Consider the following 144179-nt stretch of genomic DNA (forward strand, 5'->3'; position numbering starts at 1 on the left):
AAACAGATGCAATCAAAAAACAAAACAAACCAAAACGAAATAAAACAAAAAACCAGAAAAACAAACCAAGAAAAAACCCAACCCCCACCCAAACACTATGTGGATCAAAACAAAGTAAATGTTTCAAACCCTTCTTTGTGAAAATCACTTGGTCTTAAGGGTAGTTAGCAAACATAAGTGATTAAAAATTAGGGTCCTATGAATAAATGTTATTTCATAATGCCAGGCTAAAGGCAAAGACAAGAGAGAAACCATACAATGGTACAGTTTGTATTAAAATAGCAAACCAGCAACTTGAGCACATTAGGAAAAAGATGAACAATTTAGATGTCAAGTTGACACATACTGGACTAGCTTCCTTACCTCTTAAAATTCATAAGTCTATACAGGTCTTATAGTATGATTCAGATCTCATAATTTAATGAAACAAACTTAATCAGAGGCATTCATTAAATAGCAATTCTGATAGAGAGATAATTAAGAATGACGAATAGAAGACCTACTTTCTTTTCCTCTATCATTCTGTGAAAAGTTCTACAAAGGTGTAATTTCCTAATTAAATCATGTGATCCAAATCAATGTTTCAGGCACGTAATTGCTTGGTGTTGTGCTTTTCTTGAAGAAATAATGGAAATTTCCATGAGAATTAAGGATGTACCTTCTTTTTATTACTTTTTAAAACTATCTTCTCATTCAAAATGTTAATAATGTGTTTTTCTGTACTGTGTTAAAAAGAAATGGACTAAAAGCAGGAAAGACTCAGATTTTGGAGTATATCGAGATTGGGTATGCTTGAAGTTGTGTATTTGCTGGAATCGTTCAGGAGTATCTGGTCTTTAGTTTAAGTACAGCAAAGTAGTTAACTGCACCCTCATTTCCATCCCTGTTCGTGGAAGAACAAAACCACATATTCTGCATGAAGGCTGTATTTCTGCAATTTTGCAAAACTGCTTTCATTTTGTTTTCCTCCCCTTCCCTCCTTGTTTTTATATGCAAAAACAATGTCTTAAAAATTAATGAAGACTCAGTTTAGATGTTTTTGCTGTTTCTTCCTGATGCAGATAATCTCTGCAACCATATCAAAAATGAAATATTATTTCATATTGCATGCTACTGTGAATGGAAGTAGCTACTCTCTTATCTTTGAGAAGCTCCATCATCAAAAGGTTAGATGATAACTTGATTCGTTAAGAAATACTGAATATATTTAACATCTTTTCATTTACAAGGACAGAATTTATCCTCCAAACTGCAAATAAGGCTGAGTGCAGTGGATAATTCTTAATATTAAGGAGAATTACAAACTGGAAATCATCCATTCTGGTAAAAAAAACCCATAATCCTATTTTTAGAACAGATTTTAAGAACTTTCCTTAAAATTACTAGTTTACTCAAGAAGAGTTTGTAGTTTACTCAAGAAGAGTTTGGAGTTTACTCAAGAACAGACGTAGATTATTTGCTCAAAGAGTATAAACTTCCTGTGGTCAGTCCACCATTCTTCTGTTTGTCTGTTTTGCTTTCATTTTTTTTCATGTTTCTAGGATTATTGTCATTACAGAAATCTGATGGGTCTGATGTGACATGTCTTTATGACACCACTGGGATATTAATGAGAGGAGGGGAAAAATATCAACGGGACTCACATTTGAACTAAAGTCGACAATAACTTTGTAAAGTTATTACTAAAATTTTTTTCCATGCCCAAACACAAACTGTTTTTCTGGGTGCTGGTTCCTACCATCCTGTTTCCTAGTTGGCAAATGGAAAAGTTAAGAACAAGCGGCACAGAGCCTACAGTTTCTGCATTTTCCCAGAAAATTTCTCTTTGTTTTAATACCTTGTACTTGTGGTTGAATTTTCTGATTTGTGATTGACTACTTGTACATTCTATCATTTTAAGAAATTGCTTAAGTAGCCAGAGTTTGAGATCAGATTTTCTTCGAAATGTGACTAGCAATTCAGTTGTATTTATTTAGCTTCTAGCTGATAGCGGTGAGATAACCATTTCCCAGCAGTGGGGCTTCAATTCAGTCTGAGGAGATTGGGTTCTGTGGATTTTCCAGTTTTCAGAAAAGTTTTTCAGAGACAATACTGCTATGGGCTGCAGATATTGAAGGATGACCGATCTTCAACCTTGCAGCAGTTTTGGTGCCATGCTGATTTTCACCTACTGCCCTATAACTCAGAGACTTTTAACACCTACCCATCACAACTTTGCTAGGTCAGAATTATTAATCCTCATCTGGAGAGCATTAAAATCAGCATTTTCTTACCTCTGATTTTGTTTTGTAGTGGGGCTGCTCTTTGGTGACTGCTCTAACATGTCTTGGTGGCGTCGGTGACCACCTGAAGGTTGGGAGTAATGGAATAACAATGACTGGATATCTTCCATGCCTGTTCTCCTGGCAGGCTAAACATGGGTTGTCAAGCTGGATTAAGTATGTTGTATTAGACTAGAAATCCATGAAACTTGTATATTTTCCAACAGCCATTCTGACTGCTTTACAGCTTCGCTGTCTGTTTATTAGATAGATGTAAAGGACACAGACAAAAACTCACTGACTTCATGTCTCAAAGTCCCCATTACTTTTACAAGAGAGGTGACATGAAGACATGAAAACGTATTACCATCATGGAAAATCCCAAGAGCTTTGAGTCATGACAGAATGATAAATTACATGGCCTCTGCATAGGATAAACTGCTTTAGTACCTATTTGTAAAATTTTCTTATCTGAAAGTGTTTAAGCATGGTCCTATGCCCTGAAAAAAATTATATCCCAAGTATCTCTGAAATTTCTGGGGTTGGTATGAAGGTGGCAGGATTAACGATATCAAACCATCTCCTGTTTTGTACGAGCAGCGATAAAATCCTAAGTACTACTGGAGCACAACCTTTATTAGTCATGACCTGACTAGACTTGTTCTTCTATTGTAGCTCAAGATTAAAGCATTTGTTGCAACATTTTTTTCTAATCCTCTCTCTGGCTGACTCATAACAGCTGTTAAATAACTTGATATTTAGCTTAAGATGAACTGAACCTATAAATTTAAAAGTGATATTATAACCAACCCCTTCATGCATAGCAAACTGCTTCTCTCATCATTTGACTGCTTTATGCTGACCTCACTGTCTGCTTCTGATTGAACTGATATAATACCGCAGCTGATAGAAGATGATAACAATGGTGATTATATATTTCTGATGCACTATGGAAGAGGATAGACACCACACAGGAGTGAGAGGCACCCTGTGGTGGGAGATGGAAAAGCTGACATAATGTTTTTGAAATGTCCAAAAGATTGTTTGGAGTTTGTTGCTGAGTGTTTCAATGGCAGCACATGAAAAAAGTACACATGCTTTGTTTTTCCTTCCCACTTTGCCAGTTATCTGGTAGCCTTTCTTTCCTCCCACAGGGCTATACATGAAGTCATAGCCTTGTTATGAATGTGATGGTACATTCACTATTTTTTTAATGCCTCTTAGAGGTTCTGATTTATCAGGAACTTCTTAATAGTAATACTACCTAGTGCTCCTGCAGCAGCTCTTTCTTGAACATAGTGCCTTGGAAATGTTGACTTTTTCTGATGGGACAAGCTGACACCTAGAGAAATCAAATTACTTGCATAATGCAGATTCAGTCTTTTTATTCACAGCTCCCTCCCAATTTACATCACAAGGAGTCCTCATGCCTTTTTATTCCACAATGAAGAGACCACATGCATATAAAGTCTTTTATTAAAATAAATCTATGCAAAAACTCAACCAGATGAAAAAAAGCTTTTCTTTTCTCTTGTTGACAAAAGTAACTTGCTTCCTTTTCACATATTCTCTTGGCTCAATTTGCACTCGTCCTAAGGTCTCCTTTAATCTTTGCAGTTATTTTAAAAGACATCATCTATTGTTGGAATTAAATCTAGGGAGTGAGAGCATTTTCCTTCTATGTGCACAGTTTCATGAAGACTGAAGTACAATGACAATTTTAAAGATCACAGACACATTCCTGAAACTTTTTAAAAAGACACTCGGCTTTAAGCCTGTGTAAAGTGCCTTAGGATCTGAAGGTTAATTGTAGGAACCCAGAGTGATTTGATTAATGTGTTGTATCAGTGCAGACCTGAATTCATAAGATAATAATTCATACCCAGAAGTGAACATGGGCAGTTTTCTTCTTCCCACAGTAAATATGAGACCACCAGTTTTTATGGGCACCAGTGGGTTCAGGACATGTAATTTCCTTCTGTTTTGAGCTATATTTGTATTGCTAGGAAGTCTAAGAGTTATGCTGTCCCCTGTGCAAACACGGAATGAAATAACAGCTTTTTTAAGAGCTGATAAAGCACAATAAGGCAGTGACACAGAGAAATCTGTTATGGTACTAGTGTGAGCCAGCTGACAGTAAATCCCACTAATGTGATTTGTTGATCTCCTCTGAGCGTAAGGGGCAATGAGAGAGAAAGTCACAAGATGTTCACCTGAAAATGAAATGGAGGAAACTCTGACACTGTGAACTACTCTGCAGTATCAATCACCATATCAGTAAGAGAAAAGTAGAGACTGGAATGTGAAGAACCTTGACAGTGACAAGAAGTCACCTATATTTGGTGAGAAATAAAGGAAAGTAGGGAAAGTCTGCCTAAACAAAGGGATGGCTCAAAACCTCCTAAAGACACGTGAGAGAGACCAGACAAGACTTTCTTTTCGAGAATGAAATTGGCCTAGAATAGTCTGTGGTTGCCTTGTCCCTCTCAGGTAGCTTTGTCTTTGTGTAACTGCAGTGGTTTGGTCTAAAATACTCATTACTGTTTATCTTCTGTGAGATAAGAATTAGGAGAAACGCAAAGCAGGCACCAAACTTGAAAGAATATAAAGAAGTTTATTAACAGACCTAAAAGAGGAAAAAAAAAAATTATACCACCTTCAGAACTCTCCTCCTCCCCCCACCTTCCTCCCTTCTCCCACTGACAATGGAAAAAGACAGCCCTTAAGATGTTCAGTCTGTTTACCACTTCCATAATAACCTTGTTCAGTCCATTTAGAAAGAGAAGTCTCTTCTTGCTCGTGCTATGAAAACATTATCACAACGAGACAGCCGCCCACTTCCAAATATTGTTCAGTCCATTTAGGAAGAGGAGTCTCTCTGCTCACGATGTGAGTCCCTTCCCCCGACTTGCAGCTTTTCCCACAACTGCTTTCGAGGGTCCACTCTTGAAGTTTTTTGCGGTACAATTTTAAGGTTGAGCCGTTCAGAAACAAAAACAGAGGCCCTTCTCCTTCCCTGGGAGCAAAGGGTCTTCCTCATCTTCATCTTTAGGACTATCTCTGGTCCATCTCTAGGGACTGAGGTTTCTCCTTTCCCATTTGGAGCAAAAGTCCTCATCTGGTTCATCTCTCCCTGTCCAAACTTCTCATGAAATTACAGCTGCGTCAGCATCTGCCTATCTTGGCGCAGGTGCTTTTGCTTACGAGTTGAACACTCCACCCCCCATATCTTCATGAAATTACAACGGGATACTCTGATAGATCATAGCTTCACAACAGAATTTCAGCTTTAAGCATCTCCTCTCTCTCTTCCCTCAGGTTTTCAGCTCTTCACAGCAGTAAAAGGGTTAATCTCACCTCGGCCTTGCAGCTTTGCAGCTGGAATGTTGAATTTTTCTTATCCCAGTGGAGAGGGGGGAGAGCCGAGCCGCTCCGGCTGCCCACGGCAAGGCAGTGGGGGGGGTTCCGTGGGTGGAACAGGTCCATGGCTCCAGGATGGCCGTGGCCTGGCCCGGCCTGGCCCAAGCAGGGCCTGGCCGGGCCCGCTGGCCCCCACACGGGGCCCGCAGCCACCTGTCCCAGCGCCGGAAACGAGAGAGAGCTTGGAGGGGATTTTGTCTATTCTTACGTGTGGATCACAGAGGCGGTCACAACTTTAAGTGGCTTAGAGAATTGTCCATATTCAAACTGGCCAGCTGATAGGCTCTATCAGGTCCCAGAGGAAGCTGTAAGCACCCCTTAGCAAGGACATCCCTTCCGGGACTATGCTTGCTAACCTATGACAATAACTTTGAGGGTTAAACAGGATTATCTCATATAACCTTTAAAAAAAAATTTACAGACCTCTATCAGCTCAAGTGGTTCTAATCAGACATAGTAATTTTTTTACTCATCTGAGGATGTATGAAGGGACCCAATACAAGAATCCAGTGGTGGCAAGTGTAAGGTGCTCAGTGATATTTTAACCAGGGAAAAATTAACCTGAATGTAACTGGAAGCAAAACCATTTAACAAAATACATGGTCAAAATGGTAGTGGAGATAGAGAATTACATTCTGTCCTGTCCACAGGAAGCCATGCCTGCACAGCAATGGATAGCCCCACAGGGACACTGCAGCTCTCTGACCTCTCCTTCCACAGCCTCATTAATTTTAGCTATGCAGGCACAGCTTCTGCATACGTAGCCTGGTTTCTGGCAGAACACTGAGCTGAAACTGTACTGTTTCAACTCTAACAACGGTGTTCGCTCCTCTCTTTTCCTATTCCTTAATAATCCTTTGCCAAATCTGAGTCAATGAAGCAAAGTTCAGAGATGTGTTTCACACAGGCAGAGGAAGGAGGCTGACAGTGAGGTTGCAAGGAGGAGATCACAGGCACCAGCCCTCACTTGCAGTTGTGAATGTAATGCTCAAGAGACCTCCTAGCCATGCACTGTCCTCTGCCCAAGCTGGGGTTTCCCCTCCTGGAAGAAGATGTGATGTGACAGGAGGGGGCAAAAGGGATATAGCACATTGCACCACATAGAACTGGCCTTTATTAGCTGTGCTCCTCACAAGGCAACTGCTCCACAGCTGCAGTTTTACAGCAACAGGGTGAGGATCTCCAGGGGGCTTGAGGTCTGCTTCAGGGCTCTGAACAGTGCAGTGTCCATCTGTGGGGTCTTCAGTTAGCTGTCAGGAAAAATAAATAGCCATGTAGAATGGTATCCAAAGGCTTCTGGAAGAGGAGGAACAGTTCTCTTACAGACTTAACTCTTCTCATCTTTCACCCCCTCCCTTTGCACAGTTCTGCCAAGTGTTCCCTCTTAAAGAGCTACATGTCTTTGTCTCACATTTAATTCCTGTCACCAGCTTCACTTTCTCTGCAATCATCACGCTGTTGAAATCACACTCTTGGAGGCACCTAGTGAAATGTACAAATGTACAGAAAGTTTTTGCAGTCAGACACATTAGGTTGGCTTACAAACGCATGCTTGGAAAGTGGAAATTTTCAGCCCATTAGTGCCTCCCATTTCTGCTGTATGTAGGAGCTGTGCTCATATCACGGTCACTTGTGGCTTTGGAAGATAGAATGTTGTTAGATTTATTGGCACCAGAAACACAGGAGGGACTGGCTTAGAAGTCTGATCTCCATGATGATCACCACTCCTTTGGTTCAGAAAGTGGTAATCGCCTCTGCCTCCTGCTCTCCCCTCTACCCTCCAGGTGGAGAATTCCGCTTTTTAATCTCAGACAAAAAGCCATGGGAAAACAAATACAACTTTTTTTAATTTAACCATAATTATTGATCAAATTCTCACAGATTGTAAAGGTCAGTACTACATCCAACGTCCCTCCTCAAAGCCATGCCCCCTTCACACTCATTAAACTGCATCTTGTACCTGTTTTTCAATAGACACATATTGATGTACAGCTGGTGATGAGAATGTCAGGTAAACAAAGAGAGGCAGAAGAAATGTGAGCCCATGCAGGAGCTTGTGGTGAAGGTAAAGTGTAGTAGTTCTTCAAAACAGAAGAAACAAAACAAAAAAGAAAATCTAATATTTCTCTTTCTTCTTCAAGAAGGACTTTCTCCCAAGAGAGCTAGTAAACACTGGTAGGCAAAAACGCCTGGAAGGAGTAAGTCACTGGCTGGAGAACTCAGAGGATATCAGTAGAGCTTTTAGTAAAATACAGCACAAGCTGCACACCTGTAGCATGAACAGCTTCCAGCCGTCTCTCTCTGATAAGATAATGTCAAGAAGGTCCAGTACTAGAGAACAAGAAAAGGGAAGCAATACACTTCAATTCCTGGCTCATGCCGTAGGCTATGCCATGGCTGAGACATAGATTACTAGGAAATGGGTGGTTTACAGGAAAACATACCTGTAGATGTGACTTGTATGATAGTGCAAATCAACTGACTGAGACGTGATTTTTGAAGCCATGCACACAAAGATAATTCCCCGGTTATAGATGATTGTTTTGGTCTGTATGCATTGATACAAAAGCATGCACTGATGTGTACTTACATGTGGCCATCAGGTACTCTTATGAGGGCCATGGGGCAAACTTCCCAAACAAGCTAAGGTGTATATTTTGGGCTCTGCTGCTGTTACCCACTCTACCTGTAGTCATCATGCTATTAATTTGCTCCAAAACAGCCCAAATGCTTTCTCTGAAACAGAAACACAGGTATCTCCAGGGTTAGCAGGATAGAGAATTTCAGTTTATTCAACTAACTAAATCTAATCCAGCTGATAATCACAACTTCTGATGCTTTTAAGTTACAATATACAATTGTGTTCAATGGCTGCAAAACTAAAGAACACAAAAATTCAGACATGAATTTAACAAAACACTTGCCAAATGTGAAGCCATATATTGCATTTTATGTGATGCATGTTTTGTGATGAGTAGACTGTCTAATAGTTGGAACACTGAAGAGAGAAACTCAGTATCAACAATTCAGTGTTCTTTGACAAAAATGGAGATACTACTTAACTGTTAATAGGACATCTTATATATCCAGGAGAACTGCAGATGAACACTTGCTAGGTCAAGGGTTTTATATGTTTGTCACGAGATAAACGTTTCACAAGCACTCAAAACTGTCAGGAAATTTTGTTCCCCTCTTTTCATCATCAAAGAGGAGAGAGCATCCCCAAACTTTAACTTGTCTCTTGTTTATGAAAGGCAGAGAATGTGGGGTTTCTCATACTTTCAGAACCTTTCTACTCCATTAGCATGATGAAACCAAAATTCTATGCCCAGGGTCAGAGATTTGGTTGTGGAACAACTCAAACACTGGCCTTACCCCATAAAACATTCTGTGGTTAGCTTTCCTCATCCCTTCCCTCTGATCTGTGTCAGTACTAGAATAGAAATTTCATCCACGTGTCCTTGGGGTTTAGTGTCTCTCAGACAAGAGGAAACTCATCAAAGACCACTTTGTTCCTAGACTAAGAACTGTACATTTGCATAAAAAAGTCTCAGTTTGCTACTCAGTGAGCTGTGCTACAAGGCCAATGTTTTAGAGCCCAAATTGCTATGCCAGAAAATAGCTGGGCTGAAAGTCATTTAGTCAAACTGCTGGGACTGTTGAAGCTTCTACCTGGCAAGGAGAAAATTTTCCATGTTATTGCAATATCTTTGTGCATCAAGAGTCTTTCTTTATAGATTAGAGAAAATAACACACTAGTCCAGAGAATAAGCATTTGAATATTGCGTTCATGCTGGTATTTGCAACTCCTCCATCAAAAGGTTTCTACAGTCACTTAAAATTAGATGCTACATTTAACATGCCATAAAACAGAACAGTAGAACCATTACCGGTAATCACAGCATATCTTCTATTAGCTTCTAATTTTGGGGGGTTTTTGTTTGGGTTTGTTTTGTTTTGTTCTGTTTTGTTTTGTTTGATAGGTTTGATTGGTTTGCATCTCCTTTTTTAGATGCACCTGGGGCATTTTAGAAAGGCACAACTTGCTACAAACTGTTTGCCCATTCTAGCATGTTGAATGTCACTGTGTGTGCTGACACTGTATTAGAGGTATAATTGACAGGTGCCTCTAGGGGTGGGTAGAGGAGGCACAGGCACAAACTTTACAGAGCTCATCCTGGAACTTAATTATGTTGTAGAGGTAGCAAGATAGGCTCTGGTGGTCGGGAGGCATGAGCATGCAGAGGTATTGCCCAGAAAAGAAAAAAGTGTTGTAACTATACCAGGTCTATATAATGATGTTTAGTAGCATGTGCAGTGTGATAGTTTATGCAACTGTAATATATAAATATAATGCAAGCATGACAACAGTTTTTACTGTTATGGTGTAGCACTGTTCAATCCTAAGATAACTCAGAGATAACTTTGATGATGGCAGTGAATACCTACAACAGCCTTAGCAGCAGGCAGTCATGGAGGAGTTAGCAGTACCCCACTATGGTTATGATTGCTGCAGCCAAATGCCTGGATTTTTCTGACACTAAAAGGTCTCCAAGATCCTGCTTTTGTTCCTGAGCATCCCTGTTGATGGCTTAAGGCCTCAGGATGTTGCATATGGTCATGGTAATCTGTAAAAGAGCACAGGCACCATGGCAGCTGATTCTCACGACCTGGTGGCAGCAGTGCTGGCCCTCTTCAGCTGACCCCACCCTTGTCATCCTTGGGTTTTCCATTTACCTGCTTAGACAGCATGACCTATGGCTCTCTGGCCTTCATTCACTCCATTTTCTGGACAGATTCATCATTACTGAGTCACTTGCTGAGCTGATCCAAAAGTGACAAATCATAGCATCTTGCTATTACCATGTCTTCATCCTGCAGTTCTTCCCCAGGGAAAACCATTCCCTGAAACCCCTCAGAGGTCAGAGGTGATCTCTGCTTTCATCATTCCCCTATGCATCCTAACCATGCCATTTTTGCACTTTTTGTCCTAAGTTCTACAAATCATGTTAAATGAGCAAGAGAATAAATCTCTTCATGACAATATCAGCCATTTAATTGCAGTCTTAAAAATATATTGATGACAGTAGAACAGAAAAAAAATTTACTCTGATAAGGACAGTAAAACAAAATAGCACAGCTTTGGATAAATAAAGGATGTAACTTAAGCAAACAGAAGACATGCAAAATGCAAGCAGGATGCCAGCTCAGCTTGCAAGGCTGACAAAGCAGAAGCTATGCAAAGCAACAATGTTGCACTTACTCAAAATGGGGGTTGAGGAACAGCCACCTAAAAAGGACACAGGACATTGAAGACAAACCCCAAAGAAACACATAAGGACTACCAATAAGGAGTGTGACTATGTAAAATAAAGTAATACACATACATTAAGTAAGCAGGGATAGCCAATGAATGTGTCATCCGTGTATGACAAAAACTCAAGTTTTGAGCATTTACCCAATGCTCAGGGCACTCAGTTAGAGGGAGGATTCTCCCAGTGACCAGCACACTGCAATAAAGAATGCTGCTTTCTAATACTCAAAACTGTGTTAGAGAGTTTTTATCTGGCCGATTTCTGTATCAATATTAAGGCTTTATGGTTAGTCTGGGATAATGGTACATTAGTATATCAGTCTTTCACCACAGATAATTCTGAACATGTTGGTTATGTTAATAAAAGTGAAGTTACATTAAGGTTTTATTGTGGGTCAGTGGTACTCTCTCCCCTGCTGTGAACAGAGGCCCCTACAGACATTGAGTTTGCTCTTCCATATTTATATAAAGATTTTTTCTTTCTTCGATTCTTCCTGACATCATTTGCAATTTATAAAGTATCTCCTTATGAGCTATGTGACATAGCATGGACTGTTTAAAGTGGGCGAAGTTTATTTTTTTGACTAAGTATTTACAGTAAATCTGATCCTACCTAAACGGTTGCTGAGCTGGGGTTGAGCAGGGCAAAACGCCTACAAAAGAGTGCATAACTCAACAGGTTGGTTTTGCTAGGAGAGGAGATGGTTATTATCGAAGGTTCTGAGAAGGAGGACTCAGGTTGCAGGACCCCATCACTTCCTCGGGACACAGCTGATTGAGTTCACTGGTGCTTTTCCTCTCACCCAACCTGAACCCAGTGAGGCCAAGAGCACTTCAAGCCTGATTTCACCTACTTTTAGCTGGTGTTTTGTATGCACTTACTGATATCTTCTAACAAAACCCCACACTTACTTGAATGGAAAATATCTTCCAGAGCATCTTATTAGGAGACAATATTTGAGCAACTGTTTCCCTGTATATGATCTTTCAGTATTCACATGTTCTTTTTCTTGTTGTTCCAAGACTGGAAATGAGTATCATCCCAAGCTGTAATTAGTAACGATCCCTCTGTGAAGCTAAGTACAATTTCTAGAAAAGCAGATGCATATTTACTGCCTACTAAAATATATGACATATATTGTATCTAATACATTATATTGTATCATAAAGTATATGTATGATACAATATATTGTATATACTTAATACAATATATTGTATCTTTTTGCAGGTGTGTTTGTGTAAAGACATTCAGAGTTAATTTTTTCTTGCTAGTATTTCTTACGAAAATGTAAAATAAAGAACAGTAAATTTTCCCAAAACCTTTTTTTCCATCCCATTTCTGAAGAAACGGGTCCAGGCAGAACCTGTAATTTAGCTGTTGCATGGTTCCCATCACCTCTGAGTCACATTTCCAGGGGGCAGTACAGTTGTGTGATTGACTCCCTCTATTGCCTAGAAGTTTTTAAAGTAATGTTATGTTTCCTATCCCTTATCAAAAAAACTCTTTTTTTTCCTGGGAAGCTGACGCCAAAAAAAATTGGTCCAAAAGAATCATCAAATTAAACATAAAATTGGTGAAAAAGGTAAAGTACCTTAACGTACATGAGAGTAGAAAGTTAAGCCTATCCTGAAATATATTCTCAATTAGATTTTGAACTGCACATATGCTTCAAACACTTGTTAGTTTAATAAGGTGCATTTGATGGAAGTAGACACTTTTTCAGCATGAGGAATTTCAACTTTTTTTCCTCTTTTCAATTACAAAGCATTGTAGCATTACTATTTATTTACACTTGTGTAGAATTGTCTCCCTACAATAATAATTTCTTCTTTGGAACATTGCATTTGCATAGTGTTAAGTACATTCATTAATGTATGTATGTGCCCGCATTTCACAGAAGACATTAGCAGATCATTAATCATTTGCCTACACACTAATTTGGAGATTGAATTTATGACAGCCTTACCAGAATGAGCTGTCACACAGCATTAGTCACTTTTTTTGCATTACATTGGTGACAGAGGAAGCAGAACTTCTGAGAACTATCCAGAGCTCTATTAGAGGTGGCGGCACGTCTACATGTCTTTTAAATATCTCCAGGGATGGTGACTCAACCACTTTCTCTGTTCTGGCCTGTTCAAGCACCTGACCACCCTTTCAGTAGAGAGATTTTTCCTTATATCCAACCTAAACATCCCCAGGTGAAACTTGAGGCCAGTTCCTCTCATCCTGTCACTTGTTACTTGGGAGAAGAGACTGACCCCCCTCTCCCTACCACCTCCTTTCATGCAGTTGTACAGAGAGAGAGAAACTGTCCCATGAGCCTCTTTTTCTCCAGGCTAAACAACTCCAGCTCTGTCAGCTGTTCCTTATAATACTTGTACTCTAGAACCTTTAATGTGCTGGGTCTTAAATATGAATTTGTTGGGAGTTTTTTAGAAAGATTTTTTATCCAGCACTTTATCATTTACTACACTCAATAACCTCTAACTTGTCAATAAACTGGATAAAATCAGCATTATACCACTACTGATCCTCTTTTACCAATTTGTAAATAGGTCTCCACCAATATTTTCAACCCTTAATCACTGAAGCCTTGCTGACAAGTCTTGGTAGTAACAACCATAGAGCTGTGTCATGTAGGACTTCCAGATCCTCCACATTTTCTTGAGCTTTATGCATTAATATGGAGGTAGCTTGTATTAATTGCACATTTTGCTTCCAGTAGTTTTACCATTCAATTATGGTTATATTCTCCCTTCACAGATCTTAAGCTCCATCAATGCACTGACATATTTTCTGCCTGGAAAAGCCATTCCAGATTTGGACACAAAAGTGATCAGAATATCAACTGGTAATTATGAGGTGAATGTTTTAAGTAAATTTATTGGGTTTGCATGGCCTGGTTTTGGTACTAGGGGGGCTACACAGTTGGCTTCTATGAGAAGCTGCTGGAAGGTTCTTCCATGTGCCAATCCCGGGTGGCTCCAAAAATCGACACGCTGCTGGCCAAGGCTGGGCCAATTAGAAATTATGGTAATGCCTCTGTGATAACAGATTTAAGAAGAATTCAAAACTAAAAGGAGTTGTAGAGTTGTAATTGTGACTAGAGAAGAGTGGACTGAGAACATGTGAGGAGAAAACTCTGCAGACACCAAGGTCAGTGGAGAAGGAGCGGGAGCAGGTGCTCTGGGCACTGGAGCTGAGATTCTTCTGCAGGCTGTGGTGCAGACCATGCTGAGGCAGCTGTGGCCCTGCAGCCCATGGGGATCCATGGGGATGCAGAGATCCACTTGCAGCCAGTGGGGGAGGTGCTCACACCAGAGCAGGTGGATGCCTGCAGGATGCTGTGACCCCGTGGGAGACCTGTGGAGAGACAGGCCCTGCTCCCAGGCTGGAGCAGCCTGTCCTTGACAGATTGCACCCCCTAGAAGAGTGACCCATGCTGCAGCAGTTTGAGGGGGACTGGTGCCCATGGGATGGACTCACATTTCAGCAGGTCGCAGGGAACTGTTGCTCTTGAGATGGAGCCACGTTGGAGAAGTTAATGGAGAACTGTCTCCTGTGGGAGGGACCCCATGGTGCAGTAAGGGAACGACTCCTCTCCCTGAGCAGTGGGAGAAGCCTCCTCAGGTGATGAGCCGACCAAATACAAAATATTTGAGTCAATTTCCTTTTATGGAACAGTTTACCTTAAAAAAAGCTTTCCTTATATAGTTTTCCTTAGGAATTGCTTTTCTCCTCATGCAAAAAGTAACATTACACACATTTATGAATAATAGTAATTTCTTACATTTTACAACCTTTTGTCAGGAAATACTAATTAATCAACCAAATAGCACTACTCATTCTGTTTTACATTATATTATGATGTTGCGATGCAGCTGACAGCTACTTGGAGAGTTAGACAGAATATTTAAATGTGATATCAAATACACTTCTTCAGCCTAGCCAGAAAAGTTGCTCTGCAGTAACAAGAAGCATTTCCCAGGATGAAAGAAGTCAGTCAAATGATTGCCAGGTAAATTTGCTGAAAATTTGTCAGGCAGTGAGTAGTTTATTTGGAATCAGTATGATCAAAAATCTACACAATATTACAGCAGAATCATGACGTCGCATGAAACAATACAAACTAAAATTTATTCCAGTGCATAATTTCTTGGAAAAAGCTTGTTGCACAAATGTATTTGCCACAGTATGGGAAATAGAGTAATGCATAGTGACATCAAATTGTTATCAGAAAATCTGGGGGTTTTTCTGATTTTCTGGGGCATTTACTCTCTTGTTGTTATTGTTGTTACTGTTGTTTTCCAGAAACCTCAAAATAAATGCAGAAGAATTCATGAGACAAATTGGAAAGACAGAATGAAATGAGCAAAACAGAAGCCTAAAAAAAAAGGAAAATGAAAAGGATGGTTTAACACTGACATTATTTAATGGTCATCATAGTGGTGATGCTAGGTTGATGGTTGAACTTGCTGATCTCAGAGGTCTTTTCCAACCTTAATGATTATATGACTCTATAAAGATAGGAATACATGATCTGAGCTTTACAATGAAAGTGAAGAAAAAAAGTACAAAAAGTAATAAAATGTGCTAATAGAAAATAAAAAAGTAATGTGGTAAATCTATACTTCTACTGCCCAAGGATACATTTTTCTCCTCTTAGACTGTGGTTTAAATCAATAAGAAAAAAATTGCCAGACTTTACATTTTATTTCATATTGTCCAGTCATTACATCCTGCAGAGATGAAAAATATTATCACTGTTCAGAAAGGGTACAAGTTGCTCCTTTGGCCAGAGTGTAACTAACTAAAAAAAAAGTAGACATCTGAGCAGAAGAAACACTGAAGACTGGTTTTCCATACATTTCAGAAGGATTTTTTTATTTAACAATAAAACAAGAGTGATTTAGCCTTCCATTTTGGAAGAAGATGTCAGAAAGAATTGTTTATTAACTGGCTCTCCCTATTCTACCCAGCCACATGTTTTCACAAGTCTCAAAGGAACCAGTATCTTTGAGACTTCTCTCCCTCTTGGGTTGGAATGACATTGGACAGTAATGTAAAAAGTCAGTAAGAGGAGATGAGAAAGAAGGGTGCAGATAAACAGAGAGGCATAATAGTCAAATATGTCCAATTCTCCCCAGGAAAATCCTCTAAAATAACTATGTGGAGCAATACTTAATATTTTCCTAACCCCATATGTCTCCTTGTTCTACTTTGCAGAGAAATGTAAAGACCAAAAGCAATTGAATGGTACATTTGTCTGTAAGGATCACAAGCCTCTTTCTTTTCTCTCTCTGTACTAAGTGCAAAGATCTTTTCACATGGAACCAGCACATGCTCTGTTTCCATAGGTCTTGTCATCTTCTGCTGCAGTCCAGGACATCAGAGCACATGCAATGCAGAGCATGAACTCATACCAAGAATACTTTGCTTTCTTTCAATTTCTTACTGACTTAGAGAGATAACTAAACAGAAATTTCCCCTAACAAGAATATCAGCTGAAAAATAAATTGGATAATTAGGTCAAAGCAGCTCAGCATGTTAGCTGTGTATTCTGGTTTGCTGCCTGTTTTTCTTCCCTTCCGCAGCCAGTATCTTTCTCTTATATAACAAGCTATTATTATTAGGCTAACTTCACTCAAAAGTCTATGACTCAGCTATTAATAACACTAAAGATAAAGGAGTACTTACTGCTGGCTTTCAGAAGAATTTTAAGTTATTCTGTTCTCACTGAGTCAGGAGTTCTCTGCCAAGAGCTTTTGAAATCCTCCACTTCTGCCATTTGAACTTGTGCCTTTTTCACAATAGTAAGTGGCACATTCAGACCCTCAGTATGTACACCTACACACCATGTCCTGACTGCTCACGCATCAATTTACATTTACTTTGTTATTCTGCCAACCTTTCTTAATTCTACCAGTCATCCTTCCTTTCTGCAACTCAAATGAGTCATGGAATCCTTCGATCTGTTATAGTGTAAGAACTTTTCCTACATTCTTGTTGAAAATGGTTTCCTGAGAGCCTCACTACAGGCAGTGACTTTAAATACTTTCTAAATAAGGTCTGGAGAATTATTTCTATAGAGGTATCTCCATTTAGCAGCTGAAGTATCCTAGCTCCATTATGCATCCTCCAACAATGTTTTTGAGTTTTAGCTACTACCATAATTGATAAAATGTGGCATATCCTGCTTTAGGACTGGGAGAAATCATCTTTAACCACGTGGTCCCTTAGACTGTAAAGCTCTGTATTTGGTTTGGCAGAGGTGGAGCACATTTTCCCACAGCAGCCCTCACAGTGTTGTGCTTTGCAGTAGAGGCTGGAAAGGTGTTGACAACACAGCAGTGCCTTGGCTGCTGCTGAGAAGTGCTGGCACAGCACCAGCCTCTCTTTTCACCAGTAGGCTGGGATGGGCAAGATCTTGGGAGGGGACAGATCCAGGACAGCTGACCCAAACTAGCCAAAGCAATATTTCATATCGTATTAGGTCTGGTCAGCAATATAAGCTAAGGGAAAGGAGGAGGAAAGCAGGGCGGTGTAAGAGACGGTCCAAAGATCCCTCATCTGCCTCACGATATCGCCGAAGACAGAGACTGAACACAGGAGTCCTGGCCTGGCTGAGGTGGGATGTCTGCCAAGTGTTGCCTGCAGGTGTGCCCACTGGGAACTGGTACGCATTCCTGAGGAAAATTAGTGCAGGTCTCAATCGACTGCGCCGTTCTTGCTGCCCAGGCGGGAAGGACTGTGCTGAAGCGGAAAGGAATGACCTGTCCTGTACACCTGTCCTGTACACCTGTCCTGTACCTGCTTCCCAAAGCAACAGGCCCCATAACAACGGCTGTAGATTTCCCAACCTCTTGGCCAGCTACCCCTCGCTTCTTAAAAGGACTGTAGAGGGACTTTATAACTTGAAATAACTGAGCCTGAGATCTCCCCACAGAAAGAAGACGAATCTATTGGCGGAAGACCACGAGGACTTCGTCTCATCTGTTGGTAGCTATTGCCCCCTCTTTTTCCTTCCTCTCTACTTAGGTTTTCTTTCTCTCTCTCTCTCTTTCTCTCTTCTATTACATTACTGTGTTGTGGGCACTTAATAAAGGTGCACTGTTTTGATTAAAACTGAAATCTCTTGTGTCCTTTTACACTCTGAGATCGATAAACAAACCATCACAACCCCCACTTGCATATGCAGATCGTGACAGGGGGTGCTGGGGGGGGGAGGGGTAGGTGGGTGGAACAGGACATTTGTTATTATGATGTTTGTCTTCCATAGCAATCGCACATACAGAAACTTTACTTCCCAGGAAGTGGCTGGACATCACCTGCTGATGGGAAGTAGGGAATAAATCCATTGTTTTCCTCTGCTTCCACATGCAGCTTTTGTTTTTGCTTTATTAAACTGCCTTATTCTTGACCCATGTGTTTTTTCCATCTTATTTTCTCCCCTCCCCCAGTCCTCCTGAGGAAGGAAGTAAAAGCGGCTTGGCAGGCACCTGGCATCCACCTGGGTTCAACCCACCACAAACTCTTAATTTTGCACAAATTCTAAGCACAGGCCTTCTGTGAGCATACCTAAAGGGGGCTGCAATATGTTTCTGCATTGTTTCCTTCTAGACCTCTGCTTTTCCTCATGACAGGACCATTAACACACAAATCTTCTTTATGGCTGCAGCATTGTACACAGGTAACAGCTTTTCAGTTTGCTAAAGCTTGTTAAACTCAAATGGTCATTCATTACAGTAGCAAAACACATCAGTCACCACAGGATAACCCTGTCCCTTTCTTCATCTAAAGATTTGTATTAATTGCTTAGAAAAAGAAAATTATCTTGTTAAATAAATACACTCCTATTACATGAGAAAACAGGAAAAATGCTTTTAGTAGCACGGTGGTGATTTCACAGGGCTCAGAAATCTGTTAAGCAATTCATCCACATGGGGATTTTTAGGCTCCTATTTCATTCAAGCAGATTAACTCTAGAGATAGTCACAGTCTTCTGCTGCTTCCCTTCTGCTTTCCACAGTTGTTTGAGAATTCTCTGAAGTAATTGAAATTTAAATCTGCCTTATGCTTTGTCCCAAGCAAAGCTGGGGAAGGCTTGGCAAAGCCCTCTTCTTGAGAATGGAGGGGTGCAGATGGTTGAGCTGATAGGGGTGTGGGGGGACAATGAGTGCACAGCAGCATCAGGATGAATTCTTAACTCAAAATTAGTTCAAAACTAGGATTTGGACAACTACAGTTTGTCATTGCTTAAGGAAGCTCCCTGTCTGTAACTTAGTCTGGCTCAGTGGAAGAAGCATAGGATTGGAAGAGGTGAGACACGGGATTCTGTTTCTGCATTTTCATTGCTCAAGTATCTTCAATTGCTTCTGTCTCTCCTCTCTGCCCATTTGGATCTCCATAAACAGTAAGCTCTTTGAAGCAGAGACCATATCAACACATGCTGCGCAGTTACAAGTCACTGTCTTAACACTTTTGCTCATCTACACTAAAGATTTTACCTTTCAAAGATACAGCATGGCACACTTTCAGAAGTGAAACTCCCTGCACATTAATACTCTTGTTAATCATGTTCAACTTATTTTAGCAGCTAAAAAAAACAGCAGGAAAGAATGTTGATCCCAAGAATCCTGACTTCTACTTTATAGCTGTCTCTTAAATGTTGCTCAAAGACAAATAGTGAAAATTAGATGAATTTTCTTCATAGACAGAATTTCAGCTGCTGAAAACTACTTCTGTCACATGAGCATTTGGTGCATGTTAAAAACACTCAGTGCAGACAGCTCAGTGTGCAAGCAGCAGTGGAGGCTAAAGATTGAGCTCTGCCAGGACAAGAGCCCAAGCCTGAGCACAAGGCTGTGAACTGCCAACTCTTTGCACAACTAAGGGCACAGGGACCTGTGGCACCAGCCAGGTGACTGGAGACTGAGACAGAGCAGGAGCCGAGGGCTCTGGATGAAAAGGGAGACTTTGGCGCACTTAGACTGTGAAGGTTTAAAAGCCATGGGGTTCCTTTGTTCAGGGTCCCTCCTCGGAGGCACCAGCTCAAGTTGTTATCTTGTTATTTAGTTATCACACCAAAACTATTTTAAGGATCTAGACATCTGAGACTTTGTTATGGGAAACTTGGGGTTGAGCCGGTGAGGAATCCTGGTCTGACAGTGAATGCGGGGGTGGTGTAGCTGTGAAGGGGCTTCAGTCCCAGCTCAGGTGGTGTGAATGTGACTGCCAGAGTGGCTTCTGGATGGTTGGATAGGGAAGCTTCCTTAGCATGGAGGTTCCCTGTTACAATCAAAGAGGTTTTTTCCTGTGCCCTGAAACTGGATGAGACTCAGATTCCTGGGCAGTGATGTCTCAGGATGCACCTCAGTGTTTGATTGAGAACCAGAGAATTCTCCTGAGAAATTATTTTGGGAAATCTTTTCCCTTCTCTCTGCTAATGTGCAGACCATGGAAGAACTACTTGATGCAGTAGCATGGCTCTCCTGCTCAGGTTTGCCAAATGACCCACACCATAACAGGAACAACATGAAACTTATTCCTGATATCTCTCTTGACATTTGGGGTACTTTGATCTCACTACAAGGTGTGCAGCTCTCTCCATTAACTGATCACCTATTTAGAGACCTGAGCACCAGCTGAGTTCTTCAGTATTTTGACACACTCTTTTTTTCTATCAACCCTTTAGCCTATCATTCATAAGTAGTTTTACCATCTCATTTGGGTCTTGTTAGGAGAGGCGTTTTTAAAATACTGTATGTTTCTAAATTACAATAAGATGAATGCCACACGCAACAGATACCAGCAGACATCAACTCATTGTTCAAAGCATTATCCCTTTACTCAGCTAGAAAGTAATATGTCCTCTGATCGGGGGATTTATTTTACTCCTCTTATGATGCTAGGTCAACTTAGATCAACTAAAATATTAGGTATAAAGTTCTAAATACCTCTTTAGCTTCCTTCCAAGTATTTTGCAACAGTAGCTTAAATTAAACTGTATTTTAAGCTGTCACCTTCTCATCTCAAACATCCTTTATTAGTTTGGAAGATGGCAATATAAATAAGATGTAAAAAACATCTCTTTTTCATTTAACATGCACAGAACTAATATTTAATTGTTCTTTAAACCTGAATGATGAGCTAGAAGATAACATACACCACGGTTTAACCAACATTGCCACACAGGCTACAAAGAAGCCACCCACACAATAGAAAGGAGCTATTCTGCTGCAAGAGGTAAATCACATTGCTGAAGGATATAACCTGTACCTGCAACGGACACACGTGTTAAGAGTGTTGTGGGTTTTATTTGGCACAGCACCACCACATGTTGGCTAGAAGCACCAGCAAACCTCGGAACAAAGCATTAAATGCTCGGATCATACTTACCTCCACAAAGGACCTGCTGGACCAGGGATCTAACCATAGGGAAATGCTACTGCAAGCCCACTAAATGAGAGCAGGCAGAGGCATGAGAAAGGTGAAGATCTGGTCCTGTTCCCGCTACTCACCATCCAGAGCACGGCAGTGTGGGATGGGCATGTAATAACTGAAGGATGCACTAGGGCAGCAGTGAGTACCTGCAAGCCCATGGCCAGGGGGAAACAGGGAGGCAGTCTGCGTCACATGCCTCTGAGTCACCGCACCTCCTAGGACAGTCCCCTGGGAAGCAGTTTACAATTACCAGGACCTAACTTTTAGTTATCAAGAACATACAGAAGTGATGCCTGAGCAGAGCCAAGGAAGGCACCTGAAGTCAAGATGCAGTTGAAGACGGGTTATGGGTAAACAAAATCCAGATGGAGTTTGAATAACTATACCTCAGCACAAACCAATGAAATATTTAGGCGACTCTTTTTCATTCTTCTCCTTTTAATACTTGTGTGGTGGGACCTAAGCTGATGTGTATGTCACAAAAAATGCTGGAAGTAGAAGCATGTGGCAGAGTAGCAAGTTCCAGCAGAGCCACACGGGGAGGCAGCTTTTACTCTAGCTACCCAGATTAGTTTTATAAGCATTTCTATGCACAGGTGATACGGATGCACTCAGATACTTCATGCACAAAACGAATTAACTGGTATGTGGAACATATTCCAGAGAATCACTCACATCTTAACACTAGCAGACCAGTGCAGCTATTAATTACAATAATGCTCATATTCTGTAACCATTTCCCACATGATCTGAGGTTCCCTTTTCTCCGTAGCACCACTGAATATAATGGGGACTTCGAGTCCGTACATTACATTCAGGAAGAAAAGTATGACTGCATAATTGCAGTATGGATTATATTTTCTGAACTAACTTATGCCAGTAATGTCAAAAGTCAACTTTATGAACTTCACTGTCTTACCTTGAAGATTTTACATACCTGAATTCACAGTGCGTTTCTTTGCACAGAAGCTTTCAGAGTTATTGTATCAGTAAATTATCTGTAAGATGAAAAATTCTCTTTTGTAAATGGCGGAGTTGCTCTGTCTGTGGACTGCGCAACCTTCATTGAATTAAGGTTCTTTAGTGCACAAGAAGCACCTCACAGCTTTAAAGACAATGAGGTCAGCTTCTTCATGGCTCCTTCTTGAGAAAAAAGTCATGCTAGAGAAGTAATTTTCCAGTGTTTGTTTTGCTAAAATGGTCTCTTCAAGATACTTCCACTTGTTTCAAATTAAGGAAAACCCAGCTGCTCATACAAACTACAAATAGATTACAAATCACAAACAGGTGGATCAATGCAAAGTGTTACAGTCCCACATCACAGTGTAAAGACAGATGTCTTCAGCTACTGATAAAGGTCTTTTGAATTTCTTTGGTTAGCCTTTTGCTGGCAAGCTTTTGAGGGTTCACAGACCTCTCTGCTCCATGAGACATACGTAGAAGCAATAAACTAGTAGTTTAGATAGTGGATCACAATAAAGACTTGGAACTTAGGTTTTCAAATATTCCTGAACCTGACTCAGATACTTACATATGGTAGTCCTTAAGCTAATTTACACTTTAAAAGTTTTTTGTCCTAACACCAAACACAGAAATTATTTTTTCTTTGAAGTCAGTTGAAATCATAAATCATTATTCTGGGAACAGGGACCAGATAATTGTTTCCAGTATACAGGAGCAAAGATGAAATTAACACGGAATGTGAAAGAGAAAGCTAGTTTCACAGCAAGAGCAAATGGCAAACACAGGCTTCCTTTTTGGGTCAAATTTTGTCTGATACAGAAGGACACAGAGGATACTCTTCCTTTAAGGTGTGCAACACTCCATCACAATTGAAAAAATGTTGCGAACTTGTAGAGCAGAAATAACAAAGTCTATAAGCAGCAGAGCGTAATGGGAACTCTTGACAGTGAGATCGGCATGAATAAATAGAGAAGGTAAACTGGACTTGACTGAGGCTTTATTTTCCCTTCTTGCATGAAAATACTGTTTCTTTGAAGTAACATTAGCACAAGCAATTCAAAGCTCAGCTGTGTGTACATAGCATTATTTCTTTACAGCAACTTTTGTTGTAATAAAAAAAGTAAGACCTTTTGCCTTGATACAGCGCTTTTCACTTTCAAAGCATTCTCACAAATACATTCTAGCTAATCTGAACACTTCTTAACACAGTTAAGATTCTGACTACAATTCACAATTCTGACTACAGGACGGACAGGGTTTAAATTACTTACATGCATGAAAATACTTGATGTCTGAAGAAGGATTAAAACTCAAAGGTCACTACGTCCTAATATAGACCTTTCCTCAACTTTGATTTGTACTGTGAAGAATTATCTTCTCATACACAGATTGTTTTCTATAATTAACTAAATAATGTACCATTTTTGTAATTAAAGGTTTCTTACACTAACAATAATGTTTCTGTTCATTTGACCAGTATTTCCAAGCTCTGTCAGTCACATGACCAAAATCATTAAGATAATTTTGGGGAACTTGTCAGATCTTCCCAGACTTCTAAAGACTTTCAGGGTTTTCAGGTATTGACTACATGTGGACTTCCACAAAAATTCCCTTGACATATGAAAAATTACTTTATATTTAAGTTTGAAAGGCCTGGTACATAAACTACATATTCTCATCTAAAGGTTCTTTTGTATTTTTTGAATGCTGTAAGGTGTAAATGAGACAATTTTTACTTATTATTTTAACTTCAGCTAAGGAAACACTGTCCATGAGACACAGCCAAGAGAAATACGGAGAAATCAAAGCAGAGAGATTCCAAGTAATTGTGCATTTATTTTATTTTTGAAAAAATGAAACATCAGTAAACTGTTCATTTTTATTCAGATAAATGGATTTACAGTTCATCATTTGGAATATGAAGTACAAAGTGCAATCTCTAAGAAAATACAAAGCTATCACTTTATTTCAAGGTTTTCTGTTCTGTAATGTCACAAATGGAATTGTGAACTGAAATTGCAACCTCTCTAGTAATCCTGTAACAAGTATTTTTTTAATAGTTTATGTTCATTGTGTTTTCCTGAACATTTTGGTTTTGTTGGGATGGTGTTCAATTACCTGCTTCCAATTTCAAATGGCAGCTGTAGAAAGCTGACTACTCACAATGCTAAGTGTGGTGTTAAAGATTTCTGGATTACAGTTTCCTGATGAACAGTAGTCACTGAACTGGATTCCACCTTTAAATCCTAAAACAGTATTTTAACTTTAAGGTATTCAAAACCAAGATATCAAAAGCATATGGTGTACAGAAATGAAAGCATTTTAAATGTTCACTTCACAAAGCACTGTTTCTTACCTGTTACTGATCAGTTAAATAATTTTGAAGGCTTAAACACATGTATGCCTTAACTTAGGTTATAAGATGATACAAGTAATGGGAACTCACTAACTGTTCATAAACACCTCACTTGAAGATGTGCAGAATTTCATATTGATACAGATTTTCTTTCTAGTAAACTGCTGAACTGAAATTCATGTGGTATTAAATGTGGAAAGGTACTTCAAGAGCAGAGTTTTTTAGCTCCTTTTCTGATTCTGAGTCTAAGCTGTCCATCCATTGTCTGGACTGTGCCAAAACAGTTGCTCAGACTAGCCCTCTTCAGAAACTCCATCTAATGAAGCTTCTTTTGAGCTTCCAGCTCAACATTTCTTCAAGTATCTATGTCAGTAACAATCCAACATGAGCAGTCTTTTCTGCTTGCTGTTCTATGTACAGATTTAATGTAGATATATGGGCAGCATTATGCAGAGCAATATTCCTACAAAACACACAAAACATCAGAGAATCCACAGGTATGGAGTTGGGAGTAAGAATCAACTTTTGACTTCCAGTCCCTAAGAGTGCAAATAGTGAATACTTTCATACTATTTAAGCAACACGAGCTCTCATATTCAAAAAGCAAATAGATTTCATGTAGTTGTGGTCAAAGATGAATACTGCAACACAACTGATACAGCTTTTTATAGCAATTCAGCAGAGGAAAATTGTAGAATTAAATAGAAAAAATTGCCAAGAATTACCCATTAAAAGATTCTGTACACCAAAAGCAGAACATATGCCTTCAACAGAAGAGAAATACACGGTAAATTCCACTCTTGTTGTGGTATTATGGCTACACACTGAAGTCGTAAAAGTAGTTAGCTATGACTTCACCTGAAAAACTATAACTTCAACTGAAGAAGTTAACCTGTAACACCACTCATGCCCTTCTTTCTCTCTGTATTAACCCACGATTTTCCAAAGTAAATTTCTTATCACTATGGTCTACATTTTGACCTGCAGTAAGAAGGTTTCAGCCTTGGTGACAAACATCCCAGCACTGCACGAAGATTGCTAGCACACACTGAAGACAGTGCTTAAAAAAAAAGTTTAAAAGTGTTTTTAAAAAAAGGTGTTTAAAAAGTGTTTAAAGCTGCACAGAGAGCACATTCCAGCTGATGCACGAGTTCAGCACTAGCTGCTAGTGCCTTAAGTAATCGGGAATATCCTTTTTCTTTTGGTACACAAAGAACTGCCTCAAGATCTTAGCAGTTAAAATGTACGAGGTGTCCAGTGATGAATCTGAGCCTGCATTTACTAGCAGATTTATGACAGTTTTTTAACAGGCAGGTAGCACTGAGTGGCATGTGAGAATGGCATGTCTGGGTGGTCAACGCGTCTCCAGTAGGTAAAGCTGCTTTAAAGAAAACATGTCAAACGCCTTTACAAGCAAGTACTTCCAATTAACAAGATAATGGCTATTTTTGAAAGCCCTACATTCGATATAAATACACATATAATACTTGTAACTACCTAGAGAAATAAAATGCATAAATATATAAAACCTATTGATGTTTCTCAAAATACAGGATTATGTTATGGTAAAACAAATGCTCTTCCTAAATGTATGGACATATAGCAACAAGAAAAATACCACAGACAGAAAAATTTTAATTATTAGTATATAATAAAAGTGCTTACCTTTTTCTATCACTTGAAGCTCTATTTAGCTTGGAGAGCTAAACACACGTAAACATTCTATGTTTACTTCAGAAAGATTTTTCTTTTTTGCAGAACATGCTCCTATTTGTTCTCAGACATATTTTTGGATATTGAAAAGACAACCCTTAATTTAGAGCACATTAAAAGTCTAAATTAATTAGGGGTTTTTTTAATTTAAAAGAACTTCTTCCACTAAATTAAGAGTAGGAATACAGTAGGAATTTTCATGTAGGTTAGAGCTAGAATTTTGGTCTCATTTTGCCATTTCTGGCACTCCACGACTAATAAGCACCTTTTCGCTTCATGTTACTGTTTTATAGGATGCTTCAGGGATTTTGTGGTGCAGTTTAGCTCCATCTCTGCTAGCAAATTCAAGGATTTGAAGGGGGGGAAAGTCAAATAAACCGCTGTCTTTCCAGGAATATGGAAAGGTGGTCTGACTGAAATATAAACCCTCTGAAAGTTAAGTTTTCAGAAAGACCGAGCCAATGCTTAGCAATCTAAGCACACAGTTGCACCTTTAAGCAGACAAATTATTTCAATCACACCCACCGCAGCACCGCTCCGGTTCCACGCAGCGGAAACTCCGAGAGTCGCAGGTGAGCGTGCAGGTCGGAAGGATTAAGAAGCAAGCAATGACGGGTGCCCTGCTTGCGAATCAAGCGGCATTTAAGCACGCAGGGCTCTCATTCACCTCACGGTCCGGGTGCTCCCCGGGCGCTCCGAGACCCCGGCCCGGGGCTCCCCGGCCCGCGCCGTTCGCGGGCCACAGCGCGGGTGGGTACTGCCCCCTGGCGGCCTGAAGGGCCCTCCCGCGGCGGGCGGAGCGCGGCCCCCGCGGCGCCGCCCCGCCCTCCCGCCAGCATGGCCGCCGCCGCCGCCTCGGTGCCCGTGAAGGTAAGCGCGCCTCTGCCCAGCCGCACCTCAGGAGGGAGGAGGCGGCGTTCACCGCCGCCCGCAAACCCTCCCCCCCTGTCGCCTCCAGTCCCCGCCTCGGGACGGCTGCGGGAGCGGGATGGCGCGGCCTGCACCGCTGCCCTCCCGGCGCTGCCGAGCGCATGCTGGGAAGCGCTGCCTTCCTTCCTTTCTCTCCTTCCTTCCTTTCTCGCTGCCTCCGTCCTGCCCGCTGTGCCCTTCCCTGCTTCCTGCCGCCTTCCCGCCTTCCCCTGCGCCGCCTGCCGGGAGCGGGCCCGGTAGCGCAGCGGTGCCGCTGTGGGCGGTGGCGCCCGCCCGCGCGCTCCCTCGCCCAGGCCCGCGCAGGGGCTCCCGCGGCCGTCCCGGAAGAGACGGGGTTTTTGATTTTGGGGTTGGGGTTTTTTTCGGGGATTTTTTGTTTGGTTGTTGTTTTGGGGGTTTGCGGTGTTTTTTTTTTGGGGGGGGGGGGGTTTGGTGTTTTTTGGGGTGTTTGGTTTGATGGGCTTTTTTTTGGTTTTTGTTGTGGGGTTTTTGATTGTTTGGTTTTGGTGTTTTGTTTTGTTTTTAGGTTTTTTTTTTTTGGGGGGGGGTGTAGGTTTTTTGTTGTTAGTGGTGGTGGGGGTTTTTTTCAATGCGGAGAAATCTCCTTTTCCGGGTATCCGACCCGGGTGTGGGGGGTTTGTCAGTGAGAGGGACCGTGACGGGTCTGTAACCGCGTGCTGTGTTTGTGCGGAACTCTAAGCTTTGACAGAAGTGAGCAGTGCAAAACTTCCCCTCTAAGATTTGTCTCCTGTGTGCTTGAAAAGCTGCTCAGAGCGGTGATGGCACCAGGGGCAAGCAGGCCAGTGGTCAGGCAGAAACTTGGGTTTTTACAAACTACGCATTATTTTTCTGCGGTGAAGTAACTCATGGTTGTTTTGGTGTGTAGAAAACAGTTACAACCTGTCTTCAATGTACAGGTTTATTGTACTAAGCATAAATTATACACAACTTGATGTTTATCTCCTTTTAAGCAAAATTATTTATAATGCCATCCTCACCCCTTTCTCAGTATCCCCAAAACAGAAGAGGGGAGTACAGAAGGGTTTGTTAGTGATTAGTTGTCAAAAGGACCCATAGGTGATCATGACATATTTAAGACCCTCAGACACACAAGCGTAGGCTGTTATTGCGCTGACACCTCTATGCCTTTGGCTTAAACCTACTTGAGGAAGTTCACCAAACACCAGGTGAAGAAAGGCATACGCTTCAGTGTGATTGTTACTTGGAATCACACAGAGAAATGGGTTTGATCTTTGTAGTTACTGGTGTGATGACTTTTTGCTAGATTTCACTTCTGTTGCTCTTCATCCCAGTGTTTGAGATCAACTATATCATAGTAAAATAATTTGTGTTTCATTCTACTGCAGTGCCATTTTACTTGAGATTTAATTCCAGATAACCTTCGATACAACCTCCATTAACTTTTACAGGTTATATCCTTTATATCCCTTTGTACGATGCAAAGTCTGGAATGGACAATACAGTTTTACATCTTTCCATTCTTGAGGTCGTTCCTAGATGTGAGGTCACTCCTCTGGCTTTTAAGGAAAGGTGAAACTGTTCTTCCTTGTCACATTGTCCCTGTCTTCCCATACCTTCAGTGCCTGGTCTGGTGGGTGGGAGTAGAGCTGAGCTCCTCTGACAGGGTGTTGTGGTTTAGAAATGGTGCTCTCCAATTTAGTGTTCCCACTGAAACCACTCCAAACCCACCCTCTGCAGCAGAATGGAGGGGAGAGTTGCAGGCACAAAAGGTGAAGATTGTGGGTTGAGATAAGAAAAATTTACTGGAAACAATGAGATAAGAAAACAAACAGTAACAGCAACAATATAATATAACAAAAGTATACAAGAGAGGCAAGCGGCTCATATGCAACTGCTCACCACTATGCAGAGCCCAAAAATAACCACTTGTCGTGCTACCCTGACCCAGGGCCCCTTCCCCTGTTTCTAGAAAATGATATGAAGTGATGTAAAATAACCTCCAGGTCGTAGTCACGGCCCTCCCAGGGTACTGGGAAAATTATTCCTGTCCTGGCCAGAACCAGGACATAGGGTATCTCTCCCACTGAGCCTAGAGCATCTGCATTCCTTTTGATAATTCACTACAAAGTTTGGAAAGCAGAATTTAGTATAGAATCAGATTTTTGTGTCTAGCTCCCAGATGCAGATAGTATTTCTGGAGATCCTGTAAACTAGGAGGAAAAATAATTGTCTGTCAGGTAAAATTAATTTTAGGATTAGAGCTGCCTGCTCTAAGTTGACCTTACAGGACTGGAGAAGCAGCTGCTTCAAAAATCTCTGCTAGCCTAACTTTCCTTCCGCTGGAGTAGCTCTCCAGTGAATTCTAAGTGAGCCCAGCATTTCCCTACCCAGTGTTGCCTCAGGTGGCCTGAGGGTTGTCCAGACTGCCACTGAGGTAAGTTTGCAGTGGGTAAAAAGGCAGAAGCACACTCAACATAGTCTAGGTCTTCTGTGCTTTGGATTCTGTACCCTGGCAGCTGTGAGTATTTTGCAAGCTCACTGCAGTCTGCCGTTTCTGACAGCAGGGTTATTTGGTGTAAAAGCCTCTCAGGAACTGTACAGTGCAGCCAAAGCACATGTTGATGCCACTGCAGCAGCAGGATTATGGAGGCTGAGAGCAAATTTGAGAGCAACCACGTGCTGCCATGGGCCATGCGTGCTGGTTTCTGTACAGGAAGTCTGTTACTGTGATGGAGCTGTGTGTTCATAATGACCTTAAAACATTGCAGTTCAAAAATAACTTTAATGGCATGTGTCTGGAGCTGTTCTCTCCAGCATTGCACTCTTTTCCTCAGTCCCAACAACTTTCACTTTGCTAGATGTAAAAGTTCAGTTCCCTTTTGAATCTTAAGTCATAGGACACTAGTAAAACAGGTGTTATACCAAGCTAAAACTAGTAAAGTTGCTGAAGGAACCCTTTTTTTCCCCTAGATTGAAAAAAACAAAAAAGGCGCCATTTTGGTCCTGTCTTCTGTTAATGTAGCAATCATCAGTGTTTACTGAATGTATGCATGAACAGTGTTAAAGATGTTCTTTTACTGATTTTGAGTTTTGTGATTGTTCCTGTTGGATACCTTCCACGATTCTTAAGGCAGTATGTTATTCATCTTAAAGTGTTTGTAGTTTTCAGGATTTTTGTGAGCAATCCAAGTTGGAACCTTTATGATAGCTAAGCAACACGAGTAACGTGGGAACAGACCCATCAATACTACTGCAAACAATGATCTAGGTCTTCAGTAAAGCTTGTGTGTGTCTTCAGGGTCGAAGTATGTGGGTTTTTACTATTTCCCTTTGCAGTTCTCCTCCTGGTCCACAGGGGGGTAGCACAAGGAAGTAGGAGTTAAAACTCTCTCATCGTATCAGCGTTTACACCATCGGGTGTGAAAAGCTTTGTAGGAGAGGTGTTTGATATGTAACGAAGACAGCAGAGCCTCTACTTGTTGAAAAGAAGTGCTTGATGAGCCAACTAATGCAGTGGTTGAACAAATGGGGTCTCTATGAATGTGACAGTAAGAAAAAGCTAGGGTGAGAGGCAGCTGTGTATGTGTTGTACAAGGAGGGTCTTGTATGTTGAAGTCTGGAGGTTTTACATGGGAAGTTTTCAGTCTTTGTGGTAATAAGTTATGTCACAATGGTTCAGACTTTGTTCTTCTCTGATAAGCAAATCAGTCATGATACGTATTAAACTTGAAAGTGATACAAACTGTGGAACAACTGGTCACACTGAAGAAAAAAGAGGCACTGTCATTTTCTCTGTGTGTGATAAATGGTGACATCACTTTTAAATACCTTTACTAAGCTTTCAGTTGTGAAAAGTTTGACGGTAACGATTCCATCCAAAGAGTTACAAGTGTTCTGAACTCAAGGGAAAACTTGACTTGATCGAAAATCTGATTATCCCTAGAGAGACAAAAAACAAGTTCCTCTCCAATGATAAACTAGAAACAAATCAGATGCATTTTTCTTAGCTGGAATGTGCAATCACAGGCAAATCAAAACACAACAGGGATTTTAGTTGGGAAACCTCTTCGATTTTGTCAAGTTGACACAAAACCCGATTTTTTTTCCAAAAGATTTTCTTTATTTTGGACATATAATACCATGTAGGAATGCCTATGTCCTGGTTACAGCTATGGTAAAGTTAATTTCCTCTCAGTAACTGTTACAGTGCTGTGTTTTGGATTCAGAATGAGAATGGCATTGATAACACACTGATGTTTTGGGTTTTGCTGAGTCATGTTTATCCTAGGTCAGGGGCTTCTTTTTTCCCTGTCTCATGCTCTGCCAGGGAGGGAGTGGAGGGGGTTTGCAAACAAAGCTGTGAGGGAGCATAGCTGGGACAGGCGACCCAAACTGACCGAAGGGATATTCCACACCATGGAATGTCATGCCCGCTGTATAAACTGAGGGAGTTACCCAGAGCGTGGCCATTCTCGGCTGGGGAATGGGAGTCTGGGGTCACTCAGCGGGTGGAGAGCAATTGTCTTGTGCATCACTAGTTTTTCCCTTTTTGTTATTTTTTTTGTTTTCATTATTGTTATAATTTACCCTTATTGCCATATTTTATTTTATTTTCAGTTATTAAATTGTTCTTGTATCAACATACAAGTTTGACTTTGATTCTTCTCCCCATTCCACCACAATGCAGGAGGAAAGAAGGGGGGTTTCAGCAAGTGGCTGTGTGGTGCTTAACCTCCAGCTGGGCTTAAAACCATGACAACCTGGTATTCAGTATGGTGATTATGTGTAAGACTTTTTGTCCATATAAACAAGAAGCCTTGGTTTTAATGAGCTTTCTACACTTGTTCTCAGTATTTCTACAATACTGAGTATTTCTCACTCAATAGAGGCACTCCTGAATAGCACTCTTCATTTTTATATTGGAAATAAATGTTTAATAGCGCATCTATGTGCATTTTTTCATAGCTTTTTTTAATTTGGTATCTTAAACAGGAAAATCATGGGGTAAGAAATTGGCAAGCTAAATACCAGTTGTTTAAAATCAGGTATTTGAAATGTACATTCTAGGAAAATGTGATAGGCATATTATGCTGTTGATCTGTAGTCTTGCATCACCTCAAGAAGAAGATACATTTTGTAGCTGCCTGGTTCGTTTTTCAGGCATGCAGTTAAATGTAAATTGCAAGAAGACTAATATGTACTTTTTGTGTAAGATTGGAATTATCGGTGGAACTGGCCTGGATGATCCGGATATCTTAGAAGGAAGAACAGAAAAATATGTTGACACTCCTTATGGCAAGGTCTGTATAACCTTTTTATTTATTACTGAAACTTTTGCCAGTTTTCAAGATGTTTATATGCTTTAAGAATGTTCCAGTTGGTAAATGAATGTATAAAGGTGGTGCTGGCACAACTGTTCTTTTTAGTTGCTATGTTGTGGGATTTTTAGTTTGTAGAAGCAAAGTATTGCAAAGATGATCTGCAAAGGAGTGTACACGTCTTCTCATTTGTAGACTGGATGAATTTAGAAACTCAGTCCTGAATTTACAATCAAGGGATAAACCCTTTCTCTTTCAAATTTGTGCTGGTGTGTGACCTCTATTGTCTGTCAGATCGGTCCAGGAACCTTTCTGAATTGCAGAAAACTGTACTTTGAGATAGATGAGACACCATTTTCCTTGTAACTACTGAATTATGTTTTACATGCCAATGTAAAATCATGCTTATAGCCACATACTTTGAAAATTATTTGAAAAGGAAGCTCTGAAACTGTTCTGTGACACTGGTACACCTGAACAATTCTCCTTCATCTTGCTTCTGTTCTTTTCCTCAGCAGAAGGGAGTGGAGGCTAGGGCTGTTGCTCTATACGCAGCGCTGAGTGTGTTTTGAAGGATAATTCCTGGCACAAAGCATTGTGTAAGGGGGATGAGAGTAAAACTCAGATATCTTGGTGTGAATCCAAACATGAATTTGAGATAATGTCCTGAGTTGGACTGGGACTGTTAAGCTGACCTGGATGGAGTCAGGTCACAGCCAGAGAAAGAGAGCACAGCCAAACAGCAAGCTTTTATCCTTTTAACTGTAATGGCCTGTCTTCCTTCTCTCTCTCTGTAGATCTGAACTTCTGATATTTCCTCCTGTATAGAATCACATTAACTTCAGCGACTGAATGCAGTTTTCATCCTCATGAGGAGCAACTGATGGATCAGCCTTAGTGTAAGATGTGCAGAGCTTAGTCCACAAGTTACAGTTGCACAAAGTGCAATGGATTTCGACTGAAGCAGAAACAAGCCTCACAAATTCAATTGGTATTATCAGCTGGATCAATATTCACTTACATTGCTGCTAAAACTATTTAGTATTCAGGAAGGAGGTGTTAGACAACCTGCCACTCATTTTAGAACTACGTAGTTGAGAGGAGCAGCTATTGCTGAATGCAAGACGGCAATTTTATTTTTATTTAAGTGTGCCTGGAAAAGTTTAGAAGTTTATTGTTTGTTAGTATTTTTTTCCTAAAGATAGGTTTTGGTTTTGATTGTTACTGGAATAAAACCAAATTGTGACTTTTCTTCCATAAACATACTTTTTCATAGAGCTGTGAAATCAGTGTAGAGATAATCTGCCTGAAATTTTAAGAAGTAAAGGGCTTAATCTAAATAAACTTCAGAACTTTGTGGTCTTTTATTTCCCAAGAGAAACTGAGATGAAGCATCAATCTATTTAGTTCAGGCAAAAGTAGGAAGAATGAAAATGGATGAACGTCAAAAGAAAATTGCAAGGCATAGTTAATAAGAATGTATGTCCATTTCCTTCTGTCATGTAAAAATGCGAAGTGTACAATTTCACTTTACTTAAATCTTGGTGTTTTATTCTTAAGTTTCTAGGCAAGGACGTAGCCAAAAAGATTTTTGACTGAAAACCTTTCTGGGATAAATATTCCTTGGCACCTTTAACATTTGACAGCAGCAAAATAGATTTCTCTTTAATGAAAAATGCTGTTTTCTTTTCCTTTAAAAGATGAATAATAGCTTACATTTTCTTCATACAGAGTCCTTGAATTCTCTGCTGCTTTGGCCTTCTTGAATCATAAGAATCATTTAACAACCAAATTTAGCATCAGGGAATGTGGGAAATACAGAAAAGTTTAAAATATACTATTATGATAGTTTTTTGCTGTTCTCTATGTTGACATTGGTTCTCCTATGATCTTTCAAGTTACATTATAAATAGGGAAAATGCAGTACAATAGTTTTTTAAAAAACTAAGTAAGCTTACAGCTCTTAAAATTCTAGCTGTCTTTTCTCCTTTGTTTGCTTCCACCATTTTCAGTGCATCAAAATTCGGTATTCTATGGAAAATACTCCAAGAATTTTTTGTGATTCTGTCTCCAGATATGGAAAATATTATTCTTCTACAGGATAACAGATGCTGTTCCAAGCAATTTTATCTTCATCATTGAATTTTGAAGCTACTAAAAAGCATTGTTCAGAATATATTTTCAGTTAGATTGTCTTACTTCCTGGATGGCAGATCTTGATTCTGAATCACCTTCCCTGGTGGGCAAGAGGTCTTCCTGCTCTAGAAAATTATTCTAGGAGCTCCCTCTCTTTTTCTGCTCATAAGTTTATCTGGCAAACAAAGCAGGGGGTAGTTCCACCTTTCAATTGAGCATTTTTTGCTTTCATCAGGAAAATCAGACCATGTAACATAGTACTTAAGCTCCTCTTCTACCTCTGCAAAACAATGTACATCGTTTGGTTCCTGAACTAGCTCACAGGTTAAATAGAGGCTTGCACAACCTCTGAAATACTTTTTCATTGCAAGTGTTTCATGTTCATTCTGTTTTCTGTTCCAACTAGCTTCTGAGGTGAGACTAAGGAAAAAATTAATTCTGTAGACACCACATGAACAATACTTTATGCATATTTATGTTATAGACAAAAGGGATTTATTCCAATTGTTTGTTATTGTAATAGTTTGAGGTTAATTGCCCAGGGTTCTATTCTTTCTTTTCTGTTTTGCAACAATGAGTAATATATATCTGGCTTGTATTTTCTGAAAAGAGGGAAGTACTTGTTAAATACATTTATAAATTTTTTATGTTTGAGAACTTTTATTAAATCCCCCTTTAAAAATACAGTATTAGAGCTTTGAATTGAAATTGTTCCACTAAAAGTTTTTATTATCTTATCATCACTCCTGGCTATGACTGAGATAATAGTAAAGAGGTGTAGCACTTGGAAAGAACTTGTGGGAGAAAGAGAGTAGAATGGAAGTACACACTAGCTATGCTACATGGCTAACACATAGTTTGAAGTTTCTGTTACTATAACTTGATGCACATATCAATAGTTGGTCCAATCTTGTTCAATCTTTTTACTAGCAACCTGGATGAAGGGTTAGAATGAACCCTAAGCCAGTTTGCAGATGATACAAAACTGGGGGGAGTGGCTGACACACCTGAAGGCTTTGCTGCCACTCAGTGGGACCTTAGGCTGGAGAATTGGGCAGAGGGAAACCTGATGGGGTTCAACAGGGGCAAGTTTAGGGTCCTGCACCTGGTGGGGAGAATAACCCCAAGTACCAGCAGAGCTGGGAACTGACATGCTGGAAAGCAGCTCTGCAGAGAAGAACTTGGGGTAGTGGATGACAAGTTCACCCTTCCAGCCAGGAGGGCCAGTGCTGTCCTGGGGTTCAGTGGCAAGAGTGTGGCCAGCAGGTCAAGGGCTGTGATTCCCTTGGCCCTGGTGAGGCCGCATCTGGAGTGCTGTGTTCCAGGGCTGGGCTCCTCAATACAAGAAAGACAAGGAGCTACTGGAAAGGGTCCAGCAGAGCCCCAGAGGTGATTCAGGGTCTGGAGTATCTCTCCTATGTGGAGAGACTGTAGGAGCTGGGCCACCTTAGTCTAGAAAAAAGAAGACTGAGAGGGGATCTCATCATAAATATCTCGAAGGTGAGTACCCAGAGGATGGTGCCAGATTCTTTTCAGTGGTGCTCAGCGACAGCACGAGCAGTAATGGCCATAAACTAAAACACAATATGAGGAAGAATTTCTTTACACTGAGGGTGGCAGAGCACTGGAACGGGCTGCCCAGGGAGGTCATGGAGCCTGCCTTGCTGGAGACGCTCCAACCCCACCTGCATGTGTCCCTGTGTAACCTGATCTAGGCAAGCCTGCCTTGGCAAGAAGGCTGGACTAGCTGATCGTGACAGGTCTTTTTCAACCCTAACAATTCTGTGATTGTTTGATCTTTACAATCTTTAGTATCATTTAATGAACCATGATGCAGTATCTGCAATTCTTTTCTTAAACTGTCCATCAATTAGCAGTGCTTTCTTTATTCCAAGTATTTCTTTTTCTCTTTCTAGAAATCATGTGCCAAAAAGGTGTTCAGTATGTCACCTGAAAAATGTGCAGAATGCATTTCATGGAAATCTGTGCAAAGGTGTCAGCTGGACAGTACTATTACACAACCATCCTGAAGCCTTTTGGAGTGCTAGGATGCAAGCAGATAGGGAAGAAAACCCTGGCTACAGCAACTAGATTTTGAAGCCTGTGGATTTTAGAGCTGTTACATCCTTTTTGATTGTCAATGTACGCCAGAAGTCACTGGAGTTCTGTGGTGGGAATAGAAGTCAAACAGCACCTTTCTACCCCAAATCTTTTGAAAATGATGTAAACTTAAATCTACCTCTTGCAATAAACTTGCATCTGTTACTTATAAAACAGAGTACCCAGTCATCAACATGCTGATCTTTTTGATGGGAGGCAAGAACTTTTGCTGGAAATCCTCTTTAGTTTTTAAGAGTATTTTTGTACCCTTTTGGGGACTAAGTGCTTATTACTTCATGCAGCAAATGTTTGTAAACAAAACAAAATCCCAAATGCTAATTTTTATGAACCTTCCTTTTTATGGAACGTTGCAATGGCAAGTTGCCTTGGCCACTAGACAGCAAGGCTTTTGCCCTGTGTAAAATTTCACTCTTAAAGCCATGATTGCTTCAGAAGAGTATATGTAAGGTAAACACTTAAATATCAATAGTTTAATATTAAATGGAGACTTGAAAAAAAAGTCAGAATAACTACAGTTCTAAACATAAATTTTCTGGAATGTTCTTTTTTTTTTTAAGAAAAGGTAGTAAGTGTCTGCCAGAATTTAAACATTGGTGATAAATTATAGTGCTTTGGAGAGCTTTCACATGAATAATTACCAGAAAGAGCTGTGCAATAGGAAGTAGAAGGTGATGTTTTGTATTAGAAATGGGAATCTTTAACGTGGGACTCCCATATCACTTTATTGTCAATCTCTGCAGATTTTCAAGTGTGTAATAAAATCAACAGCTGTAAAACTAAACACTAACTGAAATCTTGCATCTAGCATTATGGTTTTATTTGTATTCTATCAAGTAGTTGGCAACAGAACATTTTTAAATGCACATGTGTGATTCTTTCAAGACACTTGCAAACTTATGATCAGTAGATAAACCATGATTTTGTTAGTAGCTGTTTTAACAAAAAGGGAAGCTAAAACATAGTGTATTTCAGAAGGCCAGGAGCAGAACACAGCCCACAGAGGAGTTGATTTTTGTAATGGTGGTTGATGACTTAGAGGCTGCCTCTCATGGGCAGGATGACCCATCTCCATGGCAGGGTACATGTTCCAGCTGCATAGCTAAAATCAGAATGCTCTGTTGTCCTGGCTGTTGGATAGTCAGGAAGATTGTATTTTCTTGTTGTGTAACTGTGAGAGAAATCCCTGGGCTGAGCAAATACAACACTGCTTCTGCCACTTATGTACCAGAATTTCTCTGTTATATCACATTTCATTTCCCAAAAGCAGGACTCCCAGCAGCAGGGAAGAGTGAGTTTTTCAGGGAGCTGGAGGTGAGTGAAGGGTAGGTTAGAGGAATCCAGAACTCTTCACACCGCTACTACAAGCCCAAGTTAGAAGGAGGACAAAGAAAAGAATGGCAAGTGTTACGAAAAAGCACGGATTAAGTGTGACTTACGTTTAAAGGGAGCTTTACTAGAGAATGGCACCTATTTAGCAAAAAGAAACTGAAGTTTACCAGAGAGTGAGTCATGCTAACCAATTTAATGGTAACATGTGCATGCTACTATTTTTTTGTGTTTCAAATATTCTCTTCATATATTACCGTTTCAAACCCCAAAGTAAAAAGTTGCTATGTTAATGTTGGTACGAACACAGAAAATTTGTGATAATCCTTCTAGTCTCAAGTTTGATGTTCCTGTTTCAGACTGTTTTGCTAATCTGCCATATCAAATTACAGAGCTGAGATCAAGAAAATGTGAGAATACAATGGTAACCTGTATTTTCTTCCGTAACTGTTGCGCTTATTTTTAGGTACTAGTAGAGGTTTGTAATGTGATTGTCAGGCTGTAACTCATGTGCTTGTTTTGCAGCCATCGGATGCTTTGATTTTGGGAAAGATCAAAAATGTGGACTGTGTGCTCTTAGCAAGGTAAATGTGCATTTTAAGGGAGGTTTTATTATGTGTCGTAAAATTTTCTAGGAATTTTTTCTCTTTTCATTAGGCGAACTGAATTTCTTATCTGATACTGTCTTGCTCTTTGCGGTAGCAAAGTCCAGCACAAGTTTAGGTTTTTTCATGAGCAAATTTAATGCTGCGAGGACTGAGAGTATTAAAAATGCTGTGTAGGTTAGATAAAAAATCTGGTGGGAGATGTTGCCCTAGTAAGAATGGCAGCCTGCAAGGCCACCTGCTCTGATGGTAGATAGGTGGTGCTGATAACCTTACTAATTAATTCATCTGCTCACTATGTTAGCAGATGTCCTTTGTGAAATAGGGAAATTGTCTGCTTCCAGATGAACTGTCTCTGGTACCACTATAAACTCCTTCAAATCAATCCCTTAGATTATTGAGTCCTCCTGCTGTTACAATTATTGCTTAGGGTGCTGCATCCCCTGCAGTTCTCTCTCGCTGTGTAATTTTTATTCAGACATCGTTTACTATACTTGAAGAGACTCTGGAAGCAGGATCTGCAGATGAATGTGTGGAAATTTCACAGTGGTGTTAACCATGGATGTCTAGGACCAACATGCTCCTAGATTAAATATAAGAATACTAACACAGTTCGCAGCATCTGGGCAGAATGGACAGAGTGGGTGCTGATGACATGGTCCATCTGCAGGCCCAGTCAAGTCAAGGTGATTAGTCAAGCACAGGATCCATCCAGGGAATCCAGGCAGGAGCAGTAGGAGGTGAGAGACAAGGCTGTAGTGTGTGTCTAAAGCCCACCCCGCTCTGGAGATAAACCGCAGCATAGGTCTGAAGGCCATGGGGGAGACAGGACTGAGGACAGGCACACTGTGACACAGCTCAGGCCAGGAGGGAAGACTGGGGCCTGAGCTTGGAGGCAGGAGCACTCAGGCTCAGAGGCATCAGGAGTTTGTGTGGAGGCCCAGGGTGAGACTGGCCAGGGCACTTAGGACCCAGTGGTGCACTCAGGGCCCCGATTCTTTTCATGCCAGTGTTTTTCCATTAAAGCTGCTGACTGCTAAGCATCTCTGCAACTACACTTCTGTCTGTGGTTTTACTTTTCTTATCTTTCGTGGACTTTGCTCATGTGTTTTATTGCACCTGAACAACATTTTTCTCATTTTCTCAAATGAAATGCTAAGTCACGTTCTCATAGCTGAGCTGTTTCAAACTAGACCTTGGGCAACAGATGCCTGAACAATTTGGCTGTGGTTTACCTCCTCACTGGGATTTATGACCGTTTATATGGAAACCTTGTGAGTTTACTTTTAGGGCCAAGGTACCTGCAAATTTTACTTTGTGTTTTGGCTTTGAATCAGGTTGGAAAAAAAAAAAGTCATGTATATTCTGTAAGAAAACTATGACAGCAACTGCAATAAAGCAATAAATCCATGTGCCTAGTAGCTTATCAGAAATGCTAATGACAACATGGGAATCCTGCCATCCTGCCTGACAGTGCTTGGCCATGTTGTGTGCAGTTCCTGAATGATCAAATTCTTAGGATTTTTTGGCCTCTGAAAAAAATCAGTTGAGAAATTAAGTTCCTTCTTTTCTCTTACATGGTTGAAAATAATTTTCCAATGTGTTTAATCATGTGAGTGATGTACTTCTGTAGCAAAGACAGAGATAGCACAAAAGTTTGTGCTTATAAGACCAAGTATTTCCTGTCTTGGTGAAAAAGAATACTGCAGCAGTGTGAAGTCATTCTTTTAATTTATGAAAGTTGTCAGATCACTTTAAGATCAAAGAGAAAAATGTGATGATTCTACTGTTTTCTTTGGAAAGATGACAGATTAGAACACAATGTGCTGTGATGTGCCACTCTTTGTGTGGGAGAATATAAGCAATGCTTCTGGGCAGAAAATTCATGGAGGTGTGTATAAATCTTAAAAATTTCCTGTAGTGTATGGAAAAGGGGTTTCAAAATCTATGGAACTGGCTTAGAAAATTCAGAGGAAAATACTTTTTTTACTCTTGAAGCTGCTGATGTATATTTGAATTGTATTTTTAAGATCTGTTTCATTGCAGTCTTGGACTTAAAATTTTGCATTTAAAAAGAAAATTATATTATTGCTTCTTAAATTGAATTCTGAGAGAAGCTTAATACATTTAGGAAAACAAAATATACCGGAAGTAGCTGAAATGGTCAGTTGCATTTCCAGTATTGTTAGGGAAAGTATGTTTCCTGAAATTCTCCTTATTTGGGAGAAGGAAGGCAATTTCAGTCTGATGTATTTTACTCTCTTGCAACGTGTATCTTTGCAGACATGGAAGGCATCATACAATTATGCCATCAAACGTCAATTACCGTGCCAATATCTGGGCGTTAAAAGAAGAAAATTGTTCCCATGTATTAGTGACTACTGCCTGTGGTTCATTACGAGAGGAAATACAACCTGGTGATCTTGTCATAATTGACCAGTTCATTGACAGGTGAGTGAGAGGGAGGACAAATGGGGATTAAACCGTATAGTAACATGTTCATGTTAAATCAAGTTTTTGTAAAATGAGCTGATAGCCTCAGTTCTTCAGTCAAAAAGTAAGATTCACACAAGAAAATATGATAGGAAATGGGGATGCAATTATAAAAAGTTCCATTCTAACAGAGATAGAAGTACCGGGCATTGAAGAATGGCCATGAATGAACTGATGTATAGGTCCATGGGAAAACTGTTCAGAAGAAGAGCAAATCTTCTATTCTCAGAGCACAAGCCATTCCAAGCTTTATGAACACTCTGAAATGAGATGGAGAAGTACAAGAAAGCATAGTAGGAATCAGCTAGGAAAGTATATGCTATAATTATGAGGTCCTGCGCAAGAGACATAAATGCAACGCAGTAGCAAAAGAGAGGAGGTTGTTTTAAAACAAGGATAGATGCTTGCATATGTTATTTGTTAAGAATCATAAGGAAGTAAATTTGTTTCCAAAGTTTTCCTACGCCAGCCAGTCCTATCCTCCGTGATTATCTGACTAGAAAAATTCAAGCAAAGCTGGAGGCAAAATAAAAGCTACATTTAAAGATCACCAGCAACACCAATAATTCAAAGATCTGGTTGCACATTTTAAAGGTAAATCTGTTTTTAGTACTTGGTGTATTATATCTTGAAGTCTTATTTGGGTATTACGCCTAATTTAAAGTATTTTAAATGGTTTATGCGTCTTCTTTGGGCATTTGTGACGCTGCTGGTAGTATTTCATTGCCAACTGAACATGTAAACCTAGATTTGTTCCTGTACTAGTTTGAAAGAAAACCAGAGATACTTGAAAATCAGAACTACAACTTAATAGGGAAATTAAAAAATAAATGCAGTAGTACAGAAATACTGCCAGAGTCAGGATACAACCTGACACCCTGTCGGTTAGGGTGGTGGTAGCAGTCCAATTAAGTGGTGGCTGCAGTCCTCTTGAGGTGACAGATATGGTTCTGTTGAAGGGGTGATCCTGTAGAAGGGTCTGGTCTTTCTCAGAAGGTCCAGTGGTGGTTATGTAGCTCTTGTCCTCTGGGAACCCTGGAGGTAAGGGTTGAGTGTGGTGTTCCAAACCTCAGATCATATCCAGGTAGCAATGCTTGGTTCCTCCCCCTGGGCAGAGCATCTCACAATGAATGGGATGATGTAATTCTATGAGTCATGCAGTGAGGTTAGACAGCCCATAAATAGAAAAAAATCTCTCCGGAGGGAGTTATCAGGCATGTGTTATGGAAGAGACAAAGAACACTGCCCCACCTGGTTTTAACAGATGGTGATAGAATACATACTTTTGGTTATATCTTACGTTGTAACCTAAGACAGTTCCCCGCAGTTCAGTGCTACTCAGATTTTGACTTACTGACTTCTTTTTTTTTTTTTGCACGTGTAAGTGAAATGCTATTTTTCTTGTAAGAGTAGGTTTAAATATAGTGTATCTAAGTTACTAAGTACTGCAGGGGCAAGCCCCATATGAACTGCTTCCTGTTATACTAGGTTGATTTATGGGTAGATATCAGGTATATTGCTGATAATGCTCTTTTTTTAGTACTGATACTGAGTTTTATAGGAAGGATATTAAACAGACTTGGGGACATGGTTTGGACGATTGTGAGTCAAGCACCAGTTATTTTCACAGCATTATCACTTGGCAGACTCCTGGTTAAGTGAGGGGAGCCTCTGCTTGGCAGTGGTGAATGACACCTGGAGTACTGTATCCAGTTCTGGGCTCCGCAGTGCAATTTGGACATGGACATACTAGAGAGAGCTCAACAGAGGACCACGAAGATGCTAAAGGACTGGAGCATCTCTCCTGAGAGGAGAGGCTGAGACAGTGGGACTGTTCAGCCTGGAGAAGACTAGAGTCGAGGAGAATCTCATTAATGTGTAGAAATACCTGAAGGGAGGGTGCAAAGACGAAGAAGCCAGGCTCTGTCCAGCAGTGCCAGGATCAGAGGCAGTAGGAACAGACTGAAACACAGGAGGTTCACTTTGAACATCAGTGAAGTTTTTACTGAAGGTGACTGAGCACTGGCACAGGTTGCCCAGAGAGGTGGCAGAGTCTCCATCCTTGGAGATACTCAAAGCCATCTGGATATGGACCTGGAGAGCCCATTCTAGGTGGACCACCAGGTGACCTCCAGAGGCACTTCTAGCCTCAACTGTTCTGTGATCTCTGTCTTCATTTAGAGTTCATTCAGATGGTCACCAGTAGTAATGGTATAGGCTATTTATGAGCAATGTTTCATTTGGGCTAGTAAGTTTTTGTTTTGATGTAGGCAAGGGGAAACTTTTTGTGACTTGTTTAATGGCATCAGGAAACCAAAACGCTTCTCAGTAAAGCACGTTGAGAGTATTTCAGTGTGGAAAATGATACATAATATGAATTTAAAAGTCATCCCCAACTTACAGTTTAATTCAGAAAATTGGTATGTTGTGATAGCCTGTCTCTATTGACAGCTGAATTTCTATGTCAAGTGTTTTTTTCATAATGTTCTATGCCAGGGAGTGTTAGACTGCCAAATCTTTGGAGATAGGGTCTGCATCAACAGCAGTGTAAAGAATGATTGCATTATATAAGTCATTATGAAAACAGTGCTACTGATCGGAAGATATTTTCATAGGACAGAATATTTTCATTGTCCACCAAAATCTGAAAAGATAGAATTTTTCTGAAATACCTTCTAATGAAAGGTCAGGGTCCTGCAAACAGTGTTTATTAATAGTCTTAGAAAGAAGATACTGGTTAAACGTGCAAAAACAGTCAGTTATTTTTCTTGAAAGGTATTCTGGCTTCTATAGAGTGGTTAATCCATGCCAGGCACTACATAGGAAAGAAGCTGGGGTCTCAGTGGCAGGGATTTACTCAAGGCACCATAAAAATCAGTGCCTTCTAGTGTCCAGGTATCTTTTAGTATCTGGGCTCTCTCTATATATATTCTCAATAGGGGGCATTCCTGTTCTCAATTCTCCTTACAGGTGAAGCAAAATGAAGGAATAGTGAAGAGGAATGGGAAAAGAGCTAGAACTGAGCAGAAAACAAATTGTAATTTGTTCTCCTTGGGCATGCACACTGTGAAATGAGTGACAGGATTGCAATATCAGGAGTTGTGTAGGACTTCAGCCTAGCATGGGTTTGACTTAACAGTGTGAAACACTGAATAGGTGTAATTAGAACTATTTAAGATTTCCTAACTTGGGAGAGCTTAATTCTGCAGCTCATTACCACACCTAGTGTTTGATTCTGTATGTAGTCTCTGCTTTCTTTATGCTTGTTTGTACTAGTTTGAAAACAAACCAGTGGGAGGCACCAAGTCAGAATAACAATTTAATGGGGAAGTTAAAGAAAAGGAAAGGAAAAAAAACTAAAAGAAAACACTGGTTCAAACCGACAGAGTCAAGATACAACCTGAGTCCCTGTTGTGGGTGGTGGTAGCAGTCTGCTAGAATGGTGGCTGCGGTCCTCTGAAGCGGTGATCCTGTAGAAAAGAGGGTCTGCTCTTCCTCAGAAGGTCCAGTGGTGGCTGTGTAGCTCCTGTCCTCTGGAAATCCAGTGGAAAGGCCTTGTCTCTGGTGTTCAGCCTCAGCTTATATCCACACTGGGATGCTTGGTTCCTCCCTCTGGGTGGAGCATCTCACAATGGGGTAATGAGTCATGAGGCCAAGTGTTGATTAGGCTCATTAACAGATGATAGTCCAGAGGGAGTTATCTATGAGTCATGCGGCAGGACAATGATGGGCCATTAACAGCAAGATAGTCTGGGGGGAGGAGGCAAGGAAACACTGCCCCACCTGATTTCAACGGCTGATGGGGATGGTAATAGAATACACTGCAACCCAGGACATTGTTATTTTGTGTACTTAAATAAATACAAAAATACATATGTTGTGTTCTCCTTGCTTCCAAATCCAGAAATAACCACTTGTTATTATAGTCTGCAACAGCTCTCTTCTTTAAAAAAGTACTTTAAAAATCTGGGATAATTTTTTTTCTGCCTTTGACTCCTGTTAGTTTGTTGCCGCACTGTTAGTCAGTTGACTACCTCAGACTAATTGGGGGCTTTTGAATACTCTCTGGTTTGCTGTTGATATTTGCTAGGAAGAGAAGAGCAAGATGGTAACTACTTACTTGAATGACTGAGCTCAGTTGAGGAGATGTAGAAAATAGCTTCCTGTAATAGCTGCCAGTTTTATTGTTTCTGTTCTCTGTGTCACAAACCCTACTACAATTACTGCAGTATTGTTACACTCTGTAAATTTTTTTGTAGAATTTTCTTCTAGTGTCCCTGAAGATGCAGACCATACTGAAACTGCTTTTTATACAGCTGATGCCAGTGTGAATTTACATTTTATTCTTTTATTACCAATAGTTTGGTAATTCAACACTACTGGAAGAAGGAGGAAGGTGATGATAAAAGTGGTAGAGGGCTGTTTGTCACAGATGGAAATGACTGGTGTGTTCATTTATTTGAGTTGGATTTTGCTTCCTAGAATCAGTCATAGTCAGAATTGCCAGAAAACCCTGTGTTACTGTGATAAAAGTCAAAACAAAGGAGCAAAAGTCACGTTATTGTCTGATTAAAAGTATGACTGTTGCTGCAGGTACAGGGGCTTAGTAGGGTTTAATTTCCAGGTGAGTTTTAAACTGCAGCAGATGCGAAAGAGAAATTGTCTAACTGCAAACACGTGTGGTCCACTGCTCAAAGCAGTTATAGGTCTTACTGGTTTTACTTACTCCCTTGCAGTTTGTATGAATGGTGCAAAATGTAGTGGTGTCTTCAGTTACAATGTAAAATGTAACCAAAAGTATGTATTCTGTCACCATCTGTTAAAACCGGGTGGGGCAGTGTTTATCTCTTCCATGACACATCCCTGATAACTCCCTCCAAGGCATATCTTCTGTTTATGGGCTGTCTAACCTCACTGCATGACTCATAGAATTACATCATCCCATTCATTGTGAGATGCTCTGCCCAGGGGGAGGAACCAAGCATTGCTACCTGGATATGATCTGAGGTTTGGAACACCACACTCAACCCTTACCTCCAGGGTTCCCAGAGGACAAGAGCTACATAACCACCACTGGACCTTCTGAGAAAGACCAGACCCTTCTACAGGATCACCCCTTCAACAGAACCATATCTGTCACCTCAAGAGGACTGCAGCCACCACTTAATTGGACTGCTACCACTACCCTAACCGACAGGGTGTCAGGTTGTATCCTGACTATGGCAGTTTAAGCCAGTGTTTCTGTATCATTGCCTTGTTATCTATGCTAGTAAAGAAGTGTTATTCTTATTTCTCATATCTTTGCCTGAAAGCCCCTTAATTTCAAAATTATAATAATTCAGAGGGAAGGGGAGGTTACATTTTCCATTCCAAGGGAGGCTCCTGCCTTCCTTAGCAGACACCTGTCTTTCAGACCAAGTGGGATTTCTTTATGATGGCATGTAGTGATGTGACCATTCTCTTCAAAGAACACAGGGCATCTGAAAGTCAGATACTAATATTTATTGATATGAGATCTTTTCTCGGACTTTTCTGACTGAAGGTGTCTGACTAATAACATCGGAAATACTATAGTGCAGGAACTGTATTATGGCTTTTACCATTTCTTCCAACTCTAAATAATTCATTAGCAGACAAAATGGAAAAGTGTGAAGAATCTCATACATTCTCTTTGCAGCTTTTCAGTATCCCGTAAAGGCAAAATTAATATTTGTGTTTCATCTGATTTTAACAGCTGTATCCCATTTTCCAGATGTGTTTAATTCATCCATCTCTTTCCTATTTTATAATCTCATTCTTAAGGCTATCCTATTGATGCTTTTTTTTTGTCCAAACCTACTCTAACATGTAACTTGTATTTAAAACCTTCTTTTAAATATTTTCTAGTGATTTTATTGGAGAGCTGTTATAAAAAGCATTACCAGCAGATACTTTGTATTTCAACTGTGGATTGAATTTGGCTATTGTCTTTATTTTCTCCTGTAAAGCACAATATGTGACACACTGCAGGGAAGAAGGGAGTGTCTGAGAACATTTTTCCAGATGGTTTGCACCATCCAATTAGTTGGTTGATTAGCTTGAGGCAGTGCATTTGAGGGTAAAGTGGTAGTGGGTAGCAGTTCCATGTGTTCCAAAATGGCATGCTGGATGGTAATTTCAACATGTTTGACCATTTCCATCCATTGAAAGAAAAGAGAAAAAGGATTCTTCTACTTGGAAGCTGGCAGTGCATGTGTGTGTGATCTTTCTGAGAACATGAAGACATCTTGTTCCAAGGTTTTTCTGATTGAATTCACACTTCCTTCGTGCTGGAAGTTGTTCCTGCAAATTCCCATCCTTTCAACGTAGGAATGCAGTGATATCAACAAGTTCTATTTTGACTAGCCTTGTGGTATTTGAGATTTTATTCCTTCCCTTCTTAAAGCATACTTACACTTTTTTCCAGCGGTTACATGCCTGACTATTAAATTAGTTGATTGTTTTGCAGTAGAATCACAGCACAATGTGGCTGTTTGTGTCATTTAGAAACAAATCAGTATTTCAGTGTCTTGGTTTAACAGAAGATTTTGATAATGAATTGACGATGCACTAGTGGAGTGCAGAACAGGATTACAGGTGGTCATTAATATCATACTGGTTTTTTCTTCCACTCCCAGGGATGCTGTGTTTTTTGATTTGTTTCAGTTTGTTGCTTTCTTTTTCTGTTGTTCTCTCTAAGCAAGTTTTCTGCTTTTCTAGGACAACTAAAAGACATTGTACTTTATATGATGGACAGCATTCCAGTCTCTCAGGAGTATGTCATATTCCAATGGCTGAGCCATTCTGCACCAAAACCAGAGAGGTTAGTGAATTCTGTAATAGTATTAAGAAATGTTGTTTTTATGGTACTTATTTGTGATATATTAGTCTAATTGTGCATTCTTAGAATACAGAGGCAGTATGCACCTCTTTATCCTGTTTCTCAGATACATCATGGTATTAAGGACAAATGTAACATCTGGAAGGCATGGGAAGTAAAAGATCTTGCGTCTGTCTTCCTAAGGGAGGTATGCAGAAGAAGTCAGTTGGCAACATAGCTTTTCCGAGAGTGTTAATAACAGGACAAAAGATCTTTATTTATCAAGTAACCAGCCAAGAAAGCAACAAACTGAACAAAGCAGTTAGGATTAGAAATTAGTTCCATTTTTTTCTGAATAAAGCTACACCTATGGTAGAGGCACTCTACATACTTAAATATTTAAATAAGTGGTAGTTTAACGTTCACAGAAATTGTAATATTGCATTTGTGCTTTTGTGCATTGTCAGGGCTTAGGATGTTAAATATAAACAAGCCAAATTAAATTAGCTTTTTATTCTTAGTTATTGCTCTCAGTTGTGTCACTTTATGATTTTCAGGCTTCTCAGACTAGAGAGTGTGAAACACTTCTCTATTTTTCAGCGCCTTTATAAGCTTCTGGGAGGAGTGTATCTGATTGAATATGTCACCTTAGTGTATTCCTAGAGTTGAGGAAAAAGGAAGGTGAAGAATGAACTGCCTGTTTTGTGATGTTGTGGAATGCTTCTGATCAGAAGCTTCAAGGAGGTACATTCTTCAAAGGAACAGGAGTACTTACAGAATCAGTCATATTCATCTTAGAGTCCTGCTCTCTGCAGTCAAGAGAAAGCTGAATTGTGAAGCAGGTGGCACAATCTATACCCTGAACATGTACAAACATTTGGACTACTGAGCTGTTCTGCTTTTGTCACCAATTTGCTTCAGTGTCATTATGGGCTATTTTTGTTAATTGGCCACACTTTGGTTTAGAGATGTCCACAGTGGGAACCAAGGTGTTTTACGATGAACTAAAGTCTCATTAAGAAACAAACCACTGCATATTATACAAGTGCAGGCTTTTGCCCTTCTTACACTGAGCAGCAAATTATGCAAAATACTTTGCACTTTTCTTGCAAAAAGAGCCTAGCCACATGCTCTTACCAAAGATTAGTTGGCATTTAGCTGCTTTCTAACTGTGGCCATGAGGTCGCGTCAAAGCACGTGCAAGGAGTTTATTAAGAAATGGATTAAAAAGTTTTATTACTTTGGTGATCGGCGGTACTTCACACTGTCATTTTTTAAAAAAAGTAACTACTCATACATTAGGCGTTTCCTGAGACTGCAGGAAACATATGCCAAGACTAGTTTTCTTTCAGTAGTTAACCGAAGAGATAACGTTTTTTGGGTTTTACATTTTTTGAAAAACCAGCAGAGAAATGTTCCTTTTCAAACAGAGAAAAAAACATTTAGGTACTTCCCAGTCTCACATGTGATCATTATCTCATTAGCCTGTGCATTCTAATCAGCCTAACAGATATTTTAAAGAACATGTGGGCTCTTTGTGAGGCTGAGAAGGAATGCTTTCACTTCATTTAAAAATACCAGATAAAAGTGACTTAAATTTTTTCCTAAAACTATCTCTGAAAATTGTTGGGATAATTTCAGCCCCGTTTATCCCAATCCAGAGGAATTTCATAGATAAATGCAATAATAATAAAGCCAAGATTGTGTATGTAACATGTTTAAGGAATTTCGCATCAAAACATCTGAAAACTTCATATTATATTGCATTTGTGCAAATACATTAAAATACTCTGGTTTAGTTGGATTATGCACTGTAAATTAAATGAGAATCTAAATGGAGTTTATCTTTTTCTCTGTGAAGTTTCAAATAACATAGGGTATTTTGGGTATTGCTGCTTTTAGAAAGTGAGGCTCAACACTATGTCTTATAGCAGTAAAGTTGGAACTTAGTGAAGAATTTCAGAAAGGCACTGCTCACCTGTGGTTTAAGTCATGTCAATTCATCTATTGATTTATTAACAATGTAATTAACTGGCATTCAGCTAAACATATATTCAGAATTAATAGCCTCAATAAACCAAAATATTAGATCAGCTTACAGCACAGACTATTAAGGGGTTGTAAAGGACCTTAAAGATTATCTAGTCCCAACTGCCACTGCCACATGCAGGGGTACCTTCCACTAGAACAAGTTGCTCATGGCCTTATCCAACCTGGCCTTGAACAGTCCCAGTGTTGTGGCATCCACAACCCCCCCTGGGCAGCCTGTCCCAGTGTCTCACCACCTTCATGTTAAAAAATTTGTTCCGAATATCTAACCTACGTTTCCTCTCTTTCAATTTGTGCTTGTTACTCCTTGTCCTATCACTACAGTTCCTGACAGAGTGCCTCTCCACCTTCCCTGTAGAACCCTTCACAGCCAGGTTGCTATGAGTTTTCCACACAGCCTTCTCTTCAGGCTGAGCAGCCCCAACTTTCTCAGACTGTCTTCATAGGAGAGGTGCTCCAGTCCTCTTATCAATTTCATGGTCCTCCTCTGGACTTGTTCCAGCAGTTCCATCTCTGTCTTACAGTAAGGACCCCAGATCTGGATGCAGTGTTCCAGGTGGGGTCTCACCAGAATGGAGCAGAGGGGCAGAATCCCCTCCCTCACCCTGCTGCCCACGCTGCTTTGGATGCAGCCCAGGATCCCATTGCCTTTCTGGGCTGTGAGTGCATATGGCTGGGTCATATTGAGTTTTTTATCAACCATCAACCCCTGCCAAGTCCTTCTCAGCAGGGCTGCTCTCAATCACTTCTTCTTCCAACCTGTAAGTGTGTCAGGTGTTGTCACAACCTAGGTACAGGACCTTGCATTTGGCCTTGTTGAACTTCATGGGATTTGCACAGATCCACGTCTCCAGCGTGTCCAGGTCCCTATGGATGCCCCATCCCTTCCCTGCAGCATGTTGACCGTCCTGAACAGCTTGGTGTCAGTGGCAAACTTTCTGAGGATGTCCTGTCCTTGTCAAAGATGTTGAACAGTATCAGCACCAGTACTGACCCTTGAGGGACACCACTGGTCACTGGTCTCCACACAGACAAGGAGCTGTTGACCACAACTCTTTGCCTGCAGCCATCCAGCCAGTTCTTATCCACCAAGTGCTCCATCTATCAAATCCATGTCTCTCTGATTTGGAGACAGGGACAGTGTCACAAAATCAAATTAACAAAAGCTACAAATTTCTATATATCTTTCTGTGGCTAATCCCTAGAAGCTCTGCTTTACTCCTGCAAACATTCATGCAGCCTCATGCACAAAGTTATCCTTCCTGAGCACATGTGAGTTATATACACACCCACCCTCTTCTGGGAGTGGAGACTTACCTGTTCACATGCATCTGCAGTGGCAGGTGTGGATACTCCAGCTTTATGTTGTGCTGCTCCACAAAATCCACTGCTCCACACAATCCACTGATCCACATGCCAGGCACCCCACAAGGTCATGTAACGCACTTGAGCTGTTGCTGCTTGTTGCATCCATTTATGTTGAGTGTAGGTTTCTCACAGTGTTTTGCAGGGAAGCTGCTCCACATGGCATAAATCATGATGCTCAGAAGTTGCTTCTCATGGTGTCAGACTAGGTTTTTCACTGCTGCTGTGTTATGAAGACCCCTCCTGGCCTACCACAATTTTTGATGCTGCTTTCATTTTCTTTCCTAGCTTTTCTTTGTTGTTGATGGCCATTTTAAATAAATGTCATCATAGTTCCTTTCTCTTTCCTACTCAGAACAGTGATGGGTATCCGAGTCCCATTTACGTAGGCCGGTACCCTCTTATTCCAGCTGTATCAGCTGGCATTATCCAGGCCAATTACTAAGAGCGAAAGTCAGGATTATTCTGCCATATATGAGGTCCTAGTTGGAATTATAAAGACGAATGTGAAGTACGTGCTATATGTCAATGTACATATGTACAGCTCAGCCACTGGCATGGGAAAATGTGGTAATAATTCCTACACAGATACCCAGGGTACTCTTTGAAGTATGTGCTTGTAGAGTTTAACTTTCAAAATGTAAATTTCTTACTATTGTTCTCACTAGCTCAGCTCCACCATGTGATAATGTAGTGCTTAGTGGAATGCTTCTACCATTCTGCTTGCAGTGTAGGCACAGTCTAAATGTGCAAAAAAATTATGTTTCCCAGTCTTCTTGGTCTGCATTGAAAGCAGTAATCCAACTGCTACTAACAAAACCAGATGAGTTCAAGTTCATCCCTGTTGATAGGACTATTAATTTTTCCTGTTGGGTGAAGAAAACAAAACTGATCTTTGGTGTTGGACAGCTGTAGTCATTTGAAGTATGACTACTTTGTATAAAGGTAACTTCTGTATGCAGGTTTTTGATGGGATGCAAAAGCAGTGCATGAGAGGAATTATTTCCTTTCCCTGACACTGGCATGTTTTGCAGGTTCTTATTGAGACTGCCAAGAAACTGGGGCTCCAGTGTCATTCCAAGGGGACAATGATCACTATTGAAGGCCCACGTTTCAGCTCTCGAGCAGAAAGCTGTATGTTTCGCAGCTGGGGAGCTGATGTTATCAACATGACTACAGTGCCTGAAGTGATTCTTGCGAAGGAAGCTGGAATGAGTTATGCTAGTATTGCCATGGCAACAGATTATGACTGCTGGAAGGAGCATGAAGAAGCAGTGAGTGAAACTTTTTTCCTCTGGTGTGTCCTGAGGGATTTGGATGAGAACGTGTAGGTTTTAATAAGAGATGACATATTGTACTGAATCTGTTCTTACTTACGTTAGTATCCCTGAGTTATTCTTGATGAATGATTGTGAAAGTAAGAATAGAGTCAATTGTTGCTATCTCATTCATTTTCATAAACCTACCTCACTACTAGCAAACCTTTTGTTTCCTGTTGTCTGAATCCGGGGGTCTGTGAGTATGAAGCTCGTGAATTCTGTGTATGACTTGTCTTCTTGTGATTGGTCTGGTGTTATTTCTTTTGCAGCTCTGTGCAAAGCAATGTATATGCTTTAGTTCTCCTGTTTGTTTCCAATACACAAGTATAAACCATACACACACAGAGGAAAGACATGTACTATCTAAAAAGTCTGTGTTATTCGAAGACTTCACTTTTACACTTCTGAGTTAAATTTATTTAAGTGTTTGCAATGCATGCCATCAGAATTGACAGACACCACTCAGCTGTATTGTATTTCTAGGTTTCAGTGGATAAAGTTTTAAAGACGCTGAAAGGGAATGCAAATAAGGCTACAAGCATACTCCTTACTGCTATACCTCAGATAGGCTCCATGGAATGGACCAACACCCTGCATGCTCTGAAAGTAAGTATGCAAGTGAGACTGATGAGTACTGGGGACAGTGTATGTCTATGCATACATAACACAGATGTGTGTTACAGGATGCTTCTACTTAAATCAAAATATTTCAGAGTAAATGCTTCAAGAAACCAAATCCATTCAAGAAGGGCAGAGAAATTCTACACGATTCTCGCAAGTTTTATTGCCAAGATCTAGCTTCAGTTTTACAATAAGTTTTGGAAGAGGTTAAAAAAATGGATAGCTATATGTGGTTGATGAAGTGTTATCCTTCATAAGACACAAATAAATGAGATACGAAGTAAGATACAAATATATGTGAGTATCCAAATGAAACCATGACCTAGGATCTTAGCACAATGGAGAGTCAAGTGGAAGAGACTGAAACAAACCAAAAACATTATGCTCACTTCAATATGTAGAAGAGGAAAAGTCCGTTAGAAGGTATGGGTATTAACCAGTTTGAAATTGTAAGATTTGTGTTCTCCCATAGGTTTGAAGTCCAAAGTGCATGAAAAAATATGGAAAAGAAAAACATTTCAAATATATTGACGAGGGAATTCTTAGGCAGAATTTTCCTTAGACAAGGTTTACTTATGTTTTTTATCACCTGTATTTCACAGGCATACTTGAGATTCATTTGTGGCTATAACAAAGAGGGGAAAAACAATGTTAAAACAGTTGGGATGTCTAACCCACTTATCAATAAGCTTTTTTTGACTGGGTTGAGATAAGGACCAGGAAAGATCATTCATCAAATACTGTCACGAGCAAAACAGTCTCAGCTTAGAGATATTAATTGAATTTATTGCTAACAAAATCAGAGCAGGATAATGAGGAATAAAATAAACCCTAAAAAACACCCTCCCCCCACACCTCCTTCTTTGCACCTCTACCTCCTACCCCAGCAGCGCAAGGAGACAGGGAATGGGGGTTACGGTCAGTTCATCCCACTCCTTAGGGAGAGGAGTCGTTCTGCTGCACGCTGGAGACGCTCCTCCCACAGGAGACAGTTCTCCATTAACTTCTCCAATGTGGCTCCATCTCAAGAGCAACAGTTCCCTGCGACCTGCTGAAATGTGAGTCCATCCCATGAGCACCAGTCCCCCTCAAACTGCTGCGGCATGGGTCACTCTTCTAGGGGGTGCAATCTGTCAAGGACAGGCTGCTCCAGCCTGGGAGCAGGGCCTGTCTCTCCACAGGTCTCCCACGGGGTCACAGCGTCCTGCAGGCATCCACCTGCTCTGGTGTGAGCACCTCCCCCACTGGCTGCAAGTGGATCTCTGCATCCCCATGGATCCCCATGGGCTGCAGGGCCACAGCTGCCTCAGCATGGTCTGCACCACGGCCTGCAGAAGAATCTCAGCTCCAGTGCCCAGAGCACCTGCTCCCGCTCCTTCTCCACTGACCTTGGTGTCTGCAGAGTTTTCTCCTCACATGTTCTCAGTCCACTCTTCTCTAGTCACAATTACAACTCTACAACCCCTTTTAGTTTTGAATTCTTCTTAAATCTGTTATCACAGAGGCATTACCATAATTTCTAATTGGCCCAGCCTTGGCCAGCAGCACGTTCATCCTTGGAGCCTCCAGGGATTGTCTCTGCCAGACGTGGAAGAAGCTTCCAGCAGCTTCTCATAGAAGCCACCTCTGTAGCCCCCCTACTACCAAAACCAGGCCATGCAAACCCAATACGTCTTGTCAGTGATTCTCATCTCTAGTTTAGTCAATGGCCTGAAGGAAGGATGTATTTAGTTTAAAATTCACCTCAGACAGTTTTTAAGCATAAATGCCCAGGTCAGGTTTGTAGAATTCCAACCCGAATTCTTGAGATTAGTCTTTTGCCGATTATTCTTTGGAAAACTCACTTTTCATTAGGAGTGCCTGAATTATCTTTTTGACTCTTCCTGGTTATTGGAAACAGTTATTTTAATATTCCCTCTATACATATGAGAGAGGTAACTGACTTTTTCCTTTCCCCTTTGCATTCTTTAGGAAGTTGTATCATGGGTGGATAGGGAAGGCAACACAATAGGTATTGCTTCTTCCCTCTAATCCACAGAAAACATTTTCAGAGCGTGGGACTGCATTTTTTAATACAGATGTGCAGCTGTACAGCAAACTCTGAGTTTGAACAAATAATGTAAAATGTGCTAGATATTCCTCAGGCACTTTTTTTCATACTGGCATGAAAGGAAATGGTTCCCAAGTGTATTATGCTGCTTAAATACTGAGGGATCTGCCTTTGTTTCTGGCAGGCATACTTCAGTGAGCAGTGTCCTCTTGTGTTCCTTTGCGTGATTGTCTTGAATCTTCATTGGGAGTGAAAGAGAGCTGGCACTACATTTGCAATGTTCTCCTTTAATAAACACCAGCTATTCTTTCAGTTCGTTGTCAAGTGCTTCTTCCAGCTCAGTCCCCTAAGTACTGTTTGCTGAAAGAAGAAAATACGATGTACCAGAGGAAAGGTCACTCTGTCCTAATATTGCTTCTTTTCTTAAATAAACACTTCTTAAAAAAACCACTTATTTTCTTAAATATCTACTGCCTCATAATATTCATCAATGATGAATATTAAGATAGTTTCACTTGCAATTCTTAGGTGTTTATGTTCTTTGCAGATAGTGGGTTGGGTTGAGTGACAATGTACTGAGAAAGGTCATTGATGTGAAGGCACTGGAAGAGCTGGAAACAGGAAGTGGTGATTGAAATTTTATAGCAAGAAAGTAGGAGCCACAAGTGTTAATGACTTAACACAACAAGGACTTTGGAATAGTGAGAAATTCTGAAGCTCCAAAGGCTTTGGAAGTTTCCTTTAATTTTACAAAGGAACATCAGGAAAGGCTAAAAATGTTCCTGTTTAGGCAATTAAATGATGATAAAGCAGATGAAGGATTGGTCCTAGACTTCTGTGTTAACGAATGAGAGAGGCAATTTTGCAGAGAAGCAAAGAGAAAAGTATATGTATGTGCCTGTGTACAAGTGTGTAATTGAACCATAAAGAGTTTTTAAAAACTATTCTCTTGTAGTGTACTTCAGTATATTTTATAGTGGGAGTTTTGAAGGCCAGATGATGGAGGTTTTGTACTGATGTGTTTCGGAGGCACCTTTTCCTAGGGCTTGAAGGCAGCACCTCTTGCATGCCGTGTGGAAACGTGTTAAGGAACACAGACAAGGAGCAAGCTGAGTAAGACTGCAGCTGGTACACTACTATCAGTGACAGCATATATCCAAGCCACAGCTGAACATCTCAAATGGGCATTTGCAAATGTCTGTTCTAGTGCTGGGAAAGCATGTGAAACAGTAAAGCTCTACATAGGCACAGCTTTTCTTTTCCAAGATCTGTAATCTGGCTGCTACGACGGGAGGAACTTCACCAGGCAGGAGTAAATGTGCTGTCAGTCTCTGCCCACCTGTATTTCTCTGTCTCCTTCCATGGAGGTATTCATCCCAGATCAACACACATGCCAGTGGTGTCACCTCTGAATCTCACAGTAGTCTTTAGGAAAGACTGCAGTGTTGAAACAAAATGTCCAAGGGCTGTTTTCTGAGAAAGGATAGGCTGCTTGCCATTCCTTCTCTTTCATGTATCATTTATCTGTGATATGACAGTGAGTTTAAGTGTACTGTGGAAGTTACTGGTTTTTAACTGTGTAATGTGTCTTTAGGCCAGTATTTTGTGGCTTTCTTGCTGTAAAGAGATCATTTTCCAGTGTCAGGTTAAAGCCCTCACTCTTACAGAACAGGGTATTTATGCCACATGTCAGGAAACACAGATCATGCTGTTGATCACAGTGATCCAAGTGATTTCTGGTTGTTGTCAAGGAAATTTCTGCATAGGCTGGGTCAGTCATGGGTGATATATAGCAGGATGTGCTGTTAACTGAGAAGAGTTGTTCAGTGAGGTGATAATTACTGGCAGTTGTAGCTATAATCCTCATGTAGTTGTGGCATTCAACATCCTGTGAGGAGCAAGTAAGGCAATTAAGAGTATGGTTGCTGGAGTTCAGGTGAGCATACTTAGTTTTAATTATTGAACTAGTAGGTATCATCTCAAAGGAGACAGCTCTGGAGAGTCAAGGAGCTCCTGAAAGTTGTCAGGTCTTTAAGGGCAGCATTCTCCAAGCAAAGTACTGATCCACAGAAAGACTTTGACTGATCAGGAAACAGAGCTCTAGTACAAAAATGCAGCATTCAAGGGTTGGAAGCAGGAACAAGCTACAAAGAGAGAACCCAGAAGGAAGTGCAGGTATGTTAGGGATGCTTTCAGGGCTATGGGAGCTTGTCTGTAGTTGACAATTGGTAGAGATGTCAAAGGCAACAAGAACTGCAGCCAATGCATTTATAACAAAAACTTACCGTGTAAAACATGGGTTCATTGCCTATTAAGTGAATGAATTGGTGAGAGCAGACAATTTCATATGGACACTGAGAAAGCAGACATTTTTTATCCTTGCTAGGAAAAGTATTAGTTAGGAAAAAACTATCCTGTTGAGAAGAATTTTAGCTCATCATAACTGGAAATCGAGCTCTATACCTTTATTACAATAAGGTGCAACCCCATGAGTATCATGTATCTCATCCCATGACAGAATCTGTACTATAATGGTAAAAGGAATATCCTGTTAGAACTGATTTTTTTTTTACAGTGTGGCTGTAAGAAGATCAGCTTGTGGTAAGGTGTCAGAGCTTTTGTGAGTGCTCCTCAGGTAAATTTTTTGGCTCTGTGAGGAAACGTGCTGGTACTACCTGCCTTTTTATTGAACGTCTGCATTAGCCTGTGAGAAATGGTATTTGTCAGATCTCTGATACAAGGAATAATGCTGTATTTTGAGAGTTGTGGTAAGTGAATACTGTAGGATAGTTTAGATTGGGTAAGGTATCTGTAGATGTGTTTCAATACACTTCATCAGTGAGTCACTTGGGCATTTATGTGTTTGATAGGTAACAAGTTGAAGGGCATAAAGTTCAGTCACTTTTTCTAGTCTGTTTGATAGGTAACAAGTTGAAGGGCATAAAGTTCAGTCACTTTTCCTAGTCTATCACAAACTGAAACTGACATTCCTAAGTTCTGTATGTAGAACTCTAACTTTGTAAATATTTTTGAGTAATTTTCTTCCTCAAAAAACATGTCAGTGAAATCAGTGAACGTACATATGTGACCAGAGTATATTGGCTCAGGTGAATAAGGTGGAGGAGGAAAATTCATCAAGGCTTCACTTCAGCTGTAGTTGCACTGGTGCAACTACATGCAGGGGTACTTGCAGGCCAAGGACTTCTCACAAAAGCTGAGATTGAAATGTTTCTCAGACCCTGCCCTTTAATGTGGCTAGCATCAAAGTTGCCTGTCCCTACATAATTTGAGTATTTGGTTCGCTCCTAGTCAGTGCCATCTGACTGGTTTCTGTTCCTGATAGCTGTATTTCAGAACTGAGAGAAAGTCATGTAGAAGTCATAAAAAGCAAGCTGCACAATTTTTCATTTGTAGCCTGTGAGCCCAAAGTCCATAATTTACTGTTTCTGCAATATGGTTATTTTTCTCGATGCCAATAAGCCTATCACCTAGCTTTTCAAAAGTTGTAATGAAAACTCCCTGTGTGTATATGCCCTCCTTGTAATGATACTGACTTTTGTGGTGTTAGAAGAAGTTGGAGTTACTACGCATGTGAAAGGAGTTACACCTGTTTATAACCCAAATGGAAGCTACATAGTTTACTTTTACAATGAAAAGTAGTTCTCTCTGCATTGGCAGAAGAAGCATTTACCTACTGTGACTTTGTATTTCAGACAACAGTGCAGTGTTCGGTCATCCTGCCAAAGCAGTAACAACCTGGTTGGACTTTGAAGTTTGAGTGCTTACAAGGAAGAGTGGATCACTTTCGAACTCTCAGAGGTTATAATATCTTCAAAAATTGTTACAAGCTTAAAAGAATGGACTAAACATTGACCAGTGATCATGTGTAAGGCTGCTGTTATAATTTTTGTCAGTTTGATCATATATAAGATGGTTAAAATTAGATTTTGAGTATGTTTTCAACTATGAGTAGCTCTACTGACAAACTGTATCTGACAGTGGTCGGAGAAAAAATGTCAGTACTCTATTCAGTGGTACCTTTTAATTGATGGTAGAAAGGAAAGTCTTAAGTAATATTGTTGTTGGAGTTATATAAAATAAGATCTAGGAAAGCAGATTCACAGGCTATTTGTGTTGCTGTTTCTGCCTCCCATCTTTTCCTTCAACAGGACACATGGTTACAATTCACTTCAGAAACATAACAGAAAAACTGAACAAACAATTTCAAATTAAAATTATACTATTTTTATACATTATCCATATTTTTTATTCCAGTGACTTTTTTTAAAGCAGTGTATTTGTTTGTGTGCTAGAAGACATGGTTTAATAATTGTAGTGGTTCTGTCACAGCAGCAGTTGTGTAATGAGTTAGTGTTAGACTGAGGTAATGCCTAAACCAAATTTGTGCCTGAAAATGTACTTACGTGACTTACAGAACTGTCAAGAAAAGGTACTTTCCTGCCAGTGTCCCAAACACTCTGCTGGCCTTTCTCTGCTTCATTGAACAGCTCCAATTTTAGTTCCTGTATTAAGTGATGAATGTGCTTGAGTGGTTTGAATGTATGCATTTCAATTTTTTTAATACAGTTTTATTTTAATAAAATAACCTGCTGCTTCTTGTCTAGTAAATAAAGCAAATGAAACATATGCTTCTCCAAGATGTGTGGAAATCAGGGGGGGATTTTATTTATTTTCTAGCCATTATGTCTCACAATTGCTTTTGCCATTCATGGAACAGGTTGGTGATGATACCTTGTAAACAACACTTTTAGAAGTACACTTTTTAGAAAATACTGTGCTACTCAGAACTTCAGGTTCTAAGTCCCTGAACAGCAGGGATTGCTGAGGCAGAAGTGGATCAGAATGCAAGGAAAAGATCAGAAACATGAACGGTAAGGATTCTCATAGTAATGTGTTAAAAAAAAAAAAAAAATCCAAAGGAAAATAGAAGAAAGCAGGTACATAAGCATTTTAGCTTCCTAGGCTTTTTCCATTAGACACCCAGTCTTCTCCTTTGAAGGCCTTTAGATTTGAATGTATTCTTCCTAGCAAAACCAGTAGAAGTGATTTTCAGATACTGGGGAAAATAGCTTAACCAATTTTCTATATTTCCTGGTGGTTTTTTAAGGACTTGGATTGCAGGAGCCAGAGCTTGAACATACCTTTCATTACCTTCCACTAAGCCAAATCATATATCTGGCCTTCTTAAGAATGGTTTCCATTTTTATCTTTCTTAGCTAGGCACTTTTGGTGAAATGGATCAGAGCCAGGAAATTCATATCTGGCTGGTCTAAGAGAAAGTTTTTTCTGGGTGTCTGTTTTCAATCCTTTGCATTTGGTAGTGAAATATAATGGTCATTGTTAGGTTAATTTCTTTTGGTGTATATACTGGGTACTTAGTGTTACAGGAGAGTGTGACAGAGCAGAGAGCAGGCCCACAGGTACTGGTTTCTGTCATACATTTCTGTTACAAATTCCTTGTATGCAAGACTAGATGAGAACACTAGGTAAGGACAGCTGCATCCAAAGAGTTACAGTCAACAACTCAGTGTCCAAGTGGAAACCAGGAACAGGTGGTGTCCCTCAGAGGTCTGGGACCAGTACTGTGTACTATTTTCATCAATTAAATAGTGGGATTGAGCGTGTGGAAGGCAAAAACATCAAGCTGAGTGGTGCAATTGGTTACCAGAGGGAAGGAATGCCATCCAGAGGGACCCTGACAGGCTCAACAAGTGAGGCCCAAGTTCAACAAGGCCAAGTGGAAGGTGCTGCATTTGAATTGAGGCAAAGGTGATTGAGGTCAGCCTTGTGGAGATGGAGTTGGGAGTGCTAGTGGATGAAAAATTGAATGTGGGTCAGCAATGTACACTCACAGCTCAGAAGTCTAACTGCACCCTGGGCTGCATCAAAAGCATATTGAGGGAGGTTATTTTCCTTGCTTCTCTCATGAGACCCTGTGTGGAGTACTGCATCTAGCTCTGGAGTCTTCTGTAAGAAAGATGGGGACCTGTTGGAGCAAGGGATGAAGCACCTCTCCTGAGAGGACAAGCTGAGGGAGTTGGGGTTGTTCAGACTGGAGAGGAAAAGGCTCTAGGGAGACTGTAGGTGAAAGGTGTCCTTTCAGAACATAAAGGGTGCTTATGACAAAGATTGAGAGAGACATTTCACCACAGGATAAAGGGCAACAGTTTTTAACTCAAAGGGGGGGGGGTATATTTAGATTGGATGTAAAAACTGTTTTTATGATGGGACTGTGAGACAGTAAAACAGGTTGCTCAGAGAGGTGGATATGTTTGGAAGTATTCAGAATCAGGCAGATAGAGTTCTGATCAGCCAAGACTAGTGGAAGGCGTCCCTGCTTGTGGTGGGAGAATTGTCTATATGTCTTTGAAGGTGTCTTCCAGCCGAAACCATTTTGTAATACTTACTTGTTCTGTCAACACAGGCTTGGTATCTAAAGGTATCTCATACAGAATTTGTATATGAAGTCTGTAAAACTGGTAGTGTGTAGTGTGTTTTTTGCAAAGTTCAATGTACATTTTATACTCAGAAATGTGTTGGAAGTAATTTATCCATAGGACTACAGACAAAGATGGTAATTGGCAAGAAAAGCATAAGATAATGTTTAATTATGTAAAGATAGAACCAAATATAAGTGATTTTAATTGTCTTTCTAAACAGTCCTACAGTTATTTCCTAACTTCCTACAGTTATTATAAGAAGAACTGCAGGTGGGATAGAGAGGGAGATTTTTTTTTTTGCAGCTGTTATTTAGTCCATTTGCTGTGAAGAATTTGGAGTACTGCCTTCTGGTGCAGAGTATTGACATTGCTGCTATATCAGTGTTAGCAAGTACTAGTTTGAAGCTCTTCGAAAATTGCATCTTGGGCTGGTAAATGACTTACCAGGATATAGGATGGTAAGTTGTGGCTGTTGCCTAGTTTTCAAATATCCCAGGTTCCAAAGTGTGGCCTCTCAAGCTTGACTGATACCATTGCTTATCTTACAGACACTTCATGTCTTCTGGTTGTTAATTATGACATGATACACTTCTGGTTTTACACAAACATCTCTTATACCAAATGCTGTCTCCTAGAAAAATTAAAGCTTTCAGCAGGAAACCTGTCTGATTTCTATGTATATGTTTCACAGACCGCTTTGAAGCCTCCTCTAAACTCTGGTCACTTCAAGACAGGTGCCTAAATAGTGAGCCCTGAAGCAAATAAAGTAGCTTCTCTGTGGGTAAATTACATGTCATACAAAATGGGTTAGAACCATGGAAAGCCTAATAAAGTATTAGCTAGTGAAATTTTACCTTAAGTTTCCCAGGTCTGCTTCTCATTCTCCAGTGGAATTGTCATAAACTTACTGATCTGTGTGGCCTGAATGCTGTCTTGACTTTGGGTCAAAGAGAACATCTGTAGAGCTAACAAGAACTGCTGAAGAGCAGATCAGTCTGGCATGCTGCGCTGCAGGATATGCCTTGTGGGAATAGATAAATGCAGCTGGGAAAAAGTGGGTATGTTAGAAATGAATGCTCAAAGCCTAATTTTCTTTCCCACATACACAGAGGGGAGAGTGAGTGGAACTGAGTACTTGCAAATAGCACAGATGCACAAAGCAAGAGGCATATTAGGCAAGTACCAGGAAACACAGCCAGCTGATGTCTTACTAAATTTTCAGCTGGCATCCAAAGTCAGAGATAAGAACTTCATTAAATGTCCAGATCCACACCAACCACAGGCGGAAATGTCACAGCAGGGTAAGTTCAACATGCAAATAACATGCAAGAGAAGACATACACCCACTCAGAGGAGCTTTTGTCCAACTGTCCCTTCAGTAATGTTCATTAGGAGTTCTGTTTCATCTTGGCACAGGTGTCACAGGCAACAGAACTCCCGCTTTGACTGAAGAGACTTCTTGATTTGGACTCAGTAGCATTCAGATGCCTTGTCTATATTCCAAGCCACACTTGCTTGTATCATGAGCACTTGCTCTCTGAGTGTGGAGTTGCTATGATCTCCTACCCTATTGATTGGATGTTGTATTTTGCTTAGCCCAGCTATCCATGGCTTTTGGAGTCCTTTTATCTTGGATGAGATCTCCTTTTATTTTGCTCAGAGCATCCTCTAGTGTGCGTATTAGCAGTGTAATGTACTGATGGCAATGCAATACTGTGGGTTCAGATATGGCACGAACTAGACTATGAGGCAGGCCATTAGATTTACTCCTTTTCTCCTTTCTCTGTTTTCTCTAAAGCATTCTTTACAGCCTAACATTGATCTATCTTGCTAACATGAGATTGCCCACTCATATCTCATTTTCACTTATCTAACACTTCACACTCTTTCATGTTAATATCCAAAGCATCTCTCAGCATCCGCACAGGTGGCATATGACATCAGAATTGAGTTTTTGTATTAGTATTCAAAACAGATCTGAGAGCAGTTGGTGTTCCCAGAACAGTAACCAGCAAGAGAGTATTTTGTCTATTGAAACCAGCTGAGTATCAGCAAGAGGAGAAATTTATTCAGGAGGTGCTCAGCACTGGGTGAGATCAGCCTTCTAAGACGGAAATTCTGGCTTAACTGTTTTAACGACTGCTTCCTCTGCCCACTGCCATTGCAGTGTTGGCTGAAGCAGGACAGTTCAAAAGAACTGAAATTAACATTTGATGACACTTTTGCAAAAGTTTGCTATTGTTTATTTAGATGATTGTCAATTTCTCCACCGCCTTTGCTGTGAATTGGCTCAGGCAATTTGTGGTGCGAAGACCTGTGTGATTAGGCATACTTGAAAGTATGTTTTCAATCTGAACATCAGAGTGTCACAGATGAGACCTAGCTGGAACTAAGAATAGTGCCTGTTGTAAGTGAAATATATTTTAGAAGACACATGTTGTCTGTCCAGTTGTTTGTTCGGTTTCCTACAGTGTGGTTCCTCTAGCACAAGAAGGAAGACATTTCAGCTGAAGTCTTTTAATTTGACCTTAGAATCTGTGTTTTAATAATTAGTGCTTTACAGGAAGCAGCTTTTGTATGGGCTTTTATCAACTGAGTAAGAAGGTTCTGAGATATATTTTCTGTGTTTTCATAACATAGTCTATCATTGAAATAATTCTTTTGCATCTGTCTGAAGGTAAGCCAGCAAGATAATTCCGTAGGAGGATGGTAGTGGTAGGAGTTTCTTTCCCCTTATTTGCATCTGAGGACAGAGGAATTTTCTCTGTCCTGGACCAGATCTATATTTAGTACAAATTCTCCACTCCATGATGTTACTGGTACCTTGGGTTGACTCTGATTTTCTTCTCTGGCCCTTAGGCTGCTCGCCATCTAAAGAGAAAACAGATGTAAAACAACCATAAAGCCAGCAGTGTTCAAGTGCTTGTTCTGTATAGGCAAGGAATGCCCTCCAGCCCATTATTTCCACCAAGCAGAGTCTGCTGTCTGATTTTAAGTGCCACTGCTCATCAGCCACATGCATTGGATTTCTGCAAGGATGAGTGTTAAGAAGCCAAACAAAATCATTGACCCAGGCTGGCATGGAGTGGGTAGGGGTAAATGTCCCTGGTGCATCCTTTCAGGCACAGGCAGCCATGTTTATCTCCCCTTTCCCCAGGCACCTCTTTCTTGAGCTGGACCTGTGTCTTTTCTCCCCTGGATACCCTCCTCCCAGCTCTCAGCATGCCTGTTTTCCTACCTGTCAACAGCCAGCACCATGGAGAGTAGAAGGTGCTGATGCTGGCACTTTCCCCACCTGGGAGGTCAAACTCTCGTAGATTGCCGCTCACCTCCTCAAGTAAGAATGTTTTTGTTTAGAAATCACATGTAGGAGGCTGCTTCCTGAAAGGAGTGACTACGTCAATGGCAGCGACAGCTACCTAGTTTGGTGGTGGGAAGTAGGGTATTTCTAGCACCATGACCTCTGCTGATGGTGTCAGCTGAACCCTAGATGTGTTGTCCCTTTTCTCCTTATTTGCCTGAAGCTGTAGGTGCAAACAAGGCTTCTCACAGCCCACCCTCAATCCTGAACTTACACTTGATAACAAAAGCAATGCTGGATTGAGTGGCAGTCGTCTGTGTACCTTTCTGGGAGGCAGCCTGAAGTCTCTAGTTACAAGATTCTTGGTTTTCCGCTCCTAAGGACCACCTCTCCTTTCACTATCCCTTCTTGGACTTTGTCCAGCACAGAAACACTTTGTTTGCAAGTGTTTTTACCAAAAGCAGGAAGATGCTTACAAGTACATAGTAATAGTCAGGAATGTGGAGACATTGGTCCTCTAGGGACATTCCCACAACGAAGAAGAATGTTCTGTCTTCTGTTCATACAGTATTTTGAAGTACTTTTACCTCTTTTTCTTGTGAGTTTGGGGAAAAAAGGGAAATGTTTAATTACTTCAGTGAGTGTCAGTTCAGGATTGATTGAAACCTGGTTTAAAAAGAATAAAAATAGAACCACTAGGTAAATAATCTCTTTCCTGGAAGTGATAGCCCCACCAGGGCACTTAAAAGACACAAATGTCTTCAGAGGTTCCCTCTCTGGCACTTGGTACTTTGGCTTGCCTGTTCCATCTTCAAATCCTCACTTTCTTCTGTAAGGGCTCTGAGCATTTCCATTTTTATCCTGAGACTCACAGTACATGAGACTTATTTTCTTTGTAAATAGGCAGTGAAGTTAATGTATTTCCACACCTTTGTTCCAGGCACGGTCGGGTGATGACTTCCTTTTCTAAAACACTTTTTGTTTTTCCTGTTTTTCCTGAAGCTTTCAAAGACTTTGAACACAAGATTTAAAGCCTGTGGACCCTTAGACCTGGGTGAATTTGAAGGGGATGTTACCTGTTGTAAAGCTTGGGCGTCATGTTCTCAAAAGAGAATTTTTCATAGTGTGTAATAGCAAGCTCTGTTTTTCTAAGTGCCATTACACCTGAAAGTATTTTTACTAGATATTAACGTTTGGCAGAGGCCACCACAATTGAAAAGTATCTTGTCAGATTATTCAGATGCTGCATTCGCACACAATTGAGGTGTGCTTTTGTAGCACACAGCTCTGCTGGCTCCTGGTCCAAGCAATGAAAGGCACTTACACCACCTCTGAAACCACCATACATAACTCCATGCCTAGACCTTTCCATCCTCTTGAGGCAACTCCCCTCGGAAGTTTTGGGCTTTGGCAGCTCTGGGAAGGTTACACTCTTTCGGCACAGCTTTCCCGAGCGGGGAGAGGCTGGTGAAAACCCCGTGGGCACCCGGTGTTAATACCACTCCCCCTGCCGTTTCGGAGAGGACTGCCCGGAGCTCTGGCCCTCCTTCCCACGGGGTGGGCAGCCTGCAGTCAGGAGGGCGGCCGGCAGGGACCGGGGCAGGGAGCCCAGAGGCTGGGATGGATGATGGGTGAATGGATGCTCCGCGCCAGCCGAGCTCTGCCGAACACCTGCCTCAGGCCCCAGCTCGCGAGGCTGAGCTGGGCTCCCGCCCGCTTGGAGGGTCGGGGGAGAAAATGAAAAGCTCATTCACAGAATTACAGACTATTCTGAGTTGGAAAGGGAACAGTTACTTGTTCCACCCGCCCTGCCCCAGATGGGTTTGCTCCCAGACGCCAAACTCTGTGACGGAGGCTCACTCTCCATTTGTCCCCCAAAGAGCAGGAAAAAAGGAAACAACCTCTTCTTTTTAAATTTTTTTCTTCTTCTTCTTCGGGATCTGTGCCCTGGCCAAAGTGCGGGCTCCCAAACACAGACATACCAACAGCAGTCTTCCTGCAAGGATCAGAAAAAATAGCCTTCAGTTATAGTACGCACCCGTGGTGCCTGATTCCACAGTGTCGGTTGTTTCTTTTTTTTCCTTTGGCAGGAAAACCCTCGCACTTTTAAAAATAGATCACAAAGTTAAGCAAAGATACAAAGTGCAGGTGAGCTTTCCTGTTGCACTTTAAGAGTTGTTTTCAATAAGGAAATAAACTATTTGGATATTTCTAATTCGCGTGTGTATGTGCTTAAATAATACATATCTGTGAAATGTCCTGTTGTCTGACCTACGTGATTGTGCTGGGCATCCATATTTATTTATGCAGAAACACACACACAAATATTGAAAGCAATAAACAAAACTGAAATAAATAACACCACCCAACTGAGTAGTGCTGCATACAGAACCATTAAATAGTCGAACACGAGGAGTGAAGTATTTTTAAGACAATCTTTTTCTTGTTTTATTACTGAATAATAGCAGATATTTCATCTCACATAAGGGCTATGAACATTGGGTAGATGACAGAAATCACATGGGAAAAACAGAAAACAAAAACCGAAAAGTGTGAAAAGATCCAGATCTATAACCAAATTCGGTCATTTGTTGTTGTTTCCAAATATCTGGTTTAGAGACACGGAAAACTGTCTTTAAAATAAGAGGTTAATTGCCCATATCTTCTGAGCAAATGGGTTCTCCAAATGCAAAGAACGATGCAGTAAGTAGTTGATTGCCAATTGTTTTCTCACATGAACAGCTTTCCATGAATACAGCTACACAAAATATGTGTAGTTCCCAAACTGTAACGCTTATCAGCGTTAAATTTTTTTAATATTTGATCAGTGTTACATCTCGATGTTAAAATCGTATGTTGAGTGGGCTGGTGAGGGGAGAATATTTGGGGATTAATTAAATTTTTGGATGAGATAGCTAAGGTGTTCAGTATTTCGGAGCACGACAACATAAAGGAATCTCGAAGAATAACTAAAATACAAAGCCTTGCAGAGCAGTGAGCAAACCAGTAAGGGAAACAGAGTGTTCTTACTTCTCTAAGCAGCTTTATTGTAACCGAAAAAGAGAAAGAAAAAATAGAGAGAGGGGGAAAGGCGAACTCTTTCAAATTCTTTAAAAAAAAATTTTCCCCCTAGAGCACAGATGAGCAGTCTTGCTTGTGGTCTACCCGCCGGAGAGCATGAGAGGGAGAAGCAGGAGTGCTAGCCTTGATTGTGTTCTGGTTTTTTCCCTCTTTTTCTCAGGAAATTGAGTAGCACGTGTCTTCTTGCAGAAGCGGCAGCCGGAGTGCCCGGGGCGTGCGGGAGGAGCCCTGGGGGTAACGGCACAGAGGAAGACTCTTCCCAGCAGTCGGACACCGGGAGCGCCGCCAGCCGCGATGGCTCGCTGGTGACTCGGCGGCGCGGATACGGGCTGCAAGGGGCGAGGGGACAGGGACTCGGCGGGACGACCGGGGGCGGGTCAGCGCGCAGCCTTCTCGGCGGCCCCCCCGGCTCCCGGAAGGTGCGGCGGGTCGCGCAGGTACTGCCCCACCGCTCCGTGCGGGCCCCCCGCCGCCACGTCGAGGGGCAGGCGGCCGCGGCCGTCGGGCAGGTCGAGGCGCGCCCCGGCCCGGTGCAGCGCCGCCAGCGTCTCCAGAAAGCCGGCGCGGGCCGCGTCGTGCGCGGGGAGGCAGCCGGTGCGCGGGTCGGGGCGGTTGGGGTCGGCTCCGCGCCGCAGCAGCAGCTCGGCCACCCGCGGGCTGCCCAGCATCATCACCTGCGGGGAGAGACAGCGTCAGCGCCCGCCCGCCCCGACCAGCGCCGGGCGCCGCCTCCGCGGAGAGTCCGGGTGGCAGCCGGGGCTGGCGGCGGCCGGACCCGCGTCTCTTTCGGGGCCTAATTCTGCTTTGTCGGCTACTTGGAGTCGTGACCTGCATGTATGCTGACAGCCGTTTGCGATGATCTGTACGGGTCCCGTCCAACTCGAGACAGTCTATGATTATACGATAAATTTAAAATATGAGCTATGATGTGTGTGGTTCCCAGACTAGGTACGACATGTGTACGTTCTTCTTCACTTTTATGCCATTTATATACACCATGGTATAAACGGTACTCGTGGTGTGTGTAAAAGCATATATGTGTACACACTCACGTTTATACGCACGTACAGACACAGCTATGTAAGTGTGTACAGATATATACACACAATATAGATACTGCTTGTGTAATGTACCCTTTATTATATAATAAATAGTGCATGTATATGTATTAGAAATATATTCAGGCATACACACATAGAAAAATACTTTAAATATATTTATACACATAAAGAGCGTGTATATATTTGTATATTATATATACACACAATGCATTTAATGAGAGCTCTGAGGGACCTTGCATTAAGTTTCCTGCCACTTAGAATACATTATTGATTCATCAACGGTGAGCAACCAACGGGGCAATGCAGCTGGGTATGGTTCCTTTTGGCATTCGGTGTGTATTTTTCCCCTTATGAATTTTGGACCAATACGGGATTTTTTTCTCTCTCTCGCCTCTGTCTTCTTCTCAGAAGTGAGAGCAGCTGCTGAGCACTCTTGAGCAATGCACAAAACTTAACTGATGGAAAATTCCGAGTTGTATTTTGTATCTAAATGTCAAATTCCCAATGCCATTCTGCTTTTCTGCCAATGGAAGAAACTTGGCAAGGTTTGATCACAGACGATTGAATAAAACCCAACAGAAACCCCCAATTAACCAAAAACCAAAATAAATTTGCACCTGGGGTTTTACTTCCCTCAATGTCCTGGTCATTTTCAGTGGAATTTTAACCTCCCTAAATTGTGACTAAACACTTTGAAAAAGATCTTAAGACAATAGGTTTTTCTCATCATTTTCTTTCTCGGTACTTTGGTTTGTGCACTTCAAATAATTGGGTGTAATTATAATAGAAGTGTGAATATCCTTATAAATGTAATAATTTATGAATGCCTGATATTAATCTTTTTCAGAAAGAAAAAGAGGGTCCACATATTCGATGTGTCAGCCATTTTCTAAATTGCTGACAAGGGAAAAAGAACTTAGTCTCACCCTGAAATGAGGAAAGCAAAGAGATAATTTATGAGAATTTGGAGATTCTTTTCATCTGGAATTTGAACATACAAAAGAAATAAAACAAGTAACTTTCTGAGAGCCTTTCTCGGTAACATACTTCAGAAAAACATTTCATGTAAAGTGCAAGGGTCAAAATGGCTGTTCAGCTTAGCTGATGAATCATTAAATATGTCTCTTCAAATGACAACTCGAAATATCTTCTTCGTGAGATACACAACTCCAGTTTAAATCACAGTATATTAATCGTTCAACGAACATTAAAAAGCTTTCTACTTAAGTATGTCGATTGATATAACACATTTTTAACTCTCAAACTGCCTAGAAAGCAACTCTACATACTGCTACTTCTAACATCTATGAATAAATTCTGCCACTATTTATGAATAGAAAATATTAATATAACTACTACTTAAAGAAAAAAAAATAAAGAGGTGACTACTAATGTACACCTAATTTCAAGTTACAATTTTTACCAGCACAATTTCCAGGTTCTTTGTTCAAGAATATACTAGTAAGGGACCCTGCTTCGATTTACTTGGGGAATAAAGACCTATTCGGTCTTTATTTTAAAAATCAATAAATTTGCTCGAAGTGCAGATAATTCCCCAAACCTATCTGGAAAATGATTTTGCAGTCCCACTTCTTCTTTTGAGTACACCCTAGAAAAATTCGTTTGCTGCCAGCAGTTCCTCACTGAACTCCATCTTGCATTTTCAGGACGGCAAGGTTTAGTAAAAAATAAAGGGCTCGTTTGAATTCAGACAGCTGCGGCTGGAGTATGGTTCCGATTATAACAATGAAAATTAATTCTATTCACAAAGAACCCACCCCTCCCCGCCAGCGTGGCAGAGCACAGCTTCCCCCCCGCCCCCTCACCCGATTACCCCTCTTCCCTGTGCTCCGTACCTGGAGCGGGGTTCTCCCAAGGGAGTTGGTCCCGTTGGGATCCACGCCTGCGTCCAGCAGCCTCCTCACCTCTTCGTGGTCCCCGCGGGCGGCGGCGCTGCACAGGTGGTCGCCGTCGCTCCGGGGGGACCCCTCCATCGCCCCCCGCCGATCTGAGCCGCACGACAGCCTCTGGCTTTCCCTCTCCCCTGTCTGCGATCTCTCCCGCAGCTGAGACGCAGCTCCTCCTTCCCCGAGGGCAGCGGCCGCCCCTTCGCGTCCCCCTCCTGGCCCCCCCCGTGCCCTCCCCGCGCCACGCACTCCGCCGGCGGGGCGGGCGCTATGGCATCCGCTCTCCCCCGTCCCCCAGCGGCTGCCGGAAAATCCGCGCACCCGCCGGGGGCGAGGCGCACCGGCAGGGCGACGAAGGATCGCGGGATGCCCGCAGTGTGGTCCTCAAGCACGGCACCTCGGAAAGCAGCCCGGTTTCACCCCCACCTCGAGCGCGGGCGGCTCTCGCAGGGTTTTCCTCTCACGGGGGAGAGGGGATGGGGCCCCATAACCTCTGTCCGTATAGGGGCGGGTTGAGAAGGCGGGGAGCGGGGCGCAGACCCACCGACAACAGCGTCCACGGCAGCTGCCACGGCCCGGGCAGGTGGGACGCGCCACGCGAGTATCTAACGCGGGCGGACGACGACATGACGGGAACAGAACTTTCTCGGGACAGAGAGGGACTTTGTGAGAGTGATGGCTCTGGTTTCTGTCTCCGAAAGGGGTTCTGCCCTGCCGGACCCCCTCCTAGCTGTGGGTCGGGGGTCCATCCCTCCGTCCTGCGCCGGCAGAGATCAAGTGGACCGGATGAGGAAGGGAGCCGTGCTCCCGTTGTCTGCGACAAATCTCATGGCACCGGATAGAGGAGGACCGCTTCAGCCTGGCCCTGGCCAGAGCCTTCAGCGAGCTGGAAAACCGCGGCGAGAGTCCGCCAGGCTAAGGTGCAGCTCCAGCCGCCCAGCGGGAGGCCGCGCAGGAGAATCTCGCCTGGTGGCTGTAAAGATCCTCAAAAATCCTGGCTCCTCCCCTTGGCTTTCCGCCCAGCGCCACCCTGCTGCAGGCCCCAAGCACGCCCGTGACACATACCCCCACCCCGAGCGACCCACCCCGCCGTAGTCGAGGGGGGAGCGGGTGGTCGGCACCCACGACCCGCGGCGTGAAGTTTTTATTCCGCCACCTCAAAGTTCCGGGCAGACCTTTGTAAGAGGCAAGGGGAATAAGGGTGTTCTTCAGGGTTTTGTTTTCCCTTTTCTTTGTTGTTTCCACCCCCCACCCCCCCGCCCCTCACAAAGACAGTTCCCTAATCTTTTTTTTTATTTGCAGAAGACCGGTGCGACGCCACAGAAGTATGCGCTGTGCAGATACTTTCTGCTCTTAGGCGTTAACCCCCGAAAAGCTCTGCTAAATGAGAAACAGGGTGATTTATTCTACATTTACTACTAGCCGAAAGACAGTGACATCATTGGATGAGGAGAAATAAACACAGATTTATCCCTGAATAGACAAGTCAGAGATTCACCAAAATGTCTTAATTTAGCGGCTTTCTTTCCCTTGCAAAGTTTCTGGGGCAAGCAGCATTGCAAGATGAGTGTCCAACATTTGAAGGGGGTTTGTGAGGTGAGACCCTTGCTTGCCAGGGACTGGTGGTGAGGTCCCACCACACCATGGTTTTTCTACAATGCATGGTGCAAAGTGGCCCTTGGGACAGGTAAAAATATTAAAACCAAATAAATAAATAACGTTTAAAAGAGTGGATTTTAAAAAATCTGTAAAGTCTAAGAAATTAAGAGGGTCCCCCACCCAAAAGGCAAAGTAACTTCCAGTTCTTCTTGTGCTCTTTGACATTAATGACAGCCACACAGAGATAAATCTAAGGAGAAAACCTCATTGGTTATGTCTGTCAGGTGTCTTAAAATTTCAAATCAATAGTGATGCGTGGCAGGATTGCAGGTTATCACTGGCTAGTCTTGCTTTCTGTGAAATAGTACTGATCATGGATTTTATGCATCTGTATGTATAAATATGGGAATATGTGTCCTTTTGTGAGTATATAAAGATAAAAATAGGTTGGACTCAATGACCTTAAAGGTCTTTGCCAACCTAGTTAATTCTGTGAAGAAAAAAATGCACACTCACAAATCAATATACTTGCAAGTGAATACATTAGTACGAGTCAGAGGGCCCATACCTCCATCTCCCCTAAATTAAAAGCTAATGGTGTAAAACAACAAATACTGTCCCATTATTATGTCTCAACATTATTGATGCTCCAAATCATGTATCGAACTACTAGAACGTTTTTAAATCACAGAATTTTAAATTACATTATTGAAATAATGTGATTTCTTCCCCCCCAAAAGCAAATCTTATATTATACAATTCTAATGCCAACAAAAGACCTCAAATTAATCAAAACATAACAACATGAAGTCATATCTGAAGTTAGGAGAATAATAAAGCAGCCTGTGCTAGTGTGGTTTGAAAACGAACCACGTATTGCACTTGTATCTTGGTGGGGAGGGAGGAAAAACCACCTTCTCCCCCCCAGCAAACCTTACTGCAAGGATATTTTCACGGCAGTAAAAAAAAAAAAAAAAAAAAAAAAGAATCAAGTTAAACAGTGTCCCTATCATACATTTCTTCTATTTTAGAATCATTATTCAACCGTACAGACGTTTGACAAAGAAAAGAGATCAATTTTAATACTACAGTAAAGCAATCCTGCAAATTGTTCTGAGATGTTATGATAATAGCATAAAGGACGGAAGAGGTAACTTTCAGTTAACAAACGCAGCCATCTTATGCCCTGTTTAAGGCTTAGCAAGTATTACCCTTTCAACAACAAAAAAAATTCACAACATTTACCTCATTTTATCTAAGAAGTATTTTGGATAATAAGTTCAGGGGTTAATTAAATACTATAAAGAAACAAACAAAGATATAAAGAACATAATATTGGGATTTCCTAGCTTGTAAATAGGCAAAAAGGGCACAATGGAGGCAGGGGCAGGAGGTGCAATGGAGAGGTTGCATGAAGTAGCCTGTTTTATATCTAAGGGGGGTGGGGGGAACAGCTGTTCCGAGTTACACTAAAAATGAAGCAACGCCTGTGTACAGAAATAGTTTACACTATTGTTCTTCTCTTCAGCTTAAAATGTCAGAATATTTGTGAACATATTTATCCTGATTACACATGCTGGTTAATAACAGGAAAATCTATCACCTTAATTTTAGTCATTCAGAAGTTGTGCCATGGGGGTTTCTGTTGAACACAAAAATGATTGAAAAATAATCCTGAATAAAGTCAAAACCCAAATGCACACAAAAAGCCCAAACAAAACTCAAGCAAACTGCAATAATAACGAATAAATACTTCACGGATTATATTTTACAATCAGAGACAGGTTAGGGTTGGAAAGGACTTCAGAGGTACTACTTCCAATCCCACGCTACCACCCTGCCTCATCCAGTCTGGTCTCGAGACTATTCTAGAGATGGGGCAGCCACGAATTCATCATATGTTACCCTAGACAGTTACAAAAGTATCCCTAGGCATTGTATCTTTCATGGGGTTTTTTGGTTCTGTTTTGTGTTTTGGTTGTTTGGTTTTTTGGTTTTGGTTTTTTTTTTTAAATTACATTTAACACACACACTTATCTTACTCCATCCCAGGCCCTTCAAAATCAGATTTCTAGTCTAGAGCTAATTGGCATTTTAGAAAAACTCATTCCCCGATTAAAAAGCTCAGGGGAAGGCGATAAAAAAGTAGCAGTATTTACAGCAAGTGTGGAAATATAGTGAGAAAATAATAGCTACACTTTCGGATCCACGAGGGGGTTTTGTCCTTCCTACAGAGAATTTACTTCAAGGTACTTAGTACCCTCACACTTATGTTTCAATTTGAGATTCATGTTTTTCAGGTCGGACAGAATTTACAGTTTCTTTTTCTTCCTTTTAGTGCAGGATGAAGAAACAAGGCCTAGTACAAATGCAAAAAATGAGGCATTTGAAGGCAACAAGGAAAATTGGCTATAGTTTCTGATTTATATATTTTTAAATACGTGTGTAAGTTCTTACATGTGTGTGTGTCTGTGGGTATGGCGCCACACGTTATTCAAAAAGCACTGGAAGCAATCTAAACAGAGAGTGGAGCTGGGAAACTGAATTACTTTATCTCCACACCCTGAATCCTATAGCCTGAAAGGTTAAAAATTTTATACATCTATTTATATGTGTATAAAATAAATGGTCCCTATTTTTGTACTTATTTTGAGGCAAATATTTCTACTTCTCTTCTACCTCTGTTCTTTTCCAATCTGTGCTCTGTAGTAGAGGAGGTTGTGGAATGCTCTACTAACCCTCTACGAGGATTTTGCAGAACAATTCTCAAATTGTCATCAAAATTAATATTCACTTTAGCTTCACTGTATATCTAATTATTATTATTACTATTATGTGTGATAATCAATGCCTAGGTCCACAACAATCTGATTTTGCATGGTGCACTAAGGAAAAAGTCTCTAAAACTGCCTCTGATGTATCTCAAGATCCTTCATACGAGTGTATTTTAATCACTCTTTCTGACGATGCTCGGCCGCTCTGACCCTTATTTCCCATATTTTCTTAACGGCAAGGGAAGGCAAAGTAGGCCACAGTATTTCACTGTCGTTTACAAGCGTGGACAGTAATACATCGTGAGAAAACAGTGGCCATTTTCTCTCTTCAGAGCAGTAGTTATGTTCCTTGTTTGCAAGGAACTGTCTGAAAAGGCTGGTAAATGGTGTTTGGTTTATATTTTCTTAATAAGCTATACAGAAAACTTCTCAAAAAGTGGGAGGAAAGGCAGAAATGCATTACAGTAATTTTTCAAGAACAGAACATTTTCTACTGCGTAAAAAAAAAACAACAAAAAAAACCCCAAAAAAAACCAAACAAAAAAACACGCACAGAAACACCCCGCCTGCACAAATCTAATGTGTTCCCGGTGCCATCTGAGCATGCGGCCCCGAGGGGTCCCCGCGGAGCTGCCACCGGCGCTGGGCCGCCGCCTCCCGCTCCCGCCGCCCCGTCGGGCCACCCGCGCCGCCCCCGAGCAGCCCCGCTCCCGGCGTCCTACCTGGGCCGGGAGCTCCCGCGCCGCCTCCGCCGCAGGACCAGCTGCAGGGCGAGGCGCCGCGGCCAGCGCCGCCCCAGCGCCCCGAAAATGCGGCGGAGGATGCGCCAGCCCAGCGCCCAGGCCCGGGGCAGGCTACGGGGGCGCCGAAAGTGGATGGTGCACCTTATCCGGGGGGTCATGGGTGCGGGGAAGCCGCGAGCGCGTCACGCTACAAATACCTCCCCAGCGGGGCCCCACCGGTGAATCGGCCCTCTCACCCTCCATTCATTGGAGAGGATTTTCTTTTTTTTTCTTTTTTTTTTTTCTTTTCCGTTTAACTAATTTCGACTCTTCATTTCACTTCGCCTCCCTCTGCTCCCCACCCCTCCCCTACACCCCACTCTAAACTCCTCCCATGATGACGGCTCCCGGGTCGAAAGCGGGCGAAGGAAGACCGGCGGCGGGGGATGGGGACGGGGGAGATCGCCGACTCCTCTGCCCTCCCACTGTGGTCCCGGGGAGTACCGCCATCAGACGGGCGTGGAGACCGGCCAATCGTAGAGCGCTCCCCTGCTTTCAAATAAAGCCTTGACGACATGTCCTTGCCCTCCCCTCGATCTGTCCCTCCAAACACACCGCCTCCCTCTCCGTTTGGGGAGGGGTGTTACTTCCCTGGGTTTTTCTCTTGCTGTTCAGTTGCTCTCGGACCCCACTCCCCCCGGGAAAACCCCGACGGGGAGAGGGCCTGCGGCGGCCCGGAGCGCCGCGCTGGCGCTCAGGGAGCCGGGTAGCGGATCTCTGCCGCTTTAAAAGCGCGGGCCAGTGTTGGCCCGGGCGAGTAGCTATTTCCTTGTCACATGGCCATTTGAACGCGACGCGGGACCGTTGCGTAGGGGAGCGGGGAGGGGGTGGGGGGATGGAGAGGGAGGGGGGCGGGGGGGGGAGAAAAAATAGAGGATCTCGCTTTCCTCGCGCCGGTCACTGGAACGGGTAATGAACGGTTCCCTGCCCAGCCCCCGGGCCTTCTCCCCGGCCGTGCTCCGAGGCGTCGGGCCGCTTTGCTTTCCTGTTGAAGGGCGAGGTTTTGAAGCGGGGCGGGAGAGCAGCGGAGGGTCGCTCAGAAGCCCCAATCAACCTGCCGGCACTCCCCTGCCCGGCCACCGGTCTCCCAGGAAACACCGGAGAGCTGCCGAGACCTGCGACAGCCGGTGCTGAGCTCTGCCGCCGAGCAGAGGATCCCAGGGCGGTGGAGGGGGTTATCACTACCTCCCCGTCCCGCCACCCACCCCAAGAATCCCTCTGCCTGCGCTTCCCCCCTCCCGGGTGCGGGGTACCTCCGACCGAGCCATGGGAAGAGCGACGTGCAGGGACAGCGTCGTTTCAGCTGGCGCGTCTTCGCCCTCGCCGGGCGCGGAGGGGCCCGGTTCGGCAGACCACGGCTAGAAGCGGCTACGAGAGGGGTCGGGACAGCTCCGGGACTGCGGGGAGGCGCGGAAAAGGCGCCGGGAGGGGACGCACAGTGGCAGTCCCTGGGAGGGATGGGGAACATAAGCTTGTGCAACACCCCCCTAGAGCAAACACCTCCTTACAATGACGATAAAGAAAAGCCTGTAATGGTTTCTTTTGGACGGAGCTGGATTTCAAGCCTGGGATACTGGGTGAGTGAAATCGGCCATTTCGAAATGAAAGCACCTTTCCTTTCCTTTCCTTTCCTTTCCTTTCCTTTCCTTTCCTTTCCTTTCCTTTCCTTTCCTTTCCTTTCCTTTCCTTTCCTTTCCTTTCCTTTCCTTTCCTTTCCTTTCCTTTCCTTTCCTTTCCTTTCCTTTCCTTTCCTTTCCTTTCCTTTCCTTTCCTTTCCTTTCCTTTCCTTTCCTTTCCTTTCCTTTCCTTTCCTTTCCTTTCCTTTCCTTTCCTTTCCTTTCCTTTCCTTTCCTTTCCTTTCCTTTCCTTTCCTTTCCTTTCCTTTCCTTTCCTTTCCTTTCCTTTCCTTTCCTTTCCTTTCCTTTCCTTTCCTTTCCTTTCCTTTCCTTTCCTTTCCTTTCCTTTCCTTTCCTCCCCTGCCGTGCTACTGCTCCCCGACAGGCAAGGCAAAATTCAGAGAAATTAATGCCTACCTGGCTGTGTGACGCAAGTGACGGAGCAGCAGTGAGAGGATAACCCCACAGCTTTGGCAATAGAAACCGAATACCCACCAACACTGAATGCATGGCCGATCCGGGGCCGAGGAGGAGCTCGTCCCGCACAGGGCACAAACCCTGATGCAGAAGGGTGCATGTGTGCTCGCACATGTACTCAGTTACAGCAGCAATATTAAAAATAAAATATGCCAGTAATCTGCCACCTTAAACATCATGCTTTTAGGGCTTTCTCGATTAAGTGTATTGCTGCTGCTGTTTGTGGTTAACTGTTACTATTCTTGTTTCAAAGGAGGACTCCAAGCCCTGGAGTCGCTGCTGCTCCCAGAAGAAAAGGTGCCTGTGGAAGCTCTTGCAGCCAAGCAGGATCTTGCCGGTGATTCCCATCGTTCCATAGAGTGAGTAGTCTCCTCCACGGGCCTGTCCTGGGAAGGGACTCTGGACCTACTCTGTGAGGCAGATTTATAGCAATCAGGTATTTAGCCCTGCTGGGTTTTGAGGACATATTGAGGGCATACTCCGCTTATTTGGTGCAGTCAGCCTAGCAAATTCTGTTGTTTCCCGTCCAGCTTTATGAACAATAACAGTAATAATATAATATTACTGTTTTTGTTGCTGTAGTTTCATAAGCCTTAATGGAAATGCTAAAAAATTTAAATCAAATCTGGTTCTTGGAGAATATGACAATTGAAAACAGAAATACTGGTCCAATTGAGGATGGAAGCACAGTTCAATAGAACCTTACTGTTCCGTAAGGAATGTAGTCAGGCTCTAGCTTCCCCCTATCTCTGTATCTGGTCGAAGTTCCATTCTGGTTCCCACAGGCATGGGATGCAGGCACTTGACTGCTGCATCCCCAGTGCTGTCCTTGGTTCACTTACAGCTATGCCATGTTCTAGGGCAGAGTGTGGCACAAATTAACAATGTTATACGTTTTCTACTTAAAGATAGGTATAAAATACATGTTCTAGGCATTCTTATGATGAAAAAAGTGTGAATGTAGACTAAAACTAACATAAATGTTTGGTATGTGTTTAATATGCATATAATTTGGTTATAATTAAACCAATGAGCATAATTTAAAAATTAAGCATATTAGACATAAAAATAATTGCTAAGCAAATATATCACGTTGATAAATAATCATAACGTTTTATACATGTGTGTTATATATGTGTACCATGTATATTTTATATAGGTATTACATAGATATATTATGTACATTAATTACATAACTAAATATTTTATAGTGTGAGAACTTATACGAAGTAATTATAAAGCATGCATTGTATGAAATTACATTATAATAAATAACATATTCCAACACGTTACAAAAAAGGTATATATATTATTCTTCATGTTTATATATGAAATATCTGGGGGTTGGACACTCAGTACGAATGCAAAACCAAGATAAATGTTTTTCGTCTTTTCTACAGGTAGCTCTGCAAAGTGCCCAGGATTTGCGCTGGGATACAAGACCTGAGCTCTGTCACTGCCTCGCCTGGCTTCCCTTTCTCAGCCCCTAAGGTGCAGGACGTGTGAGCACAGCCCCGTGTGGGTTCTAGGGAGGGAGGTAGGGTCTCCCACTTGTCCCGCACCGGCTGGGAGCACCGTCCCCGCCGCCTGCCTCACCGCCCTGCTCGGTGCTGCCCGTGCGCTCCCGCAGCACACCTCTCTGGGCGCTCGGGGACTCGCCCCGGTGGGAGCGGGTCTCCCCGTCTCCTCACTTCCCCTCGGCAGAGGCTGGGTCGCCGCTGTATCTTTTTCCGGGGGCGCTCACCTCCAATTCCCCCGAGCCGGGGCAGCCAGTGAAACATGTATCGACTCTCGCATAATTAATATATAGTCCCACCCTCATTCCCCCCATCAGCAGCAGAGGTGTTTCAAAGGCTTGCTTGTTTCTTTACCAAATGTGTCACCTCCGAGCATCTTGGTGATGGAGCCCTGGAGCCCAGCTCAGATGTATGACTTTTAATTTTTCGTTTATGGCTGCCTTCGTTTTACAATCACGTGATTTTTAAAAAGTATTTTAACTCAGGGGAGGTCACTTGCAAGTTGTTAAAACAACGAGTACTTCAGCTGGGGACCGTATCAGGCTTGCAGAGACACAAATCCCTCTTTATTTTCTCCTTCCAGATGCTATGGTTGCAGTCTTCACAAGGAGAGCCACGGATGCACTGTGGGTACGTGTACAGACATGCACAGCATCCTACATGGTTTTACGAAGGTATTTGCCAAAGCTGCAATTGCACCAGGAGGCACTGATCCTGCTGTCCGGCCGGTTTTGCTAGGGAGAGGTAGATTGGCTTCAGCATCACTTCAGTTCGATTTAACGAAAATCAAACAGGGAGCAGTCGGGACAGGGCGAGCTTGAAGCCTCTCCCATCTTCTTCAGATGGAGGGCTAGCAAGTGTGACTAGGGAGCCCCCGGGGAGCAGAAAGTCCAGACGTGGCCCCATCAAAACAGAGGGAGGGTTTATAGTACCATCTCCGTGCGGGGATTTTCCATCATATTTGATATGAAATATTTGCTATTTAATATTTTTACACTTAGTATTTTCTTACTTCATATTTAATATTTCTCTTCAGTGTTTGGACTCTTGTGTGAGAAAAGAGGCCTGTGGAAGGTCGTAGCATTTCCAGTGCAGGATAATATACAGGCATGAGCAAAGAATATCGTCCTTCGTGCATCCCAGGAGAGAAACGCGGTCTGGGGTTATTCACAGCATCGCATGAGTACTGTTCGACTTGGTGTGTCCCGAGTCGGGCGCGGGCAATAAGCCTGGGGAGGGGATGGCCTGGGGAGAGGTTAGGCACGGAGCGGCGGGTCGCGCAGATACCGCCCCACCGCTCCGTGCGGGCCCCCCGCCGCCACGTCGAGGGGCAGGCGGCCGCGGCCGTCGGGCAGGTCGAGGCGCGCCCCGGCCCGGTGCAGCGCCGCCAGCGTCTCCAGAAAGCCGGCGCGGGCCGCGTCGTGCGCGGGGAGGCAGCCGGTGCGCGGGTCGGGGCGGTTGGGGTCGGCTCCGCGCCGCAGCAGCAGCTCGGCCACCCGCGGGCTGCCCAGCATCATCACCTGCGGGGAGAGACAGCGTCAGCGCCCGCCGCAGAGCTCAGGCTTTCTCGCTCGGCCCCGAAGGAAATGGGGATCCGCAGTGGAAAAGAGAAGAAAACCTGCAGTGAGGCATAGAGATCGGCTCCGGACGTGCCACGAACGGTGGAGAACATGTACCCGTCGGGGGAGTTGGGCCGCATCGGAAAACCCTTCTTCATCCACGCCAGGGGACAGGAGGGGCAGAGAGATGCGGGGACCCCTGTCGGGTCGGGGCATGTGGACGCACACTGGAGCTGCTCCGTGACAGGAGCCGGCGGGGGTCGGTAGGCTCGGAGCAGACGAACCGGGGGAAGGGACTCGCTCTTCTGCCGACGCACTGCCACAGGAACCCAGGTCAAGTACCAAGTCGCTTTGCACCGGTCCCCGCACAACCGCGCCGGTGGAGCGGCTCGCAGGGACTGCCGTCATTTCTCCAGAAGGTCCTTGACAAGGGGAAACGCGTAATGCAGGGAACCCACCCTGTCTGAGGTGCCTCACCTGCGCTTCCCTCACCGTCAGGAGGGAATGCACCTTTTGCCTGACCCGCGTGTCCAGGGCAGTACCGAAGTGTCCGGCAGCCCTCCCCCTCGGGCTCGCCGTTTCCTAAATTGGGTTTCCCCTAGCGCGCCCAGCAGTGCGTTCAGCACACGGGTTAATTAATCCCTGCCGCCCAAATTGAAAAGAAAAAAAACAACCCAGCACTGGAGGACGGCAACAAATACCTGTTTCAAGTGAAAGGCTGCACCGACATTTTGTAGGAGAGTGTTTCGCAAGCACTGGCAGTAAAACTTAAATATAGCTTCTCAGATTATTCCAGTTTCGTTTTATTTTGAATTTTTTTTAAAAAAAAGCTGGCTAGAACTACCTCGAAAATTAACTCAGCCTTTATAAATTTAACCTGTACTACACCTCCGGGCGCTACGTCTACCTACACGTTCACGCGAGTGTAAAATGTGGGCAGACTGAGCCCCACAAGGATTGCTCGTTGTCTACCTGCAGCGTCAGCTGGGCAAGGCTATCGTGACCAGGTGTTTTTGTTTCTGAGAGCCACCGAATATCGGGGTTTTTTTCCCATGGGACAGGAGACGAAAAATACTAACAGTCATATAAAGCAGAAGACGAGGTGTAACGAAAGGGAAATTATTTCTGCAAACGTGAGTTTTTACATTTCATTGCACGTTTATTGCGAGATGAGCATTAAAGTTCTCGGATTTGAGTCATCCTATCTCAGTTGGTTCAAATACAGTCAAGAATTGCTAAGACTAAAACCTCTCTGTTGCGGCCGTCAGACTTTCTCCTTCCCAGAGAGGCGAGAAGAACCCCTGTGCCCCGCCGCCTTGTCAACAGCCGAACACAGTGACCGGGGGCGGCCGGCTCCGGGCCACTGCCCCGGGGCTGCCACCGCCCCGCCTCGGGCAGGGCACGGAGGGCCCGCTGCCCTCGCCCAGCCGCCCACAGTCAGCCTCCTTACCTGGATGGGGGTTCTGCCGTAGGAGTTGACAGCGTTAGGGTTAGCTCCCTGAGGCGCCGCAGGTCCCCGCGGGGGGCGGCGTTGGCCAGCTCATCCGCCGCCGCGCCCCGCACAGCGCCGCAGCCGCCGCTCGGCCGCCCCGCGCTGCCCGAGGCTGGCGGCGACCCCGGCCCGCGAGGAGTGCCTTGCCCATGGGAACGCCCGGCCCGCGCCCCCGGCGGCCCCGGCCCAGAGGTTGCCGCACAGTGCTGTCGCCAAGGCCGCCTCCACCTGCGAGAACGAGGAGGAGCCTCCCGGCAGTTGTTTCCTCCTCCCGGCTGGCACCGCCCAGCTCATCTCGCGGTCACCGCTGGCCTCGCCCCGACGGGGCGGAGCGACCTGCGCACCTCTCCGACGGCAGGGAGGGCCGGGCTGCCGGGCGGGCGGGAGGCGGCGGGGCGGGCTCTTTCTCCGTCTTTTATGTTCGTCTATTATTTTATTCTCCGGGGCTTTCTCTTGAGGCCAGCAGTGTCTTAACCAGTGCCTGACCGCCCCGAGGGGAGCAGAGGCCGGAGGAAGGGGTGGGGAAAAGGTAGCAAAAGACTAACGAAGGCGGGACATGAGGAGGAGAGTGGCCCCGGGACCGCGGGCCTAGTGTCAGCAGGGTCCCTTCCCGCCCTGGTGCTGCCTCCTCGCCCTCTCGGGACACCAGTTGGCGCAGGAGGCGGCGGTGGCCGCCCCTCCTTCCCTTCCTCTGGGTGAGCTGCAAGCTCCTGTCTCTGCTTTCTTAGTTGGCAGAGACACTTAATAAGAGACAGCGGGCGCAGCGGCGCCGACAGCCTTCACTGAGACACGAATCGCGGCTGCGACGTCTCCATCCCACCGCCTAAGCCGCCTTCTTTTTTTTTTTTTTTTCCCCATTTTTTTTCTTTTTTCTTGTTTTTTTCTTGTTTTTTCTTTTTTTTTTTTTTTATTTTTTCGTTTTTCTCTCCTTAAAAAAGTTGCAAGCCAAACAAAGGCCGCGGCGAACCTGCAAGCTAAGCTCTCCCGCGGCACGGCAGGGTTCCAGCGCCCGCCTCCCGGCGGGGACCGGGCCGGGGCGGAGCGCTCGGGGGAGCGCGGGGTCGGCAGCACCACGGACAGCTCCCCCCGCCGCCCGCTGCCCGGCCGGGCCGCGCCGGGGGAACCCCCGCCTCCGGACCTGTCCCTAAAAGTACCCTTTCTGAACGCCCCGTATGTCAACACGTCTGAAGTGCGACGTCGGGCCGTGTCGTCCTCCGCATCCCATGGGATGAGGCTCAGTTTAGCTACCATAAATGACGTGTGGGCTTTACAAGGGGAGATAAAAGTTTCTTAGGTCTTACTGCAAGTGGTATGGTGCAAAGAAAAAGTCCCTCTTTTTCATTTGGTATGATTTAAGATATGCTTCACAACCCTGAGATTAGCTCAGTTGGTTAGAACATGGTGCTTAATAATGCAGAACTTGTGGTTTGGTCTCCATACAATCTATTTACTAAAGAGTTGGACTCAATGATTTTTGTGGGTCCCTTCCAAACCAGAGTATTCTGTGATTCTTGAGGTTATAATTACCTACAGTTCTTTCAGTGTGAAGTGTCACAAAAGTGAACTGTTTCCTCACCTCAGTGCAGGAGTGTGACCTTTGGCAGACACATGCTATCTCTAAGCTCATTCTCCTGGTTCACGGTCATAACTCTACTCCATATTGTCATTCTTTTTTAAATTCTTTACCAATCACACCACTTGCTTGTTTAGCTGTACCTAAAACAATTAGCACATATTAATCAAAGCTATTCATTACTTTCTTCTCATAATACTTTAGAAAGGCAGAGCTATACTACCAAGAAAGCAATCTGTTTTCAGTACTAAATGGTGCAGGCAATTTCCACCACCAGCAAACAGAAGAGTGGTAACTGGGGTGGCCAACAACAACTGTCTTCAGGTTACATTTGTGTGTTCACTGGCAACACTTAGCACGTTCCTAAAACTGTGCCAAATTCTTCTTCATCATTACACTTTGCTACTGTTTCTATGTTTAGATAGGTAGAAATGAGTGGAGTTTCACTCACAACAAAGAGCTTCTTGACATAAATAGTTGCTTCTGGTTAAATAATTGAGCATTTAAACATCATCTGGCGATTTTCTTGTGTTTGGGTTTTGGTTTTTGGTTGGTTGGTTTGGCTCTGTTTTCTTTGCTCTTTATTAATGAGTTTTCCATTCAAGCACCGGGTGCCATGCAAATGTAAAAATAAAGATATTTCAGAACTCTTTATTAAATAAAAATAAAAAGGAAACAACTGGAATAGTTTAATCCATATACCCTGGTATGTAGACCACTGTACACTGGAACACCGAAGCTGCGAGCAGTATAGTCAAGCCTTAAAAAGACTGCAATCTAATCTTTACAGGAGCTACAGTAAATAGCAGTATTGTAGAATACATTTCGTAGAGACAGGATATTGATCCTGATAGCTACAGGACCAACAAGAAAGAAAAAGAATTCTGACAAGGCTTTGATGCCAATGGTATATCCATAAGGTTAAAAAAAATCAGTCCATGTCTACTGGAATTGTGTGAAAGATTTAGGTGGGGCATTTTATTTTAACAAAGAAAAAGCATGAAAATAATGTCTAAAGAAAGACTAGCTTTCTACGTATTTGTTTAACTTCTTAGTTCAAGGCTATATGGTAAATAAGATAACCATGCCCCAAAATATTCCTTCACACTGCTTCCAGAAAAGAGTTGCATTTCCTACCAACCTCATGAAATAGAATAGTCAAATATATATGAAGGACAAATTAAGGAGTTCTTCATAATTTTTCTTGCAGATTAGAAAAACCCACACTGTGCCATTAGGGAAGACTCCAGCAAACTCATAAATGTTCTCTTCTCCCTTCTGCAGATTCATAAATGCTCATTTTCCTGACTCAGAAAGGAAAGCCTGCCCATTAGCAAAACTGAGATATTTTAGGTGGAAACTGCTTGCCTTGCAGCTGGAATCTCAGACAGAGTTTTCCTTTTGTTCTGAAAATTCCACTGTCCAGTTGATGGTAGCTTTAAAGAAGCTGCTGCACAGTTGGAAGTGACTTCTTCCTGTTTCAGTGTTAATAGTGGAAAGGTAAATTGTACAATCATGACCTTAAAATAATCCTTTAGGAAGGTGTCACACCTTTCTGTGCTGCAGGCTTACTAGTTATGTATATGGACAGTGATAAAGTGCCAAGTAAATACAAATCTCTTGGCAAGTAGGAAGACCTTGCAAGCACTGCAAGAATTCCATTTTCTACAATCAAAAAAAGAGAAACACTGAGAGATTCAAGAAGATACTCGTGTATAATGTGTAGTCAACTTAGTATTACTCAAAAGCACCTTACCACAAAGGAGAATGCTACAACAGGTTTTCTTAATTTTCACTGATTTGAGTCCTAGGAAATTGAAGTTCTTCCAGAATATTGCTTTAAAATTAGAGCAAACAATTCACTGCCATAATGTAAATTAGTATAGGTTAAAAAGAGCATTGGATTTTTAAAAACCAGTCAATTAGCTATTTCTGCAGAATGTTTTCTTAAAGTAGGTGCAAATGTTAGTAAAAACCCCTATTGCCAGTTATGTTACAGCTTTCACTGGGGAGGACAGACACCATTGACTCCTATAGGAAATCACCAGGATGCCTGCCAAAAAGAGTAGGGCATCATAGGACAACATGAATATTTGGAGATACAGTGGTAAGGATTTGAAGATATAACAAAAAAAAAATAAGGAAAACAGATTTTAAAAACTTCAAGCTGCGGGATAACTGCGAGACCAATGGACTTTCCGTCTCCAAAAATATCATATTTGCCATCCAGTTCTCCTACCAACTCTGCCTCACAGTAGTTATGTGCCAGCTCTGGCCATTTGCTTACCTGTCAGTAAATGGTGAGTACTCCATGCTCCCTGCAAATACTAATTGAATGTATCAGAGAGACTGTTGCTGTTGGGCACAGGGACAGCGAAAACGACATGCACTCAGGTCAGAGAAGATGGTCGAAGCTGACCCTTTAATGCCAAAAACCCATCTTTTTATAGCATGGATCGCAAAAGAGAAATTACATGATTGGCCCCTTGACTAGCCACCCCCCAAAGTGAGCGGCTGAGCGGTATAACCACCCATTTCAAAATATTATTCTCAGTGAACCAAAAACAATTCCACTATGTTCTCACAACGGCCTGCAGGTGCAGATAGTTTACCAAACTGTCTTTCTCTGTTTTGATCCAGCCTGCGTGTGAAAGAAAAGGCTCTCACAGAATGTGAGAAAAGCTTTACAGAATTGTGTAGCAGATGGAAAAATTTTCTCTGCCAGCCTTTTAGCATCTACAGGAGGCCTAATCTAAGCAGGGGATAATCTGGCTTTGTGAAAAAAAAGTCTGTTTCTTCTTTGGTTTCTTTCAGCACAAAATTAGGCTGGTTATCGCCAGCCTAATTTTTCCTGGGGAGGAAAAAATTATTGGCAGGCTTGTCCCGGATATGTTTTCTTCTAACTGACACCCTTTAAGTAGTTGCATTTCAAGTAGAAGGTTCTGTTCTTCCCTTAACTGGGTCTCTTTCTCTGGGAAGTGGGAAAATAGACAACACTGGTGACCTAACCAATTCCTTGTCTGGAACAAAATAAATATGCAAATAAGCCAGAATAGAAAACCATCTTGGTTTTGCACTTCTTTCAAGTGGAAGTATAAAACCACTAACTCTAATATAGTTTGTCTCTCTGTTACGGTATTGACAGTATTTTGGAAATACAGTTTCTCTTTTATATCCAGTTGTTCTTTATGTATTATTTCAAGGAAACTGGACATCAGCACTATAAAACACTGCATGGACACCCTTCTGGCAATTTTATGGCTATTTGCCCAACTGTGTTTGCAATGCTCTCTGTGTGCACTATTACTGAAGTTGTAAGTTCTACAGATTCAGTGAGAGAGACCTTGAAAATTGCTCCCATGTTTGGTTATAATGTTGGATTTGCTTTCTTGTGGCTCTTTGATAGAACGTTCTCCCAGAATAGCTTAATCAGTGCTAAAGAAAGTACTCTGTTAGAAAAACAACAGCAACAAAACCAATGGCGCCCTCCCACCCTCCCAAAAAAACCCCAACCCCCCCCCAAAAAACCCTAAAAAACCACAACAAAAAAACCAAACAAACGAGAAAATAAACCAACCAAACCCCCCCAAAAAAACAAACAAAAAAAGCAAACAAAAAACCCAAATAACTTTCTTATGTCAAAGAACTGTAAGCTACTAAAACACCAAAACCAGATGCTAGCCAACTATCTTGTCTGTAAACTATCCCTCATTTTGTTATTTGGGAATAAGGTGTTTCCCCTACCAGAAGGAGTTTCCTGATCCACAGATATCCCAGAGGTTTGGTCCTGCGGTTTGTACTATGGAAAACCTGATAAACCACAACATCAAAAAATGTGCTATCTATATTTAGGTTTTTAATTTCTCTTTTCCTTTTTTAACTTTTATTTTATATGCCTTCACATTCAAAGGTACAGCTGGCTGCAGAGAAAGACATGAATGCAGAATCTAGGACCCATTATTCAATTGACAAAGTGTAGCACAACTCCAGCTTGGCATCTGTGGCAATTGCAGCAAAAGTTCTTAGAATCTAAGTAATAATTCTCCCGTCCCCATCATTTAACTGTACAGTGATTAGCAAATCCCTCTGTCTCTTTGGCTCACATTGTCTCAGTTTGAAAGACGGGTGTCTGCTAAGGAAGGCAGGAGCCTCCCTTGAAATGGAAAATGCAACCCCCTTCCCTCCAAATTATTATAATTTTGAAATGAAGGGCTGTCAGGCAAAGATACGAGAAACAGGAATAACTGTTCTTTACCTATATATATATGTATATATAACAAGGCAAACAAACCATAGCTGTGCCAGTAACAGCAAGCAGAACCAGGAACCCGGTGGCAGCCTCTCTCGACTGTCAGGCCCTTTCCCCTCGGGTGCAGTTCCGCTCGCAGCCGGCAGGGGCGCTGGCGGCTCCCGGTGAGCAGGGCAGGTGCGATGGTTCCCCCGCGGCTGCAGGGGGCGCTCCGGAGCGAGCTCGGGGAGCACGCGGCAATGGCGGCCTGGCCAAGCCAGGAAGGGATGGAAGAAAAGGTTCACAAACCTCCTGGGCAGCCGATCCCGGTGCCCCAGCAGGGCCCGCGGGAGCAACAGGCTGGAATGGCAGGAATGAGCACCAAATCCCAGGTGGTAGATGAGATGTATTGAACTCCGGAGCTGCAGCGGGAACCCCAGGATGTCTCGGCAGGCAGGGAGTGAGGAGCTGCAGTGTAGCGAAGGCTCGGGGCAGTGGCAAAAAAGCAGCGGGGGCGGGGCAGCAGCAGCCCGGCTCCCAGCAGGGTAGGGAAACCCGGCTCCATATCCTGAGGTTTTTCCCCTGAGGCACCAGAGCAGACAGTGAAAAGTCCCTCTTTTAGTGAGGTAGGGTGTTAAATAGGGTCCCAGTGCAACGACTGCTCCAGCAAGCAGAGCTCCACTCACGGTAGAAGGAAGGCAGCAGAAGGCAGAACCCCGCAGTGGTGATGAGTCCTCCCCACAGCAACGCAGCCTCTCTCCCCTCCGAACACCTAGAGCACAAGAGAGCTAGGGGCTCCACCCAGGCCCTTTTTCCCAGCACGAACCTCATGGCATCTCTGCCCTACACAAGAAAACCCCAGGTAAAAGAGAGAGTAGCCAGCTGGACCCTTCCCCTGAACTGTGGCAAGGTCTTTTGTCTCTTAAGTATTCAGCATTGCTGTCTCCTAGCAACATGTATGGGGAAAATTCTTTAAGAGGAAAAAACCGAAAAGGACAACTCCTAAAACCCCAGCACAAATATAAGTGTAAGGATTCTGGTCATAGACCTGAAGGACAGCAGGCAAAAAACTACTGAATTTGATATGTTTTCAATATAAAAAGATAAACTGTAAAACCTTCCATGCTCACTGTATATGGGCTTTGTGATTTTGCAGTTCCAGACTACAGTCATCCACTGTCTGAAGAAGAGTGTGAGTCAGGCAGTGTGCTGAGGGCTAAGCCATGCTTAAAATGTCAGGCAGGTATCAGGCATCTTCCATAATCAACAACAATGTTGCCAAGTTACATAAAATTCACAATTAGCAGGTTTGATATTAAACATTTAATCAATTCCCCAAGTGTATGTACTTGTATAACTGTTGTTAATGACAAGACTTCTGCCAAAGCTGCAGCACACCAATCAGCTTGCATTCAAGTCACATTGCACAACCTTTTTCAGTTTTGATCAAGAGTATGGTGGCCAAAATCAGCAAAAATATATTAATTTCTCACTACAGTTTGGCTGCATACAAGGACACTGAGATTCTGTAGGTTCAATTTAATCTGGTAGTAAACTGTCTTTATGGATTGATGTATCTGTATAGCTATGTATTTATATCCCTACAGGGAACAAAGGAGGAAGATTTCCCAGTTACAGTCAGCTCACATTCAGCCCATGTTGAATTATTCCAAATGGGGCTGGGGGGTCAGAGGCAGTGCAATTTAGTGCATTATTATGACATACAGAAATCTGATTTACCTGAGCCCACAGACATCAACAACTGCTTACTTTTTGCAATTTTCATTCAGACCATGTCAGCTGGTTGCAAAGTGAGCTTTGCTAGCGAATGTTTCTGAATTTTTTGGCAGCTATGCCTGTCCTACCTTTAAGTAAGGAACACATGGAGGAGATTAAGATATTTTTTAGAAGCTGACCTGAAAAGAATTTGTATTAAATTAGTTTTGTCCTGCTTTTGTAAAGCCCACAAAGTTTTAAGAAAAAGAGAAGTATTAGGAGTTTTGTTTCCCTCTAACCCAATTTGTAGGTCAGCTTGAAAATTCTTTGTTAGGCATACCAAACCTGAGCTTTCCAATCAGTTTGGCAGACTACTGAGGATAGGAGGAGTCTCCATTCAGTGCAGCTATTCAAAAACCAAGGTATGAGTCACTAACATGCTTTAGATTATCACTCTATAACCCCAAGCAATTTAACTTGTGTCTTAATTGTATCATCTCCTGTGGTCATATTTTCAAACCTGTTTTAGAAAGCTGAGATCTTTCTTTTTACCTAATCACATAAGCCCATAAGCTGTGAGCATCAAAAAAGCAAGAAACAGGATAATATCACTGCCCAGACTGGTCACACCAAAGTATGTAAAAATTCATCAGAAAGGTGAAGCATTGGTTTGACGCTGAGCACGGAATAATTTCTTCAGAACATTCATCAAGTTCTGGAAGTAGGTGTTTAGATGAAAACTAGACTATTTTCAATTCCATAAGTAGTTTTCTTCCAAATGTTGAACTTCCAGTTCCTGCTTCTTGTCATGTCATAATTTCCCCTATTTGTCAGGCTTCATACTGATGCCTTGAAGGTGGCCACCTAAAACACAGAGGCTAGACAAAAATAAGAGAGTAAAATTTGAGGGGCCTTCAAAGGTACACCCAGGGCAGTCAAAAGGCTACGCCCAAGATGAACCCTGGGCCATGAGTTCTTCACACTTTTATAGGTTTCGACCATTTGCATATCAGGGTTAATTCTCCAGCTGTAACTTTAGTTAATGATGTAATTACCCCAAGTTTGCCACTCCTCTCAAGGCTTTAGTTTACGCATATTGGGTCCTGGGACAATCTAGGTGTTCTTAGAGAGCAAACCTAGAGAGGTTTGTTATGTCTAACCAGAATGAGAGAACAGCAGGTAACAGGCCACATGATACTTCAGAGTTACACACTGGGCAGTACAGGATTTGAAAAATACAAAAGTTAAAACCTAAGGCGTCAATACAGTCTACCAATATAAAGGAGATGTCCAATCTGATAAGTCAACTTTACTTGATGTCTCTCAGACATCAAAAATAAGTCTGCCCACTGGCATAGTCTTTTGTTTTTTGTCATTCAAAGCCCTTTTGCAATGGCTAGAAAGTGGAAACATGGATATGCAGATGATCCCTGAGGCTTTGGTCAAACCCCATTGTTAGGCAGGCAGAAGCATGGGTTTCTGTGCTGCAAGAGGGATGGTACAGTTGAAGTTTAAAACATTTGTGTCAAGACCCTCTGATCTCACTGAACTTGCCTTAAAATATTTGATACTTAAAACACACCTATTGTTCAACCTACCAATCGACTCTTTGATAAATTACAAGGCAAATCTCTTTTGCCTTGGAGAAAGAAGCATAGACTGTAATTTTAGTTTCTATCTAGCCTGCATCCCACTTTTGAATATGGACTGCTTTTCTTTACTTTCTTAATGAGTTTGTTAAAAAGTGTGTATTATAGCTTCAGGATATGCTGTCAAAAGTAACAGCAGGTAGCTCCAAAGTGTCAAGGGATAAGTTTTGGGTCTGAGCCTTGACCAAGGCCAAACCTGGTGATGTAATAGATCTGACTGAAGACATTCTGTATTTAACATGACTGATGGATTGGTGTTTGAGGTTTGGATTCCTTTACTATTCTGCAATTTTTATATACAGCACTGCCCAGTAGGACTCATTATCCAGTTAACTTGTTCGTGAAGTGCTTACACAAGTGTCTTGGGGTGACTTTAGGATGTGTATCCCCTATCACTGCCCTATGTCCAGAAATTAATTTTGTGCCTTTCTATGCCTTTAAACTGAGCCTGAGAGGGGGGAGGGGAAAACCAAGTGTACTTTTTCAAAGCAGTTTGCAGTTTGTTTTAATGTTTGAAGGACACAGATAGACACACAGACTCCTCTCAGTGTTCGGTTGGAAGAGGAGAGGGACGGAGCACCTGAATTGCTTTCTTTCCAGCCAGCTTTTGGCCAGTTTTTCAGCTCCTTTTCCTCCAGAGTTGAACTTTTGTTTTCCTGGGACTTAGGTTTTTTTTTTTTCCCTTTTCTCTGCTGGACTGTTTCAACATCAGAATAGATTGGGAGGACTTTACACTGAGGCATTGACCCTGGAGGTGGGCCCACCACCCCGTCCCAGCTCCAAGGAGGGGGAGAGAGAGACTACAGAAGGACTCTGAAATTTTCCCAGGTTTCTCTCAGCAGAGTGAGAGGTTTTATTATTTAGCATTATTATCCTTTTCCTGTGTGTTTGTTAAAGAAATAGTTTTTATCTCTTTCACTTTCCTTTGAGGAAAATTCATTTTTTCCTGAACCTGGTGGGGGGAGGGATGGTTGTAACCTGCCTTTTCTCAGAGGATATATTTCCAAATTTGTCCAAACCAGCACAACAAGTAAAATAATCTTCAGTAAAATGTTGATTGCATATTATGAGTGCAGTATCAGTCCATTTAACATGTGCTTTGTAGAGTGCATATTTACTGCAGAAATGTTGATGACGGATGAATCAGGTACTGTAAAATAACTTCCCTACATTTCTAAAACACAATTTAGTCTTTGTCTGTAATCATTTTGGGTTTACTGGTGTTTCTGATTCATGTCTCATGACCTGAAGTGTAACCTTTCTGCGGTTCCTTTCTGGAACCTTTCTGTGGTTCCGTGGTTCTACAGTTTTTGCAACTAAACACTCTGTTTTATTGGTAAGGTTCTCTTCTGTTTAAACAATTTCAGGGGATGCTTGTGTTATGATTATGTCTGTGGACACAGCTGATGGTGAAATGTACTATCTCCCACAGAAAAACAAGACTAATCAGGCAATCAAATCTGGTGTTACATATGTACAGTTATTTTCATATTTACTGACAATGTTTTCTCTACAAGAATCTCTAAATACCAAATCTAGCTATAAAACACATCTATTATTCATAGCTGTCATAATTATGGATAAACAAGGAGACACCATGTGGTCAGGAAAGGCCTACCTTGATACTCTGTTGGTTTCTAAAAGGCCATGACTTTGGACTTAAGATATAGTGGGTTTCTTTTTAACATGAGAACACAGATGCTGTCTGTAAATAGAATAATGAAAGAGATTTGCCTTGTAATTTATCAAACAGTCAGTGAGTAGATGGAACAGTAAGTGTCTTTTAAGTATCAAGTATTTTAAGGCAAGTTCAGTAAAATCGAAGTATTTTGACACAAATGTTTTAAAGTAACTTCGAATTTATAATTTGGCAATGCTGAAATTCTTGTGCATATATGATCTCATCAAACAGAATGGCATATTTTATAATACATACACAGATTATGTGTTTTTAAACAAAAAGAGAGCATGTTATGGTATGGTTTCAAATGAAACTGTTTCTACCTGTGATCTCTGCTCTGTGTTTTATCTTTTTCTTATTAGACTGGTTGAGCTGTAAGATTTCTATCATTAAAATTCCTTTTTGGCTATTTTAATTTTTTTTTTTTTAATTTTAGTCTTAAAGCCTCTGAAAGCCTTGTGTCACATGGCATTTTCAATTTCTTATGTAAGCAACTTTTTCTAGAAAAACTTTGGTAAAACTACCTGTCAAAGAACAATCCTGTTTAGAAATGTAGGTTGAGACATTTTTGTTTATCAGCAAGTATAGTTTTCTCATGGTCAAGGAGGCACTGTGATTCTGGAGATCATATCTGCAGAGTAATAGCAGACTCCTCGCTGCTTGCAACCTTAAGATGCTCTCTTAAAATAAGAGTTACCTGACTAACCTTGTTTCTCATGATGCTATATTTTATTATTTCTCCTCATATTTCTATTTAGCTTGGTTATATATAGTCACTGTAACACCATAGCCTTTGATGAAATTAATTCAGCTAAAGCAAAACCATCTGTCTGTAAGCCACAGAGGGTGCTCAAAGTGGGGAAAAGACAATAGGTTTACCACTCTGTGTGTGTGTGTCTGTTGTTTTTCTGTGGAAAAAAAAGCAGCTCAGGATGATTTGTGATGCCAAATGACCACTGGCATCCCATTTCAGGGGCAGGAATAGCTTCTGATTCCCTCATTGCTTTCCTGCAGAGGCTGAGTAGTCAGCCATGTAGCAGCTGCTGAGCATAGTAGGAGATGCACCTAATCTGCTGCTTTTGCTGTGTCTGTGGATGTTGCAGTGCAAGCTGCTGTGTGTGCTACAATGAATTATCACATGCTATTTTGTTGGGAATTTTGGGGACAGCCTGTGATGGACATATGGACATGTGTTTGTTTTCAAGTTACATATTCAGAAAAGGCCACTGCCTAGGAAACACAGGTGTTTTGCTTTGTCTTGCTTCTGGAATGGCACTGTGCCCTCCTGTCGTAGGACAAAAGCACATTAGTTACCATTCCTATAGTCTCAGTCTTTAACCACTATGCAGTCCTTTATAAAGCTCTATTTATTAACTCTTTATTTATTTATGTATGAAATGTGATTGAAAGAACTTGCTTCTGCTGAAAAGGAAAGAAGGTTTTATTTACAATAGGGGAAAGCTGAGGGGTTTGTTTTTGTTTTTCTTCCCTTTTAGTTGCTGATTTCTGTTGTGTTTAATGATTCTTCCACATGCTGTGTAATCTTGCAGTGGCCGATAATGTACTAATGCAGCACATCTGCTTAATTGTGCTAGCTGCCCCCTTTGAAGTCTAACATTTTACAGCTCAGGATCCCTTCTTCTGTTACTCCCACAGTGAAACTTCGTTATGTGAAATGCAGCTTCGTGTCTGATTCCTCAGAGTAATGTCAGAGTTTCTGCAGCTGGCAGCACAGCCTCCTTTGCAGAGGAAAGCCATTAACATCACAGCCTAGGGCCTGCTTGCCATGTCTTCATCAGGTTTGCATCAGCCCTTCTGACTGGGCTCCAAAGCAGTCACTGCATCAAACTGAGGGTCAGAAACCTCGGGTGCAGGAGTGTACCACCTACTGCAGCTGGTGCAGTACTGGCCTCCCAGAAGTGTGTTAGTTTTGTTTGGTGTCATTTTCAGATCTCTACAGAGTGTATCAGGCACGTGATTTCCTCCATGTGTGCTGAATGTAAATTTTCCGTCTGTTCAGTTGAATGTAAGAGCTTCTGACTAGCAAAGTTTTATGTGTATTTTGAAAGCAAATTTCAAAAGATAAAAGAGTGGCTGCTTAACAGTCAGCACTTAGAAACTGGAGAATCTTGGAAGACTTTGAGAATTGTTCCCTTATAATCTTAAGTTCATCCATTTGCATTTTCTGATGGTATGCCTATTTATATGGCACATGTTGGATGATGACCAGTGGCCATCCCAGGTTTATGTGCTATTGTATCTCTGGTGTTGCTTAGAAGTGACAGTAAAGCAGAGCACCACTACTGTGAGTGTTGCATGAATAAGGTCTTAAAAATATATATAATGTGCCTGTTTGCATATTTGTTTGTCCCTTTCCCCCCAAAAACCCTCACAATTTTAACAGTTTATATTCAAGCATCAGGAGTAAGCACCAGGACTTCCAAACACAGAGGAAAGAGTACAGTGAGGGAGTCATTAACAAGATTACTGAAAGAGAGGAACTCACAGGAGCAGAGAAATGGGGCATGTGGTGAATGTAACATTCATTTGTGAATAATGCTTACAAGCAATAGGATACTGCTTTTAATGGATGGATGGAGGTTATACCTGTGACAGATGCAACCATGGGCCAGGCGGGCTGCAAGAATACACCAGGCAGGGGCAGCACATGTAAAGGGGCTTGGCACACTCCAGCTACAACAGACATGGCTCCTGCTTTTGGGGTTGGTGGTAAGTAGACTTCTCTATGTCTGTGGGAGATGGAAGGCTGCTCTGGGCCAGCTCTGAGGCAGAATTAGGCTTTTCTGTACTCTTCACATGGTTATATTTGAATATCCATGTTTTATAATACTGACTTTACTTAACCAGTCCCACAGTTTCCATGCCCTACCCCCAGATTTCAAAGCCAACGGCACTTTTTCAAGCATATGCTGCTTGAGGAAGACCTTTACTCTTTGTAATCGTTGCTTCTATCGGGGATAACAAACACGGTGCCTCATATCCCACCGGCCGCCCTGCCTCGCCCCGCGGAGTCTGCTGCCTCACTCCCCGCCTGGGCAGCGGACCTGCCTTCTTTGTGCTGCTTTTTATTTGTTTTAAAATTTGCAGTAGTAGCTAGAAAAGCTGCCAAATGCCATGTCGTAGGCGGGCGTGAGTTTTAGGAGAGGTACGTGTGCCATCTAGAGGAAGCGCGGCCGCCTGAGGGGAGACGGACGGGACGGGACACGCCGCGCTGCGGGTTTGGAGCAACCCGAAATGAACATGGGGGACCCGCAAAAAAGCCCCCAGCACCCAGCAACGATTGAATCCCTTTGGGAAACCTCAGTAAATGGCATGCTATATACCTCAGTGTTTGCAAAGATTTTGCATATCTCTGGAAAAAAACCACAAAAAATGCTGTGCTCTTTTCTATTCCAGTAGAAGAGAGAAAGAGAATGCCTGTTTCCATATTTTAGTAGTCCTGGCGTTTATTAATTCTGTCCAGTTCCTACGATGCAGAACGAAACTGAAAAATTAGATTTCATCCTTCCTTCTTGCTTTGTATTTGTTTTTTGAACCTTGCATAATCTGATGCTTCTGACATGTATCAACTTCAGATCAGCAGACAGAAAGTTCAGTAATGGTTGGTTGTGAGGGTGTTAGCATCTTGAGAGCAAGAGACAGAGCCTCATAACCTCATTCCCTGTACCCCAGATCTTGTAAGGTAGCAAAAAAAAAAAACTTTTTCAACGAGGACCTATACCAGCAAGATGAATCTGTGTGAAGTTATGTGCACAAAGTTTCTTGTGGGTAAGAAACCCTCAAACACTGCAGGCATGAATCTTCAGGCACTGCTGGAACTGCAGAGCAGGGTTTCAGTGTGGCAGTCATTGCTTGACAAGGTCAGCTCTCTGTTCTCAAATCATGTGTTTTAGTGAACTGACCTTGTTAAAGGAAACTGTCCCATCCCGGGGCCTTATGTTAAAGTTGAAAGAGCAGAGAGGAAGTTAGGTCTTGTTCATTCAGGGTCTACTGAGCACTGGCTCCTTAGGAACATATACAAGCTGAGGCACAGTGTAATACCATGTGATTACTACTGCAAAATGTACAGACAAACAGCGGTGTAGGGCCAGCTTGTTGTGTTCAATAACTTTCTCCTGAATTTGTTGTCACATTAGAAGATTTTAAATTGAAACTATCGTGACTCAATGTCTTTAAAGAACTGAAAAATTTTCCCAAAGCTTATTGTCATATTGCTTACAAAAAAAATCTAGAATAATAGTTAATATGCAGGATAGTCTATTCACATTTTGAAACCTATCATGACTTCACTGATAAGTAACTAATATTAGGGGATAACTAACCAAGGTCAGTGTATATTTTACTTGTTTTTTTTCAGTGACCTCATTTGATGACATCAGCCTCATGACAAAGGGTTCACTCAAAAGGACACTTTCATAACATCTAGTCGCTGTTTGACACTGTGAGGTCTCCAAGTGTTCACTGCAAATCGCAAACCAATGAACAACAAGGAACGTGAAGTACTTTGTCCTGTAGGTACTTCCCTTGCTCACTGTCAGAAGCTGAGGAAGGTGCAAAAATAGAAGGGCAAGGTCAGGTGACAGGTCGTGACTTGTCTTCTAGTGCATGATACTTTCTAACTGGTGCAAACGTGATGAAGCTTCTCCATCTGAATAAGAGGAACAAGCAGCCTCCCCCCACCCCCACCAATTTACTCTGCACTGTTTAATGAGGTCACTGTCCACTGAGGTCGGCCAGATCTGTGCCTGCTCAGTACCACCCTGTGCAGTAGCAAAAGGATCTGCATCCGGGACATTGCACAGCAGCAAGAAGCAATATTGGGCTGTTCTTGCAAAAGCAGGTACCATGTGACAGCATCCAGACCTTTCAGGACATCTCTGCACAATATCAGGTGGCACACACAGACGTACTTGCACTCCTTTGGAGCTACCTGGCTTGCTTATTGAAGTCAGCGTGAAAGTGCTTTTCATTGCTAAGTGTTGCATTATGCTACTACAAGTTCATTGCTTCTCATAGCCATATAAGGTAAAAATCATGTAAAGCAAGTCTGAAGGCATGTACAAACCAGTGGCGCCTCCCTGTATGCAGCATAGACTTTGTTTTCTGTTTTGTGTCAGGGAGGGGTGAAGTTCAGCTTCCCACTGCAGAGAAGAAAAATAGAGCCTCCCCAACAGATTCAATTCTTAGAAGAGAATGTAGGGTAGATTAACTTCTTAGAAGATGAGTGGTGAAGTCATGAGTAAAGGAGTCAAAAAAAGATGAGCAGGTGGCAACAACTTTGTATTTCTTCCCAGAACTTTTGTGTCAGATGGCATTTTAGATGGAGTAATCTCTGGGTCAAGTTTAATATTAAAAATGAGATGGGGGGGTGGGAGGGCAGGGAAATGTGGTTCTTCTTTTAAACCATCATGGGTCCTGCGTCAGCAGGCAGAGTTTTCAGTTGAATCATTTTGATCCTGTATCTTCCTGGAGAAAGGACAGTTTTGACACTGGTCAGTTCACTCCATTATTTCCAAGCAGACTCCTGGGGACATTATGGAATTTTGCAGCCTAGAGGAGGTGCTCACTAAGAACTGAGGTTAGACTGTGGTTTTATTGTGATTTGCAGTAACAGGAGAGACTAAGCTCAGCAGAGAAGTACATTAAAATTACATTCACTTTGAAGTCTAAGTAATGTTTTCTATTTGTGCCATGTTTGGTTCCAACAAACCAGTCTCGCTTCTGCAAGCAAGATATGTGGGACATTGTAGGACTGTAAAAAAATTAAAAATTGTGCAGGAAATATTTTTTTGCAAGATCAGTGGCATAACTACCTATAGGTCTGTGTGCATCTCAAAGGTAGATTCTTAGTTGAATATGTATTCAATAAAAATGTTTTCAAGGGCATGCCACAGCTCCCCTTTAGAATACACAATGGTTGATCTTAAAAAAACCCTCAAAACTCACAGGGAAACACCATAAAGAAATAAATGCTATAAAGCAGTTTTATCCATATAGACATTGTTACCTTACTTTCTATTCTGAGAAGGAACCTACTTCATACTATAATAAACATGATTAAATATGAAAGCATCTGCTATGGTTAAAAATATTTGCTTATCCCTGACTGGTCATGTTTAGCAACATGGGGTGGTTTAAAATGATTAAGCATTTAAGAAAAAAAAAAAAAAGCGTTGTGCATCAAATACCAAACAATATTATACACAGTGTATCTGCAAACTGTGTCTAAAGGTGAAACATTTTTAAAATACCTCTGATAATGAAAAGATTTGTTGTAAAATATGTCTTAAATGTCTTGAACAAAATACTTATTGTGTGTGCACAAAACCTCTTTATTCAGCAGTAGTTCTTGAATTTAGCCCTTGATTGGGTTGAGATGCAGGAAGAGTGAAGGATTTTACAGCAGGGGAGCTGGAATCCATAACAAACACCTTTTTAATATAGGGCCATAATAATGATGTGATTTGGAATGGGAATTTGATTTTTTTTTTCTGAGTGCCTGGAGTTATCACCACATGTGCTAATATTCTCATAAAAAGTGTCTTTAGTGTGCAAGATGTTGAGAACAGATACTGCACCACAAAAACTGCATGGCAGGTTCCACCTCTAGATTTGAGAGCTCCCTTTTGGCAAGTGATCACAAAGCACAGGGTATTGTCTTCTCTCCTTCTGTCAGCAATTATATCCTACTGTGTTTCCTCATTCTTTCCTGATTTGTACATGCTCAGGGCTCCTGCACAGTCAGCCTTTTGAGCACTCAGAAGAATGACCAAGTACCCTTACCAGATGCTTTTGGAAAGCTGCACATACCAATTTTGCGCCAGATTTCCCAGCGTGACACTCTGTCTCACTTTTGCTCATTCATGGTCTGCAAAACATCCAAAACCAAAGAACTTAAAATTTGTCACAGTGAGTGGCAAACAAGAAAGAAGATGCTTTTTACATGCTTGCTTTGAAAGTGATCAGTTCATTTAAAAAAATTTCCGAGCCACGTATTAAAGCCCTTTTCCTTTTTTAAAATTTTCTTGTCACACAGTCTTTTTCAGAAACAGTGTGCTTTTATCTCTCTGATAATTTCTTATCTTTCTTCTTTTTGCTGTTTTCTTTTTGTGGGACATGTGGTGGTTAGGCTGGAAGGAGAGAAACTTCAAAAACTAGAAACTAGATTATAAATCAAAATAGCCCCAAATATGGTTTGGAATAGCAAGTTTTTGCTCTTCTCTCCAGAGAAACAACCTTACTAGCTGCTTTAAAAACCTCTCAGTCCAACTTAAACCCCATTTTTCACCCATTTTAGACACACCAGTAGCCCAGCCAGGATCACTGCATCACTCAGCGAGCAGATTACAACACAACCTAGGCCAAACCCACCTTCTTCTCCCTTTGGATGGCTTCAGTGGAGATGAGTGGTACTTTTTGTGCACCTTTGTGTTGCTCACTGGCCGATGTACCCCAATCAGAGAGATGGGAATTCATACGTTTGCTTGCTTCTGTTGGCACCTGGGATTGCAATGACAGCTGAGTAAATACTGTGACAATCTTGTTCTGGATGGTCAGTTTTGATATATGCACATGCCAAGAAAAATCATTTACTGTGGTGAGTAAAATGTCTCAAGGCTGTGCTCATGGGTAAAGTGGAAGTGGCAGTGTCACCACAGAATGCCATGCAGACCCCCACTTGGTGTAAACTGTGGTGGAAGCTAACACAGGCCTTGGCTAATGGGGCCTAGCTAGGGACCTAGCCTACTGTTTCCCACTTAGAGGTTTTATCAATCACCTCTAAATTGTAAAGTTTGGGAAGATACAGAGCCTACAATTCCATTTCTGTTTGCTTTGTCTGTTTTTAAAGTGCTGTAGACATATTTCTACGTGTTGGAAAAGGCAGCTTAAATAGAACAAGAAGAAACCTTAAAAACAAACACATACTGTAGGGGCTCAGAGCATTATTACTTCTGGGTCATTCTTCTTGATTTTGTCATGAAAAGAGATAGCATTTAGATAGTAATGAAACAAAGTCCACCACTTGCTGGATGAAATTCAAGTCCTGCAGACTACTCTTTAGTCTTCTGCAACCTGGTGAAAACTGCAGTCCTGTGAATTTGGAAATGCTGTCAGACTTCCTTAAGCAATAACACATGTGTTGGAGGGAGATGTACGTCATCTTGACACAGCCCACTGTGTTCCTGTTGCTGTCTTTCCCACCAGCTGGGTGTCATTTGAAAATGAACAGAGTAAGATGTCATGGCTACTTCAGTGCCAAATTTATGTTCTTGTGATGCTTGCTTACTCATTTTTTTAGACTTAGAGGTTAAGGACCTTAGAGGTCCTCAGCTGAGGACCTTAATGCACAAATTCATCTTCCTAAATCTCTTTTAGTACATTACCAGAACAATTTGTATCTTAGAATACACCATAAAGCAAAATACATCAGCCATGTCTGATTCCTATTTGAATAAACTAGGCCTTCCTATGCTGTGAGCTATTTGCATGCAGAAGGAACTACCACATTGAGTGGGAATTTCACAGAAAAGTAGCTACATGACATGTTGTGAGTTGAAGAGCTTCTCTTCACTAACCTGACCTTGAATCCTTGGTTCCTTTCTTTAAGGTGTTTGACCACAGCTCTCCCTTTCCAAGTGTGTACTGTGACCACTGGACAACGGCATTGTCTTGGGGTGACTTTATGATGCTGTATCCCCTATTGCCTGCTTATTGCCCAGACATAATCCTGTGCCTTCCTGTGCCTTTAAGATGGGTCCAAGAGAAAGGGGGGGAAGCTGAGCAAATTCTTCTGTGCATATGCTCCTTCTGGGGACTTCCTGAAACCTGGGTTCATTTTAGCTAAACTGATTTTTGTTTGCCCTGTTTTAGAAACATTAGGTCCAAAAGCTTTGCTGACTATAAAGTATCAGAAAGGAGGAAACGCACCTGCTCATGTTTTCCCTAAAATATTCTCCCCTAAATGACTTGAGTAAAGCTGCAGAGTTTAATAGCAGCAGAAGCAAGGACTTCTGGATACTGTAAACCTTCAGTGTTGGCTTGTGTTACCTGATGAGAAGACTCTTCTGAGAATAAACTATGAGGTAGTCTTTTCATTTGTCTTTGTTCTGGGAGAAAACCAGATGAAAGAGTTCTCATTTGTTTGCTTTCTGGGTATGTCTAACACTGAATCAGTTCACATTTTTGTTTTGATTTTAAGAGTTAAGAAGGTTCTAGTGATCTTTGCAAAATTAAAATTTTTGCCTGCTAAAAGATACTTTTAAAACACATAGCAGATGCAATTATATTTTATATATATCTTGCTGTGTATATTTGCACAGCGAAGTGTGAAACAGGAAGTTGCAGAGATGCATAGATTTAAAGGGATTTGCTCTTTATGCATTGAATAGGGGAATTGATGGCCTGTTTTAGTCATCCATGTCTCAGTGAAGCTATGCCCACTCACTGCAAAGATTACAACCAGACATTCTATTTTACAGCGCAGTTATTCCTCTCTCTTTCTCACTTGTGCCCCGCACAAAGCACTATCAATGTGGGACAAACCTGCGGTGCCATTACCCCTTCCTCATAAAGTTCTTAATGTAGATGCTCCTTCTAAGCACAGGACAGTACAATGACCACGCTGCTCTTGGTAGACAACTCTAAAAAAACCCCATTGCTTATCAGCTGAACCACTTTATCACCCATCAGGCTGTTATTCCTGGTGACATGTTTGGTGTACAAGGGTTGGTGTGCCTAGCCTACCTGGCAGGAGGTCAGTCCTGGGAGAAGTTGTGGGTTTGCACCACCTTATTTGAGGAGCTATGCAAACACAGACATCATTTGGAGTAAATGTTGGGACAGAAGAGGAGAGCTATGGGTAGGAAGGGAGGACATGAGAAGTAGGGGCTGGAATCTGGGGTGGGAGCATACACAGTGAGGGCAGGGAGAGTCTTCTTTCTGTTTTACACATAGTCCATTTATACAAGCATACCAGCCACACCCACATCTCTGCCAGTTTCAGAAAGCTCTCAAAACTCCCACCTGCTGCCTGTTCCTTGGGACAGTAAAATAAAAAGTCATCCCCACTTCCTGTCCCCAGAAGCCGTATTGACTGAACTATGGGCTGCTATCTGCCTTTTTGGAATTCCCCAGTACACACAATTTTACTCCAGAGTAGTAGAATTAGAGCATTTCTGGTTCTGGTCCCTCCTTTGCACTACTTCTCACTGTTTTTTCTTGTTTCTTCTGCCTTTTTTTGAGAGGGTACTACTGTGCTTGCCTTCTTCCCAGCAGACCTAACTTGTAACATGTCCTTGAAAGGCTGTAGGGCGCTGACTCAGGGCTGATGGCCACACCACTTTGTGTCAGTGTTGACATTACCTGTGTAGATAGGTGGAAAATCCTATCAGCTGGGCTGGTATAAAGACATGAGTTTTAATGGGGTAAAAAATATTAGTCCTTTAAAATAAGGGTATTCAAGGAAGAGTACATGACCTAACTGGTCTTCCTCTAAGGAAAAATGCAAAGACTAGCAGACGTACTTCCCAGAAGTACCAGGTCTGTCTGGCTTTGAGACATTGGGCCATTTCTGTAACCAGATAAGCCTGAGAGTGGCAGCACATGAAACAGCAGGTGTATTTATGTAAGGTGTGTTCCCCTGGGACAGAAAAAATTAATACAGAGCAATATATATTCTGCTCACTTTTTGTTGTCAATGTGTAAAGACTGCTGCCTTGTTTTCTACTTTTGGTAACCTGGCTTTTGTTCTCAAAACAAGCTTTTCATCTGGGACTTCACAAACTCTTAGTTTGGTCTAAACTGAGGATTTGCTAATAGTTCCCTGAATAAGGATACCAGTGCATTTGATTCCTTGACAAGATTGCCCTCCTTGGGCAAGTATTACTATTTCTCCCAAGCTTGGAAAAGTCAGTAATGTTAGGCTTATTGGAGGAGACAGAAGCAGAGAGATGGATACTGTTCATAACAGTAACAATGATTTTCCTGTTAAACTGAACATACTGAAAGCTGTTTCTGAAAAAGTTTGAGGAACCTACTAAGAGATCCTGTGTCACAGAATTTGTGTCTGCAAATAGGCTGCATTAGAAACTTTTTGATTCTTTTCACTGTGCACCTACTTCTATGAAATAAGCTTCAGAGTTCAGAGTTCATTCTCTGCCCTCCAGGCTGCAATCATCCAGTGCATGGATGATTTACTTTTCAGTACTTCTCTACCATGAGGTCTGAAATGATCTGTCATAAATTGTGGAGGCTGGAGGGAATCTTGGAAGTCTCTGGTCCAACCAAAAAGGCAATGACCATAGACTGCAATAGGAGATGCTCAACCTGATGAGAAGGAAAAGGCTTTTTGCCCATGAAAACAATACAGGAGGGGCCAAGAGAGGTTGTGCCATCTCCATCCCTGGAGTATTGTTGGCCCCAACAGGATAAAAAAAGCCCTGAGTTACCTGGTTTGACCCCATGGCTGAGTCTGCTCAGCCACGGGGTTAGGCTGGAGTCCTCCCAAGTCCCTGGTGGACTGCATGAACCTATGGTCCTTGGCCATGTAGGCAGGGTATCTTCAGAAAGTCTGCTGGGCTTCTGTCAGGAACAAGAGTGCTTGTGTGTTCCTCCTGAGGAAGTCAGTTCCCTATTCTCCTGAAAGCCATGCTGTGGTTTCAGCAGATGGCCTCAGAATTAGAGGGGGATGTGGAGAAACACTTCTTGTAGGGCTGAGGAGCTGTCTATCCAACATGAACTAGCAGCTGCAAGTTGAAATGAACATGAAATGCTATGCTTGAGTTATTTGGCAATAGCAATAGAATTATTTGTCTGATATCATGGGAGAATGATGCCTACTGAATTTTAACTCTGTGCTATCTTTTTTGTTCTTGCTCTCCTGGTTGGTTTTTACAAGACGTTCGGCCACAAAGTGAATTAAGGATAGTCCTCCAATCTTCTTGAATACCAGGTCAGTTCTTTTTTGCAAAATGATCAGGTAGAAACAGGCTTTTGCAAAGCATGTGAAACTGAAATTAAGTTTTTTAAGATTCGGCAAACTGAACTAGTGACAGGAAACCTCAAGCACTGTATTACTAAGCAATTAATACCAAGTGACTTTCAGTAATTCCTGGAACTCATTCACAGTATTACTACATTTCTCGGTAATTTGGTGAAGGTATTTCCATCTGCTTGTCTTAAATTCTTCGTACTGGTTCCATTTGAAAAACAAAGTGTTTACTAGAAGAATATTCGAACACAAGCAAAGGAAACAGAATAGAAGGAGCCTGAACATTAAAAAGTTGATCATTTAAATGCAAAAGCTGTTGGGTTTTCTCAGAAAGCCTTTGGTATGATCCAACCTAAACAAAACAGTTTTTAACATAATCAGAGAATGGGATACTGACAGACTAGTAATGCTCTTTCAGAGCAGGAACACAGAGGTCTGAAATGGAAAGATCATCTGCAGGATTGCACTGCTTTTTTTTGATGTTGTGATGTAAGAGGAACATCATTGTGAGTGCCTGCAATCTTCAACACAAGATGTGGAGCTCAGTGGCTGAGATAAGCCTTGGATTACTTACAGGTTGCAGATATTATTTCTAGTTGGCAGCATGAAAAACTGGAAGATGTTTGCCTGCCCATGGCCACAGCTAGATGCATGTAACATATCCAGGATTATGAGAACTCCTGGGTCTTTCCCAGCTGGTGATGAGGGACAGCATCTCTTGAAGCTTGCTCTGAGATGAAATGTCAAGGAATGGGAAGAAAAATAGTGTGTTAACCTAAGAGACTAAAACATCAACAGTGTAAAATTTATTTTTGGAGAGGTTTCTATGAACCAGTAAGGGTATGGCTTAAAGGCAGAGCTTCTTCTTCACTTAGAAGGCATGCACTCATGTCACATTTGTTGGAGAAATTTCTTCTGAGGTGGATTTCTCTGGTACCTGTCTTTTCTTGGTGCGAGGCACTGGTCTTTTTTATTAGATATGGTGATTAGAAACTCAAACCACCACAAGTTTCTATTTGTGTCCAAAGACTTTGTAGGTGAATTGTTTAACCCCTGTGGTTCATTTTACCTATTCATAAAGTGGACAATGTGAAAAATACACACACACAGACATGGACACACACACAGATACATACTGGTCTCATCTGTAACACCAGGCAAAAAGCAGTTTCAGGCTTTGGAGAAGTCTTGAATTTTTTAAGTCAAACCTAGATTTGCTGAAAGAGACAGTCTCCCATAGGGGAGCGCAACAGCAGCCTAGGGGAATCTTATGATTCCTGGTAAGACAAGAGATCTAAATTGCAGTATTTTAAATGAGCTGCTTCAAGCTTCAAGGAATTGCTCTTTACTGATGGAGAGGTGCTTTCTTCTCCTTATTATTATTTGTACTGAGCTGGTCAAGGTACAAGGCGTATTGCATTGTAAATGTATTTAATATTTAATATTGAAGGATGTGTGTTCAATACTAAAGCCAGCAAAGGAGACTTCAATGAATTTCTGCAGTTTGTGCAAGGGAGTATGGGAAAAATGCTTCCATCTGGACCAAAAATGGTCATGCATACATGTATGAATAAAATGAGTTCCGTGGGATAGCACAAAGCTATTTTATACCTTTTGCATTTGCAATATTGAGACATATGTCTCAATAGGTAAAGGTAGGTCAAGATGTCTCCAACAGCATAAAGGAGTACTGGGACACTGCTGGGAATGACACTTAGATGCCAAGTCTCAGAATGGTACTGCCAGAGGACAGCCTTGCCAGCTTCTGTGGAGAGGGCTTATGAAACTATCTGCTCAGTTTTATATTGGTTGTTTGGCTTAAGCTGGTCTTCCTGTGAAAAAGCTAATGTTCTGTGTTTGGAAGATTCTGGACTGGAATTTTTTAAAAGTCTTAAGCTTTTTTAAAATGTCATGCCATTGAAACTGGATTTGCTTAGCCTTGTTAGTGCAGGGAACCATGAAAACAAGAGTTTTAAAAGAATAATGGAATTTTAATTTTTTCTCATTTCCTTTTCCTGACAAAAAAATTATTGCTTTGAGATTATCTTAGACACAATAATAAAAAGATATTTCCATGGGGAAACAATGTCATTTTCTCCCTCTCTCATATCTATGTTTCAAATACTTCACTCATTTAAAATGCTTTGATTTTTGCTATTTCTGTAGTTTCTCCCTGTGATCAGGAATTTTTTTCTTTTTTTTCCCACAAAAGTTCTTCCTCCTTCACTCCAAGATGGTCTCTGCACTTGGTTTGAGGTATTAATCTTGCCAAGGAAACTCCCAATTATTTGCATTTTTAAAAGCAAACACAGGTTCTGCTTGATTTACATTTCGTAGAGGAGGAGTGCAAAATGCTGTCTGTATTCCAAGACAACTTGTAGTGCCTTTAAATGGAAGAGTTGAGAGCAAGGTGCTAAAATACAAAAGTATTCCAAACCTGGCAGCACTGATAAAATAATTTTTATTCTGATGTGCTCCGGGTTTGCTTTGGAGAAATGTACACATGTATGACATGTAATAATGTGTATCATTTGTACATGGCCTCTAACATAATATATTATGCCAATCAACCAAAAGTACATTTGCCCAATTTGTCAGTTATAATCTGGGGCTGTGTATGTTGCAAGATTTTGAAACTTATTTGCTGCAATATAAGCAGAAACAAAACAGGAGTGTTACTGCACCCAGGAACCCTGCCTTTTGGTTTTATTTCAATAGCAAGAGAACATTCAAAAGACTTCTGATGAAGGAAAACCCTTAAGAAAGCTCTGTTTTGGCTTCATTGCTTCTCTGCAGAGGAACAAAATGAAGTGTACTCAGGAATGGAAAGCTCTTGAAAAAATACACCTAGGAAGAAGGAGGGGAAGAAGAGTGAGTGGTATAAGCTGCAACTGGAACATTTTGGGACTAAGAGAATGAGGGCGTGATAAACAGGCTTGAGGGGAAGGTGCTGGTGGAACACCTGTAAGAAATCTAGGGCTGTTACTGCATGGAGCTGACGTGTTGATGAGGCTGATCAGGTGAGGGTTGACCCCTGGCCAACCTTCCATAGTGTGTTTGAGAAGGCAGCTTCCACCCTTCTGCATTTCAGCTCTCAGGCTCTGTTAAAGAAACAAGTTAGAAAATCAAAACAGCAATATTTTTCAAGGACAGAGAAATCAGATGGCTTTGGTTTCAAAGTTCAGTAACAGAAACTGAAGTTTTTAATTTTAGTTAAAGAAAAAATCCACCTTTAAATGGTGATTGAACTTTAAATATATTTTGAGAATAAATTTCCCATGAAAATACCACCACCATTTAATTTTTGACAAAGCCCATTAGTTTCATGGAACTCTGTGCTTCAGGGGGAAATATTTTGGTCTATAGTTTGTGTCTGGTTCCTGGGACCAGGGCTGCTACATCAGATCCAGTGCTGGGATTCTCCTTGTGCCTTGGGCTGTAACCACAAAGTAATGGCTAAGGCTGTGGTAAAAACAGGTCTGTTGTGGCTTATTTTTGTCAGTGCAGTATCTTGAGAGAGGTGAATGGAAATCAATTCAGAGCCTACCACTGTGAAAAATAAAAACTGAGGAGCTGCCATGCTCTTATGAGAAAAAAACCAAAAACCTGCAGCGGTTCAAGTGCATGCTCCCCAAAACATGTCTTCACATGCAGGGAGGAAACAGTTTGTCTTGGTGGCCCCATAGTACCTTCCTTTCAGTTGCCCCAGTCCCACCAAGTTCTGATTTTGGGAAAGAGAGGCCATGCACACCATGTACCAACAGCATGACATACTATGAAAATTTTGGTGGCCATGGAGACCTCAGTCTAGCCAAGGAAAAATCCAGACAGAAGGGCACAGATGAAGAAAAATAGTTTTAGCTGAAGTCTTTTGGGGCAAAAGTTTGTTCTTGGGGATTCAGACTCTTCTTTCATTCTTGCCACATCTGTTTCCATTAGAGTGCAAGAATTACAGATGTCCTGTTTTAATGATTTAATTTAAAGTTGAAAAGTCTTTAGGAAGAATACCTCTGTAGGCACCAAGTCTCCCAAAGAAGTGGTCTGTAAAACCCAGAAGAGATGTAGAGTCTAGGTTCTGTTAATGACAGAAAAGAAATAATTTTAACACTTACTGGAGTCCTTAATTTTTAAAAAAGAAACAACCATACACCCATAGCTATTCTACTATAGGTTGTTAAAAGGCTAGTGCTGTTTTGTTGTAATACTAGTCAGCTGCCTGAGTTAAAGCCAGTTAAATTCCCTCTCTCTGTGTGTATTTGGGGCAAACCTTCCCAGGAAAGCATTTGCAGAAGTGGGAGCATCTGCTCTCTCATCAGCCACAGAACCTGCCTGTGCTGGGGACCCATCTTTCTATTATAAAAAAATTTACCTTTCTAATGGTCTTTTCCATACAATTTTTAAGTGAGGGGGGGGAAAACAAAACATGATGAAGCTCTACAGTTTTACATATTACACAATTTATGTCTCACTGCACCAGAAGAAGTGGTATGAGTATTCTGAGATAAATATGAAGTCTAGATGAACTCAGAAATCTCTTTTTCAGAAGGAATGCAAATGCACTGACTTACACCCATTCTCATCTGGCTCCATGACCAGGGTGGAGGTTGCGTTTGTTTGTCTGTTAAAATAAACAAAGCATGCGTTTAATGTTTTTATGGACCAGAGAGTCTCAAAGCTTGTGGGGTGTGAATCAATGCAATTGAAAATACCCGTTTACTCAAGAAAAAAGGCAATTAAACCTCACAATTTCTGGAGCAAGCCATACTAAAAAACACTAAAGCATTTTTCCCATTGCTTTCACAGGTACACATACTGTTCTTTTAATACACTAGTTTTCGTAGAACTACATAAATTCTTATTAGAACTGATTCAGAGCTCTGTAACTAAAAAAAAAATCCTGAAAATTACTATTTGTCACTTCCTTTTCATTTTGGCACTTACACACTACAGTTATGAACACTCAAGAAAGTTTTAAGTAAATGAAGTTGCTTTTCCTTGCTAGAACTTTGAGAAAATTACCTAAGTAAAGATAATTGCACTAGATTTGATATGGAAATGAAAATAGAATTTTGGTCCAGGAAAATGATTTGTCACTGTGGAATTAATGTCACACTATCTTAAAATATAGTTCTGAGGACAGAGGAGGAAGAATAATGTTGAAAATAGAAAAATACACTCCCAAACAAAGAGGAGTGGAGAGGGCATGGTAACATCAATCTGTGTGAAATAAAGTAACCAAAGAGTCTGTTCAATAAAGTATAGGTATTTTTTCAGGCTATTTGTGTCATCAATACTGTTGTTTCTAGAGGCATGCTTAGACCAAATTTTAATATAAGCAGGACATTTTTTTTTTACAAGGACGCTTGTTGGACTGTCTTAGTGTGACACTGAAAAACTATAGAGATCAAAGATAGCATGTTGTAGGCTATGTTCATCTTAAAAAAATGTAGCTGCTTCTCATCCACAAGCTATAAAAGCAGACAAAAGTGGATTTTCAGGATGCTTGTCCTCAGCTGTTACTTGCAGGGGTTCTCATATTATTTTGGGTGAAGTCCTTTCTCCAGTGAGGTAACTGATAGTTTTGGCATTTTTTAAGGAGGTCTGCGACCAGCCATCTACATTGAGGTATTAAAAATTTTGGAAGTCGAAATCCTTGAATTTAAGTATCATTGTTTCTTTTTGCTCATAGAAAACTGAATTTAGAGGGTATGAGTGATTATAATTTTGAGAATAAATATTGCATTTTTGTATTTGAATTTTTGATATACATTTTTATTAAATATGTCTCAAATAGTCAAATATATTAAACATATTAAATATGTCTCAAATATTTATGTGGACCAGTGGGTTTTTTTTTAAATTTTCACATAAGAAAAGGTCTTCAAGACTCCTGACAACAAACTCCCTTCCTACAAAATTTTTTTTTCCAGGACTGTCAGTGGTCCAATCTGCAGGTGCTGTGTTGTCAGCAGAGGTGACCAGAGCTCCAATGTCTCCCTCTGCTATCGACTCTGCCCTGGCTTATTTCATAGCCCTGGCAACCAGTCTAACACCCGTGGATATGTCATTACCTGGTGTAAATTTTCATGGTGCCATGTAAGCCATTAGCACTGGCAGTGAGGCTCTGGCTCTCTGTGCCTTGGTTTACTCATATGATTAAATGAGCAGAACTGGCTGGGCTTGCCAAGTGCATTGCACTGGGTAAATAATGAACAGATGTCAAATGCTCTGGGCTTCTTCAGCAGGGAAAAAACCCAATCACCCACCAACAAAAAGAAGCTGCAGGAATGGATAGGAGTGGTGTTATCTTCAGAAATCTTCATAGAGGTGGCAGGTGTATTATTAGGAAAATGAGCTGTAATAAACACCAGTTGCTCTTAATTCCTCATTAAAATATTTTATTACAGATCTAAGATTGTCTGAGCAGTTCTTTTGGAGTCATGGTAATGGGTACGTTTGACTCATGTAATGTTGAACTTACAGTATTTTATTTGCTCAAGGTTTCGAAAGCATTATAAGTCCAAATGTGTGCTGTAGGAGAGAAAAAGTCAAACAACATCTGAATTCCAGTCAGGCTCCAGGAAGACACAAGACTCTTGCTTATCTATTAAAAAGTAAACACTTGCCGCTATATTTTGTTTATTGCCAGTAGCTGCCAACTACTCTTATGCTACATGATCTGAGTTACCATTTTTCCTCTAGGAAGCTTTCAGGTCTCTGAAAGTCAGTATTAGTCATAGAAACCTAACCCTACATAATGGAAGTTAACTTCTGCAAAAGGGCTCCTTGAAACTTAGGGGTTTTTTGTTGTTATATAATTGTTTTTTATCAACATGATTGCATAGATTTTTTTTGCTAAGCTGCGAAGGACATTTCTTTTCAAGCTTTAATGGAGAGCTGCCATGCAAACGATAGGAAAAAACTGGCAAAGTAAGTTCCCTCTGATGGTTTTCATGGCTGCTTACATTCTTTATCAGTCTTGTATCAGGAAACTGGAAAGTGGAGGGACCAGTGCTTTGACTTACCCGACATGAGAAGGGTGCAAGCAGCAACAAAGCCACTGGGGAGCACAAGCTGTCCTCATCTTGCAGAGATTTGGGGTGCTGCTGCAGTGGGAGGGGGAGAGTGAGCAAGAATGGGCTTCCTGGAGATGTCTTGGGAGGAGGAGGAGGAGGATGGTCTCTGAGGAAACCTGGGGCATCACCACTGGGCCTGAACTCCTGGTGGCTCTGGGGGCTGCAGTTTTAAGTCCAGCAACAAAAACACAGCTGCAGGCTTGCAAATGCTCAATTTTAGTAATTTGTGATAAAATTGTAATCTCTTAAAGGGACTGTGGTTGTAGGGTGAGTGGGAGTTTCAATATTCTTCCTATTTCTTAGAAGGCCAGACATGCTCAGCAAGGAAACGCCTTCCTCAGAGTCACCCAGAAGCCACAGCAGAAAGTAATGAAATAATCATTGGGATGAACTTGTGGAGTGGGACTGTTTGATGTTCTACAAAGTGAAAGCCTGCAGTGCTGTTACTCCACCACAGAGAGGAATCACATTCCAAAATAAGAGTTGGGGAAAGTAAAGTGCTGCCCTCCAAATGGGTGGTAGCAGCTTGCAGCAGCTGTTCTTTGCTCCCATGTTCTGCCTTCTACCTGCCCTTGATTTGGCTATGGCCCTGCTGGTGCTGCAGGGTGCCCTTTGGTTGCTGTAAGCCCTGCAGGAGCATCTTTCTCCTGCACTAAGAATCAATTTGCAGGGCTGCACCTTGTATGAATAACTAATGTACCTCTTTCCTGTTTGCTCCCCTCAGCCTTCTTGTATATAAATTTTGTTAAACCATCTGTGCCACCCTTTCTGAGGCCAAGCAGTATTGTAGTGCTTGACAGGGACTGCTGGGAGGACAAATTTTGTTAAAGCTGTCAGAAAATCTACACAGTTTAGGGGGTTAAATGCTTGTTTGACTACATCACTATTAATTCCTTGTCCAGGATCTTGGGGAAACAAAAATCAACACTTTAGGCAAAAACGTGTTTCCATGCAATCTATGTTAGATGTGCACCCTTCTCATAAACCCAAAGAAATAATCTTTGCTATCCTTATTATCCCCACCTCCCAAAATTTAAAAAAACCCTGCTTGCACATAGAAAAATGGGGAGAGAGAAAATTATTTTACTTATTTAATTAAGATAATTTAGAAAGACTTGAACCAAATGAGATCTCAGTTGAAGAGAAAAAAGCCCAAAACCTGTCAGGTGATTTGATATAGCAGCTAAAGAAACGTGTATCTGCCCTGATGAACTGTACAAGGCACATGCATGGTTTACTGGATACCAGTATTTCTATAAAGTAAGTAGGATTTGAGCCCTTGCTCTTGAAGGCTGAATTTCCACCTATTACCAGATTGTGGGGGCTCATGGGTAAGAAGGAACCCTTTCCCCTCTGGTGTGGTACCAGACATGCAGGAGGACCTGCATCCCTTCCCCACCAGTGCTTCTCACTCTGTACTATCATCTTTCATGTTGCTCCAGAAATAACATCCACAGCTCAGAGAGTTGAGCCTGTGGGGAAGGAAAAGCTGGTGAGCACCAACCACAAAAATAATGGCAGAGATACAAGATGGACATGGAGATGCTGTGACCTGCTTTGTATCTGCTGCAGTAAAACCTTGGTTGAGAATTTTCACCTCTACCTGCCCCTCCTTTCCTATCCTTCTTCTAGTCTATTTAGAAAATTAATGACGTAGGCCAGGGCCTGTCTTCTCTTGGCAGTGTGTATGTGCACAGTGTCTGTTTATGATCTTATGTGGGATTACTGCTCCAGCTCAAATAGCACCCAAAATACATGTTTAAGAGCCAAGTAATTGAACTCTAAGTGGTATTTGTTGGTGAATGGTGGAAGTCCCCTCTGTTATACAGAAATCACACTTTTTGTTCTGAGTTAGTGCTTCCACATCAGACACTCAGGGATCTTTGAGAGGTTCAGTCTCAAGTGCAAAGGGTGCATGGAGAGGAGTTTGTGCTTTGAACATGCCAATATTAACCAATTTTGCTCCTGCGCACGTATGGCACACTTCCCTGGTACTCAACAAATTCTCAAAGTCTCTTGACAGGGATTTTTTTGATAACAATTTGCATTCCCATAATGTTTGTTCAGTTCCTCTCACCTTCCCAGCAGCACTGGACTAGACAGAGGTATTTAAAACAACTACCACTGTGTTTTGTTTTTCTCTAGCTATATTGCATCTCATATTTCTGAAAAATCTTGATGGACACTCAGGGGATGTATGTCCTGTGTGCTCCCTCAGTGAACTTCCCTTGAGACAAATGTTTAAAGCATTTTCTCTGCATCACTGGTGGAAAGTTGCAGACCCTGCTGTGGTGCCATTCCCATAGAGCAAAAATGGAAATGGACCCTTCAATGCCAGCAGTTAACTTATCTCCAGCTTAGTAAAAAATTACACCACCAAGCCTGTGCTGGAAGTTCTGAGCCATTGGTATTACAGCAGGCCACCCAGAAGTTGGGCAGCAACAGCAGAAATGCAAATGCTATGAGGCTTTCCTGCTTCTTGTGCTTTGTGCTGCCATATGGCACATGTAACACAGAGCCTCCCAGAAAGTCTCCCACCCTCCCTACCAGCACAGAAACAGGACTGCGGAAATGACAGTATTGGAAGGAGAGTGAAGCTAGTAATGAAGGGAGCTGCCAACTCATCACTGAAGACATACAGAGGACTTGCCAGGGGATGCACCTGAAAGATAAAGTTTTTGCCTGTCTTAATAGAGGATAAATGTAATTTTCTCCATCCTTCAGTTAAGAGTAGAAAACTGTGGGGAAGAAGTAGTGTCCTGCTGGCAATATATCTAACTGCTAAAGTAGAGAATCTCTCAAAAAATCTTTTCAATTTGCCATGGATTAACCAAAAAGTCTGTCTGTATGAGGCAGCAGATCATCCTAGATGAGTTACACATTGCAAATTAATTGCATGAGAGTGTTTCCTAATTACTGTTTTCAAAACTGAGAGACTGAAATATGGATTAACCATGCATCAGGTACACGACCTGACTTGCCATTACCCCAAAATGTTGTGATGTTTAGCTTTCCAGTCAAGCATGCAAAAATGGGACTGCTGACATCAGGGTACAGTACAAAGAGGGATAGTCAGACTGGGACAGCAAGAGGAACGTCTTTCGTGTTTATGGGCTAACATCACATCTGAAAAGCTGCTGCCCTCTGGTGAGTCAGCAGACAAGAGATCATGCGAGTCTGATCCTCCAATCACTTGGATGGAGGAAATATGTGCTGTTCCTGCCAGCAGACTCATTATTGCTAAGCCTCTCCCCTTATCAGGGAATATTGAGAGCACTGGGAAGAGTCCACTAATAAACCTCCACTTGTTTTTCTTGACTGTTACTTCAGTTACTGGCACTTGCAGATTTTCTAATCCAAATAAGTGTGTGTTGCTTGAGGAACCTTTACCAGCTGTGCTCTCCTTGGATTGGGGCAGGAATATCTTTTTTTTGACTGGTGACCCATGTGGTGGTGTTCACGCCTGAAGCACCACAGCCCTCTTTCAATATGAAGTGTAATGGTAGGAATGATGCACCTGGCATGCTCCTCTTTTGGACAGCCCGGATCAGGTTCTCAATTCTTTTGCTGATAGGAAAACCGTAAGTTCAGAGAAAATGGGTAAAAAGTAAATTTTTGTATCTCCTCTGTGGTTTGAAGTCTAGAAAGATTTCTTGCTTACCTTTTAGTGATGGCTGCCATAGCTCTTGAGATGCCAACTAAATTTTTTTGTTGTTTCTGAGGATCTGTTTTTGTGTTCACTACAGATTTTACTAGTAGGCAAAAAAATTAGATACTGCCATATCATAATGATTGCAAATATCAAACAGGGTCACATCAAACAGGTAGAGCATCTTTTTGTTGTGGTTTGCTTCAAGCACCCTATTGTTTTCTGCTGCAAAACAATTTGAGAATTACTCATTCATTGGTTACCTATCAGTATATCAAATATTCTGTAATACCTCCCCCATGTTCCTTTCTCTTACTTTCCATCTTTTGAGATGCATGAAGAGCTCCTGCAGAAAGCCTTAAGGATTAAGGCAAAGAGACTATTGTGCATCTGGGGAGAAAAGTGGGTAACTGACTACCACCTCCAAATAGCATGGACTATCAAACTTGCTTAGTAATTTCTATATTAACCCCACAGTAGTGCCTCAGTATATCTGTGGAAGAATCAGTTTTATTTATCAGAAAACTTTCACTGGCAGAAAACCAATCCTTATCTTAGTACCCAGTCATCCTCATTTTAAAAACTAAACATATTATTATAGGCTTGATTCTGTTCAGTTTAACTTCCAGCCATTAAATGGCATCACGTCTCTTTACTTGTTTGATTGAAAGAAACAAGCAGATAGCATTGGAAATGTGCCCCAAATGTAGCTACTGACAGGCTGGGACCAAATCACTCTATAAGCTTTCATTGTGGTCGTCGGTGAGATTTCTCATTTATCTCTTACTAAAAGGAAAAATCTTCATGATTAGGGATTGTTCTTGTGGCTTTTTAAAATTCTTTTTCAAGAATTTGCTCTGCAGCATAGATATCAGGACTGGACAGAGATTTCCAGAGTTAGATTGCAACTGCTGTAATATTTGCAGAAGTAACATAGAGCTCTAACCCCTGCTAACAGGTCTGACAAACTTCTTGTGAGATTTAGGCTCTACCGCTTAAATATTCATATTCTGAAATAAAAATATATTTCAGATATATTTTTATTAGTAGTAAGAATTGACACCATCATTTTATTGTGATTTTAGCTTTATGAGTGTTATGTGTCTAATTCTTAGCAAGTCCTCAAATAGCTATTTTAAATTGAGTGAGACTTACATGTGCAAATTGACAGTTACTGGGAAGCTCATTAATCGAATCTTAGCAAAAATTAGAATCACCCTAAAATGAGTGTTCAAGACAAATGGGAACAATTACTTCCTGAAAGTGACTGTCTCTGAATGCAGAGGAACTCAAAACAGCTGTTGTAGTCTTATTTCCTGATTTTTAGATGGCTAAAGGTGAGAAACATCCCAAATAATGTTACTGGTGTCTGTTCTGTGATCTGAATAGGATCATAGCTTTACGTGTAATGGTGGTGTTTCTCTGGTGGACTGCTGTCAGGGACTGGTGTGCAAGTGAGAGAAACTGAGTCTCTTGCAGGTGCTGGTAAAGCGTTCAGGCTGTGAGCATAGATTGCCCTGACTTTAGTCCAGATAGCCAGGCAGCTGCCTTTTCTTGAGGTAGGAAGACTTGCAAAGGGATTTCTCAGAAAAATCCTTCTCCTCCTCTACCCCTAAAAACCAACACCGTCCAGCTGAAGCCTGTCCACAGAATTTCAGGGAACAGGCTATTTTTATTTCTGTTGCATTCTAATAGTGTGCAAGAAGACTTCCACTGAATGAACAGGAAGGAAAGGAGGTTAGAGCATGGCATTATCCCAAAAAACATTGCTGGCCTGTGCTGTTAACCCCTGATGGCTGTTTTATAACAACCATCTCCTTTTCCAGTCTGCACATAACCTCCTGGCTCACTCAGCTCTCTCAAACTTTCACACAGACTTGAACTTTGACAAGGTCTGAGTGACTCTACCCAGTCATTCTGGAGATAAGTCTGAACGGGCTCTTGGCAGAGGTGCATCCTCACAGCTCCCCAGGACGGTTACTGCTCCAGGGCACAGGTGTGTCACAGGCAGCTACGCAGGTATCAGAAGGCAATCAGGGATGTTGCAATCTCTGGAAATAAGTCTCTGTACCCAGCTTTGTTCCGTGTGCCAATACAGACTACTTGAGAAGATTCTTTCCCTAATGGAGCTTAAGGTGAGTTGTAATGAAATCTGCATGGAGTTCACACCCACTGAATTTATAAAGCTGTTCTGCACTAAAAAAAACCCACCAGAATTTGAAAGGTGGAAAAAGAGACATTTGGAAGCATACAGTAAAGATTTTATTCCTTTGGGACTTTTCTCTGGAAGGCTGTTGAACCTCAATGTGAAAGAAGCAGTTATGAGTAGATCATGTGTGAAAAATGCCTGTGTTTGCTTTTCAGATTTAGCAAAGGTATTAGAACCTTTATTTACAAGGAAGGCAGCAAAGACAAAAAAATCCTAAACAAACCCAAAGTGGGCTGTTTTCAAAAAGAGCTATGAATTTAGTGAAAGCAAACCCTACCATTACTGCTGTTGGCATCTTCCTGGTGAACCTTGTGTGGTCAGGGAATAGCCAGGAAGGTCACCTCTTGGGCAGGCAGGATGTATGGAACAGAGACACAGCCCACTCCTTCCTACCACTGTGGTGTGATACCCCTGAAAACTCACCTGCAGAGGCAGGAGTGCTTCCGGGCGGTGTTGCTTGCAGCATCAGGAAGTTGGGGATGCATACAGTGCCAACTGCATTAGCCACAGGAATCCTTCTCCTGCAGACAACATATTCATTTCATCACAGAAACAAAAATAGAGGTACCATTGCAGACTAGACTTAGAAGGTGTTACCAGATTTTGGGATACTCATGTGGTCCCACTGCACAGAGTAGCAGATATCTTTGTTTACTCTTGAGAAAGTTTGTGTTCATGATTTGAAGAGTGTCTATTATTTCATCCCAGTGAACAAATACTTTATTTGCTAATATCGAAGGTATTCCAGAGTAGATTTCTTTCCATATTGTTTGAGAAATTGTGGTTCTAGACCACCAGCATTTGTTGGACATCTCTCAGACAGACTTCTACGCACATTTGGCAGAAATGCTAAGAAAAACATGTAAAGTTTGCTATTACTGGCAAGATCCCACTCCATTCTATTAAGTGTGGGTAACACTAAAAAGTAGATGGTAATAAATACAATATGTGGGTGTGTTAAGTAGGCAAGTGTTTAGAAGAACAAAGACTGAACAAAAACCTATCTGAGAATTTTATAGCTTTATCAGGTCTAAAAAATTTGAGCATGGCTAAAAAGGGTAATCTGATGTTTCCAGGAGTTGGTGGACCAACCTACTAAGGTTGTACCTACTAAGAAAAAAATAAGCCCACAGAAAAAGGTTAATATCCTGTAATTTTCCTAGTGTAGCATCACAAGTAGTTGCCATCCAGTCTAATCATTCTGCCCGCACATAAATCTCATACTTACTTCTGTGGCCTGGAAATGGTATATGGGGAAGTCCTGCTGCTCCTAAATATGAATGTTCACCTCTGTTTTTTGGAACTACATTATCCCCCTCATTAAATACCGAGTCTCTGTTGAGGATGGGAAGAACTTCCTCCAAGTGCAGGAAGCTCAGGGCAATACTGCTGCAATGTCAGTAAGAGCTGCTGGAACACCAGTTAAAGTTTAACCTAAATTCTACCACAAAACCAATGAGTTTGAGTGGCCAAGGAAGGAGAACGGAGACAAAAACTCCTATCAATTGGTGCTGTTTAATGCACAGCTTTGGGATATTTCAGTTAATCTCTGCAGGCAGCTGTGTCAGCATCCTGTTGAAAGGGAAAGGAGGGCTGAATACACTTAGCTTTACCACAATCGGTTTGTGAGGCATAAGGAAAGCTGGATCAGCCCTAGAGAACCTTGCCTGAAGGCTCACTGCAGGGACCACTTCTTCTTGGGTCAGTTCTTTTTGAAGACCAGTACTCATCTGCAGAGGAAGACCCCGGGCTCTGTGTCTTCAAGGATCCCAGTTGCAGCTGGGAACCTGAAAGGAGCTTTTGAGAGAGGAGAGAGATTGCAATCACACCTTTCTCTACAGTGTTTGCCAAGCTACAGGTGGTTTCCTGCACAGCAGCTGGTTTTGTTGTACCTCCTTCCTTGAGTATTCACTCCTCTGGTTTGACAGGCATGGACATTTTCTTACTGTTGCTGGCCTTTTGGATTTCACTCTAAGGACCAGACGCTGGAGAATTAGGTAACTCAGCATCTGACTTGAGGTGAGGTTTAAATTATCCAGCCTTGAGTAGCATGTCTGAAGTTAACAAGCCAAAATCTCCCATGTTCAGAAGCCTGGGGTTATGCAAGCATGGAATAAGAGCAAACTCCTTTCCCACCACAGAATTTTCACTTAGTTTTTCACCAATATTGAATAAAAGATGAAAAGAGAGCTCTAGCTAAGTCATCAGCAAGTGCCTGAAAAAACCTGACAGCCCCTGCCTGCCCCTTGCCTTTTCCTATGAGGTAGGATATACAGAGGAAGATGTCAGAAGGCATCAAGTAAATCTGCAGCATAGTTCAGACTCCCAAAAATTAGGGGCATAGTCACAGTTCTGCTGCTTGGGTGAATGAAGGAATTCTTTACAGTAAGGCAGAAATTTGCTTCTGTTATATTGGGGGTTCTCTTGAAATACTGATTTATTTCTTAATGCCATTTTCCTGTTGTTTTCAACTTGCTTTCTTAGTGTTTTTCAAACTTTCACAAAGACAAAATTATATCTTCTGTTTCATATTCATATAACACTAAAGTGCTTGACTGAGCACATAAAATATAGCTATTTATTTACCTTTTAGGTGAGGATACAAATCTCTGAAGACTTGTTAGCATAGGTAAGGTAGCCTTTTAACTGTATTTCTCCATCCTCTCACACCTTGATATCAGGGGTTGGAAATTGTTAAATTTAATGAAAATGAGGGATGGCTTTGGCTTAATATTGAAATCTCAGTTTCATTGTCACTGGACAAACTTCTTACAGAAGACCTAGTATTGGGAAAGTAAGCATAGAAATGGTTGCTCAGAAATGCCTGTACAGGTTATTTTTTTGAGCAGAAGATAGTCTCACTAAGAAGCCTACCCAGGGAAACCTGAAGCTGACTTATTACACTTGAAGTTATTAGAAGAGATTTTTACCTTTCCTCCTACCCTCCCCTTCATAGAAGTTCTATTTTTTCATTGCTCCTGCAAGTCTGGGGAAGTAACAATATCCCTTTTGTGTCAAGGATAAGAGACAAAATCTTAAAAATTTGGTTTTAACCATGTTTCTGGAGGAGTTTAACTTAAGTTGTCCCAAATTCTCCCTGTGTCAGTGCTGGGAGAAATTCACTACTGTAATAAGTTGTTGGCTCTTGACACAGGAGATGAGTCATTACTCTGTTTTGGCAGTGAATAAATAATGGAAATTGCAGTTAACTGATCAAGGAAGGATTTTCTTGTTGTTTTTAATGACATACCCTTTAGAAATATGAAGTAGCCTGTTACCACTGGCAGCCTGTTTGTAAAAGCAGGTGACTATGGGTGGGGAGTGAAAATCTAACAGGTTGTTCACATGGCATTTTCAAATCACCTCCTTAAGCCCATTAATTTTAACTCTTCAGCTTTATAACACAGCCCACAGAAACCACACAATTTATCACCCTGACTCTTAATATTATCACAGAAGGGGAAAAAAAAGAATGCAATACTACTCTTCTGAATAGAGAAGGTGATTAGCCCTGACCCAACGGCTGTGAAAGCAACTGTGTCCTGAACTGCCCTTTGAACACCTTCACTCAGTGTCCTATGAATAGTCAGCATGTGAGCAGGTTCTACAAAGCCAAGCACGTTGTTCTCTGCATAAATCCGTGATCATTTCAGGTCACCCTTCCCCAGGCTCTCCTCCCAGCCCAGGCCTGCACCATCCTAGTCTCATTCATCACGGACCTAATCATAGCTGCCATCTCGGTCAGCTTCTCTTTGTTCAGGGAGGAGAAATTTAGATCTTTACAGTCACAGAGAGCCAGAGTGAAAATGGCTGTGCAAAGCAGATCATCTGATGGCTAGAGACGAGTGGCGAATGTTCAGATTAGATATTTGCCTTGGTTACTTGTTACGGGACAGAAGAGGAAATGTTAACTCTTTTGAGAGGAGTGTAGGTCACTGTTTTTCTGTGTACTTTGGCAGGAGATGATGCAGATGATCACCACTGTTTGCAGCCTTCTCTTGAGGCATGGGGAAGTTTGGTTTGTCTCCTGGTCAGAGACAGATGGGCAGAGACTGGGCCCAGACCTACAAACTCTCAGTGCACAATGGTTCTGGAAACTGGTACTCAGTGACAACAGATGAACAAATTTTCTCTTTCTGCTTCACTCCAAATGAAACTGAAGGGAGAGGGATTATTCTTTAAAAATATCTTGTTCGTATTTTGGGGAGATATAGCTGGGCCTTCAGGTTTTCAGGTTCTGAAGAGCATGGTATTCCATATAGTAACCACTCTTAGGACCTTCCTTCATCTAAGTATTTAAAATCTATTGCAGTCAGTCAGTATACCTGTCATAAAGATAAGCACTAGAATTAAAATGCCTATCTGGGTTATTATCTGATAAAACATATCTTGGTTCCATAAACTGAATCAGAGTTACTTTCCCTGTGTCGGCAGACTGCAGGCTGAGGGAGCACACGAAGGAGCTTGAACTGTTAGCTTTGGTTTTTTTGCACTGAATAATCTCTTGTTGACTGTTTGAACCCTTTCCCCTGCCCCTAAGCTACAGACTGGACAGGGATCATTTCTGCATGCAGGCATGATGTTTAGGAGTAGCCCTTACACTCACCTATCTGAATGGCTAGTGCTCATCCACAGAGCCACAGAGGGTAACTCTGCCAGTAACTCTGCCGGGGTGTGTAGGAACAGCCCTTTTGTTTGAGTTCCTCAGAGTCAGGCAAACACAGCCTGATTATTAATGTCCAAACAGTAAGTTACAGCCATCCCTGTAGCAAGGAGATGTTTGGATTTCAGAAGGGCATAAAAAAAGTAATTTGGTTTACACCTATGATGGGTTATTTCACACATCATTTATTGCTTTTTGTCTAAGATGAGAAGCTTAATTGTATTGAAGCATCTCTTGAGGGAATTTGCACTCAGCAAAAACCTCAAGCATCTTGTAGAGAGCATAATACTGTTGTCTTCACATGAACTTCAAGGCAGAAGCTTAGAAATAGTTGTGGTGTGAACTTTAATCTGTATTTGAAATTCCTACTGAGACACATGGCACTTGGTGTGGATTCAGAGAGACTCATCTCCAGAAGGCACTCACAGGATTGTGTGTCACATGTGGGCTTTTGGAGGCCACATGAAGGTATCAAAATGCTCACACCTGGACAAGGACAAACTGCCAAATGATACTAATATTTTCTTGAGTCTGCTGGCTCAGGTTCATGTGGTAAAGGTGATGAGGCAAATGTGTCTCTTCTGAATCTCAGTCATAGATTCCATGTTTGAAGAAGTCATTTCAAGAGCATCAGAGGAGATGAGCAGACTGTGTAGCATTAGGAAGGAAGAACAGAATCTCCACAAGGCTTTTTCACATATCCTGCAGAGGCAAAAGCCCAAGCCACAGAGTATGGGGAGAAGTGAGGACATGGGGGGACACAGATCATTTTGTAGAGCCTTGGAATGTGGGAGGCTGAAACCTTGTGCTCCCTGTCAGCAGCAGACAGACTATTCATTCCCAAGCCTGCAACAACTAAACAAAAATCTGGGATACAGGCAAGGAGGAAGTGTCACAGCTTTGATCAATGTGTCTCTTGACAATGCAGGTTGTCATACATGAAATCCCTAATTAGCTTGGTCTTTGCATGTTAAGTGCTTTAATTAGTTACGTTTGAGTTAAATAATTTTTTTAATTGAATGTTAAAATTAACCCATCAGCCCAGGTACAAAAATCAAGTTCTATTATTAGTGTTTTCACTTGTTCAAAGCAGTTTATTTGCACCAGTCCCAGTTAAAATCCCCCAGATAAAAGTTTCCCCAGTTAAAAATCCCTTTTCAAACTTTAAACCACTTGTACACTATAAGAGTTGTTTCTCCCATGTTCACTGTCTACTTTTACAAATGTTTTAAGATGTATTAGATGTATTTTCATATTTTTTAAGGGTTTTACTTTGCACCTTAGACCCAGGACCAACTCCAAAACCCCAGTTTCTAACAGCCAACAGCTATTTTTAGCCCCATAGCCATTATTCTGCAGGCAAGCTCCATGGCAACCTGAATCTTAATGAGGGCATGTTACCACCCTTGCTTCAGCTGATACTACCCCCCCTGACAACGACGAGCTATTGGTAGACAGAGATGATCTGTCAAAAGGGAAGCACCAATCACTTGGGACCAAAGGGGTGTGCCATGGGCAGTCTGTGGGCGGGCTGTGGGTGGGCTCTGGGCAGGCTGTGGGCGGGCTGTGGGTGGACTGAGGGGGGGGTGGAGCAAAGGCACTATAAAATAACAGAGACAAGCCTCAGAGCAGCGCAGACCTTTGCAGATTAGTTGTGGTGGACGCTTGTGCTGGGTACTTAAGCCTTACTCCTATTAAGGAGCCTTTAATAATTTTTTTCTTGACTTTTGCATTAGCTAAAAGTCAGCCCAGCACTGCAAGTTTTTCCACCAGAGGTCCAGTGCTCTCTCAGCCTGAAGATATCAGATCCCTGCGCTCCTGGGGCATACCAAGTCATGAGCCATAGGATCCCAAATTTTTATATTTTTCTAATTTTTGTAATTTTTCAATTTTTCTGCTTTAAATAAATTGTTTTAATTTTTCTAAGAGTTGTCTCATTTCTCACACAGGTGATGAGGCGAATGGCAGTCTTGGAAATACGGTAATAATACCAGGCTGGGTGGGGCAATCAATGCACAAGGACTGCTGCACACACGAACCTGAATCATAGAACGGTTTGGGTTGGAAGGGACTTTAAAGATGATCTAGTTCCAACCTCCATGACATTGGCAGGGACACCTCCTTCTAGACCAGGTTCCTCAGAGCTCCAGCCAGCCAGGTTTTGAACACTTCCAGACATGGAGCATCCACAGCTTCTCTGGGCAACCTGTTCCAGCGCCTCATCACCCTCACGGTAAAGAATTTCTTGCTGGGTAAGTCCAGAGAAGGGTCACTGTGAGGGTCAGGTTTGGAGCACAGGGCATTCAAGGGCAGGTGGGGGTCACTGGGCTGGTTCAGCCTGGGCAAGAGGAGAGGATGGAGAGAACTTTTTCCTGTGTACAAATGACTTGTGTAAGGGAACAGAGAAAATGGACCCAAAAACTTGCCAGTGGTGAACACCAACAGGATGACATGCACTGAACATGACCTGGAATATAGGAAATCCCATTGGATATTAGGAAAAACCATGTGAGAGATTAGGCACTGAAAAAGGGCCAAGAGAGTGTTAGAAGTCACTGACCCTGGACAAACTAAAATGTGACTTGACAAATCTCTGAGCAGCCTGATCTAACTGGACCTGCTTCAAGCAGTGACATAAATTAATTCCAGAGGTTCCTTCCAACCTTGACTATTTTATGATTTCTTAAAAATAATTTGGAATTAAAAATAGCTACAGTTTAAAAATAAATAATTCACTTCCCATTTGTTCTGTACACAAGATTGAATGGGTTTTTATGTGCTTTTAAAAGCCCAAATGTTACTATCCCATTTTTGCAAGTTTTCTTAATTATGCACGTATAAAAAAGAAATTGGTGGGACGTTATTACTGCTGTACTTTGTACATTGTTATCTTTATATGTTGTTAAATGAAGTGAAAATTTTCCATTTAAGTTATCATGCACTAGTTACATTTTAATTATCATATTTAGGACCATTAGCAACATATTAGACTGTGACAATGCTGCCCAATTCAGGTCCAAAAAGACAGTCTATACCACAGGGAGATTTTGAGTTCAATAGAATGAATGTACTTACATTCCTAAGAAGGTTTTCAAGTGGTTTGGTTGTTGGGTTGGGTTTGGTTTTTTTTTTTTTACACTGAAGTTTAGGACAACTGAGCAAGAGGGAGAAATGATGTGAACTGTTGGAAAGACTTCTTGAGTGAGGGAGGTTAGAAAGTAATTATGAAAAGTTTCAGCTTATACAGGCTTATCATGTCATAAAAAACAGTAGTAGAGTGCAAAGTAGTGGAAGACGCACTACTACTATAACTTAAAAATAACCACACCAAGGCATTATCTAGCTAGGTGAGTGTCGCGGGTTTGGTTTGTAACTGGGCGGAAACACCAATTTAGTGTAGTGGTTTGGTCCAAAATACTCATTACTGTTTATCTTCTGTGAGATAAGAATTAGGAGAAACGCAAAGCAGGCACCAAACTTGAAAGAATATAAAGAAGTTTATTAACAGACCTAAAAGAGGGAAAAAAAATTATACCATACCTTCAGAACTCTCCTCCTCCCCCCACCTTCCTCCCTTCTCCCACTGACAATGTAAAAAGACAACCCTTAAGATGTTCAGTCTGTTTACCACTTCCATAAAACCTTGTTCAGTCCATTTAGAAAGAGAAGTCTCTTCTTGCTCGTGCTATGAAAACATTATCACAACGAGACAGCCGCCCACTTTCAAATATTGTTCAGTCTATTTAGGAAGAGGAGTCTCTCTGCCTGCGTGTGAGTCCTTTCCCCCGACTTGCAGCTTTTCCCGCAACTGCTTTTGAGGGTCCACTCTTGAAGTTTTTTGGGGTACAATTTTAAGGTTGAGCCGTTCAGAAACAAAAGTTCTCTTCACCCATCTCTGGGAGCATTTCACCTCTAAGAACAGAGGCCCTCCTCCTTCCCTGGGAGCAAAGGGTCTTCCTCATCTTCATCTCTAGGACTATCTCTGGGAGCATCTCTAGGAACTGAGGTTTTCTCCTTTCCCATTTGGAGCAAAAGTCCTCATCACTTCCATCTCTCCCTGTTCAGACTTCTCATGAAATTACAGCTGCGTCAGCATCTGCCTATCTCAGCGCAGGTGCTTTTGCTTACGAGTTGAACACTCCACCCCCCATATCTTCATGAAATTACAACAGGATACTCTGATATATCATGGCTTCACAACAGACTTTCAGCTTTAAGCATCTCCTCTCTCTCTTCCCTCAGGTTTTCAGCTCTTCACAGCAGTAAAAGGGTTAATCTCACCTCGGCCTTGCAGCTGTGTGTCTTACCGCTGTTGGTCACCTGGCCTCTGCCGGACAGCGGTGCCGCTTTTGCTGAAATCTCGGCCGCAGTGGAGGTGGGGGGGGTTCCGAGCTGCTCTGGCTGCCCACAGCCCTGCTGGGGGGGTCATCCTGGAGCCGTGGCCCGGCCTGGCCTGGCCTGGCCCAAGCAGGGCCTGGCAGGGCCCGCTGGCCCCCACACGGGGCCCGCAGCCACCTGTCCCAGCGCCGGAAATGAGAGAGAGCTTGGAGGGGGAGTTTGTCTATTCTTAAGTGTGGATCACAGAGGCGGTCACAACTTTAAGTGGCTTAGAGAATTGTCCATATTCAAACTGGCCAGCTGATAGGTTCTATCATGTCCCAGAGGAAACTGTAAGCACCCCTTAGCAAGGACATCCCTTCCGGGACTATGCTTGCTAACCTATGACAGTGAGCCTTTGACTTTTTCCACTAACTGTGTCTTCACCAGACGTCAAGCTTTTTCTCACTGTACTTTCTAACATATTTTCTCTAAAAAGTGGGAAGTCATGGGGGCTTTACAGTAAGTAACCCTACCTAAGCCTGACCACTTCTGCCTGTCACTCATTTTAAAGCATTTTTCCCCACTACCTTTTAATTTCCATTCACGTAGAAGACACATATAGTGACTTACAAGGTTTCTTTTTTGCCATTTTGCGTGCTGCCTGAGATAACTTTGTACCTTAGCCTTACTCCCACATGCACAGGTGAAGTGATTCAGCTTTCCAAAAACTGGTTCTCCTTCTTTCTGTAAGTAGACTTCCCTGGTCACAGAGCAAAAAGGGAGTGGATGTCTGATCATTTTTTTCTTACAGCTCAGTGGCAGGGCTCTAATGGAAAACAGATGCAGAAAACTTGCCAAAATACTTAACAAACCAAGCTGATCTTCTCTTGAAATCTTTCCTTTATCCCCCAGCAAGAGCATGCTTGATTGTAAATTGCAATGTCTTTCGTGAGGGACTTTTGCATGTTACTGCTTCTTAAGGGCTGCTCTAATTAATTAAGTGATAGATCTCAAAGGCTTGGGGAAGGAGATGTGTGAGCAGAAAACAGCATAAAGCTCTTGTACTCCTAACTGGGTCATTTTGAAGCTAGGTAAGAACATTTCAAGTTTTCTTGCTTTCTCTCTCCCTCCCCAAAATGCCCCTCCCCCAACCATTTCCTTAAAAATCAAAGCTCATATTTTGCAAGATGGTAGTTTGTTTCTTTTACAAACCTCATGTCTCCTGTTGAAGTATTGTATATCTAAAATGGTTTAAATATCCCAAAGAACTTGTGTTTGCTGTGTGTGGACTAGAGAATATTTTCCTCTGGTGACTAAACAATTTTAATCCTGTTAACCTGATTATCTGTAGGAGTCACAATTAGAGAAAAAAGAAATAACAGCTAGAGTGTATTTGGCATTGTGGTTATGTGTGTGGCCATGGTAGATAATTCCCACAATTTTTACAAAGTTGCACAATGTTTATAGCATCTATGGCAACTTAATGCAACTGTATTTACCAAAGAGGAGGCATACATGAAGAAAAAAGTACTCCCACCTTCCTTGTCCTCAGTGAAGGTGGATACAGATCATAGAGTAGTAGCAATAAATGAAACAGAGAGTTGCCATCGCATTAACTTCTGTGTTTGTCCACGAGTAGAGTTACCATGTGTGGATGGAGCTCTCATATTTGTTGATGGAGTGACACCTCGCAGATATTTTTTTTGTTTAGCTGCCACATCATATTTTAGATGTCGTAACTGCATTTAGAACAGAGATGAACTAATGGTTAGAAGACACCTAAGGCATGTGGGATTGGTGTGCAATGGTGTCCATGCATCTTTACTGCTTGAAAATGCGTTCTGTTGTTTATCTCTATTTTTTTTTTTTTTTTTAAATTTCAGGCAAATGTAAAAGAAGTGGGTTTAGTTTTCAAAATATTTTCTCATTAGTTTTATAGCCAAAGATGTTCATTACTATTCATCTTAGAAGATGTTCTTAGCAATGAAGCTGCTACAGACAGAACAGATAAGAATTCTGCAAACTGTGTAAGGAGAAGGAGCAACTTGGACAAATACGACGTAAAGAACAAATATTTATTTTGTGTTTGCTTTTACCTTTGAATGTACACATGTGATTTCTGGTAAATTCCATTGTTATTGTGCTGGGTACAGTTTTATGACTAGCTTTTCAAGGATAAGCTAGCTGAACTAAAGAGCTGCTTTCAGCACAAAGTGCAAGATCACTAATGGAGCTAAAATCTGGGGTATTTTTCACTGAGGAATAGGAAGGGTCTTGGTTACAAAATTCAGCTGTGGATTTTGTATACTGTAGGCCAGGTCTTTCACTTGCCTGCAGCAACCCCTTCCAGCCATCTGTGTTAGTTGGTGAATAAACAGAAAGGGTTGTTTGCTCAGCCACTAGGAAGGAGATATTTTATGTATTTGAATGGAGTCCAGATTTACAGTTCTACCCCTTGGCATCGGAGGACAATGTTTGAGAATTGCATTTGGTCCAGGCAAGCTGTAGTTAAGTTTGTTACTAGGTGTTTTTCCTTGAACCATGTACAATACCAATACTGGGAAACACATAGTTTTTAGTTCTCTGCTCTCCACCCACTGCTTGATAGCATTGTGTCCCTGTCTGGGCAGACAGCATGAGTCAGCTCACTACCTTTCAGGGCAGAATTGCTGGGAGGGAAAACATTCCGATTAAAATAATAGGATGCGCTGAGTGAGGCACCATTTAGTCTTTTTCCTTAAATTATGCAGCCTATTCCTGAATGAATGACCCTTTAATGGTAAAAGTGTGGCCTGCTCTTCTGGCTCTGGGGTGTGCAAAAGCATAATTTTTAGGCACATTTGGCATTAATGGAAGATTAGATTATTTTATCTTTAATCTCTAATAAATGATGAGTCTGAACACAGAGCGTGTTTACTTCCTGCTCATTCCTGAAAGGGGCATGAACAAAAGCGATTAACCAGACAGCCAGCTGTTCTAGCTGCTGCTGCTGTCTATAATACTTCCTTTCCTTATACAGTGGCTCAGTACCTGATGGAAAATTCCTATGGCATGCAATCAGAAAGAGCCTTTCAGTTGTTTCATGTACCTGTTACACCAAATTCAAGAACCAGTTACAGTCCTCTAAGTTGGTAGTGATCTTTAACAAAATCCACCATCTACAGAATTCTATGAACTTGAAATTTTTGGGAAGTGTCTAGAATGTGACTTGGTTCTGGGCCATTATATGAGGTGGTTTTCAAGAGGTGTTACTCTGAGAGGATTCCCATCCCACAAACAGGAGTTAATTAAACATGGATGACAGGCAGGAGGACAGGATTTCTGACCAGGACATTAAGCACTACCTGGAGGAGTGGGGTCTTCTCCTGCTCACTGTGATACTGTGTTCTGGATGCGGCTGCTCTTGGAGTCTCTCTCCCAGTGAAAACAGATTTTGTAAACTCTGTGTAAGTGGTAGCACTGACTGGGTTTCTCTGGAAAGAGAATTTATTCTGATCCAAGAGATAGAGAAACTGGTTACTGGGAACAGGAAGCAGCAGTAGCACTTCTTGACCAGTGGAGATGTTTCAAGGGAATAGCTTCAAAGGCTACTCAGTTGGGCTTTGTGCATAAAGCTGGAAGTCTGGTTTCTTCCAGAGATGTGCAGGTGTCTCACATGCCCATCCTGTGGGCATGAATCAACACAGAGCACGTATTAAAGATGTGACTTGACGGTGCGAAAGAGCACTAAAGTGACTCAAGGGGCTGTCAGACTCCTGTCATTAGTGCTGTCTGAGGGTAAAGCTGTGTGAAAAGCTACACGTTAGGACTCCTCTGAACTGAAAACACCAAGTGGTACAAATTCATCCCATAAACTCATTCTGATGAAAGTGTATTTAATACAAGGTGCTGCAAATGAGACTTTTCTTTGTTTTCTTCAGTCACAACACTATTTGTTGTCTGTTTAGACATGTAATTTCTTTTAAGTCTGTCAGGTCAGAGAAGCCTAGATACCTTCAGTACTGACAAAAGTTAAGTAACAAGTCAGGCAGACTCTGATAAGGTGCCTTGAGGAAAGCGTTTTTTAACCTGTGTCAAAATTTTACAATTTAATTTCCCCTCCCCCGAATACTAAAGGGCTTTTTGTGAAGAAGGAACCCAGTTTAGACCTAAAGGAGCGGCTTATCTTTGCAGAATCACAGAACCACAGAAAGAGTAAAATTGGAAGGGTCATCTGGTCCAACCTCCCTGCTCAAGCAGGGTCATTCCAGAGCACTTGGCATAGGATTGCATCCAGATAATTCTTGAATATCTCAAGTGAGGGAGACTCCAGACCCTCTCTGGACAATCTGTTCCAGTGTGAGGTCATCTGCACAGTAAAGAAATTCTTGCTCATGTTCATGTGGAACTTCTGCACATCAGTGTCTGCTTGTTGCCTCTTGTCCTTGCTCATTACCTAGCTCCATCTTCTTGGCACTCTCCCTTCAGATACGTACAGACATTGATGAGGTCCCCTCTCAGTTGTCTCTTCTTGAGTCTGAGCAGGCCCAGCTTGCCCAGCCGCTCCTCATAAGAAAGATGCTCTGGTCCCTTAATCATCTTTCTTGCCCAATGGACCTGCTCCAGTACCTCCTTGTCTAACTTGAAGTGGGGAGCCTAGAATTGGCACAGAACTCCAAATGCAGCCTCGCCAGGACTGAGCAAGGACCTCCCTTGACCTGCTGGTGATGCTTTTCCCAGTGCATCCCAGGATTCCATTGGCTCCCAGGGCACACTGCTGGGTCATGGACAGCTTGTGGTACACCAGCACCCCAAGGTCCTTCTCCATAGAGCTGCTTCCCAGCAGGTCACCCCAACCTGTGTTGGTGCCTGCCTGTATGTGCCTTTGTTGAATTTCAGACAGTTTTTCTCTGCCCATCTCTCCAGCCTGTCGAGGTCCCTCTGAAGGACTCAGAGCCCTCTGGGGTACTGGCCACTCCTCCCAGCTTTGGGTCATCAGTGAACTTGCTGATGAGGCATCTGCCCTCTACCCAAGTCATTGATGGGTAAGGCAAACAATGCTGGGCTGAGTATGGAACCCTGGGGGACAGTACCAGTGACAGGCCTCCGACTTGACCCTGTGCCACAGATTGTGACCCTCATGAAGCCAGTTCTAATTATCCACTCATCCAGTCCTCACTTCTGAGTTTGTCTATGAGGATGCTGTGAAAGATGTCAAAAGCCTTGCTGAAGTCAAGGTAGACCATATCCACTGCTCTCCCCTCATCCACTCAGGTAGTTGTTTCATTGCAGAAGACAATCAGATCGAGAAAGCATGATTCACCTTTATTTAATCCATGCTGACTACTCCTGATCATCTTCTTGTCATCCATGCGGATAGGGATAACCTACAGAATGGGGTGCCAGCTCTCCCAGCACTTGAGGTGCATTCCATGGACCTGTGGATGTTAGGTTTGCTTACACGTTCTCTTACCCAATCCTCGTTGACTAAGGGAAAGTCTTCCTTTCAACATTCCTTTACTATGGTCTCCTGGGTCAGAGATTCCTGATGCCTGGTCATAGTGAAGACCAATGTAAAGGAGGTGTTCAGTAACTCTGACTTCTCTGTGTCCTCTGTTACCAGGGTCCCTCTTCCATATAGTAACAAGCCCACGCTCTCCCTAGTTTTCCTTTTGTTACTGATGTATTTAAAGAAGGCCTTCTTGTTCTCCTTGACATCCCTGGCCAGATATAAGGCCTTGGCCTTCCTCATCTTATTGCTGCTTACTCTGACAACCTCTCTGTGTTCATTCCAAGGGGCCTGACCCTGCTTCTATCGCCTGTGCATTCCTGTTTACACTTGAGTAAGGACAGGAGTTCTTTATTCATCCACGGTGGTTTCTTGCCTCCTTTGCCTGATTTCTTGCTCATTGGGATGCATTGTTCTTGTCTCTTGCCTGAAGGAAGAGGTGGTATATGAATTTCATCAGGAAGTTTCTGTGACCTGGCTTTCTCCAGTTGACTGCTCCCAATTTACTGTTAACTAGGCAACAAGTGGTGAAAGGGTTTAAAACTGGAAGGTGGGACCAGAAGACGAGGATTTTCAAGTTGATATGGTTTCACTCCAGCCAGCAACCAAGCACCACACACAGCCATTCTTTTCCCCTGCCCCACCAGCAGGATCAGGGAGAGATCTGTAAGGCCAAAAGCTGGAAAACTCACAGGTTGAGATCAATTCAGTTGCATAGGGAATGCAAAAGCCACATGCTCAAGCAAAGAAAAATAAAGAACTCATTCACCATTTCCCAAGAGCAGGCAGGTGTTTTGCATCTCCAGGAGAGCAGGGTCCCCTCCCACCTCACAGTGACTTGGGAAGACAAATGCCATCACTCCAAACGTCCCCTCCTTCCTCCTTCTTGTGTCCAGCTTGAAACACTGAGCAGGATGTCAAATGGTCTGGAATATACCTCTGGCCAGTTTGGGTCACCTGCCCTGGTTGTGTCTCCTCCCAGCCTCCCATGTACCCCCAACCTCCTCACCAGCTTGGCAGTATGAAAAGCAGAAAAGGCCTTGGCTCTGTGTAAGCCCTGCTCAGTAATAACTAAAATATTTCTATATCATCAACCCTGTGTGCAGCACAAACCCAAAACACAGCCCCATACATGACACTGTGAAGAAAGTTAACTCTACCCCAGTAGAAACGAGCACAAAAGTGCATTTACCATTACCCCATTAGAACAAGTAAAAAATACAGCTATATACACATTCTAGCCAACACTTTGTTTGCTTTAAACCATAGTTCATTTGAAGTATAATTAAAAGAATTTTATGTGTTAGCTCTGACTGTCCAATTACAAATCCCACATCTATAGTATGAATGATCTCTAGTGGTTTAGTAGTTGGGCCCCCTCTCCCAGGATGCTATCAGCCATAGATTTAGAACGTTGCTTATAACTGTCCACACAAAAAGATGACAACAAGTTGTGTGTCTATGGAAGTGAAGTAATTGCATACATATACGTAGGTGGGAAGACAAAAGTAAACCTGTTTCCAAGCAAAAATATGAGGCAGCATGAATGCTACCTCGGTTTGCAAGCTCTTGGTACGCTTTGGTCTGAATCACACCCTTCAACCTCTGTAGTCAACCATAGTCTTGACCTTTTAACCAGCACACATACTGCAGAACTAACTGGATGTTATTTCATCTTTGAAAGGCAGAACTTTTATCATACAATGAAACAACCTTGTGATAAAATCTGTCCTGCTTAGCCTTGTGACCAGGGCAATGTTCTGGCCATTAGTACAAGGTCTAAAAAGATTATTATATCGAGCACAGATTATATAGATTATATAGATACAGATTTCTTTGAGTCATTCACTGCCAGCAAAATTGGCACAGTTGCCACTACCCTTCTTCAGCACTGCCCTGCCTGCACACACACAGTTAATGGCATGCCTGGGGTTATTTTCCCTTTTATCCACAGTGATGAATGACAACACAGAAGGACCTGAAATGGAGAAGCCTATGTGGGCAACTTTTTCACATATCCTTTATGGAAAGCAGACCACTTGAACAGGCTGCATTGACCGTAACAGATGCCTTCTCCCTGCACAGTGTTCCAGTCTCAAATTATGTTTTCCCAGAGAGGCAGTGTCTATTTGAAAGCGGAAGAAAATGCCTCCACATCTTTTTCTAAATTTACATAATGCAAAAAGAAAGTTGACATAAATGTTAACTGATTCTAGCTTGCTGAATTATTCTTAAATTTGCATTGCTGTATTTGATGATACAGTGAAATCATAAAAAAATATATACCAGTATTTCTACACACATGCATCCAGTTTGGAGGGTAGCTTCTCAGAAAGTGGTAAAGAAAAAGATGCTGTGTTCTTCCATTCTTTTAAATTTTAAAAAAATTTAAAAAGAGAAGAACATTAGGGAAGTAAAGAGGTTTGTCTCTAAATCACACATTTAGTACATTATGGCTCGGAATTTTATTTAGAACATACATAATGGGATTATAAGTCTCTATGTTTCAAACATGAAAAAAAAAGAGATGAATAGGAGATAACTTGTTATAACCTGTCATATTTTCCTTTTTTTACAAGTCTTCTAGTCACTCCAAATTTATTCAGGCATCAGATGTTCTTGGGTATATCCCATGACCTAATGAGAACTGTCAGTCTCTCACCCACACACAGACTGCACACCTCCTTTTAGAATTTCCTGAAATACTTCTGGGCATATTCTACCAGAAACAGTGTTGGGAAACCTGCCCTGTTGTGTCTTAACCAGGCAGGCAGCTGCCTCACTGTCTGCAGTAAAGCTGTTAAAATAGACTAATTTGTCCAGCACTAGAACAATTAATTTTAAGATGTAAACATGTGAAGTCTATCCTTATTTATGAAAAATAGTTTATACATAAGTCTTGGGGTGACCTTATGATGTGTATCCCATATCGCTGTTCTATGCCCAGAAATTAATTTTGTGCCTTTCTATGCCTTTAAACTTAACCTGAGAGGGGAGAGAGGAAAAACTTTCAAAGCAGTCTGCAGTTTGTTTTCATGTTTAAAGGACACAGAGATACAGACTCCTCTCTGCATTCTGTTGGCAAGAGGAGCGGGAGGAAGCGCCCTGCTTGCTTTCCAGCCAGCTTTCGGCTTTCTTTTTCTCCGGACAGAGATGGAGAGTTGAACTTTTGTTTTCCTGGGACTTCATTTTTTTTCCCTTTTCTCTGCTGGACTGTTTCAACATCAGAACACATTGGGAGGACTTTCCACCAAGGCCTTGGCCCTGGAGGTGGGCCCACCATGACCCGGCTTCAAGGTGGGGAGAGAGGCTACCTACGGAGGACTCTGAAATTTTCCCAGGTTTTCTCTCCACAGGGAGAGGTTTTCTTATTTAGCATTATTATCCTTTTCTGGTGTGATCAGAGCAACAGGTTCCGTGGGTCTCCCATATAAGGCTGGAAGCAGGAAGAGCCAAACCAGGATTGTGCCTCTTCTGAAGCTGTTCAGGACAAAACTATGTTCATATATTGCTTCACTATGTGACGTCATTTTCCCTCCTAATAAGCACAGAGTCTCTGAGACTCACTGTGTCCAATGATTACCTTCTCCAAAGCTGAGCTGTTTGACAGCTAAGCCAACGAAGAGCAGTAACACAGTCTAGCTCTTACCAGCATGAGTGCTACTTAAATTGAATACCTGAAGCTGGCTGAAGTTGGTAAGAACACGGGGGAGCAATGCATAGCTGGGGACTGCACTTGTTCCTCAGTTGCAAGCTCTGCCTAATCTCAGAGAGAAGATTACTATATATTTGTCAATAATTAAGTCCGAATTTCTCTTGCTGGTCCTCTGAAGATGGGTGGGTGCATTTCTGCTGTCTAAAATACCTTGTGTTAACACTCAATAGAGAAGTCAGGGTGTTTTCCAGAGATATTGTCACTTAAGTGGCTAAAGTTTTTTTACCACCTTTCTCCAGGTATCAGATGGAACAAAATACTAAAACAGCATCCTGGTTTGAGACAAATTGGAGGAAACACCTGTTGCCGCTGTCTGCAGGGACAGCGAGAAAAATTACACAGAATCCAAGTCCAGGAAAAATGGGGTTATTTAACTAATTACAGACTCATTTATATAGCTTTGTTCACAAGAGTGGTATAACATTATTGGGTGCTTGACCATCCACCTCCCAGAGTGATTGGCTGAACGCTACAACACCCATTTCAAAATATTTTTCGCAGTGTGGCAAACAGGACTGTGCATAACCAGTTTGCACCTGTGAGGTAAAGTCTTGGTTTACAAAAACCTCTACGCTGTTTTCAGCTAGCTTGCATGAGAAAGGAGACTTTCACAAGCAGCTGTAAAAATGGGAAAATTTCTCTGCCAGCTCTTTCAGCATCTACAAATGTCCTCTGATAGAAAGCAGGTTTCAGCAGCCCCTCCCCCACCAGGTTTGGGACAAAAGAATTCCTCGGAGGAAAGTGAGAAAAAACATTATTTATTTAACAAGCACGGGGCATGCAGGCACCGAAAATAAAGAATGAATAATGTTAAATAATAAAACCTCTCACTGTGAAGAAAACCTGGGTAGTTTCAGAGTTCTTTGTAGGTGATGGCTCTGCTCTCTCTGGAGCTGGGGTGCAGCTTGAACCCCCTAGGCCAGGGTGCAAGACCTCCCAGTGATGTTCTGGTGTTGCTGAACAGTCCAGAAGAGAAGAAGAAGAAACCAAAGTCCCAGGAAACTCCTTGCTTCAGCTAGCGAACAAGAAGCTAGCTAAAAGACGAACAGATTTTCTTCATGGAGATAGATAGAAGAACAAGCCTTACCCACACTCAAGGAGGAATTGCGGAGATTCATTAAGATGCTAAGGATTAGGGAAAACAACAAAAGGAGGAGGCAGCTGAAAACTGAACTGGATGTGTTCACAATAGGTGTAAGTGTTGACATGAGGAGGGAGGGCACTGGTATTCTGACTGCAAGACAGTGTGAGAGAGAAGGCAGTGCTTCACTGCATGCTGCATGTTTACAATTCAGGGACTGCTGCGTAGGCAAAAGCTTGTTTGTCCTCACTTTTAGCCTGTGTCCTGCAATGTGATGACTACCTTCAGAAAGACAGCATGTACTGGACTTAAATGTGTTAAAGTTATTCTCATAACACCTGATATTCTAGTTAAAACATGCCTTATGTGTGGGAGCAGAATAGGAACACCTGAGTATCAGAAGTTTTCAATAGCCAAGCCTGTTACAAAAATTCTTAAGGTGACATCTTTTTTAAGCATTCAGATTAATATATAACACCATAATTATCCTGTACTCCAAGAAAATTGTGACTCAGAGTAGAGAATTAGAATCTCATAAAAAACCCGAGCACTGTAGCAAAGCTATGAGAGAATTTTGTCCAGATTAATTAACCACTTTTGGCAGTAAAATTTACATACTTAATTTTAAATAAGTGTATTCTCTCTTGTTTCCTGAATGGAGTATTATAGAGGCTGCAGAGTCACTAGTTAAAATTTTAAAAGAATAAATAATTTTTTCCCATCACAGCAATAACTCTGAGTCTAGCAAAAAAAGCATTGCAAGTTGCACTGTTACTCTTAATGCAGTGTCACGGCAGCACTGGTGTGTGCATCCCACTGCTTTAGAATCTAATAAAGATTTTAGTTTTCTGTAGGACTGATATCCTATAGAAAGAATATAGCCTGAAATAACGTGTATCTTTCTCTTTGTAATACAGTATTTAGCAGCTTTGTTTTGAAGATCTCAGCTCATCTCTTCCTCCCCTCCATCCTCTCCCCACTCCTCGAGTTTTGGTTCATGAAAATGTCTTCTGGTTTAAGACCAACTATAAAAATTTGAAACAAAATTTTTTCATCCTATTTTAAGATGTAACCCACAATTTTTTGTATGCATCCCTTAAAAAATCATTAATGTCTCAGGGCTTCTTAATTCTTACACATTCTTGCTAAGTTCCGTTATTAAGACCATGTAAATGTTTCGTTACACTTTGTTAGCATAGAGGAGACAATAGGGTCAAATAATTCCCTGTTAAGTGCAGCATGTATAAAAATGAGATAGGCAGTAATTCCCTAACATTTTCCTCAGAGCCTGAAGTTCTTCTTCATATCTAAACTTACTGTTTAGAAAAGGATCTATTATGGAGTCCAGTATTTACTGCTTTGGCAATTATTTTACAGATTAAGTTGACCTATGGGAAGCAAAGTATTTTTAAGGTTAATTCTTGTAAAACTGAACTAGGAGATGGATGAGTCAAGATAGATTCTTTCATCTATATGCAGAAACATGTTAACAGGATTGCAGCTATGAATCAAGCTGTCTAAAAGTTTGTTTTGCAATGAATGTGCATCTTTGAAGACAGTAAACAGCTGAGTACAAGAAGGCAGAGTAAACTTACATCCTGAAAATTTAGGAAATTTTCCCTATGGTGCCATTCTAGCCCACCCTTATCAAAGGGAGCTCATGATTTCAAGAGTGACATAGCGAATGTGGCTGTTAAATACCCACCCTTGTTCTGCAGAGCTGGATTTTGCCTGCTCTCACATGAGATAGAGATACCTGTATGTAGGTTTGATCTGCAGGATACCTTAGTGAAAACAACTGTCTTGTCTAGAGATCAAAGAATAACTTGATTTGGAAGGGGCCCACAGGGATGATCCAAGTCCTACCAGAAGCTTTATACCTAAGTGTATGGGGCAATAATTCAGTGTGATTTAATCTCGATGATTTAAATAGTTTCAGATAGGACAATAAAACTGTTTGATTAAGGCTAAGAAGAGAGGTAGGGCAGAGTGAGTCAATAGTTCATGAGCTTTTGGATATTGACTCTGCACTGAGTTTACCAGCAATTTGTGTCTCCCATCTGTGAGAAAAAGATTTCAATCAGATAGGTTTATATACAGGAAGGTGTTTTAAAACACAGATTAAGCCTCGCTTTGTCAGAGACATTCAGTGTTCACATTCATTTTAAAGCTAGCCTCCTTCCTGGAGTGTGTGGCCACTGCCGTGTACTAGGAAAGATAATTCAAAGCAGTGTTTCAGGAATTACAACAATACCACTCAGTTTTGCACTTTGCTTCAGATAGTCTTGTACGCTTCAGCACTTCTTATTTCCTACATCTAAGAGATGTGAGATTAGGGTGGAGATCATATAATATCCTTGTTTTGGTGGATAGTCTGAAGGTAAACAAACCAGATGGCATTGGTCTTTGGTGATATGAGAACAGAAATGTATCTGTATCTCAACAGAACTCAGCTGCCTCTTACAGCAAGCTAGTTTTATGACAAAAAAAAAAAGTCCTCTTTTCCAAATGAAAGGTGTATTATCAATTTTTTTTTGGTTTTTTTTGTTTTTTTGGGTTTTTTACATTGATCCATTGAAATTATTCCCCTTTAGTTTAAAACTACTGGCAGTATTTGATCTGTTTTGCTAACCTTGTAAGCCAATGGCAATGTTTGTTTGTTAGTCTTCTATCTTTAGAATTTAGGATACCTTTTAAAGAAGTTTAATAAGATTCATTGGCTTCCTGATTGACAAACAATGGCTTTATGAGCATTCTTTTCATATTTCTCAATTGCAAAATAAAACACTGTGGTAAGAAGGGGGGAAATTTCAGGAATGTATGAAGCATTTGCAATAAGAAAAATCCTTTTAATCTGTTTTGTTGTCTGGGACAGCAAGACATCAATCCTCTCCATAGCACATCATATGCTAAAATTAGAACAAAGTGTTTAAAATCTCATCTTGATAACATTAAAGAAGGCAGAAAACTGCATGAATTTTTAGTGTTCCACTTGAGAGGGCCTTTAGCCGATTTAAAGGACAGACAATTATTTAGGTGTGACTCATACGCCTTTTTATTGATCTGTTGTACTTTGCATGTAGGCATGTGTGCTTGCAGGACCCATTTGCTCCCAGCACAAGTATTTGGGAACAACATGTGCCAATACATTAAGATTTTGCTGCTGCTATTCTTTCAAACTTCAGGGCTGTAAAATAGAAGACATCTCTAAAGAGAAGGATCACATTCCATTATGGAGAATGCAATTATCATTTCTAGGCTAACTAAGATGCTTTCCTACAAACTTCTTAAAAAAAAAAAAAAAAAAAAGACTTCACAAGCCAAGCTCATAATTTCTTTCACAGGAATTTGCTAGATGAAGTGATAAATCCAATAGTGCATACACAGATCACATTGCTACCAACATACTGATTTCAACAGGCCTTACATTAATTAAATTCCTGCAAATCTCAAGTTTCAACAATCTCCAAAAGAAAAAAAGGTCTCACTTGTACATGGGTGCTTAGCCCTGTTAGAATGGGTGCTTAGCTCCCGTTAGAAGAGCTTGTTAATCAGTTACTTGGCCAAAGAATAACAATTTCAGAATGAATCATCCACCCAGGATTATTCCCCCCAGGAGGATTAGGCTCACTTTTCACCCTAAAGGTTTGTTGTCAGGCCAGGCACCCCCCGGAGTGTATTAGCCCAACTCATGTGAGCGAAGCATGAAGAATTAAAATCACACAGGTCCATGTGACCAGCTGGGATGCACCAAGGAAGGAAGGAAGGAGCTGGCCAGTGTCATTACAAGTGTGTTCTCTACCATCTTCATCTCTACCAACATCATCTCTGCCATCTTAGATTACTTAGATTCCTGATGATGACGACACAAAGGCAAATGTTAGACAGATTTTCAAGATGGGCAAGGTGGAGAATGCAGGGAGACGCTGCTCAGCCACAGCTCAGTTCCTTGAAAGGTGATAGAAAAAGCCAGTCAGACAGATGGACCAGGGACAAATGGTGATCAACCAACTTGATTGCTTTCTACAGTGGCGTAAGGGGGAAGGAAGTTCTACATTTAAGCAAGGCCTTTGGCATGGTCTCCCATAGACTCCTTGTAGCCAAACCAGTGAGATACAGGGTATGTACACCATGAAGTGCATGGAAAACTGGTTGGACTGCCAGGTTCAAAGGGTGGTGATGTCAGCATGAGGCCCAGTTAGAAGTGGTATGTTTCAAGGACTAGCTGTGGGACCAGTACAGATCGTTGCGTTCATTAATGACCTGGATGGTGGGTTGGACTGCAGCACTCTTGGTGTATTTTCAGATGACACCAAATGTGGGGTTTTGCCATAATGTGCTGAAAGGTTGGGCTGCTGTTCAAACAGGACAGGCTGGAGAAACTGGCTGATGGGAACTTCACAGGTTTTGTTGAACAAACACCACTGTGGTCCACTGGAATGGACAAAGCCCTGCAGTAGGACAGGCTGGTGCCAACCAGCTGGAACCACCTCTGCAGAAAATTTCCTGGGATCCTGGTGGGACACAATTTGGCAAGGAGGCAGAAGTGCACCCATGCAGCAAAACATTTGCACCAGCAAGGGGAAGGGATCCTTCACAGGTTCTCAGCAGTGGTGAGACTACTCCTGGTATGCTATCCTGGGCTCACAGCAGAGAACAAATGCTGACATACAGGAGGGAGTCGAGTGGAAGGTCCCCTGTGATGGCTGTAACACAGGGCACATGCAGGAAGTGGAGATCAATGAGCTCATTCAGCCTATGAAGAGGAGGGAAAGGGGAGACCAGGCTGTGGTTACTGCCTGGTGGGGAATATACAGGTTCTGCTCAGGGATGCACGGCACAGGTTAAGAGGTAACAGGCATATGCTGGAATGTGGGAAAACCCCATTAGGTATGAAGAAAAACTTCAGTAACATGATGATGTTAACAACTTTGGAACAAAGTCCAGGGTAGTCCTTAAATGAACAAAGTCCTGGCACAATGTGATCTAACTGGAGCTGTTTCAAAGTGGGAGTTGAGGCAGACTGCCTATAAAGTCTTCCAATCTAAATTATCATGTGATTACTTTTTAATGGTGAATTACTTTAGCTAAAGCAACTCAACTTCTTTGGAGAACAAGTTTAGAGGAAAATGAATTCTTTTGTGCAATTCTAACTGATAAGAATACATTTGAACAAATATTTTGGCGGAACTGTTTTAAATATATCAGACCAAATGAATTTGATTAAATTTACAGGTACAGAAATTAGCTTTGCTGTTGAAATAATGCCTTTTGCTAAAAGGGTGTTTTTCTCTTGAGCTAACAGGAGTGCTGCCCTAAGATCTGTGCCTCACAGACACCTAGGGAATCAAAGTACTCTGACAATGCGGCCAGGTAGACAGAGGAAGGTACACATTTTATCTACTTATAGTGATGCTGGACTTCTGCTTTTAAAATAAGTTAGTCCTGTTAAGAAAAGCAGATTCACCTGCCTAGACAAATGGAAAATGCCAAACAGACTTCATAAGGAAAAAAAATACTTTGTGCTGAATTCCATCAACGTTTCTCCAATAAGTGTTTCAAACCACATGCTGAGTATACTCCAGCTAGAGAAGAAGGAACAATGAACAATTTCCTTATCAATGTTTAGAGATTGTCTGAAACTCATCTTCATAAGAAGACTGAACCACTCCCTTTTAGACACCTGAGGTGAGGTCTCTATGGTAGCAAAGTAATATAACTGAGGCTGATGAAGCTTCATGAAGCTTCATTCTGCTTTGCTTAGGCTCAAGAGGGAGCAGAGAGGACAAGATAAGAGAACAGGCTTTGGGAAAATGCCCACAGCTAAGACAGACTGACATTATTCCTGCTTTCCTTGCAAGGGGAA

The 144179-nt window shown here is 41.9% G+C and overlaps 2 protein-coding genes across 4 annotated transcripts; one reads left to right on the top strand and one right to left on the bottom strand.

Annotated features, from left to right (window-relative positions):
* The first annotated feature begins 27303 nt into the window (after positions 1 to 27303).
* MTAP (methylthioadenosine phosphorylase) lies at positions 27304 to 68757 on the top strand. Of its 3 annotated transcripts, none has more exons than XM_082301015.1 (8): positions 27304 to 27345; positions 32601 to 32687; positions 38814 to 38872; positions 41177 to 41344; positions 48125 to 48227; positions 52673 to 52912; positions 53441 to 53563; positions 68632 to 68757. In XM_082301015.1, the coding sequence occupies exons 1-8, from the start codon at positions 27313 to 27315 to the stop codon at positions 68641 to 68643; spliced, it is 825 nt and encodes a 274-aa protein (XP_082157141.1). In that variant the 5' UTR covers positions 27304 to 27312; the 3' UTR covers positions 68644 to 68757. The 3 variants fall into 3 exon arrangements, with proteins under 3 accessions (XP_082157141.1, XP_082157140.1, XP_082157142.1); XM_082301014.1 differs by lacking the exon at positions 68632 to 68757 and adding an exon at positions 59342 to 60237; XM_082301016.1 differs by lacking the exons at positions 27304 to 27345; positions 38814 to 38872; positions 68632 to 68757 and adding exons at positions 28769 to 28956; positions 59342 to 60237.
* Positions 68758 to 68820: 63 nt separating this feature from the next.
* CDKN2B (cyclin dependent kinase inhibitor 2B) lies at positions 68821 to 71526 on the bottom strand (the record flags this gene model as incomplete). The annotated part of the gene is made up of 2 exons (XM_082301017.1): positions 68821 to 69145; positions 71389 to 71526. The coding sequence occupies 2 exons, from the start codon at positions 71524 to 71526 to the stop codon at positions 68849 to 68851; spliced, it is 435 nt and encodes a 144-aa protein (XP_082157143.1). The 3' UTR covers positions 68821 to 68848.
* Between the last annotated feature and the right edge of the window lie 72653 nt (positions 71527 to 144179).

The sequence above is a fragment of the Coloeus monedula genome, assembly GCF_965178545.1.
Source record: "Coloeus monedula genome assembly, chromosome: Z".
Taxonomy (NCBI): Eukaryota; Metazoa; Chordata; class Aves; order Passeriformes; family Corvidae; genus Coloeus; species Coloeus monedula.

What these genes read in the sequence shown, in the direction of transcription:
- MTAP (XM_082301014.1), top strand. Translation starts at nt 27,313, where the DNA reads ATGGCCGCCGCCGCCGCCTCGGTGCCCGTGAAG. An exon ending in GACTGTGTGCTCTTAGCAAG is followed by an intron (nt 38,873 to 41,176) that starts GTAAATGTGCAT and finishes GTATCTTTGCAG; the next exon opens with ACATGGAAGGCATCATACAA. An exon ending in ATTGACCAGTTCATTGACAG is followed by an intron (nt 41,345 to 48,124) that starts GTGAGTGAGAGG and finishes CTGCTTTTCTAG; the next exon opens with GACAACTAAAAGACATTGTA.